This window comes from Polyodon spathula, chromosome 3 (genome assembly GCF_017654505.1).
Source record: "Polyodon spathula isolate WHYD16114869_AA chromosome 3, ASM1765450v1, whole genome shotgun sequence".
Taxonomy (NCBI): Eukaryota; Metazoa; Chordata; class Actinopteri; order Acipenseriformes; family Polyodontidae; genus Polyodon; species Polyodon spathula.
Genome location: NC_054536.1, coordinates 48,980,607 through 49,089,845, shown reverse-complemented (window position 1 = coordinate 49,089,845; position 109,239 = coordinate 48,980,607). Strand labels below are relative to the sequence as shown.

Genomic DNA, 109,239 nt, shown 5'->3' with positions numbered 1-109,239 from the left:
TCACATTTCAGCAGGGCAATGACCCAAAACACAAAGCCAAAGCCACACTGGAGTGGTTGAACAAGAAGATAATAAATGTCTTGAATGGCCCAGTCAAAGTCCTGACTTGAATCCAATCAAAAATGTATGTTGAGACTTGAAGATTGCAGTCCGTTGACAATCCCCAACAAACTTATCAGAACTGGAACAATTTTCCAGTGAAGAATGGGCAAAAATGTCACCATATGTCACTAGGCTGACTGAGTGGTGACATCAGACCCGGAACAGTAACACACAGGACAGACAGAGACATGAAGTTTGGTGAAGCAAAATAAAAGATTTAAACAAAAACAGCACACCAAAACAGGACATAACATTTGCGGCTAAAATAAATAGACAAACAAAAAGAAACAAGTGGATGAACGTTAAACAAACAAATACCGTGCTGGCACTCCAGCACGACTTAGCAATTGTTATTTCTTTATTTTATTTGAACTCTCCTCTCCATACCCGTTCTCCTCTCCCAAACACACAATCCTGAGTGAAAACATGCTGCTTTTACACAGCTATACTGAGACTCAATTGCTAATCAATCATTCAATTGGAGTTGCAGTACAACTGCACGTGAATTAAGCAAGTGCAATTCCCTGTGCTCACATATTATTGAGTTTTACCTGCACGAGAAGTGCTGTGCAATCCTCATGCCTACATACAAATATACATTTTAAATCACTTGTGTTCACCAACATTAACACACAACACACAACATACAACACAAATAAATAGCCCAGGGGCGGGGCACTTTGTCACATATACCCTCCCTTGTGCAAAACACACCTGGCCTCAACGGCCACCTCCACCCTTAAAAACCCAACAGTCCAGGTCAAAGTCTTGGACCAGGAAGGGAGGCTTCACTGGGTCCATGGCTGAAAATGGCCTGCATCCATCTCTCCAGCCTTCCATATTTTTTTTTTTTTAAATGACGCTTGAAGTCGCTTATCCCATGCAGGACACCATATTTCACATGGTTGGCTGAGTGGTGACGTCAGACCCAGAACAATAATACAGAGGACAGACAGAGACAATGAGTTTGGTGAAGCTGGGTGCTTTAATAAACAAAATAAAATATTTAAACAAAAACAGCACACCAAAACAGAACACCAAAACTCTCCTCTCCTCTCCTCTCCTCTTGACACCCGTTCTCCACTCATGAACACTCAACCCAGAGTGGGTGAAAACGTGTTGCTTTTATGCAGCTGTACTGAGTACAACTACTCTTGAACTAATCTAGTGCAATTTCCCATGCTCACATATTATTACGTTTTACCTGCACTTGAAATAATGTGCAATCCTTGTGCTTACATACAAATATACATTTTAAATCACTCGTGTTCATAACCCATATCATATCACATGTACCAACTACAATACACCAACACTAACACACAATACGCAACATACAACACAAATAAGTAGCCCAGGGGTGTGGCACTTTGCCACACTATCCTACTGTGCAAAGCTAGTAGCGAACTATCCAAAAAGACTCATAGCAGTAATTGCAGCAAAAGGTGCTTCTACCAAGTACTGACTTAAGGGTCTGAATACTTATGCAACCAGTACATTTCATTTTGTACATTTTCTTTGTAAGTTTTGCTGACATTTAACCTCCTCCTCATGTAACAGTGTTCAGTTTAGCCACTATAGCTTTGAATTAAAAAAGTTTGTTTGAAAATTTGACATTATTGGTAGGGGGTGAATATTTCTGCAAACCACTGTGTGTGTGTGTGTGTGTTTGTGTAGTGTGGTGTATAATATATATATATAATAGTAGCATATTGCATGTACATCGTTTCTGTAACTCGTTTCTATAATTATTCTCATTACATATTTCAGTACCTTGTAACTGTAATGATTTATTTTTAATACAGGTAACAGATTACTTTTTTTGTGAAATAATAAGTTACATTTCATTACATTAAAAAAGGACTATGGCTAATGCATAACATGGAAAGATCAGAAAGGGCTTCAACAGTGTAAATCAAACCTTTCATGTCACATACATGTACATTTTATATCATCTTGCTAGAAAATGGAATCAGAGGAACATGTGGGGTCATTTTTTTCCAGATTTATGTACACATTTACATATGACTGCCTCCACTGTAATACCTTTTTTAAAGATTTGATTTGGTACAAACATGTTCAAAAGTTAACATATTCAGAGCTCAAGATTTTATGAGCCATCTTTTCTTCCTGATCATAGATTTGACACTGTGCAAGGTGCAGGCAGGTGTCTAGAGGGATTTCACTCCGTTCATCCATTAATATTCCATACAACTGGGGTCCTGAGATTTTGATTATGAATGTGTTGTTCAAGTTCATCCCATGCATGTGCAATTGTATTGTGATTCAATGATTGTGCTGGCTAAGGAAGATCCCTGTCATGCTCCTCAAACCATTCATGCCCAATTCAGGTTAGATGCATTATCATTATGAAACATTTCACTAGCCGGGTTCAAGTGCAGCATTGTTGGGTGGACTTGATTACAAGACTTGATCTGAACACTGTGAGAAAGCAGTCTCATCAGCAAAACAACATTTTCACTGAAAGAATGAAAATTCTACAACAGAATCATAGTACAATAACGAAGGTTTATAAGGTTCAGCAAGATCAAAAGGATTTGTAGGCTTGAGACCACCTGCAAAATACAGACATGGAGATAGAGGGTGATCAAAGAAATCACCAAGTGCAAGGTAATAAACATCATGACATACAAGGGAGAGGTTTTTCTTTTAATCAGGAGGTGGGGTCACACTTAGAATTCCAGTAGCAGTATTTATCCCAATAACAACATTGAAATTCTAGTGTAACAAATGTGAAAGCACTTTTATATGTGCAACATAAATATTTCTTAGAAGTTGTCTGAAATCTATTAGTTGCATTTTACCACATAAAGGCATATATGATTAACATATTTAACACTCCTTTAACAGATGATTATAAGTAAACACTTTTCTTCCTTTAGACATGCCTGACAATTATGAAAGAAAAGCCACATTTGTTGATTAAAAAGACTGCATTGCGTAGAAGCAATTCATTTTTCCCAAATAGAGGGTGGTCCCTCTTCACAAAAGTGTAGCCCTCTGTTTTCCTGTTGCTCCTTTCTAGGCTACATTAAGTGGACCGCTTTACTAAATAACAAGTAAGTAAACTCCAGAGCTCCCCCCCCCCCCCCCCCCCCCAAATAAATAAATAAATAAATAAATAAAATCACGGAGCGCAGCGGCACCATTTAACCAAAAGAAAACTTATGAAAATAACTACATCTGCAGCAAAATTTGAATCAGTCAAAAAATGTTTATTATTATTATTATTATTATTATTATTATTATTATTATTATTATTATTATTATTATTATTATCCAACAAAACATATTCTAGCGTTATTTTAAGAAGGAATTGAAACAGGGTTGGGAGTTTGACTGGCTGGTTTTGAGGGAGGGTGTTGTTTGGATCCAGCCATTGACACAATTGTGGACCAAACATGTCTTCCCTGTTGATTTGCTGTCCAATGCTGCAAAGTATGTTTCAGTAGCTTTTTATGTTATCAGATTAGTTGTAGATTTGAATGTTAAGGGAAAAAGCCAGTATTTATGTGCGGATTGAATTTAAAATGTAATTCACAGTTAAGAACTTCAATGTTCCAGCTGGAATCTATGCAAAATAGAAGCCTGCTAGATCTCGAAGCTGATTGGCTGTTCACACTCAATCATTTTCTAATGAAGATTATAAAATGGGTTATGCGATATCTGCATCCTGATTGGCTGACAGGCATTCCAAGCCATTTAATTACACCGTGTAACAATTTTTTTTTTTTTTTTTGTTCCTGGGTAGTAAGTGTTATTTCCTAATTGCTTATGCCTCAAAAGTATAGAAAATGGCTATTATTCCCCACAGACTTTGCTTTTGTGACCAGGACAGGTAAATTTCAAAATATCACTATTTCCAATGAGAAAACGGGCGCTTTTGTGTCTTTTCGTTCATATAAAGTCAGAAAAAGACAACATATGAATACAAATTAACATGTATTTATACTAAAGTAATACAAAAATGACTACAAAAGATTTAGAAGTGAGTAGCTTTTTTCGAAAAACTACTAATAGCCATTTTCTATACTTTTGAGGCATAAGCAATTAGGAAATAACACTTACTACCCAGGAACAAAAATTGTGTTACGTAGTGTTAGTATAGTACAATCAATGGGTAAAAACAGGTGCCAGCAACTAAATCTTTTTACAAACAGATATTATTGTGCTGAGCATTTAAGAATGTTTAAAAAAATCATTTTGAATTGGCTGCCATTTTTCCCCAATAAAAACAATAATAATACAACGTTAGACTTCCTCCATGTAAATCTGAACTTGTTTGGTGACTCCACTGTCCACACATTCCTGGAGGATTTAGGCAGGATTAACAGTTTGGTAACGGAAAAGACAGCAATAATTAAAAACCTCTCTCTCAGTACTGCTGAAATTATAATACAATTGAAGCCAATAAAGAAAAGTGGAATACTAAAAAAAGTAACCGCTGGGCAGTGTCAGTTTTTAATGATCTGTCAGCACACAAACAAAAAATAACATGGACTGGGGCACACAGTATTCAGTTAGCAGCTACACAAGCTTGTGAGCTGGCCTATGGGACAATCTATAAAACTACTTTCAGATACCACTTTAAAACAGCGTCTTCATTTCTGTCATGAAAACTTACATGCAACCACAAAAAGACTTAAACAAACTTAAGTCATCGGTACTCAGGACGCAAAAATCTCCCAACCCATTTTATAAGGTAGTTTAAGAAACTATTGGGCACCAGCAGAGAAAGACAGAGTGTCCTGGAGTTACATCCACGTGTGTCACCTTGTAAAAACAAAAGGCAGAAATAAACTCTCTAAACAGTGCTACCTACTGCACACTCCCTCATACAGTCAATTTCCAATCATTATCTGCTTAATCCTTTACATAGTCATAGGGAGCTGGAGCCTAACCTAGCAGACACAGGACTCAAGTCAGGACTATACCCTGGCTAGGACACTAATTTAACACAGGGCACCACACATGGAGCAGTTTAGAATGACCAGTCAACCTTAACAACATGTCTTTGGGCTGTGTTAGGAAACTGGAGTACCCAGAGAAAACCCATGCAGACTCCACACAGACAGATCCCCTAGGCTGGAATTGAACCCAGGACCCTGGCAGTGTGAGACAGCAGTGCTAACCACTACACCACCATACCACCCCTGCAGCCAACTTTGTGAGAGAAATACTGAAAATATTCTGATAATTTATTTGAATTTATTAAAAATAATGTGTTTATTAAATTCATTGTGTTAGTACGTAATTAAACAAATGAGCTTGATCGCAGTATTTTATAAATACTATTAACTAACTTAAATAATTGTGATTATTACCAAATCATATACGTATAATTTATAAGTATATTCGCTACAGTAGTTCCTCAAGTCCATAACCTAGAGTAATTAGACATTATATGCTTGATATTCAAGTTGGAATATGACCAACGGTATAACTCACCTTAATTAGGTTATAGGGAAGGAGTTCAGGTATTAACCTATTCTGTTTGTATGTTGATATTCAAGTTGGAAAATGAACGGTTGAACTCACCTTAATTCTTAATTCATGTTAATTCTTCCAGTTATTATTAATTTCATTCCTGAAATTAATGTTAGGTGTTCTGCACAAAACACATTACCATCAATTTTGTGACAAATTTGTTTTGTCAAGCAAGTTATTTTATTTATTTATTTATTTTTTAATATATATATATATGTAGACCGTGGTACAATCCAATTTCTTTCAAGACTCAAAACGCAAACACAAAGCCCAAGACTAAGTCACTCCAAAGGTCATTTCACGCAGTGTTTCACAGATAAAGCATAGTCATTCAGGGAAGTGTTACTGGTTTAATAAAGGCATTTGGTTTGAATCGAAAGCTTTTATTGAAACAGTATGACACTGTGAACAAAATAATCGATCTGTAATGCCTTTTTTTCTATCTCCATTCAATCAAACATACAGAACGTCTTTATTTCGGCTTATTCAAGTTCTTAACTGTCATCCGTCCAGTCACAATGTGTCTTTTCATATCTTCCATGCCTATTAATTTGCATTACACTACAGTTTGCTATAAACAAGACGCTGTTTTGCACTACAGTCCTTTTCTGTAAATTCGGTAGGATCCAGTTGTCAGAGATATTCAGTTAAATTTTTCATCTTTTCACTTGGTATCAACCATCGTTTTGTGAAACTGACTCTTCATTAATTTTTGCCTCTGGGTATACCGGGCATGTATCTTTTTCCACAGTATGTACACTACAACACGTCATGCCTTAACCATCCACCCATCACATGTATTCATCGTTTCACTTCTCCATTACTAACGCGTACTCATTCTCTAAATCTCTTACCGTCCTAGCACGATTCTCTGAGTGCGCGTTCTCGTAGCGACACCTTCTGGCAGGACGGATCAATAGCAGTACTTCATCAACCAATTCAAATCAGTTTTCGACTATACACTATTAGAATATATTTTTAAACCTTTTCCAGGGTCCTACTGAAGAATTTGATTGGTTAAAGAAAAGAAAGAAAGGTTTGAAGGAGTGAGAACAATGTCATAATACAAGGGATTTGAACAACGGACCAGCCTGAAAGTAAGGGCATATATATATATATATATATATATATATATATATATATATATAATATATATAATATATATATATACGACCAGGATGGTCCTATATACAGTACTGTGCAAAAGTTTTAAACAGCTGTGAAAAAATACTTTAGAGTAAGAATGCTTTCAAAAATAGACATGTTAATAGATTATATTTATCAATTAACTAAATGCAAAGTGAGTGAACAGAAGAAAAATCTACATCAAATCAATATTTGGTGTGACCACCCTTTGCCTTCAAAACAGCATCAATTCTTCTAAAAGTTCTTCTAAAATTCTTTTAAAAGAAAAAGAAGAACAAGGAGTCCTGGAAGTGATGGTATAGCCCCCACAGAGCCCTGATCTCAACATTATCGAGTCTGTCCCGGATTACATGAAGAGAGAGAAGCAACTGAGGCTGCTTAAATCCACAGAAGCACTGTGGTTAGTTCTCAAGATGTTTGGGCCAACCTACCTGCTGAGTTCCTTCAAAATCTGTGTGCAAGTGTACCTAAAAGAATTTATGCTGTTTTGAAGGCAAAGGGTGGTCACACCAAATATTGATTTAATTGTCACAGAGACGGCCGAAGTGGGCGGCGTCAGAACCAGGAAAGGTAAGGCAATACACAAAACACAGGACAGATGATGAAATGAAATGATGATGGCGCTTGCTTGCGCCGGTTTATTGCAAAATAAAAGGGTTGAACAAACAAACAGAAAAAGGACACGGCACTGGTAGCCAAAATAAAACAGACAAACAAAAACGGACTAATACTTAACAAACGGTGAGCAGCTAGACACACTAACAAACAAGGTGAGTTTTAAATAAACAAGTATCGTGCTGGTCCCACCAGCACGTAATAGCAATTGAAATATCTAACTCTTTATCCTCCTCTCTCTCCCGTTCCCTACTCACCGAACACCCAACCCAGAGTGAGTAAAACGTGCATCTATATATACTATTGTGCTGGGATTCAATTACCAATTAATTATTCACTTGAATCCCAGCACGTGAATTAATAAAGTGCAATTCCCCGTGCTCACATATTATTACATTTTACTTGCACGTGAAGTGCTGTGCAATCCTCGTGCCTAAATACACATATACATTTTTAAACACTCGTGTTACACAGACCCGTTTATATCCCGTGTACCAATGTCTATACACCAACATTTAAACACACCACACGCAACACATAACAGATAATACACACAGGGGCGGGCACTTTGTTACATGATTTGATGTAGATTTTTCTTCTGTTCACTCGCTTTGCATTTTGTTAATTGATAAATATAATCTATTAACATGTCTATTTTTGAAAGCATTCTTACTTTACAGCATTTTTTCACACCTGCCTAAAACTTTTGCACAGTACTGTATATATATAGATGACATTGGTTTTATGTTGGGAAATATTTTTAAGAAAAATAAAAAACTGAAATATCTTGCTTGCATAAGCATTCAACCCCTGTGCTGTGGAAGTTCCCAGTTTGCACCGATGAAAGACATTGCCCTAACGAGGACACAATTACCTTACCATTGGCATCCACCTGTGAACCATTAAAGTTGCTGTCACATTTTCTGGATAAAAACCCCACTGTTGAAGGATCATTGGTAAGGCTGTGAATCTGAAGGAAAATGAAGACCAAAGAGCATTCTACAGAAGTTAGAGATAAAGTAATACAAATGCATAGATTAGGGAAAGGGTACAAAATAATATCCAAGTGTTTGGATATCCCAGTGAGCACAGTTGGATCAATAATCAGGAAGTGGAAGCTGCATCACACCACCCAGGCACTGCCAAGAAAAGGCCGTCCCTCAAAACCCAGCACTCAAACAAGAAGGAGACTTGTGAGAGAAGCTACAGAGAGGCCAACAATCACTTTGAAGGAGATACAGAGTTCAATGGCTGGGAGTGGAGTAATGGTGCACCAGTCAACCATATGAAGAGCTCTGCATAACACTGGCCTGTATGGGAGGGTGGCAAGAAAGAAGCTGTTACTCAACAAGTACCATTTGAAAGCACGTCTGGAGTTTGCCAGAAAGCATGAGAGTGACCCAGCTGCAATGTGGGAAAAGGTTTTGTTGTCAGGTGAGACCAAGATAGAGCTTTTTGGCCAAAACTCAAAGCACTATGTGTGGCACAAACCTAACACTGCCCATGCCTCAAGACACACCATTCCTACAGTGAAGTATGGTGGTGGCAGCATCATGCTGTTGGGATGCTTCTCATCAGCAGGAACTGGGCATCTTGTTACAATTGAAGGCAGAATGGATGGAGCAAAATACAGGAAAATACTGCAAGAGAATCTGCTTCAGTCCACTAAAAAACTGAAGCTTGGGAGGAAATTCACCTTTCAGCAGTAGAATGATCCCAAGCACAAGGCCAAAGCAACATTGAAGTGGCTCAAGAACAAAAAGGTGAATGTCCTACAGTGGCCCAGTCAGTCCTGATCTCAATCCCGTTGAGAATCTGTGGCATTATCCATTAAAACCAGTGTCACCTTACAATAATTGATTTTGAGTTTAAGCGTTTTAAAATAAAATATCAAACAAAACGAAATTTCAATGTACCATTTGTAATTCAGTAATATGAGAGAATTGGTCAGGGGTCTGAATAATTTTGAAAGCCACTGTATGTATAGATGATTTATTTGTGTGTGTGTGTGTATATATATATATAGCTCTGGAAAATATTAAGAGACCACTGCTTTGTTTGATGGCTTGTGACCATCCATCTTCCTCTTGATCACATTCCAGAGGTTTTCAATGGGGTTCAGGTCTGGAGATTGGGCTGGCATCCTGGAAAAACCAATCCTCAGAGTTGGGGAACATTGTCAGAGCAGAAGGAAGCAAGTTTTCTTCCAGGATAACCTTGTACTTGGCCTGATTCATGTGTCCTTCACAAAGACAAATCTGCCCGATTCCAGCCATGCTGAAGCACCCCCATATGAGTAAAATTTTCAGCTTTGCCCAACACCTGGTCGTCTAATGGTTAGATGGAGACCTGGAGAGGCCTACAAGCCACAGTGTCTCGCATACACTGTGAAATGTGGTGGAGGATCGGTGATGATCTAGGGGTGCTTCAGCAAGGCTGGAATCGGGCAGCTTTGGCATGAATCAAGCCAAGTACAAGGTTGTCCTGGAAAAAAAAAACTTGCTTCCTTCTGCTCTGACAATGTTCCCCAACTCTGAGGATTGTTTTTTCGAGCAGGACAATGCTCAATGCCAAACAGCCAGGTCCATCAAGGTGTGGATGGAGGACCACCAGATCAAGACCCTGTCATGGCCAGCCCAATCTCCAGACCTGAACCCCATTGAAAACCTCTGGAATGTGATCAAGAGGAAGATGGATGGTCGCAATCAAACAAAGCCGAGCTGCTTGAATTTTTGCACCAGGAGTGGCATAAAGTCACCCAACATCAATGTGAAAGACTGGTAAAGAGCATGCCAAGACGCATGAAAGCTGTGATTGAAAATCAGGGTTATTCCACCAAATATTGATTTCTGAACTCTTCCTAAGTTAAAACATTAGTATTGTGTTGTTTAAAAAGGAATATGAACTTATTTTCTTTGCATTATTCGAGGTCTGACAACACTGCATCTTTTTTGTTATTTTGACCAGATGTCATTTTCTGCAAATAAATGCTCTAAATGACAATATTTTTATTTGGAATTTGGGAGTAATGTTGTCAGTAGTTTATAGAATAAAACAAAAATGTTCATTTTACCCAAACACATACCTATAAATAGTAAAACCAGAGAAACTGATAATTTTGCAGTGGTCTCTTAATTTTTTCCAGAGCTGTAGAAGTTTTATAATAAATAATGGCTAGTAGAAGTTTTAGATTATATATACTTTATGAACTTTAACGGAACCCCATGCATCCTCAATTTTTTATGTTCTTTCCAAGAACACATCTCAAATATTGTTTAATGCCTAGCTGTCAGTTGTTCAGATTTGACATTTCCACTTCCATTGCATTTCATTAGTTGAAACTTTAAATTAAATAATAATTGGGATTTTCCAAAGTTAAATTAAAGGAATTCAAAATAATTTCATAAAAACACAGGGAATCGTGACCCTGGCGACAGGGATCAAATAAAATCCTTGACCACAGGGACAGTGGAGATGATTCGTATGCACATAGTCTTTATCTTAAGTTATTGAAAGTATTAGATTCTGTGGCTACACCGGGGTGTCTGTCTACACACCTACATTTTTGCATATATTGGGAAAACAAATAACATAATTGTGAAAGTGGGTGTTAACATGAGTTATAAGAAGTTGTTCCACATACTGTAAATCAGTCATTTTAGAACACTTTTACAAAATAACACCCTATTTGCATACCTAATGATAGCCACACATTGTTACTTTAGTCCTGACCAGGTCAGTCGGCAACAGCTGAGAAAAGCATAACTCATGGTGTTCAGAGGATGTTTTTCTGGATAACAGGCACATGTTTTGCAATCTGCAGCTGCAGTAAACGGAAGTGTCACAACAGTTGCACATTAGCCTTTGAGCATTTACTAAAACAGTTCAAATTTGAAGTCTTCTCTATTTCTCCACACAAAGCAGGGATAGCACATGTAGTGAAGCACATATATTACCTGGAATAGCCATCATAAGGGGCAAGGAAGTAGTTTCTTAGTGATTATAATTTTGTGGGGTTCTTGTAAACTACTGTCCACTTGGGTTTGAGCACGAAATCAATTTCGATTTCAAAGCTTTCTAAGAAAGACTGGAGACAGTTTCAGAATCATTTATTTTCATTACTTATATGTATACTAGATATTCAGCTCAATGGATATGTATACAGGGATGTCCTGTTTGGCACAGATCAGCAAGTTGGCTTTTACAAAACTAAATACATTATGCTCTCAAAAGATTGTAGATACTTCTTAGTGGGGGTGGGGTTACTTTAAGAACTGTTATTAGCATTTTTTTTTTCAATATTTGTAGGTGAGAAGTATATCTTAATAAATGAATATGGGGTGTGTGATGTGTGTGGAAGTGTGCCATCTCTCAGTTTGGGTGAGAATCTTGTGAATCGAAGGAGAGTGGTTCTGGCTGCCTAAACTGCATGATAACACTTTCATACAACATGAGACACCCCACATACAACATACTGTAAAATCTTTGTATACTTTACAAAAATGAATATCATAGTCAGGAATTACCATTAAGATAAGCAAGCTGTATTTTCTCTTAGAAACAATGTCTTCTCAAAAGGCTTCTATTTTTTGCCAAATATCTATTTTATACAATATGAATGTCATCAGCATTCAAACCCCCATGTTCTAGTTTTCTGCGTTTGCAGGCACTGAAACACTGAAACACTGTCTTCCTAAACTTCCTGAACCTGCATCCTGTTGTATAAAATTCATGCAACCTTTTGGCACAAGGATTCAAGTCTGGGGATTAATTCCCATTCCTCCATCCAGTATGTCACATTTACATTTTTGCATTAATCTGGACACTTCATTGCTCTCTTTAAAAGTGAATTAAAGAGATTTAAACCCATTTCAATTATATGACCGTGGTGTTTTAGTTTTATATAACAAACACATTTGTTTTTACCTTTGCTTTGTTAGACTGAAAAAAAGAGAAGAGAATCATACCATACTTTTCAGTTTCAGTAGGAAGGAAGTAATCTCTTGAGGGTTGTCAGTACATGTGGATAGAGATAAGCTAGAGAGGTTTATAAACACCAACAGAACACCCCCTGGACAACTTACTTCATTGCAAATAGTAATGGCAGTGTTGTTTTATCGTGTTGCATTTCTAGTGGTGCTTGGTGTGCTTACAACATCTTACTAAAGTAACTTCACAAGCAATTAATGGCTGGGTTTCAATGGAATAAGAAAAATAAGTTTTTCGCACACTATTTATGTAGTTACTTTTGGTTAGTGTGGGTTTCCATGTAATTTTCTTTTAGCCAGAAAATTCTCCTTCCAAATGCAAATAACCTAATTCTAATTAAAATATGGAGGGGGGGGGGGGGGGGGTATTTAAATGTTTCTGTCTGAGTTCCAATGCAGATATCGTACAGCTTTCTTAAACTGGTTTTTCAAAGATTTTAGGTTGTGTTGAAGCCCTGCAAGTGCAGCCTACCTCATTTGGCTGCCACATCTTTTTTTAATAAAAAAATCAACACGTGGGGACATATAACTCTATATTTTTCTGAACCCCACTGCTTACTATACCACAGCAGCTGTGGCTCCTAACTGTAGAAAAGAGAAGCACCAGGGATAACCAATTAATTGATTTACCTAGAGGGCAGTTCTTAAACCCATGACTGGGGACACGAGTAGTCTTGAAATCCGTGAAATATGTATTTGAAATAGAATTTAAAAAAGGAATGGATTATTAAATTAAGGCTTCTTATTTCTCCATCGCAATGCCCGTTAGATCAGCATTACAAATTGCAAAATGTTACTTTTTGTGTGGTAGTCAAGTTTCCAGTAACTTGGATTTGGAGTGTGGAGTTATAGATATTGTGTAAGCATTAGACCTGTGCAGAGAATGTATGTATTTTTTGTGACTACGACAGACAGAAAAGTATATAAATTTAACATTTCTAATCAAATGTATTTATTACCAGGAAATATTAATATTAAGGCCACACATCTGTTCAATATTAAGACCACTATCTGCAGTTCTAAACTTACCAAATCTGTTAGATTACCTCTGACTAACATGCATAACATCTAGATGGGTTAAAATGTTCAATAAAAGTGTTACGCAGTGAATAGACATAAAAAAAAAAAACCTTAACCAGAAATGTTATGTTCCCTCAAATAGTAAGGCCCTATTAAAGCCACATTTTGTTCCTTCTATAGCAAGGTTTCACTGTATTTGAAAAAAAATAAATAGACAGTAATATTTAATAAGAAAGTTTTATTTCCAAGCAAGTATTAATAATAAATTGGTACCAAAGGATGCAAATTTTGCACTAAAATATGAAATCCCATTCCCATTTTGACTAAATGTTATGCTGAATATCTGGAACCTACATAAGCATACATAATTTGCATTGATTGCACATTCTATTATTTTAGAAATACAGTTCCCAATGACACCAAAAGCGTGATCTCAATTTATGGTATTGTTTTCAATTTTGAATAACACAAAGAAAAAAAACAGTATGTCTGCAAGTAATCTGTTTTTAAAATTGAAACATGCTTTAACACTAAATGCAGTTATATGAAAAAGTGTTAAATGCCAGTATAGCCACTGCTATAAGATGAGACAGAATAGCTAAATAAACTGGGTGAAGAGAGATCAACACTTCCTCGTCTGGACCCACTTCTTGAGCCAGTGCGGGATCCAGGTGCTGAAGAAACATTGTAAGGACTGCTGATGCCTTTAGAAGACACAGACGAAGCTTCCAGCATTCTCAAACCAGTCGTCTCTTCCACCATTGAAAGATCAATAGCATCCTTATAGGAGATCTTCAGCTTGGTTTTTGGACATGTCAGGTTTCTTGGGTAACTGCTGGTATCTTGAAGTTTTAGTGCAGTTCTTCCATCCACCATGCCTTTTCTGATGGCTTCTTGCATAGATCTCCTTCCAGGAACATCAGGTTCAATAAGGCCTCCAGTGAGATACTGGAATTCAAGGAAGTGCTGACCAGACTCATATGGCAACCATTTCTCTCTTATTGCGTCAGCTACCGACATTTTTTTCTTAGTTTTGACATCTTCAAAACCGAGATATGCTTTCTCGGCAGGCTTCAATCTTTGGGCCATATCTTGGTCTATAATACCCTGTCGCTCTGCCTCTTGCAGTGAAAGCTTTTTACTGTTTGCAGGATTTATAATGCCTCCTGTACAGGCCTGAGCTTCCAACAGACGCTGTCCAGTGATGGAATCAACAATTGCTCGTCGAATAGCTTCAGAAATAGTTATTTTTTCTAATGTTTCCGTATCAAATATAGCTGCAATAGGGCTGGTCTCCTCTAGCTGTTCTGAAGGTCTGGAAAAGGTAAACAAGGTACTGGAGATACATTCCCGTGAGACACTTGGTGAAGTTGCTGATGTCACTGATGAACTGCGGCTTACATGTTCAAAGCTACTGGAACCTACAGTGGGCTCTCCATTGTACTTGCTGCTGATCATACCTGCAAACTGAGAGAGAGTAAGACTCCCAGATCGATACTTCTCCATTGATTTTTTGTCAATGAAACCCTTATCTAATGAATCCTGAATGTCATACTGAATGCCTGTTTTTCTGTCAACAAGAACTACTCTGGATGTACCATCAGATGCTGAGATTGTTATTTCTTCCCACTCACATTCTTGACCAGAGAGCTCCAAGAAAGTTTCATAATCAATCAGATTCTTGTGATATGCTTCACGAACGGTCATTTCCTTTTGTGTATCAGGATCGACGATAACCACCCTCCGCGTACGAAGTGTATTCTTCTGGGTTGTTGATATCTGCTGCTTCTTGTTCAGTGGCAGGAGGCAGAATCCTGTTTTCTTGTCCATTATGCACCTTTCCTTTAGCTGCAAGTAAGTCAGATTCTCCTGAGTGTCTGGATCAAAGAAAACTTTGGTATCAGACACGATTTTATTCATCTCTTCATCGAAATAACCACGTTTGTATGCAATATTGACTTTTAAGCGATGACTAGCTTTTGGATCAATGATTCCACCGGTTGCAATCTGAGCTTCTAACAGGCGAATGCCATGGTCCTTTTCAATTAATCCCTTCTTCATGGCTTGAAACAAGGAAATTATATCCCCTGTTAATGGATCTTTGTACCCTGTGACAGCCTTCTCAGCAGACAAGAGTTTATCCTTAAACTCCCTACCAATCAACCCACTGTTATAAGCATTTTCCACTGTCAGCAACTTATTATTAACTAGGTCAACCATAAAACCTGTTGCTGCTTGGGCTTCCAAAAGTTCAAGGCTTGTTCCGGGTCTAAGAAGGCCTTCTTGCATTGCACTGTAGAACCCAAGAGTTCTGTCATTCAATTCATCATAAATGCCTGCAATGCAACTTGTGCCTTGCAAGTATGGTCTAGCCTGTTCATTAACTTCCTCTTGTGTAATTCTACCTTGTTCCAGAGCAGAAGCAACATCTTGTTTTACAATTCCTGAATCTACTAGTTCATCTAAAGTAACACGCTCTCTTAGCCCATTAAATGAAATGCATTTCTTCGGTGCTGGCAGCAAAAGTAAACCTGTATGAAGTTCAACTCTACACTTTTCCTTCAAATCAGGGTAACTGATATTTTTCTTGGTAGCTGGATCAATAAAACTTTTTGTATCAACATGTGGATCAGTGAGGGCTCTGTAGAGATCACTATCTATTAATCCACGATCAAGTGCAACATCTTTTGGTAGGAACACACTACTGACTGGATCAATAACACCTCCCGCTGCAACCTGTGCTTCCAACAAACGAATTGCAGTGTTTCTACTTATCATGTCTTTTTTCTTTGCTTGTCCAACTGAAATCAACTTGCCTGTGTGTGGATCATGAAAGCCAGTAGCAGCTGACTCGGCTGTAAGAAGTTTATCTCTATCTTCCCTATCTACAAGACCTCTTGCATATGCAGCCTCAACAGTAAGTTTCTCATTTACTTTTGGGTCAATTATATAGCCGGTGGCAGCCTGTGCTTCCAGAAGCATCATTGCACTTTCTGGTTGAACAAGGTTCTTGTTCTTGGCATCAGTGAATGACAACTTTTCTTTAGGTGTAACAAAAATGCCAGCTATCACACCTGTACCTTTTAGACTTGGTTGAATGTTTAATGCAACTTCTTCTACTGTCTTTTGGCCTTTAAGTAACTGGTCCAATGTAGCCTTATTAATAATGTTGCAATCATACAACTGATTAGCTGTAATTTTCCTGCGAATGCCATCGAACACAAGTTTTGAAGAATCTGTTTGGCAGTTACAAGTAACTGGTCTTTGGCTAAGAGTACTGATTTCCTTTTGCATTTTTAAGTGCAGGGTTTGCAAATCTGATTTTTCTCTCTCTGCATCTTCGAGCCTATGTTTGTATCTTTCGTCAATAACTTTTAGCTCTGCCAGGAGCCTATCAATTTCACTTTTCATGGAGTACCTATCCCTCTCATTCTTATCTTTCTCTAGATTATATTTTCTAACAAGTTCCTCTTTCATTTCACATTGATTCTTCCAGTAACTGAAGTCGTTCTGGAGCTGCTTGTGTTCACCCTGCAGACGCAGCTTCTGGCGGGATTCAGAATCGAGTGTTGCTTTGACTCGACTGAGTTCATCTTCATATTTCTGCAGTCTTGTCTTATCCTGATCCAGCATTTTTATCTTTGCCAAAAGAATTTCTTTTTCTTGTAAAAGTTCATTGTAGTGTGTTTGATTTTCATGGATCATGTTGGCTGACTGGAGGGAAAAAGAAAACAGTAATACAGTTAAAATGAGCTTTATAGTTTTTGCCCAAAACATGTGTAGTTGATTTACAATTGTTTGTTGTTAACAAAGCTAGATTATTGTAAATGCATGATGAATTTATGCACTTGCATTAATCCAGATGAAAAAAAGATGGCCACTCAAGTGTTTTTTGGGGAAGGGGGGCAGAGAGGTGTTGGTGGCTTTGGTAGAAACTAGCAATTAAATTGTTGTTATAAAAGGTTCTGGACATTGGTTATATGTGATTTTATACCAAATTATTATTATTATTATTATTATTATTATTATTATTATTATTATTATTATTATTATTATTATTATTATTTAATTACATTTGTTGTGACAATTTACTCAAGTTATTGTGGTAAGGTTGTCTTTGAAGACAGATGACAGATGATTGATACAATGACGACAGCATGAACTCACACTGGTATTAGGTAAAAAAAAAAAGGTAAAATTAAATGATGGTAATAAAAGAGAAACTCATACCACGCCTTTCCACTGTATCAGTTACAGATATAAGGACAGAAAAAAGTTAATAAAAGAAAACAGTGTTTTTGTTAAGAAAAGAGAGATAAGAATGAGATATATGCACACAAGCTGTAGCTATGTTTAAAAAGAGTTAATCACTGTGAAATCATTGCACCAGGGTGCAATTGCGTTTGAATAAAACTGGGTTTGTCGAGTGGGTCCCTTAGAGTAAACAAAGCACACTGTATTGTAATTTTCAATACACGAGTGATAGAAGAATACACGTGTAAGATAAAATCAGAAGAGCGTTTTTTTGGCAATGGAAAGGTGAGCCTAGAATAGGGTGACCAGATTTTCAAAACCAGGGCACATGGTTAAGTAACTGATAAGACTAATAAAACCATTTAAATATAGGCTATTTCATGGTTTTTTAAATAGCTATCTTCTCACTCTTAGTTTTATCTGTTCTTTTGTTTTTATATATATATATATATATATATATATATATATATATATATATATATATATATATATAATATATATATTTGTAAATATAGGGTTTTTATCCTTACTAAATTTTATATTGGATGATTTAAAATTATTTTCACCATTCCATAATAAAAGTTTAAGGTAACAAGCTAAGTTTATATAGTAGCTAATTTCAGTACACTCCTGGGTGTATAATTTGTGGCTAATTAGTTTAACTTCCAATATTGTGTTACATATGTATTGCTACTTTTTTATTGCGTTTATTATTATTATTATTATTATTATTATAATAATAACAATACATTGACATTTTGGCATTTCTTTCTTTCTTTGTTTTTTTCTACTCACTGCGTCAGGATGGCTCTATTTATTGATGTAGTTGATGTGGTTTAATCTGGTGGATTTGGATGCTTGCAACCTCTCGCTTCTCTCCCTAGTGTCTGGGTTCAATCCCAGCTGAACTGAACAGCTACCGTATTACACATACTAGTAGATTGACATAAGAGTTTCTCCTTGAACTCCCTACCAATCAACCCACTGTTAAAAAGGTTTTTCCACTATCGGCAACTTATAAACTAAATGAAAATGCAGTACCTTTTAAATTTTATTTGGTTTTCGCTGCAGGTGCCATATACTATAAGAAGCAGACGTTTATGTTATTTTGAAGGTATTTAGAGTGTGCCCTGCAACGGGAAGTGGCTGAAAACAGGGACTTCAAGATTTTGACAAAAATGATGGGACACTGGAACCATTGATGGAAAACCGGGATGTCTGGTCACCCTAGCTCAGAATGAATTCTGCAGTCCAATTATAACAGTTAAGGAGCAAATTAGTATGAGGTATAAAATATCATAGTTATTTTAACTAGCTATTTTAACTAGCTAAGTTAGTTAACTGACAGTTTCATTCTATTGAAAAACATTGACAGATCCAACCTATCTGAGAACCAATAACCACACAACTGACCAGAGCATGGAAACTAGTTCCACTCCAGAGACGCACATGACAGCTTTAGCACACTGAAGAATGAAAACATGGGCATGCAATTTGTTTAGAATTCAATATACATGCTTTCTTGTTTTGAGTAACGGCAGTAAGGTCAGTAAATTTATAGGAAATATACATTTTAAAAAATATACATTGTAATGGTAAAGATTCATAGGTCTCTTTCCATGTAACTTGCAGTAGTAATCTATATTGAAGAGTTTCCATGACCCCTCAAATTTATACAGGCCATTGTTTCCTGAATTTGAGGGAAAATATTGCAGTAAACATAGTACAAGCTTCAAATCTTTTGGTGTCGGTTCTGTATGCACTTTTGAATTGCAGTCAGATATGTAAGAAAAAACACATTGATTCTAAGAGTAAGAAATACAACACAAAGTAAATGTGGTATTTCTACTGGAGGGGCAGACTTTTTCAGTGGGACAAGTTTGTGGTTACAGTGGTGTACTGACAGGTGGTTTCACAAACCCCAATTAGCACTAATCTTGGAGTACTTTACTTAAGGTAACATAAGGTAGTGCAAGATTAGTGCTAATCCCAGTTTTAAGAGAGAGTTTAGACATTATTCTTAGACTGCAAGGGGTGTTTTTAAACTTCTCAGTTTTAAAAAAGACACCATAATGTAATTTCTAAAAAAATTAAATAATGTAAAGGAAATCTAAATAACAATAATGTGGCTCTATGTTTAGAGTTGCTACTGTTTTTACTGGCCCAGATGCAATTTTATCTGGCGCAGTATATTTAGCAAAGCAAAGCCTTTCCATATCCGTTACTTCAGCCATTTAACATGGAAACACAATACTATTAAGATTTGAAAATGTGTGTGTACAAATGATACTCATTTTTTCTCAAGCAAGCATGCAACCAAGCTGTTACCATATAGTCACATATTCCAAATCAACCCGACAGAAAAGTTTGACATGAAAAGGTTTTTTTTTTTTTTTTTTTGTTGTTGTTGCTTTGCCACATGGTTGATGAACAAGCCAAAAAACAGAGTGCTTTCTGACAACCCATGTTCACGATTCAGGGCCAATTTCACATTTATTACACTAATAAATGATCAAAGGCAATCTGACAATTGTTAACTAACAGTTAACAGGTCGCTGTGGGACACGGCCTACACCTCTAAAACTAATTAATTTTTAAAACGATTCTCACAGTGGAACTACTCTGTCTCTGTTTATTCGCTTCTCTCTCTGCTTCACAACAACAACAAAAACTATCCCTGTCACTGTCACTGGTCTTTAGCTCAAGTTAGTCTCGCCTCATCCCACTCCACAGCCAATCACCAGCAGCTGCTGTGGTCCATGCATGTCGCCCATAGGCTGTTCGACTGATGTGAAACACAACCCCCCCACCCCCCCACCCACTCCAAGCGTTCCTGCATTTCACAGACGTTACAATATTATCTTTTTTTTTAAAATTTGGAGTCCACAGGCCAAGTTCGTTAGAGCCAAAGGTTCGTTATAATGAAGGGCGTTATAGAGGGGGTGTGCTGTATAATAATCCTGATTAGGCATGGGTCAGTGTAGTCGAATACACAATTACAAGAAAATAAACAAATATTTGAATAGTATATTACATATTCGAGTACACAAAACAAAGTCTTTAAATATTAGCTGCTTGCTGGCGCTTGACAAGTGTTGTCAGTCCTAAACCCGTTGTTATTTAAATAATAAACGTAAGGACAATAATTAATTATGCAATGCTTGTAACAGAAGCATTCTACAGTTAACGTATTCTGTTTGAAATTGTTGCCAATTGTATTGCCCTGTTTTCAGCTAATGTTAACATATCTCTGCTTGAGTTCAACTGTAATGACTGCACTCAGCAGCTTATGTAGCTGTTGCTAGGCAGTCGTGAAACAGCTTCCAGGATCATTACACCGTCGAACTTTAAATGTGTAAACTAAAATAAAATAAATGTATATAGCAAATGCTAGAAGTAGTAAGCCAAACTTGGATAACATTGAAATTAGAAAGTTAATTTAATGTTATGATGAATATAAAAGACATAACAAATGCTAAGCAGAATAACACAATGACTAATAAGAAAAGACAATATACTTGGATTTGGAAAGGAGTTATTTTTTTTTTAACTCTGGACTGCAGTTCAGTTAAACATCTACTATTGACTTTCTATGAATGGATGGAGTAATGTCAACATTACCACTGACCATTAAAAGTACAACCAGGTATGTTCCTTGTTTCGAATTGTTTACAGGTTACTGAATAAACAAATTAACTTGACTTAGATTAAACTGATGTCAGTACTTGATGGCTACTTGTAATTAGTAATATTAAACTAATATAATGTTTGAGTGTATTTTCTATTGTTTTGGCCAGGTTACAATATTTGCACTATTTAGATTATTTTATAAATGTTGTTATTAGTTGTTACAATTAAACAGATGTAGAATATTTAGGTCGCTATATGATAGGTGTTGTTTTATTCTGAATACAGCAAAAACTATTATTTGGTTATTTGCAAAACATTATGCTATTTTAATTCAGTAAGATCTGCCATGTCGAGGGAACGAGTCTTACCAACACAACACTTTGGTATGTAGTCTAAGATTTTGAATGTACAACAAATATGATTTGTGATGGAAAAGTTTGAATTAGTTCAATTACGCTGTTATCGGAGGGGAAGGCAGAGGCATAGTTGTGTTTTAAAAATGGGTTTGTAAATTACTTTTTTCAGCTTTTTGGCACACAGAAAAACTGCATAATTATTGTGGATGTATTCAAGGAACATGCATGCAAAAAACAGGAAAGCTATAGCAAAGAACATGCATGCAAAATTAAAAGTGTGTTATTGAAAAAAGATGACAAGCTGATGCCAGTTCTTTAAATTGTAGGAGTTTTCATTGATGCAACACATACATTATATATATATATATATATATATATATATATATATATATATATATATATATATATATATATATATATATATATATATATACACACACACACACACACACACACATATGCATAATAGTATACCTCCATATTTTGTTTCTGACATTTTTCCATTTCCAGTCTGAACTTCTCCCTTTCCTTTGATAATTCATTAACAAGCCCTTGGAGCTCAAGTGTTCTTTTGCTGCTTGTCTGCAGTTGAAGCTGTAGCTCAGAAATCAGAGCAGTTTTATCACTATCACAGTTATCTTTACTCATGTTCACATCATCCAATTCTTGTCTCAGGTTTCTTAGCTCCTCTTCTAACCTCGAACGCTTTTTGGTGAGATTCTGAGTGAGGGACTGCAGCCTGTCTATTTCAGATTTGCTGTCATTCACAATCTTACTCTTTTCTTCAATTGTTCTGTACAATTGCTCATTTCTCTGATTGGCTTCTTTTACATTCTCCTGCTCCAGGAGAAGCTTGCGCTGCAAGGCTTTCAGTTCAGCTGTCAGGAGGTTAAGTTCATCAATTGTGCGTTGCTTTTCCTTCAGGGTCTTATCCAAGGACTCCTGTTGACCCTTCAGGTTTTGCTCACTCCTTTGCTTTACAATGGAGACTTCTTCAATCTTCAGTCTGAGCTGATTGATTGTATTGGTGTGTTCTTTACATGCACATCTCATATGCTCTAGATCTTCTTCTAACCCTTTTCGCTTGGAGCTCTCTTCCAAAGCAGCTTTTCTATGCACAGCAAGCTCACCCTCTAGTTTTTCTTTTATAAATTGGATTTCTTTTAAGCTGTTTTGAAACTGAGCAGCATCTTGCTCGGCTCTGCTTTTCTCTCTGGATACCTTGTCCAGATTAACCCTAATAACATTCAGTTCTTGCTCCAATATCTTTAGTTTTTGTACTGTTTCAGTGGAATATGTGTTCTTTTTCTGCAGATCAATTTCAGATTGTTTCAGTTTATCATTTTCCCACTCTACAGCTTTCCTCTTTCTTGATTCCTCTTCTAACAACTGTTTCAGTGTCTCAATCTCTCTGACCTTGTCTTGAATTGCCTTTGAGGTATCTTGCATGGACTCCTTATACCTTGAGCTTTCATCACATTGCTTTTTGGTAATTGTCTGCATCTCTATAATTAACTCTTTCTTCTTTCTTGATTCCTCTTCCAACAACTGTTTGAGCCTCTCTATGTCCTTGGCTTTATTTTGAACAGCCTTTGAGGCATCCTGCAAGGATTCTTTATACCTCAAGCTTTCTTCAGACCGAAGTTTGGTAATTGTATGTATCTCCATCTCTATCTCCTGTCTCTTCCTAGATTCATCTGAACAAGTTGCTTTTTGCTGATTAACAGCCTCTTCAGTTTTCCTCCAGCGCAGCTCTACATCTGCGATTGAGTTTTTTAATCTCTGTACTTCTTCTGCAAGGCCCCTCTTTTCTGCTAGAGCTCTTTCAAGCTGCAACTTAAAATCTTCAGATTCCTCTTTTTTTTGCATGGTTACTTGTTGAATGGTTGTCTTTGTAACATGGATCTCTGAATCGTAGGATTTCTTAAGATTAATAATTTCTTGATTATGTTGGTTTCTTACCTTTGACATCTCAATTTCAAATTCTTGCTTCCGTGCTGCCTCATCCTGTAGCTGGATTTTCAGCCTTTCGATCTCTCTATCTCTGTCCTTCATGGTCGTCTCAATGTCTATCTTTTGCCAATTCAGATCATCCAGCTCCTTTTTCATTTTCTTTATGGTGAGATCATAGTCTTCATGGTGATGTGAATACCTCTCTTCAGAGAGTTTTCTCTTTCTCCTTTCCTCATCAATCTCTAAAGTGAGCCTTGTTATCTTTTCATTCAGCTCCTTGATCTGGTTGTAAGTTCTGTCCAGGTTCTGCTTGGCAGAGACGCACTCCAGTTCATATTTCCTTTTGATAATCTCCAGGGACAGTAGCTTTTCCCTGTACTCATTGCACTCTGACTGGTATTTAGAAAGGTTTTGATCCAGAAACATATTCTTGTTGGAGTTGTCAAGATTCGCATCTTTGGCAAGCCTCAGCTCCTCCTCCAAAAGGTCAATTTTGGTGTTCTTCATCTGAACAATTAAAAATGGAAGTTTCCTGTAAAATCTACTTCACATACAAAATACAAATATTAACCCATAACTGCTGGGATTAAATGAGGTACAAAACACAATGATTTTAGAGGGCCTTTCAAGCCAAGGCATTGCACAGGCATTACATAAAAGAATTATGGTGCAGAGCATTGTGAGATTGCAATAAAAGCAAAATGAAACAAATGTATGCATACCTTTGCATGGCAGCCACAACAGTTAAGGGTTAAACCAAAGGGGATTTAAATAAAATAATTTCTAGTCAAGATGGCTGTTATGGATGTGCTCAAATGTAAGGGTAAAAGCACTTCCCTTTTAACTCTGCAACGCTAAGGTGAGGCGAGACAGGGAACAGGTTTGAATTCCACAAGACTGTGGATTCGGGTAGGACATTTCCATACCCTATTAAATGTGATTTTTCATCAGACAGTTATTTAATGTTTGGTGGGTGAAATAAATCAATTCTGTTCTTTTAGTAGAGTTTTTCATGTGTGTTTCTACACAAATATATGGAAATAAGATTAAATTACTGCAACAGTGCAGGGTTAATAGGTGTTTCACGTAAACCTACTTATAATGGGATTTAACCATTATTAACATATTATATTGTAATTATTGCATAGCACATAACACTACATGACTGATGAATGTTACTATTTTGCAACCATCTTAACCGTTTATTGCATGGGAAGACAGGTAGCTCTGCAGTGCATCCCCCAATAGCAGTTATTTGTAGAGGATTGCATAGCCGACAAGCTAGTGAAAATCAAAGCTGCATAAACACTATTGAAAGCCTCATGGTCCCATAATGCTCAATTGTATACCCAAACATGAGTAATGCTTCTCCCCCCATGAAGTATGCTTGCCTCATTGTAAACTAAACAGATACTACCTACAGTGGTTGTAAAAACGTTTATGAATGCTTATTGTTTCTGAAGTTCAGGAAGCAAATAAAGTTAACAGATGTGTTTGCTATAATGATAATCAAAGTCTCACCATGATGTCCTAAGGTTATAGTAATACAAATTAAAACTATATGTGCAATGCATCATTAGTTTGCTATGACAGGAGTTATATTTTTATTTTATATTTAGAAATATATATGTCTAATTTATTTTATTATTATTATTGTACTTACCTTAAGATCTTCCATGCTTTTAAGCATTTCACCCAGGAACTTATAGTAGTCACTGGACCTTGTGAGGATTCCAAATATCTATAGTGACGTAACGGTGCTTGTGAGTTAGATCTGCCCGACTGAAAAAAACAAACAAGCTAATTTAATCTTTAATATAGAAAGGTCACGAAGTGCACGAGTGCGTGAACATTTATATATATATATATATATATATATATATATATATATATATATATATATATATATATATATATATATATATATATATATCAGTACTGTGCAAAAGTTTTAGGCAGGTGTGAAAAAATGCTGTAGAGTAAGAATGCTTTCAAAAATAGACGTTAATAGTTTATATTTATCAATTAACTAAATGCAAAGTGAGTGAACAGAAGAAAAATCTAAATCAAATCCATACTTGGTGTGACCACCCTTTGCCTTCAAAACAGCATCAATTCTTCTAGGTACACTTGCACAAAGTCAGGGATTTTGTAGGCCGTCAGCATTGAGGACCATAGATGCAGTGGTCGGCCAAGGAAACTTACTGCAGCAGATGAAAGACACATCATGCTTACTTCCCTTCGCAATCGGAAGATGTCCAGCAGTGCCATCAGCTCAGAATTGGCAGAAAACAGTGGGACCCTGGTACACGCATCTACTGTCCGGAGAAGTCTGGTCAGAAGTGGCCTTCATAGAAGACTTTCGGCCAAAAAGCCATGCCTCCGATGTGGAAACAAGGCCAAGTGACTCAACTATGCACGAAAACACAGGAACTGGAGTACAGAAAAATGGCAGCAGGTGCTCTGGACTGATGAGTCAAAATTTGAAATATCTGGCTGTAGCAGAAGGCAGTTTGTTCGTCGAGGGGCTGGAGAGCGGTACACGAATGAGTGTCTGCAGGCAACAGTGAAGCATGGTGGAGGTTCCTTGCAAGTTTGGAGCTGCATTTCTGCAAATGGAGTTGGGGATTTGGTCAGAATTAATGGTCTCCTCAATGCTGAGAAGTACAGGCAGATACTTATCCATCATGCAATACCATCAGGGAGGCATCTGACTGGCCCCAAATTTATTCTGTAGCATGACTACGACCCCAAACATACAGCGAAAGTCATTAAGAATGATCTTTAGCTTAAAGAAGAACATAGAGTCCTGGAAGTGATGGTATGGCCCCCACAGAGCCCTGATCTCAACATCATCAAGTCTGTCTGGGATTACATGAAGAGAGAGAAGCAACTGAGGCTGCCTAAATCCACAGAAGAACTGTGGTTAGTTCTCCAAGATGTTTGGGCCAACCTACCTGCCGAATTCCTTCAAAAACTGTGTGCAAGTGTACCTAGAAGAATTGATGCTGTTTTGAAGGCAAAGGGTGGTCACACCAAATATTGATTTGATTTAGATTTTTCTTCTGTTCACTCACTTTGCATTTTGTTAATTGGTAAATATAAAATATCAACATGTCTATTTTTGAAAGCATTCTTACTTTACAGCATTTTTTCACACCTGCCTAAAACTTTTGCACAGTACTATATATATATATATATATATATATATATATATATATATATATATATATATATTGATATACTATAGATATTTTATGATTGATACAGAATAAAATATACTAACAAAAATACTACCTCAGAATGATACAGAATAAAATGTTTCTGTGAGTCCACTGTTCTGTTTCATAACAGTTCATCTAACTGGCAGGATGTGTAAATATTTAAATGTAAAATGCAACTGAATACCTCTTGTAATATGACAGATGAGGGTGACCGGATCATTGTCTTCTTAATAGGTATATTCAGAAGTGTGTCCAAGCCTGCACTGTATGATGCTAACTGGAGCTCATAATCCTGTGTAAGTAAATGGAAAATGTTACTTTGAAGCCAGGAACAGATATCATAATTCACAAGTGAGAAATAAATTAAATTATGCTGCAAAATAAAACCAGACAAACGTAAAAGGTGTATTTTGAAGGGTTCATAGAAGCAAGCCTAACATTCTGGCATGGCTGAAAAAACCCACACTTCTTACCTTTATTGCGCTTGCACTTAACTCTGCATTCTTCTGAACCTCTTCAACTGTGCCTCTCTTGCCTTTAATTTCAGTGAGCAGAGCCTGTCAATTATAAACAAATAGCTTGAATTCTGCAATTGTCAAACGCTTACAAGAAAAGTATGCAAAGACTAACTGAAAAAAGGAAAGTTTTTAGGGTTGTTATTAACTAACCTGTAACAATTACCTTAGGATATTAGCAGTGTGCAAGACCAAGTTGTAACAATAAAGTCTCTCTTTCCCATCTTCTTAACCTGCTGTAAAACCAAACATACCTTCTGTTCATTCATTTGTTCTATGATGACTTTTGGCTCATCAAATCTAGTGGCCTCCAGGGTGTCCTGGCGACGCCGGGTATCATCAGTCCACTTACTGAGCGCCCCGCTTATTCCTCTGTAGTGTTTAAGTTGTCTCAACTGGCTCTCCAAGTCCACATATCTGAAAAACAGATTTATTCAACAATCTGCTCCAGGTCAAACACAACAGGCAATCAAACTGGAGAAGGTTTGTCCACTGGGGAGCCAATCGCGTAAAATAATCACAAGTAAAATATGGTTGTTGGTTTTTTGGGGAATAAGGAAATCAAAGGCCTTGTGTTAGGATTATACTAATATAATACCGAAATCAGTTAAATGCAGCTAATTTTGACGAGAATATCATTATTATTACCAAATATTTTAAACAATGAAAATGCACAGCAGACATTATTGGTAACATGTCATTGTGAGCTCAATAATGACATCTGAAATGACTGATTGAGCAATTATAGAAGATGTTTTAAAACCCACCTGTTGTCAATCTGTGCCTGGATCCTATGCCAACGATCTGACATCTGGCCCACTTTCTCTCTGTACTTAGAAAGGTCGGTATCACACTTGTGAAAAGACTCGTCAATCTGTCCATTGTGGGACATAGCCTTCTGTAGCTCATCTTCCATGGACTTGATGAGGTCTCTTTTCTGATCCACATCTGCTCTCATTTGCTGGTAAAATTAAAATATTTATAGTTTAAAACACTATTTAGCTTATTTTAGTTTTTTTTTTTAATGAGTCACGAGTCGATTTATACAAAATGGTACCTTTTTACAATGATTGTACAAACTGTTACGCTACACCTATTCATATGGTTAATGTTTTTGATATGGATTTCTCAAGATACAGCATTTGGATTACCTTTAATGTCTCCCTGTAGGCATCTACTTTATAGAAGTCCAGAGAAACGGTTTCCTCTTCTGTGAGCCTGACCTCATACTTTTTGATAGTATCTTCAGCTTGTGCCATACTTTGAAATAGAGCCCGAAGTGCCTTTATTCTGTAACAAACAGAATACAATTGTAACTAAGGTGCAAGTGATTTGTTATCTACTAAACATCTATTCAGCAATGCATGTATTCTTTTCTTGCATTCATATAACAAATGTGCAACAGCTTCAGTAAACTAATTATATTAACTTGGTGTTAAAGTACAACATCCATGCAAAATATTGTAGCCACTAAAATACTTTGCAAAAAATGTGTATAATCCTTGCAATCATTTTCTTACAAGTTCAAATATTATATCATCTATGCAATATATTGGTGCACAACTTTGATTAATGGTCTTTCATATCTTTAGAGTACTTACTAAAAAACTTTGCACCCTTACCTTTCCAAATAGGATCCAGAAAAGGAATCTAGGTTAGTCAGTTTTCTGTTTATGAAAGCAACCTCTCCATTCAGAAAGTTTATGGTGTCAGGATCCTTAATCTGAGAAAGATGTTTTAAATTGCTCTCCCTTATTCTCATGAAATCATCTCTGATTTTGTGTAATTCTCCTTGCATGCCCTGTTTTAAAAGACATGAGTGTTTAATTGAATGGGGGTAAAGGCAGTTTTACTCCTGAAGACATCTTAACATAAAAATCGTAATCATAAAAACAACAAAAACAATGTTAGTTCCTATTACATAATGTCACACATCCAAATGTTGGAAACATACCACATAAATACTGTTTATTCATACGATCTTCAACATATATTTTACATAAAAAAAAATAATGAAAACAATATATTTCTTTCTTATAAAGCCTTGAGCTCTGCTTTACTCTATTACGAGATAAATGTTCTAAAACATAAGGAGTGAAATGTGTAGTTGTCACAGTGTGAAGTGAAATGCCATACCTCCAGAGTGGTTATCCTGTTGAAGCAGTCCTTCACTGTGTCATCATCCAGTGGGATGTGAATGTGTTGGGTCAATCCAGATTCGCTATTTTCCAGACGCATACGAAGCTCCTGCAGGTCCAACAGAAGGCTCTGACTGACCTGACTATGACTGGTCGAGACACTGGTGGATGTCGCTGGGTTAGAGTTGTTTGGAACTACAAAAGTTACTGCAACCAAAAACAATTATCAGACTTTATGGCATGCCTTGAATCTGTATTTTTTTTAGCAATAAACAAAGTGGCTTCAATTCAAAATGTTAAAAAAGAAGAAAAAAACATCCCACTCTAAAAATATCTGCAGATGGTTTTCACAAAGTGCAAGATTTGGTGGCTTTGGTTTATTCCCTAAAGAACAAAAAGCTAAATCAATGAAAATAAGCTAAATTAATCTCTGGTCCTACTTTTTTTTTTCTTTCCTGGTTATTTGTTTAACAAAATAGCCACCCACAGACAACTTGCATGGCTGCACTATAAATCAGAAACTAAAATCTTTGCTTACCGGAAGTCTTAGTAGGAAGTCGTACAATCAAGTTTTTGTAGTAGTCTGTTGCACCACTGTAACTATCCTGCATCTGCTTTTTATCATTATCACCAAACATCTCTGAGCCCCGGCTGTCCCTCAGGAACTCTTGGTAGTGATTATCCAGGCTCTTGATAATCAGATGATAATCTTCAGCACGCATTGTCTGGAGCTGAATTCAAGAACACAAGGAGATCAGTTAGACAAAAAATATATATTTTAACTTCAAATTTTATGATATTCATAGTTCTAATTATGAAAGACTTAAGAACATGTATTGTAATAATGACAACAGTGCAGTCTATAGTTAATTGTAGCGAAGCATAGATGTAACATCGCTTCGTATATATGTATATATATATATATATATATATATATATATATAATATATATATATATATATATATATATAGAATATTTTATATATATAATATATATATAATGTCTACCAAAAGATAATATATTATTTATACATAAGACTTGTATAATAGTTGACACCCTTATTCTGAACATTATCATCAACTGTGGAATCTCTGGTCTTATAATTTTCCCTGCCAAGCCTGATCAGCTGTTACCGTGGCGATTGTCAAGGAATGGATTTTCTCAATGTCCATCATACAGTATTTCCAGGATAACAGACTCCTCATGTTGATATATAGTTGGTTACAGATTGACATAATGGCATCGTGGTATTGATCAATCCTGTGGAAGGGGAGGGATAAAAAAAAGCTCTCAGTCTGACTGGTCTCACTGAGTAATTTCAAGTGTTACAAAATGTATCTAATTTGAACTTTCTAATGATAAACCCTTTAGACTATAGCTGATATGTGTCTGCTGAGCACTCTTAAACCTGCATACCAAGGTATATAAAAAAAAAAAAAAATCATGCTAACCACAGTGTGTGTGTGTGTGTGTGTGTGTGTGTATATATATATATATATATATATATATATATATATATATATATGCTTGGAAATTAAACACATGATTCTGATAATGGTAATACAGTAGTATTTATAAGCCAAGTAGAAACTAAAAGTAAAACAATAACATCAAGGTAAGGAAATTGAGCAGTGTCTTTTTTTTTTTTTTATAAATGTATCTTAAAATGTTCACATTATTCAATCAGAAATGGAATGGCTAATTGTGTAGTACAAAGATGCAAATGAATGGTAACTTTTCCAAGTCCAGCAGTTAACTTACTTGGTAGCAATGCTAGTAGACAGTGGATTGGGGGGAGGGACAATGAGACAAACTGAAGGAACCATCATATCCAGTCCCCCAGGACCAGTCACCTGCCACTTGCTGCGCTGTGAATTATCTACCAAGATTCCTTCATCACCTTTTCGGATTGTTTTCTAAAAGTAAAAAAAGAGGGTTACTGAATGGATATATTGTATACAAGGTGTTCATTACACTTAAATGCCATAATTCTGAGATGAAAAATACATTCTACCATCTAGCGCAGAACCACTTTTATCCAAATTACCCTCTTATCCAAACTAGAGATACAGCCCCAATTCTGTTCTATGGTTGGGAGAATCTAAATGTTTCCCTGCGAAACAAGAGTAAAAAGAAAAACATACATCTGTCGCAAGAGGTCTCAATTTCTACATAATATGTAAAAGATGTCCTGGACCATACATACAACCCTTAAACTATGGTATATAAACTGTGACATTAGCCCTTTAATGTCTTTCACTAACCTGGTCCTGTTTGAAGTCGCAAAGGGCCTTCAGAATGACAGGGCTGCTGCTTTTGTAGTCTGGGTTACGAGGCCTCAGCTGCACAATGTTTTGGGACTTGGTCACCAGACTGCGGACCTGCCTTCTGTATTCCAACATTTTTTCTTTCTCTTTCTGCAGTGTAAGACATAGGAAAGGGACCGCTAGGAAGCGCCTTCAGCCATGATTTTATTTCTCCCTGGTTTATATATTCCAGTTCATTCTTAAAACATTTGTGAACACATAAACATAATATCATGAAATTTAATCTACAGTGACTCACCACTATGTTCATTCTGAACTAAACTATACATATTTGCTGTATGTTTGCAACATTATATTGCATTTCAGATTCTGTGCCTTTATGAGATAGCAAACTTAATTGTTTGTTTAGCTGTTAAAGAAACAACCTTCCTTTCCACCTCAAACATGCTTAATACAGAGTTCTACAAATGCTGTAAAACAGCTGACAGTGGTAGAGAATCAGCTACTAACACAAGTGAACATTTTGAGCAGCTGCACAAAAGAACCAGGATTTGCTTGAGCTCTTAACCTTACTTCACCTACAAGGGTAGGACACTGATAAGATTGTATAAGCTTGTAAACCGGTTTTGTTCAAGGTATGTTTATAACATGGTTATAACACTCTTAAAGTTAAATATATTTAATCCATATGGAACACTGCTGCATTCTTTTAATACAAGAAATAAACAGAAGTACAAAATGAGGTTGCAACTCTCAAGAGGTGACAAGTGCTGATTATTTCTTTTGTTATTACTTTCAGTAATAGGGGGCTGTTCAACACCTAAACATCAATATGCTTATTCTGTTCTTTCATAGTTGGTCTGTTGAAAGAGAATAATGTGTCCCGTGTATCAAATGCTCCTCTTTAAACTAGCATCTTATGACATAGGTGAACTGTAGGGTAAAGCTTGTCGTCGTCCGTCCCGTGCCACTCCCCCCCCCCCCAGAAAAACAAAAAATTACAATTAGTAGTAGTAATGTTTTATTAGTCTTTTTTCGTAATATTCTCCGTCAAAACAGAACAACAGTGTTCGTTTTATGTATAGTAAAAGGAATACCTCCAACTCCTTAATTAAATCCTGTATGCGAGGCAGGGACATGTTCTTGTCACACTGGAATGTCTTCCTAATAGTTTCCTGTTGTTTCTTGAGGTGATTTTCAGTTGCCTGAGCTTCGTCAAAGAACTAAAGAATGCAATGAAACAAAGGTAAAAAAGTGAATGTATGAAATGGAGTTGTATGCAAATTTTGTGATTCACATGTAATTATATCATTCAATATACTTTTCAAATCAACTTTTAGTGACTCCTCAGTGATTCCGTCATTAGCTCAAACAGCAGTGAATGGGGTATGTCTAAGATCTAAACAGATTTTAATACTGCTGCTCTTAAGTTTCCATTAATCCATTTGGTGTTTTCCCACAGAGTTGATTTATGGGACCCCTTAATAGCATTAATTAATAGAATAAAAATGTGGTGAAAGATGTTTGCGATAGAGGTTTCCAAGTATTAGTGCAGCAGCATTTAGATCATTATAGTAGATCCAAATGTGTTTGTACTTAATGCAACGAAACAGAGAGATTTACTTGGAAGTAGGCAGCATTTTCCTTTAGGTGAACATCAATGCACTTCGTGATCTGAAGAATCCAACTCCACTGTGTCTGCAGGGTATCCATGTATGCCTTAGGAAACAAAAATGCATCTGAATTAATCTCACTGTCCCTGATCAAAACGTGTCACGTTTAAGAATCCTTAATGTAATCACTCTGCCAATACAACTGTCTCTAGTCCAGTCAAACAAATTCAATTTGAGAAAACTGCACTAGTGCAGGTACTGACAGTTAAAGGTTTGGAGGAAACCTGAGGTAAAACTAGAGCAATAGCAAGTAGTAATTATAGGAAAGAATTGTGTTCCAGTGGTTATGAGTAAATGAAAAAGCACAGTATTTATAAAACAGAGATTTTGCACCTCATTTAAGTAAATAAATAAATAAATAAGCTTAATTTGAAAAGTAAGTACAATAAATACCTTGTGATAGGACATGTCGGCTAATAGTGTGGCTTTCATAACTTTAAGCTACAGACACTGAAGACACTATAAATGTTGGTTGTTCCTTCAGCTCACCTCAATCTTGTCAGAAGCAGGGTGGTTATTTTTGAGCATGACATCGACTTTTTGTTTGAGTTTGTTCAGCTGTTTTTCCTTTTCTTCTAACAAGCTCATCAGTTTCTGGAAAAACAGAATCAAATGTAATTACAATGGAAATATAGGCAAATGTATTACTTTACAGGGGCTACTCTCATGACAGATGCTTGGTGTACATAATTTGCAGCCCAAACCATGTGGTCTCTATCAAATGTTTTGGTGCAGAAAGTGCAATTTGCAATACTGTAGGTTGTTGTGTTAAAAGGGCCTAATAACAAAATGTTGTCACAAAATCACCAATTTAATGAAGAATAACATTTTTACACACAGATACTAAGCAACGTAAACTGAAATGTATCTAACTGATTCTTGGGTAGGTAAAGGCCTTGTGATGAGTCAAAGGGTTTTCGGTCTGTGATTCAGCCTCCCGACAGTAGATGGCATCAAACCAACTCGGGACTTCCCTTACCAAGATCTCGTGACCATGGCAAAAGTCATCTTTTGAGGGGCGGCACCTTGGTGAGGGGCGGAAGTACGAGTATGTAACTTCCAGCCACTGGAGTCAAGTGAAGGAGAAGGACACGTGTCGGTTGGGGATTGGTGTTCCACTGACTACAGAGGCGGGACATTACATACTAAAGGGAACGTACTACTGTGTTCGGGGTTGGTCCGAAAATAAAGTAGGAGGAGTAACGGGTGAAGGGAGAGACTGGTTTTGTGCAGCGGGATTTTTGAAATACTAACATTTCTTTTGTCTTTTTTTTGTTTATGGTCACCACGAAGACAAATTAAAGACGAGTCATCAGTTTGTTTTGGATTTCACCCCTGCACTCCTTCCCTCACACCATTTTGTTTTTTTTGTTTGTTATTTAATCCTTTTGTTGTGTATAGAATAATAAAAATAAATTATTTTATTTCTGTACACATAAATTACTGTCTGGACATTCCATTTAATACACTCTCGCCTCACACGTGGTGTCAGAAGTGAAAATGGATCCAGCTACAGTTTTGACAATGTTTAGGGAGCAGGAGGAGAAGCGAGAGGAGAGAGAGACACGGCACCTGGAACAGCTCGCCCAGTTCTTTGGACAGCTGGTAGAAAAACTATCAATATCAACATCAGAGAGAGCGGTTGCCCGGATGTTTGCAGCTCAGCCTAATCTTCAGAAGATGACCTCGGAAGATGATCCCGAGGCTTTCTTGATTACTTTTGAGAGAGTGGCAGAGGCTGCAGAGTGGCCTAGGGAACACTGGGCCATGAAATTGGCACCCTGCCTGACAGGGGAAGCTCAGGCAGCATATCGAGCCCTGACGGCCACGAATGCAGGGGACTATGTTAAAGTTAAAGAAGCCATTCTCTCACGCCTCGGGATCACGGAGGAAACATACCGGCGCCGTTTTCGGGAATACCAGCTGTCCAAGGGGATGCGGCCCCGGGTTGCGGGACAATATCTTTTAGATCAGTGCACCCGGTGGCTGCGGCCAGAAGAACATACACCCCAAGAACTGGTGCAGAAAATAGTTATAGAACAGTTTGCGTCTATACTACCGCCAGGGAATCGAGAGTGGATTAAGAGGAATAGACCTACCACTCTCGAGGATGCCCTCCTCCTGGCGGAGGCCTACGAAGACGCAAACGAAGGTGCCGGGTCAGACCCCACTCCTGCCCCTAAACTAACTCGGACCAACCAACCAATGAAGCCCAGAGGGGGTAACCGGACCTTCAGACCATGGAGGTCGAGGTTAGCCCCATCCTGGGCGAGAGAGAATCCCCCTAACCTGCCGGTCGCGGACTCGCAGGACAGATTAACTCCGTTGATGCCTCCTAACCAAGTGTGCTACCAATGTAATGAGCCTGGACACATTGCCAGGAATTGTCCAGTAATAAAGGTGGACCTGGCGACAAGATCCTGGTCAGCAGTAACAGGTAGGAACACTGGGGAATGTCGGGAGGGCCCTTATCAGTTAAGAGTACAGGTCGGGGGAAAGAGTACTTACGCATTTGCGGACTCTGGGTGTGCACAAACATTGATTCGGCAAGCTCTCTTGGATGGGGTAGCCTGGGAGCCACAGGGTAAAGTGGCTATCTCCTGTATTCATGGAGAAACTCGGGTTTATCCCACCACTAAAGTTAGACTTATTGTAGGTGATTATTCAGCTTGCGTTAAAGTGGCTGTAGCGCAATGTTTACCATACCCTGTTCTCCTGGGAAGAGACTGGCCGTTTTTTGATCGTATTTTAGGTCGGGAAATGGTCTTAGTTTCTACCAGGGGACAATTAAAGCAACAGGAGAAAACAATTGGCGAGATTTTTCCGTTGCAATCCGACCTGTTTAACCCTAAAATCCGCCCAAGAAAAACAAAAAGAGAGCGTCGGGTGGAAAAATATGAGGGAACTCTGAGACGACAAGGGGAGGGGTCTGACACAAAAGTAAACCAATCGCTGAAACGGCAAGGAAAGGGAGTAGGTATTCAGTGTAACCGGGGCTGCGAGGTTACTGAGGTGGAAGGTCATGTAATAAAAGACACTCCTCTCTGTGTACCTAACCATTGGGACCGAGATATTGACTTGGGATATGAACAACAAAATGATCCCACGTTACAGTATGCTTGGAAACAGGTTAGATATATCGAGGGGAAGGATATGCAGGAAGGACAACCGGTGGTATTTCCGCATTTTTCTGTATCTGGGCACTTATTATATAGAATAACCCGGGCTCCCGGGACGGGACAGCTCGTAAAACAGTTATTGGTTCCTAGGCCTTTTCAGTCAGAAGTCATGAGATTGGCGCATGACATTCCATTTTCAGGTCATTTGGGAACTGAAAAGACTCAGGAACGAATTCTGGCCCGGTTTTTTTGGCCTGGGGTTTATGGTCTGGTGCGGAAGTATGTATCGGAGTGTCCTGAATGTCAATTAGCTGCCCCTAAGTCAGTTCGCCCCGCACCTCTGGTTCCACTTCCAATTATTGGGGTACCGTTTGAAAGGATTGGTGTAGATTTAGTAGGCCCTCTGGAGGGAACAGAGTCAGGATATCGGTATATTTTAGTAGTAGTGGACTACGCAACGAGATATCCAGAAGCTGTTCCCTTACGCTCTATGAATGCAATAGCTGTAGCGAATGAATTGGTAAAAATATTCTCTAGGGTGGGAATCCCGAAAGAAATTCTCACTGATCAGGGCACTAATTTTATGTCAGACTGTATTCAGCAACTATATAAATTATTGAAAATTCGTTCAATTAGAACCTCAGTTTTTCATCCACAAACGGATGGGCTTGTTGAACGATTTAATCAGACTTTGAAAAATATGTTGCGCCGCTTTGTAGATCAAGAAAAACGCAATTGGGCTAAACTGCTTCCCTACTTGCTCTTTGCAGTTCGCGAGGTACCACAATCCTCAACGGGGTTTTCCCCGTTTGAGCTCTTGTACGGTCGGCAGCCGCGGGGTATCTTGGATCTCATAAGAGAAGGCTGGGAAGAACAGTCAAAGGAGTCTAAAAATGTAGTAAAATACGTGTTGCAGTTACGCGATCGCTTAGAATTAGTCGGTCGATTGGCACATGACAATCTCAAAGCGGCACAGCAGAAGCAGCAACAAAGCTACAATAAAAATGCAAGAATTCGGAACTTTCGACCTGGAGACAAAGTGTTGTTATTGTTGCCCTCATCGGAATCTAAGTTGTTTGCTAAATGGCAGGGTCCCTTTCAGGTTATTCGAGCAATTGGTAAAGTCAATTATGAGATCCGACAGCCTGGGCGTCGGAAAGAAAGTCAAATTTATCATGTTAATCTCCTGAAACCGTGGAAAGAACGGGAAGTCCATTTTATATCTCCTGTACAGGAGGGAGAGGATTTTGGACCCTCAATTGAGTCAGAGTCAGCAATTGAGGTCCCGATGGGGGAACAATTAACTCCTGATCAGCGTGAAGAGGTAAGCAATCTAATTAAAATGTTCAGTGATGTGTTTTCTAACGTGCCTGGAAGAACGCATTTGATCGAACATGCTATTATCACTCCGCCAGGTCTAAGAGTTAGACAGAGACCGTATCGCATTCCAGAGAGTCGGAGAGATTCTGTTCGAAGGGAGGTGGAGTGTATGTTGAAACTTGGGGTAATTGAACCTTCCCGAAGTGAGTGGTGTAGCCCAATAGTACCAATAGACAAGCCAGATGGGTCACTACGATTATGTATCGATTTTAGGAGGGTGAATGCTATCTCCAAGTTTGATGCATATCCCATGCCTCGAGTAGATGAACTCTTAGACAAACTGGGGCAAGCTCGGTTTATTTCAACTCTGGATCTGACGAAAGGATATTGGCAAATTCCATTAACGAAAGCCTCTCGTGAGAAAACGGCATTTTCAACCCCAGAGGGTCTTTTTCAATTTTGTACTATGCCGTTCGGACTTCATGGAGCGCCTGCTACTTTTCAGAGACTAATGGACAGGGTTTTACAACCTCATCGAGAGTATGCAGCTGCGTATATCGATGATGTAGTCATTTATAGTTCTTCCTGGAGAGAACATTTGACTAGATTAGAAGCCGTCTTACAGTCTCTGAGGAGGGCGGGGCTCACAGCGAACATGGCAAAGTGCGCTATTGGAAAAGAAGAAACTAAATATTTAGGTTTCATAATGGGTAAGGGTAGAGTGAAACCGTTGGTTTCAAAAGTCCAGGCTTTGTTGGATTCACCGGTACCTACCACGAAAACCCAGGTGAGATCACTGTTAGGGTTGGCTGGTTATTACCGCCGCTTTATTCCACACTTTTCCACTATAGCCGCCCCTCTCACTGATCTCACTAAAAAGAACGCTCCAAATAAAATTAAGTGGAGTGCAGAGTGTCAGACAGCCTTTGAATCTATTAAAACTAATTTGAGTCAGGCCCCAGCATTAATAAGCCCGGATTTCAGCCGAGAGTTCGTCCTGCAGACAGATGCATCGCAGACTGGTCTGGGGGCGGTTCTGTCCCAGGAGAGAGATGGTGTAGAACACCCGATACTATACATCAGTCGGAAGTTACTGCCCAGAGAACAGAGGTATTCGGTAGTGGAGAAAGAATGCCTGGCAGTGAAATGGGCAGTGGAATCTTTAAAATACTATCTTCTGGGACGACCTTTTTGTACTCATCACAGATCACGCTTCTTTAAAGTGGTTAGACACGATGAAGGATTCAAACGCTAGGATTACGCGGTGGTACCTGGCGCTCCAACCCTTCGCCTTTCAAATAAGGTATCGTGCGGGTAAGTTACATCAAAATGCTGATTTTTTTTCCCGGGAGGGAGGTAAAAGGGAAGGGTTAGAGGTTTCCGAGTGTTCCTTCGGCTCCACTCTGAGGGGTGGGATATGTGATGAGTCAAAGGGTTTTCGGTCTGTGATTCAGCCTCCCGACAGTAGATGGCATCAAACCAACTCGGGACTTCCCTTACCAAGATCTCGTGACCATGGCAAAAGTCATCTTTTGAGGGGCGGCACCTTGGTGAGGGGCGGAAGTACGAGTATGTAACTTCCAGCCACTGGAGTCAAGTGAAGGAGAAGGACACGTGTCGGTTGGGGATTGGTGTTCCACTGACTACAGAGGCGGGACATTACATACTAAAGGGAACGTACTACTGTGTTCGGGGTTGGTCCGAAAATAAAGTAGGAGGAGTAACGGGTGAAGGGAGAGACTGGTTTTGTGCAGCGGGATTTTTGAAATACTAACATTTCTTTTGTCTTTTTTTTGTTTATGGTCACCACGAAGACAAATTAAAGACGAGTCATCAGTTTGTTTTGGATTTCACCCCTGCACTCCTTCCCTCACACCATTTTGTTTTTTTTGTTTGTTATTTAATCCTTTTGTTGTGTATAGAAAATAAAAATAAATTATTTTATTTCTGTACACATAAATTACTGTCTGGACATTCCATTTAATACACTCTCGCCTCACAGGCCTATATCCACACTTCACAGAAATCATCTTTCTTTTGGGCCCTGCAACAATCCCTGCCACCCCTGAAACTGCACAGAGCGTTCAAAGGGTTTTCTTACCGAGTAATCCTCTTGCTTCTTGGCAATAGCAGTGTTCTTGTTGCTCCAGTCATAAACCAGCTCTTCTTCTTCTCGCTCATTAACCCACATGATCTCTTTAGATATTTCTTCAATGATGTTCTGCAGGTGCCTAAGCTGATCAGTTCTCTCACTGGACATTTTCTGAGAGGAAGGAAGAAACACACCATTACTTAAGCTTCGGGCAGCTGTGATTTCAACCAAGATGAATAGCATCGAGAATGAAGGTCTGTACCTCTATAACTACAGCCTAGAACTTCCCTCTGGAGGGTAGAAATGTATTGGACAGATGACCAATTTCTTCATATACTCTCAAATTCTAGTACTCTATACAGTTACTAAATTTCATCAGAATTGAATAACCTTTTCTAATAACATGACATTTCAAATTAAACTATGGGAATGAGATGCTGTGATTAAGTTTGTCTTACCCTAAATCATTCTTAATTGATCTACTTCAAAAGGACTACATATTGGTAACAGGGTCGTAAAGATTTAAATTGGGGAATGGTTTAGAATTCCTGCTGTTCTGACCTTCTGATTCTTATCTTTTAATTAAGAACTTCTGTCTGGAACACAACATACAATTTTCTTTCATTATAAAGGGTTAAGAAGTGCAACACCTGGTGGATACAAGATGCCATCACTCCCGTAGTTTGATGAATGACTAACAATTTAACTGATTAAATTGGTTTTAGAATCATTTTAATAGCTAACTTTGCAGACGATGATTATCAGTTGTTTAGGTTTGTTTTCCCACTAAAGTGTTTATTGTGTTTTAATGAAGTTTAAAATGAAAATAATTCTTACATTACTTTCCTTTAATTACTGTAGAACGTGTTTAACATGCTTGTAACGGTAATTTAATTAGGAGAATTAAATTGAAATGTGTATTCTTCTACGATCAATATAACCAGTTATATCAAAATGAAACTGATATTTGTTATCGCTCCACAGGGAGGGACTGTGCTTGTGTTGATGACACACATTGCTTGTGTAAAAAGGCAGTGTCATTCAAACTATGTAAGCCAATGAAAAGACTAAATTCTGTTTTTCAACAACGAACACATCTCCCGAATAATTACACTATGTAACACAATTTTTGTTCCTGGGTAGTAAGTGTTATTTCCTAATTGCTTATGCCTCAAAAGTGTAGCAAATGGCTATTATTCCCCACAAACTTTGCTTTTGTGACCAGGACAGTGATATTTCAAAATATCACTATTTCCAATGGGAAAACGGGCAAATGTGTGTCTTTTCGTTCACATAAAGTCAGAAAAAAACAACATATGAATCCAAATTAACATGTATTTATACTAAAGTAATACAAAAATGACTACAAAAGATTTAGAAGTGAGTAGTTTTTTGAGATTTACGATTATACTGTATATACAATATAATCGTAAATCTCGAAAAACTACTCACTTCTAAATCTTTTGTTTCTAAAGTGATCATTTATGATTGATTTGAGATCCTGAAACATATATATTTGAACTTTTAATGTTAGTTTATTGACTTGGTTATTTGATTGATTAACCGCTCTTGATATTGAAACGGAAAAGCATATTTTTATAACTTCTTGTTTCTTATAACTTATAACTTGTTCATAATTATTTTGTTTTATTTGAAAACATAGAACAATGGAATGATGAAAATAATTTTATAACAAATATAAAATTTGGTAAGGACTAAAACCCTATATTTATATTTAAATATTAATCACATAATGGAGGTGTTGTCCTGTATATTAAGAAATTAATATTAACTAATATTTGTATATTACCAACATAGTGGGGGTGTTGCCTAGGATACTGAGGCATTAATTCTAAATATGTTGTCTTCCTAAATATGCTTGATAAGTGGATAGGCCACATCAATTCAAGATGCATTAATACATTCATGCGCAGCTTCATAATGTGAAACAAATGATTTTGGGTAACAATGGCAATATATCTATAAAAGTGCACTTCTCACATGGTAGTGTGCACATAAAGACACAGGATCCCTGTGAGTCATTACTTGACATGTCAAAAACAGAGAAAAGGTCAATTACTTATAAAGAAAATGTAAATAAGTCAAAAACAGTAAAACAAACCAAAAAAATCATTCGCTTACCATCAGAGAGTCGAATTCTAGATCCAGAGCATTCAGTGCAGCTTTGTTACCCATCTGGAGAAAAACAGAGAGGTGAAGACCCGATTATTATAAAAAGACACAATGCTCTGAATTAGTTTAAGTGTGAACTTTTTGATGTGATTGACACTTTATTTATTGAAACGCACCGCATCTGCTCTAGCCCTATGCATTTCAGGAGCCTGTTGAAGTGTACTATGAAATTTCTTCTGTGTGAAAATCTGTTTTTCGATAGCTGTAGAGTCATCCCCAAATGGTGAAGTTTCTATTAGGCGCTGTGAGAAAAAAGGAAGTAGTTAATTAATTTGTTGTTTCAACAGCATACAAAGTACTCAAGAACAACCTATTTTTTTTTTAAATTACAGCATGACCTTTTGAAAAAATACTATGTTTGAAACTCACCAAAATAATTGTATCCAGTTTTAACAATAAATGTCACGCATTACTCGTTTTCCACTAAATTGCCATTTTATGCATTTTATACCATGCAATTTAAAAGGTGTAAAAAAAGTAGGGACACACCTGTAATTACAGTTGGCAAGCTTCCCTCGGTTTTACCAGTCTTATGCAAGAGTAAAGTTTACTTAACAGGGATCAATATGCAATTTTACCATACCTTGGGTCACTACAAATTGAAACCAACGAAGTTTATCATAAATATTAAATGTTTCCTAACATGGCCATAAATACATCTTTTTCATAATACAGCTACCAGTATTATGCATAAGCAGATCACCATCAGAGGATATATCATTTGGTTTGCTGTAATCCACCAAACCCATATTAACTACTTTCCAAATATGGGTATGCTTTTGATTGAAATGATTAAAAGAAAAAAAAAGAAAGAAATTACCTTCTGTTGTGTTATCCAGGCCATAGCATCCTGGAAGCTTGCCGAACTGTCTGCCCATGATCCGGTACTCTTTCTTGGAACAGTATAAGTTTTTCGGATACTATTGAAGGCATAGTGTGTGGCACGTAATTGTTCTTTCAACTGAATAGACCTAAAAAGTAGAAGAGACACATTTCACCTTATACTTTTAGGAGGCCTTGGTGGGCAGTTATAAATATACAATTTAAAAATCAATCAAATAGTGTCAAAATCTGTGTGCAGATGTCATCCTGTGCATGTGACATAAGGAGATTTTGAGCATGGTATGGTAGATACATGACATTATTGCTTGCATAAGCCTTCATAACACCTGAAAGCTGACATAAAATGCATATTCTGTGAGTATTCAGGACATGCCATTATAAAATGTGCTTTAAAAACTACAGGAATTCAAAAGTGCATTTCTGTGACTCATACTCTGTTGTACTGTTATTCTTGAGATCTGTAAATTAAAATAATGTTTACTGCATTATAGTATCAAAATGTTATGAACAGTACAGTATGCACATTGAATGTGGGTATGAAGGACACAGTGTGCACATAGTCTTGCAGAGCTTTGAAATATTATAGTGTTACAGTAATTTATTTTAAAAATAAACATTGACAGTTTATTCTGTGATTTTGGATGTTCGTGTATTATTATTATTATTATTATTATTATGATTTTGGATGTTCGTGCATTATTATATTATTATTATTATTATTATTATTATTATTATTATTATTATTATTATTATTATAAGGAATAGTGCACATCTAACTGTGCATAATAAGGCTGGTAACATAAATCACAAGAACTTTGGTTTTGGTATATATTATTTGCTATAATACATGGCAACAAAAAAAGACAAATTGTAGAACTAGCAGTGTTTATTTTAAACAATTGAAGAATAAGTCTTGAGAATAACACTGACAAAAAAATATAGTTTTAAATGTAAATATTTTTATGTTGTTAACTTTTTTTTTGAAAACTACATGTATTATTACTAGAAATTGGAGAAGAAAATTAATTTGGAGTTGGATAACTTCCTCGTCATTCAAGAGCCTGTGCTTTCTGAGGGCCGTCAGTCTACACTGTCTAACATCCCATGCAGGGCATGTGGCTCAGGTCATTTCTTACTAAATGACCTTGTGTTATTCTACTCTTCCACAAATCCCTGCCTATCCTCTGTGGACAAATCTGCAGGTCATTGTTGTTTCTTTTGGTATTGATGTTGGTTTGCTGTATTCATGTGGTATAGTTTTTTTAATGTATAATAATAATAATAATAATGTTGTAGTTGTTGTGCTAATTAGACACAATGTGATCATAAGATACTGTCCAATCTACAGGGTTGTCTATTTCAGATTTGGAATTTTTAAATTGCTGCTCTGAAATCGTTTCTACTGAAATTAAAATGTCATCCATGAAGATTTATGCCTGAGAAAATGTTGCATTCTGCAGTTTTTTTTTTTTTTTTTTTTTTTTAAGTTTTGTCAAAGCTTTCTTTGTGACAAATAGTGGCTGTTAAAGCAACAGGATTTAGTAGTTGATTATAATTGTTGGATTTTGGTTTATTAATTATTAAAATGTTAATATTACAGGAAAAGACATGCATGTAATATGTTTTAAAGATTTAGCGTAGGTATTTCATATATTATTTTTCTATTCTTTGGAGAATTCTCACAATTTCAAAATATCAAAATAGTATTTTGTTTATTATACAGCTGTTGACCAATCCTCTGCCAGTATTTGTGATATTTTGAAGGGGCGGAAACAAGGCGGTAACATGCGAAAAGGCAGGCAGCCAGGGTAAAAAAAAAAAAAGTCTGTGTTGTACTACTATTTCGTTTGAATATCAGTGAATGAATGCTATTACATACAACTACTACTAGTAGTAATAATAATAAAAAATATATAATAATAATAATAATAATAATAATAATAATAATAATAATAATAATAATAATAATAATCTGCTTTTATTTTTATTGTGTAAAATACGGACGTGAGTTTGAATGTAAACACACATACTTGGCAATTACTTCACTTCCACAACGTCTGCAGCATCATGCTGCATTGCTCTGTCACTAATATGAAAGCGTGCCACATTGTTTTTATGTTTTTTGTAAAAATCCACACCGTGCCCTGGCTTGTGTCAGCACCATGCAATGAAAGCATCCTCACACCGACTGGCACGGTGCTGCCCAGAGCCCTGTTGTGCACAAGGCTGTATAGTAACTGCACAAGAAAAAACTTGGGGTGTAGAACATCTACAAACCAATGTAACACTGTCGCCACGATCAGTACAGGTATATGCTATACAATAAGAAGTCGAACGAAATGCTATCTCGTGCCGTGGAAAAAAAAAAAAGAAATTGATAGCAGATTGTTTTGTTTGTTTTTTAAAAAAAACAGGCAGAATCTGGTTTTATTATTATTATTATTATTATTATTATTATTATTATTATTATTATTATTATTATTATTGAAAACCCAAAGCAATTTTAAAAACTTCATCTTGATGCTTGTAAGATGACCTTTATAGGTATTATGTAATTTTGTTATCTACACGGATTTATACGTTTCGAGGGGACCTCTTGGCATGCTCACACGGTATAGCTATAATGTGCTCCCTTGTACTGGATGGTGGGCTTGTTCTTACATGCCGATAATTTGGGATTCATAGTGTTTCTGTGTGGCCAGTATGTTGAAGTACTTTACGAGACTAACCAAATGTTTAAAACTAAAAGTTAATATCGTTAAAGCAGTTAAAACATTCACAAGTTCTTTATTAGTATTCCGGTTTGTTTACATTTGTTAGCCTTGAGTTTGATCAAAGCTCAATATAATGGCGCACTGTGCAATGAATGAGGTAGGTGACGTCACAGATGACGTATAAATATATCCATGGATTAAAAAAAAAAAACGGTACCGTCTGTAGTTGTAGCGTACTACAAAGATAATAAATACAATTAAATATATCTAAAAAATATTTACCATCACTGAGAGACACTGCTTCAAGCAAACCTCTTTATAAAAAGAAGACTAGCGTTTACCCCTTTTGCAGTGCTTCTGTAAGCTGACCCATCTGCATCATCTCTATTATACTCATGTCAATTCGTCCAATCAGATCATTTGCCTCTTCAATGCAGTTGTCTGCTTCCTTACTGTGCTTTGGAGGCTGTCCAGCATCAATATACCTCTTATCCTAAAATGAAAACATTTAGAAGTTAGAAATTATAAATTAATATTTATATGTATATTCATATACCTATTATGTGATAGCTCGTGTTATTATAATGTACACTGTCGTTTAAAGTAAATGGCAAACTTTTTAACAACATATTAGTTGAAGAATGGGCAGCTCAAAACTTCCTAGAAAATACGAGCACCTCAAGATGTCTACCGACGCTAAAAACTAAACTAAAGACAGGAGTACTGTCGGGCAAACTGAAAAACCTATTTCTACTAGCAGGGTGGTCAAATGTATTTTTAGATTTAAAAACAGAGAAAAAAAAAATCTAAATGGGTTTTATTAATCAGTTTTAACCCAACTTTTAACCAAACTTTTTTTAAAAGCCCAAATTGGATTTACTGTACAAGGTGAACTAACTGAGTTTCAATAGTTAAAAACAAAACTGATTATATTAAAATAATATAATAATTTTAATAAGCATGCTGCATTGTTTTGTTAAAATAGCAACGCGTGGACTTTGTTTACCACTTATCAAAATACGATAATTAAATGTATGTGTGCCCAGTGATCCAAACTGCCCCATCAAGGTCATGGAGAAATATTGAACGAAATGACAGAAAAATCCACCAGCTTTCTATTTTTATCCATGAACTGAACTAAATCCAACCAATGAGAGCGATAAAAAATGTCTGGTATACTTGCAGGCCAGTAGGACATAAAATGTAAAATCTGTAACATAATGGCAAAAGGTAGTTTTAAAAATGCTGTTTTGTACACTAACTTTGTAGAAAAGTTCATAGACAACGCTGTTATAATGAAGGACTGTATTTTGTAGAATGTTAATTTTATGTGGAAGGATATGAAAAACAAAATAAAGTTAAAATAATTATAATTGCTCCGTAACATTGAAGTATAAAAGCAATACGACCATCAACATCTACAAGACATTATTTATTATTACCGTTTAGTTGTAATAGCCCTCTGTGTCGCGTCTTATTGCTTATGTGTCATGTGATAGCATATTGTCATTGTTTGCCATTTTGCCTCCTGAAAAAACAGCTCATCTGTGTTTGTGTTTAGTAATCAGAAATCATACAGTCATCATTAATAAGACATTGCATTTACTACATGAATTATATTTCTGTGTACAGTTTGACACAGTACAAGCAAATTGGTTCTCTGTTTTTAAAGCCCAGAGTTTAAGTTCAAAATTACATAACATCAACAACATAACTAAGAAAGGGAGAACAGCACATTGCAATACAAATATCAACTGATTTACAGGGTAGTTTTTTTCTGCAAAACTTATGCCAATATTGACAGTTGACAGTATAGTTGATTGAGTGCAAGAATTTTGTAGCTATAATTATCCAGAAATATTAAGAAACATCTGATGACTGATTTATGTTTTGATATTAAAAGCATATCGTTGTAAAAAAAACAGTGTAATCATTTGACATTAAAACTGTGCAACATGTTTTATATTTGTAGGGATAGCCCTTAAGCCTATAATATTTTCTTAATATTTAAATTTTCAGTGGTTGAAAAAGGGTGCACACAGACGTTATCCTGACACAAGCATGTTTACTCCAGTCTTTAATTAACTACATTTTTTGGAAAGATGAACATTTTCTGCAATTTACTCTGTAAAGTTATTTTTGAAAAACAAAAAAATAATTTAAAAAAAACCCACAACATTAGACTTAATGTTGTGTTGATAGAGTATTTCATTTTGAACTAAAGTCTGAGAACCTGAGTGAAACTGTCTAGTGTTTTGACAATGAACACGTACACCGAACACCAAGTGTCTTGTGTACAGTTTGCTCAGATTGGCTAATGATGACAACATGATTTATAGATGTCTTTAAGTAAAACATGACATATTTCAGAAAAAGGGCACATACTGAACAAGTTGTTGATCATTTATTTTTACAGGGAGCACTGCACTTACTGACTGTATACAAAGCTCTGCTCTGTTCAGGTTTTCACTGCATAGTCTCATCAGGTCCTGTATTTTGGACTGGCGTTGAAGGAAATCTCCTTGGCTGGAGAAACAAAACAAGACATTCAGTACAGTCTCAACCACTTACACCTTACAGGGTTATTTCGGGCAGTCGTTTATATCGGACAAGTCGTTTTCCGTTTTCCATTCCCACTGATTTAAATAACAAAGGCATTGTTTACCCCGTGTTAAGCACGCCATATATATTTCGGGCAAACGTAGCTGTTTGGATTTTGTTATGTGCCATTCATATAGACTTAAATAACAAACACACTGCTTTATACTGTAGAAATCACTCTTATTAATCCACAAATCAGCTATTTTCACCTCCTTACCTTGTCATTCACATAGATTTTTTTAAAAAAGGCAGCACTTTACTGTAGTAAAAAAGCTTGACAGATCGATCAATCAGCTGTTTGCACCTCGTCACTGAGCGATTACCACCTGTGCTGTACCTTGGTTGTTTAATCCCTGTATGCAGTGTCGGGTTTATTTACAGTTTGAAAAAACAGCACTGACTGCAACAGCAAGCAAGCATGACTGGAAAGAGAAAAGCGATGAGCATCAGCTTGAAAAGCCAGTGTAAATAAACGCCTCTGTTAGATGCGTGTAAAAAATAACTGTTAGATGCTGCTAGTGCACTTGCTTAACGCCTGCTTGTAAGACCTACTGTCAGTCATGCAATTTGCGGTGAACGATTTTCGTACGAACCTTGAGACAGTCCATACGTTTGTTTAGCGTTTGTAACGAAGTTGTTTCGGGCCCCCTGGCACACCCTTATCTGGCACTAATACCTGACCCCTGCCCCTACTCTCATGAGACATTTATTACACACCCAAACATTTGACACATAAGAACAGTCACACAATCGCAACAGACACACAAAACCACGAACACACTCACTCTCCTCTCCTTACTCTCAGTAACAAGTGATTTTCGATTTTTTTATTATGTCTCTCTCGCCAAAGGATGACGAAACTTGGCGTTAACAACAGACAAGTAAAATATGGGACCTTTTGGGGCATGTTATACATTATTTTTAGGACAAGTGGACGCCCCGTATAGTTGAAGTTGGAGTCGCTTACGTGTGTAGTGAACCGTCTGTCACAAGACGGGACATGTAAAAGATTTGTTCCCTAAATGATTTGATTGAAACTTTGAAAATAAACAACTTTTAGAATTTCGTTAAAGAAATATTGCTAATTACTTTTTTTATTTATTTATTTATTTATTTATTTATTTATTTATCTTATAGTACAGTAATTGTTGTAGCTGTGTATAATGGTATTTAAAACATGATTCATTTATCCGTCTGTTTACATATCTGCCCTTACTCTGGTCCAAGCGCAGTTGGAGTTATACTTTATTATATTCATAGGTTTTAATTCGTCTTTATTAGTGTAATGAATGTTTAACTGCATACATGCTTGTGTGTTTTGATTACTGCACTGGTGACTGTGGGACATTTTGAATGTCAATTTATTGTGTGGTTGTTTATACCTTACGGTGAATCACTTAACAAACACACCCGTTCTTAGCAGTGGCGACTGTTTAACAGTGTGGCATAAAGTTTTTACAAAAATATTTGTCGTGATAATTGAATGCTTTGGGGGAAATGCTGACTATCTGTTGTTTTTGGCACAAAATCTCAGCTCAACAATAATTCTCAGAACACTTTATAAGGTTCAACTAAATAACCAAAAATAACCAAAAAATAAATAAGTAGGACATACTAAATTAGCCACAAATATTGTATACAACTTTACCCATTGGTAATCAGTTTACATACCGAAAAAATATGTTGCCAGGACATGTTCAATTGATATGCAACATTATCCTGGGAAATTATAAATGATGTGCATTCTATTTTACAAAAAGGACATTTTTTAATTTTACATTTTGAAATGTTTTTAGTACATTTTTTGTGGTTTTTTTTTTTTTTTTTTTTTTTTTACGTTTTTAGTCAATTAAATGATCCCACGTTGCAAATATGTCAACAAAAAAGAGAGAATAAAAGATGCTCTTTGCTTTGCACACTGTGAAGGTGCACCCGATGAGATCCACAGCGCTCTTACCACCAGGGGAAATTGACATCGACTTGTTTTGGTCTAATTTGAAAACATTAGCTTTCAGATACATAAATGGTGTTCCTTTATTTCACTCTTGGAATTTAGAAAGACTTTAAGTTTTTAATAAATCCATTGTTTTCTACTTAGATTTTCTTTCTTATGCTAGTGTTTTGATATCCAGTATGAGAGAAGAACCCACTACAACTGCGCAATACTTTTAAATTCAAATTCAATGATTTTGTTGTGAAAATGTGTTTACTTTTGACTGCTACAATGCGTAACATAATTGCAATTTTAGATCTTAAACTTCCATATCTGACAGCGTCCGCGTATTTCCTTGACTTAACTTATTGTCATTCAGGAGTAAACTTTTGAACTTCCATTTCATCTCAGAAAATAAAACACATTTTGAACATGACAGAACTAATTTTCATTCAAATATGTTTTTGCAGACTAAGGTGCAAACAAATCTGGGGTCACTGGCTCGATTTTAAGAGACTAATCAAATTAAATTACTAGTGGTGATTTATTTTAACACATTCAGCACCTGAAAAACATGTATTTTTAACATTAGAAGAATAGGCGTTCCTGCAACCTACAATTTTTCAACTTTGTGATTTCTTTGTGTATTTTTGTAATTAGAACTGTAAAAAAGTGACATCACACCTGTAAACAACATGTAATTAAACGGAGAGCATGTAACGAGTTGCGTGTTTTCTTTATTCGTGTTTAATGTAGTTTAATAAATACAGATGATGACAAAAGAAACCAAACGCCCATTTTGTAAAGTAGACCAACTGGCAGAGAAACTAGCTTCAGATTTCACTTCCTGATTAGAACACAAAACATATTTAAATAAATGCAATTATTATTATTATTATTATTATTATATTATTATTATTATTATTATTATTATTATTATTATTATTATTATTATACTGTTTTGAAATACACCCAAATACTATATGGAGTAATCGCATTGTGATAGACTTGTAATCCACTGATCGATTCAATCTGCACACACAAGGCTACATATTTAGTTACATATTTTCTTTTCTCCAAACTTAAAGCCAATAAAATATAGACATTTATCGTTTTTTGACTCTCGTATCAAACTACTGATAGTAGAATTTGTATTGAGAATAAGAAAGCCCAACAGGTCGGCAGACACTAGCCATTCAAGTATGTGTGCAACAAATGATGCAGTACAAAGGTGACCTAAATAAAATATGCATGTCGGATAAACAGTTGTTTTGTTTTTATCATTGTTAATATGTTACTTATTACACCGTGTAACTTTTTTTTTTTTTTTTTTTTTTTTTTGTTCCTGGGTAGTAAGTGTTATTTCCTAATTGCTTATGCCTCAAAAGTGTAGAAAATGGCTATTATTCCCCACAAACTTTGCTTTTGTGACCAGGACAGTGATATTTCAAAATATCACTATTTCCAATGAGAAAACGGGCAAATGTGTGTCTTTTCGTTCACATAAAGTCAGAAAAAAACAACATATGAATCCAAATTAACATGTATTTATACTAAAGTAATACAAAAATGACTACAAAAGATTTAGAAGTGAGTAGTTTTTCGAGATTTACGATTATACTGTATTTATGCTTCAGGCTGACCTGGAAGGAAAGAGACATGCAGAGTGTTTGCCTGTAGCATGAAAAGTATTCCACTGTGGGTTATACTGCAGGCATGTGCCAGTGGTGCAGTGCGACATGCAACTTCAGCTTTAGTAACGTGGGCAGGAAAATTCATCCATTTCCCTGTCACTCACAAGCTGCAACAAAATACAAAGCAGGGTTTTCTTGGGAGGTATGGGTTTCCTGGTGTCCTTGTAGTGTTTTACAAAACATTGTTCATCATAATGGATGTGATGTTGAACTTTCAGAGGGAAGCAGATGCCTGACTTGAACCCCTAGTAGTGGAGGTTGCAGATGCTGACAGACAAAGCCTTACAGATTAGTTTTTATTTTATATTTAAGCCTTGCCTGAGGGACTTGGTCATTCTCCTCACTTGGGCTGCTGGACATTTTTTATTTCTTTGTACTTTTGTCTCCTTCCTTCTTTTTTTATTTAAAAATGTCCTCCATTTGCTATCGCAGACGCACAGGTGCTCTTAAAGGGAATGTTGAATCCTTATTGATTGCAACCTTAGTCCACCCCTCCACTGTGCTTTGATTGGCTGGGCGCATGATTCTCTATTTAATGTGATTTAGCCCACGCATGAGACCCGACTTCTAAATCACGTTGCTACCGCGGAGCTTCGCTAATACCGTCATTTTTGCCTGAGCGGAAGCGGCTGCACATATTTGCTAAATAGGGCCCCAAGTGTTCATATCAGGCCTGGAATTAATTCTTCTTCCCATTGAGTTGAGCTGGGTCTTGGAGTCATATGCATTGATTTTGACCTCCCCATACAAATTATATAAGTGAAAAGTCGATGAAAATGAACCAAAACAGCAAATGACAGGTAACTTCAGAAATCACCTTTGGCAGCATCAATAAGTGGTGTCCTAGGTTGTTGGTTTTTGGGTTTTTTTTGTTTTTTTTTGCATCGTTAGTGTTGATGCTCGTGTAAAAATTCTGGTAAAGCTTTGATGGTTTGCAGTGTAACATAGATTTGGAGCTTGAATAGTAAATACCAAGCAGTCATATAAATACTGCCACTTACAGCTTGAAACTGAAGCTTGACCTTGGTAGAATGTCTGCTCTGGTTATGGCCCTGGCGACACCTTGTATTTTTAAACGCCCAGGGGGTTTCGCACAACTCATTTTTGCTGGTGGGAAGGTATTTAAATACAGTTGGGAGTTGGGTTTCCTGCTATCTGTTATCTTGTTTGCCGTGAGTAAACGCAGTCTGTCTGTGCTAATGGTTTCAGATTAGAACAATGCTGCTATGTTGCCATTAAACTTTTTTTTTTTAATTAGCTAAAACTCATGCGTATGAAAAAAGCACAATAATTGTGATGAAACAGGTGAAATTCGGTTAATTGATGCAAATGATTTTTTCCGTTCCATAGGGGTTGATACAAATGTATTTTGTACGATAAATGATGCGCACAAATGCATAAAGAATCATTTCAAAGTGCTGCACATCAGATACAAATACATTTGAAAAGTTAAAAAAAGAAACATGGAAAGCAATAACATGTTACTTCTATAAGTACTAATGACCGTGGAAATGCCAGGCTGAAGAAATGGGTTAACGAGACTTAAAAATTGCAATGCACTGATACAAGAGTCTGGTGATGTATTCCAGAGTTTGATTAGAAATATGACCGAAATACCCAATAATTTATTGCCTGTTGGTTCTTTTATCAGGTAAAGCAGGCAAGCGATGTGTTGGTAAAAGAAACACATGTTATTTATTATTGATGTTTTAGAAATATGAGGAGTACATGTTTTCAGTCAATTAAAAGTATTGAATGAAAAAGCTGTAACGGTCAACGTCTACATATGGTGTAAGGTTCAATAAGGGTCATACAGTTCTTTTTTTAACAGACAATAACCCCAAAACAGGTGTTTTGAATATAGTTATTTTAAATATATAGTATCGGTTATGGATCTGCAGACGTTATATATATATATATATATATATATATATATATATATATATATATTATATATATATATATATATATATATATATATATATATATATAATTATATATAAATGCATGAAAATAAAACAGATTTTGAACATGACATAACTATTTATCTCAAATTAATTTTTTGCAGATTAAATCTAAAAAAAAAATCCGTTGCTGCAACCTACATCTTTTCTATTTTGTGATCTCTTTGTGTATTTTTGTAATTAGAACTGTAAAAAAAACGTGACATCATACCTGTAAACAACATGTAATTAAACGGAGAGCATGTAACGAGTTTCGTGTTTTCTTTATTCGTGTTTAATGTAGTTTAATAAATACAAGTGATGACAAAAGAAACCAAACGCCCATTTTGTAAAGCAGATCTACTGGCAGAGAAACTAGCTTCAGATTTCACTTCCTGATTAGAACATAAAACATATTTAAATAAATGCAATTATATATATATATATATATATATATATATATATATATATATATATATATATATATATATATATATATATATATGGTTATTTTATATTCGTAAAGGCCATCTAAAATTTTCCTTTCTCCAAACTTAAGGCCAATAAAATATAAGCATTTATAGTTCTTTGATCATCATATCAAACTACTGACAGTACCAGAACTTGTATTTAGAAAGCTCAATAAATCAGCAGGCTCTAGCCACTCTGGAGCTGAAAAGTACGTGCGCAACAAGTGACGCAGTACAAAGTTGACCTAAATAAATACACATGTTTGATAAACAGATTTTTTTTGTTTGTTTGTTTTGTTTTTTCTTCATTGCTCATATGTTAACTACATTTTTAATGCTGGTGTTGTGTAATATTCTCCATCTCCTACTTATTGTCCTATATGCAATCAAGTGTATTTTGATTAGTAAAAAAAACATTGTGCCGTAATAATGCAAATACAGACTAACCCTCACCCTCAGCCTAACCTTAACATTAGAAAAAAAGTGTTCACTTCGGGATTCCAACAAAACAAACAGTGTGTGCCGAATAAGAAAGACGAATCGCCAGACCATCTGATTGCATATAGTACAATAAACAAGGGGTATACAAATAATAATAATAAATAATAATAATAATAATAATAATAATAATAATAATAATAATACAAATACAGACCTTGCGGTGACTTGTTGACCACCCTTGTACAACTCCCTTCCCGTTGAATAGTCCGTTAAATATTCCTGCTGATAGCCATTGCCTCTGATGGGTCCCTCGCTCCTTTGGGAGAATGTGTACATGTTTATATCAGGTCTGGAATTAGTTCTTCTTCCCATTAAATTGAGCTTGGTGTCAGAGCCATATGCATTCATTTTGACTTCCCCAAATAATAGGTGATAAATCTGAAAATGAACCAACACAGCAAATGGCACCTTCCCTGTCTTAATGCTCACAGAGACTGGCAACTTTAGAAACCACCTTTGGCAGTATAATAAATAAGCCACACCTTGTATTTTTAAACGCCCACTTGATTTCGCACAACTCATTTTTCCTGGTGGGAATGTATTTATATAAGTTGGGGGTTGGGTTTCCTGCTATCTGTCATCTTCTTTGCCGTGAGTAAACGCAGTCTGTCTGTGCTAACGGTTTGAGCTTAGAACAATGATGCTCTGTTGCCATTAAACTTTTTTTTTTTTTTTTTTTTTTTTTTTTTTTTATCCCGATTTTGGGCACACCATACTGTATTCGTCTGCAGACATTGTAATTGAAACAGCTGATGCGAATGTTTTTTTTTTTTTTTTTTTTTTTTTTTTTTTTATTATTTCGAATTATGCGAATGATTTTTTTCAGTTCCATAGGAGTTGATACAAATGTATTCTGTACGATAAATGATGCTCACAAATGCATAAAGAATCATTTCAAAGTGCTGCACATCAGAGTATAAATAGATTTAAAAAGTTAAAAAGAAACAAAACATGGAAAGCAATAACATGTTACTACTATAAGTACTAATGACCGTGGAAACGCCAGGCTGAAGGAATGGGGTAACGAGATTACAGAATTGCAGTGCACTGATACAGGATTCTGGGGGTAACACTTTAAAATTAGTCTCTGTAATTCTACTGATTTCAAATGAAATTCCTATTGAATTCAAAAGTCACAAGCATGAGTTCATGACATAGGCCTACTTTTCATGACTTCATGTCATTAAATAATCATGAATAGACACGTATTTTAAAGTGTTGCCGATTCTGGTGATGTATTCCAGAGTGGTTAGAAATACGATCACAATATACAATAGTTTGTTGCCTGCTGGTTCTCTCATCAGTTAAAGAAAGGCAAGATCTTAAACAAACGATGTGTAGGTAAAAGACATGTTATTTATTACTGGTGTGTTAGAAATACAGGAATAAATTGTATTATATGAATGTCATCTCGATTCTGTCATTTAAGTTAATTATTTGCACCACCTCCTGATATTATATAAACACTTAATGACACCTTTAGTGAAACTTTATCAAATGCAATGAGTTATCAGAAAACACAATGTGTCTTCATTGGAACTAAAGCCTATTGGCTAAAAAGTGAAGCTCTTATTTTTTGTGCGTTCAGTTATTAAACATTAAGACCTAATTTTTCACAAGAATGAAAATACTTCAGTATCCATTTAAAAAGACAAGATATTATTTTACAATTAATTAAGAAAATATTTAATTACGTTAAAAGTTTTAAGAATTCCTGTTTGGTATTCCCTCCTAAACCAGCATATATAATATATTAAATAATTGAATTTGTTAATCAGATTATTTTTAGATATACTTAGATATGGGAAATGGATACTTGAGCTGAAACCTCCAGACAGAAGGGATAGCTTTTTTAAAAAACACCCATACAATTTGAAACTTAAGATAATTCAGACCATTTGACTAATTATTTGTAACTTTATGAAACAGGTTTTATTTTCTGTTTTCACTTACTGTATATATTTTATTGACCCTTATATGGTACATTAAAGATTAATTCTGAAATACTAAAGAAATATTGATTTGAAATAGTCTTGCTGTTACAAATGGCTCCCTTTAAATTCCTAAGCAGAAATAAATAAAGATAAAATAAATCAGATATAACAATACTTCCTGACACTTTCATTTTATATACAGTTTATACATATATATTTTCTTCTTTGTTATAAACCAGCAAATGATACTGGGAGACTGTTCACAGTGCCAAGCCAGTTTGCAGTAATGCTGTATCATTTAGGTGCTCAATGGCAGAATGGATCACCATTCTGGCAAAGGAGATGTTAAGAAAAGCTGTGCATGTTTTGACAAATGCATTGCTTTTGGCCTGGAGATCTGGAAACCATTTTCCCACCCTATAATTATAATTTGTGCTTTGCCATAACAATAAACATATCATTTGAAACAACTTTAGGGTTTAGTCACAACTCATCAGGTGTACCACACAACTCTACCGTGCAACACCAATTTTATTCAGAGATTATTTAAAAATCTAACTTTATCTAAGTTCACGTAAAACTTACCTTCTCATACTGAAAATAGACATTAAAAAATGCACCTAGTTAGAAAAACCTGTCCCTCATTCTCATTCTTGAGAATGCTTTACAGTGTGAATATTATGGCAAGCATTTGTAGAATGTGCTAGAATGTCACAGTTAAAAACTGTATCCCTTCTGGAGCTTTCGGATCAAGTACACATTTCCAATTTTTACTCCTCTAAATGTTACCAAAGTTGCGAAAAAGGTAGACAAATCTGATGGGACTTGATGTGCTTGTTGATGCAAACTCATTTTCTTTGTCCTCAGGAAAAAAAATGCTTTAGCCTATTAATAAAAAATGAGGTGATCCAAATGAGGTGCACTTCTTAAAGGTATATCTACCTCAGATAACCAGGTAAAGGAAGACATTTCCTGTGCTTGGGCAAAGTGCAGCTTAGGCAGGTATAAAGGTTAACTAAGCAAATGGGAAAGTGGAGGTTACCCTAGGAAAGAAAAAGTGCAGTTAACCCTAATTATCGTATACAGCATCCCTTATAAATTAATGTGAAAATACTAGTAAAATACATTTTAATTTCTCTTTTGAAATGTTGGATCCTTTTTATCATTTTATGGCTCTTGTTAATTTTACACTGCAGAAATAATTTGACCTAAAACAAAGTTTATACAGAATATAAATTACAGAGATCAGGGAAAAGATTAGCATAAGTGATCCACTAACAAATATATCGTGGCATATTACATATTTAAATGAAATCTTGCAAACTATGAGAAATTTTAACAGGAACAAAAAGCATATTAGGAGCTTTGGCTGGAATTCAGGGTAGGGATTATTGAATGATTGGTCTCTCATTAGGATTATTGAATAATTGCTCTCTCATTAGATCATTTCCTCATATGTTATATAAATCTCAGGTAAACCCACCTGGGTGTTGCCATTGCAATCTATCTATAATCCTAGCCTCCACCTCCCCAACTTCCACCTTAATGCAGGCAGTTCCCTTGTTTGGGGGGCAGGGCGTGGCTTCATCACGGCCCACCACGGACCTGGGATCGCCAGATCAGTGACTCTTTCAGAGCGGCTTCTTCTTCTCCCGTTAAACATACGGGACCAGCGGCCAAGTAGTCCATAATCACCACTCACCATACCCAAACATTCAGTCATGATCCTGACATTGAATTCAAATATTCAGCGAACAGGACAATTACCTGTTTTTATCCAAGGGAACAGTGTTCAAGTTTACAATGTTATTTATCAGTCAGAGACCATTTCTATTCCTTGAATGTCATGCACAAAGAGTGTGGGAGTGTGGCAAAGTGGCTAGTGGAGGGGAACAGGTATAGCGGTGATGCGATGCAGGAGTGACAGGCAGACAACAGTTTCCAGTGAAAAGGTGCTTTTATTTATAATCCAGGTCTGGTGACCGTTAAATAATAAATCCCCGGCTATACACAACAATGTGTAAAGCACGGGGATAGCAATAACACAGACACAGTCCCGAACAAAACGAACACACGGTCACCAGTCCTGGGTGAGTGCAGACGTGCTTGTGGTGGGTGAAGACACTGTATTTCGTGACGGTTCCGTGCAGTGGTGATCCGGATTGTGCTGACCCTGGTCGACAGCTCCGGATAGGTGAGTTAACTGTCTGGTGGTGCAAAACGCAGACAATTACAAAACAAACACAACAAAACACAACACGTAATTCTCTGCAACAACGAGAGCTCCTCTCTCGCTCCTTCTCTCTCCGAACATTTACCCAAACGAAGGAGAAGACCAGCGTTACCCTGGCCCCTATATGTAATCCCGCATGATATCGAGATAAACGGTTGCAGCTGCCTTATTACTTGCAGCTGCCTCTCGTTTATCTCTCAAATCAATACGGTCTTACAACAGAGTCGCGCTTCCTTCCAGGCTGACCCACTTCCCTGACCCGGAAACGAACTGTCAGGCCAGCCCTTCCAGATGCTTCTCCTCCCGTTCTTTAGCGCCCTCACAGGTTGGGAGGAAGATTTATCACCAGAACTCATCTTTCCGTCACATATCCCACCGCTCAGAGTGGAGCCGAAGGAACACTCGGCTAAATCTACCTTCCCCATTACTCCCCCCTCCCGGGAAAAATAATCCGCATTTTGGTGGTCTTTCCCCGCACGGTGTACCATGTGGTACATGAAGGGCTGCAATGCCAGATACCACCGAGTTATCCGGGCATTGCTGTCCTTCATTGTGCTTAACCACTTGAGTGGGGCGTGGTCTGTGACCAGATCGAATGAGTGTCCCAGCAGGTAGTATCGTAAAGAGTGAGTAGCCCATTTAATGGCCAAACACTCTTTTTCGACTACGGAGTAGTTGCGTTCCCGAGGTAACATTTTTTTACTGAGGTATAATATCGGGTGCTCTACTCCAGCTACTTTTTGGGACAAGACTGCACCCAAACCTACATTCGATGCGTCGGTGTGGAGGATGAATCTCTTGGTGAAATCTGGAGTAATAAGAGTGGGGGCCTGGCAAAGTGTACGCTTAATAGTATCAAACGCTCCCTGACACTCAGCTGACCATTTAATTAAATTTGGAGCACTCTTTTTGGTGAGGTCGACTAACGGGTTAACCACTGTGGCGTACTCGGGGATGAAGCGGCGGTAATAACCGGCTAAGCCCAGTAGTGACCTCACCTGAGTCTTGGTTTTGGGGATCGCTGCATCAACCAAAGCCTGGATTTTGGTGACTACAGGTCTCACCCTTCCATTCCCCATTAAAAATCCCAAATATTGAGTCTCTGTTTTGGCAAACGCACATTTCCTCAAGTTAGCTGTCAGCCGGGCTGCCCTTAGAGACTGAAGAACGGCTGCAACCCTAGCCAAATGCTCTCGCCAGGTGGAGCTGTATATCACCACGTCATCAATATACGCTGCTGCATATTCATGATGTGGGCGTAAAACCTGGTCCATCAGTCTCTGAAAGGCAGCGGGCGCACCATGTAGCCCAAACGGCATGGTTTTAAAGTGGAACAGCCCTTCTGGTGTTGAAAATGCGGTTTTCTCTCTGGAGCTGCGGGTTAAAGGGATTTGCCAGTATCCCTTCGTCAGGTCCAGAGTGGAAATAAACCTCGCTTTTCCCAGTCTGTCTAAAAGTTCGTCGACCCGAGGCATGGGATATGCATCGAACTTAGCAATAGCGTTCACCTTTCTGAAATCCACACAGAAGCGGTTGGTGCCGTCTTTCTTAGCCACTATGACGATCGGACTGCACCACTCGCTCCTGGAAGGCTCAATCACCCCAAGCTCGAGCATATCCCATACCTCTTTGCGAACGCCACTTCGTCGACTTTCCGGGATCCGGTACGGTCTCTCTCGCACTGTGACACCTGGTGGAGAGATAATGTCATATTCAACTAAGTTTGTCCTGCCGGGCACGTCAGAAAAAACATCGCTGAACTCCTCAATAAGCTTACGCAGCTCTCTTTGCTGATCCGGAACCAATTGTTCCCCCATAGAAATCGCTCTTGTGCTCGGGGTCTCTGGACAGGGACCTAAATCATCCTCCATATTGCCTGGGGCTATAAATAAGACCTCCCTTGCCTGCCAGGGCTTTAATAAATTGACATGATAAATTTCACGTTCATTTCGGCGATCGGGCTGTCTAATTTCATAATTTACTTTCCCTATAGCCCGAATCACCTCATACGGCCCCTGCCATTTAGCACACAGTTTCGATTCAGATGAGGGAAGTAGCAGCATTACCTTGTCCCCTGGTCGAAAGGTTCGAATCCGTGCATTTTTGTTGTAATGCTGCTGTTGTCGGTGCTGAGCCGATCTGAGGTTGTCTTGGGCCAAACGACCGACCAAATCCAGGCGATCTCGTAGTAGGAGCACATACTTCACTACATTTTTAGACGAGCCTTTGTGCTCCTCCCACCCCTCCCTCAGCAGGTCGAGAATGCCGCGAGGCTGCCGGCCGTACAGGAGCTCAAAGGGGGAGAACCCCGTTGAACTCTGCGGCACTTCTCTCACCGCAAAAAGGAGGTAGGGAAGAAGCGATGCCCAATGTTTCTGCTCCTGTGTTACAAATCGCCTCAGCATCGACTTTAAGGTCTGATTAAAACGTTCAACCAAACCGTCCGATTGTGGATGATAAACGGACGTCCTGATGGGACGTATTTTTAATATTTTGTACACCTGCTGTAACGTATTGGACAAAAAATTGGTTCCGTGATCCGTCAAAATCTCCTTGGGGATCCCTACTCTAGCCATAATCTGCGCTAACTCGGTGGCTATTGCAGCTGCACTAGTGGACCTCAATGGAACTGCCTCTGGGTATCGCGTTGCATAATCCACCACTACTAATATATGCGTATACCCAGAGTCAGAAGGTAGCAACGGGCCCATTATGTCCATTGCAATGCGCTCGAACGGAGTGGAAATAATCGGCAGTGGGACCAAAGGAGCGGGGCGCACTCGACCTGGCGCTACTCGCTGGCAGTCTGGGCATGTGGCTACATATTTCGACACATCAGTATGAAGACCGAGCCAATAGAATCGAGCCAATATTCGCTCCCTCGTCTTCTCGGCTCCGAGGTGCCCCGCAAAAGGGATATCATGCGCCAGCCTCATGACCTCGGTCCGACAAGACGGGGGAACCAATAATTGTGTTACAGGCTGTCCTGTGCCCGCGGCTAGGTTTACCCTATATAGTAATTGCCCCTTTATACTGAAATGTGGATATACTAGCGGCCCAGCGCCATCAACATCCTTACCTTCAATGGACCGGACCTGCCCCCAAGCGTGCACCAGTGACGGGTCGTTCTTTTGGCCCCACACTAGGTCCGCGCTTGAGTACCACGGGTCCGGTATATTGAGAGGGGCTGGAATAACCTCTGCCCTAGTCGGCCCAGTAACCTCGCTCTCTCGGTCGCACTGCGTTCCCACTCCCTTCGACTGGCGTTTGTTCCCATTACAGCACTCTCCCACCAGACCCCAGCCTTGTCTCAAAGACGCTCCCTCCCATTTCGCGGTCCGTCTCTCCTTATTTGTTTTTCTAGGACGGAACAGAGGGGAAAACATTTCAGGATGAAAAGGAAACACATCACCAATCCGTTCCTTTTTCCCTTTTTCTGCCACGTTTACGTGTGTGGCTGAGACTGCCATTATTTGCACCAATTCTTTGAATTTTGGCCAGTCTCGGCCCAGAATAACTGGGTGCGGCAACCTTTCCGCCACCCCGACTACAAGGTGACGTTTTATCGGTCCTACCGATAAATATACTTTTAGGGTGGGGTATGCCGCCGTGTCTCCATGGATACAGGAGATGGCCACCTGACCTTGTGGCCGCCACGACATACCGCCCAAGAGAGCTGTCCTGATCAAGGTTTGCTCACACCCTGTGTCCACTAACGCGTGGGTTTTCACATTCCCTAAAACCACGTCAATCAGACAGGGCCCCTCCCAACCGTTTTCCCCCTGCTTACCCGTTCCAGGTGTCCAGTTGCATGCAGCCACGTCACACTCCATAGCAGCGGGGCATGACCTGGCCCTATGTCCTGGCTGGTTACACCTAAAACAGAGTGGAGGGACAGAGGGGGCATAGGTTAAATATCTGTCCCGCTGCTGGTAGGGCAACGGGGCAGGGGCAACACCTCTACCCCAGCTGGGGGCCATCCTCGGTCTCCATGGGGGGGAGGCAAGGGGGCCCAACGGGGTCGGCGGTCTGGGAGGTCTGGGTGCCGGGACCGAGGGTGATGGTGGTGGTGTTGGAGGAGAGGGAGGGAGAGGTTGGTTCCTGAGCAGGGCAGGGGCTGACAGGATCCCGACCCGGGCTGACGTCAAAGAGTCCTCAAAATCTTCGGCCAATTTGACCGCCTCCTCCAGGGTGTCAGGGTTGTGGCGCCGTACCCACGCCTGAGTTTCGGCGCCGACCACATGGCAGAATTGTTCCACCACAATGGCTTCCCCCATTTGTTGAGCGGTCTTCTTCTCTGGGGTCAGCCAATGGACCATGTGGTCGCACAACCGCTGTGCCACCACCCTGGGGCGTGTCTCCGGGGCTCTCCGGTACTCGCGGAACCGCGTCCGGTGGGTCTCCGCGGTGATGTTGAGACGACGGAGGATAGCCTGCTTGACTAGGTCATAGTCAGTGGCGTACTGGTCGCTCAGGGCTTGGTAAGCTGCCTGCGCTTCCCCGATCAGGCAAGGTCCTAGCTGGCTTGCCCAGAACTCCCGAGGCCATCCCGCCGCGGTTGCCAGCCGCTCGAACGCCACCAAAAATGCCTCCGGATCATCCTCCGCCGTCATTTTCATGGCCCGTGCCTTCGGGGCCGACATCAATGATGTTCCGGTAGGGGTCGCTCCTGCAGCAACGATCAGCCCTACCCGTTCAATGAGCGCCGTATAGCGCTCCTCCCTCCGTCTCTCCTCTGCATCCCGTCTGGTCTCCAGTGCCTGCAGCAACTCCGCCAGCGCGTTGCGGTCCATAGTCCCGTGTTCTGACACCACGTGTGGCAAAGTGGCTAGTGGAGGGGAACAGGTGTAACGGTGATGCGATGCAGGAGTGACAGGCAGACAACAGTTTCCAGTGAAAAGGTGCTTTTATTTATAATCCAGGTCTGGTGACCGTTAAATAATAAATCCCCGGCTATACACAACAATGTGTAAAGCACGGGGATAGCAATAACAGGGCACAGTCCCGAACAAAACGAACACACGGTCACCAGTCCTGGGTGAGTGCAGACGTGCTTGTGGTGGGTGAAGACACTGTATTTCGTGACGGTTCCGTGCAGTGGTGATCCGGATTGTGCTGACCCTGGTCGACAGCTCCGGATAGGTGAGTTAACTGTCTGGTGGTGCAAAACGCAGACAATTACAAAACAAACACAACAAAACACAACACGTAATTCTCTGCAACAACGAGAGCTCCTCTCTCGCTCCTTCTCTCTCCGAACATTTACCCAAACGAAGGAGAAGACCAGCGTTACCCTGGCCCCTATATGTAATCCCGCATGATATCGAGATAAACGGTTGCAGCTGCCTTATTACTTGCAGCTGCCTCTCGTTTACCTTTCAAATCAATACGGTCTTACAACAGAGTCGCGCTTCTTTCCAGGCTGACCCACTTCCCTGACCCGGAAACGAACTGTCAGGCCAGCCCTTCCAGATGCTTCTCCTCCCGTTCTTTAGCGCCCTCACAGGTTGGGAGGAAGATTTATCACCAGAACTCATCTTTCCGTCACAGGGAGGCATTTTGACTTTTTAGTTGTCATCCTTCTCAGTGACTGACAGATGACATGATAACAGGTAATTACAAAGTTCATGGTCATTGCAGCTGTAGTATTGTTAGCTAATAATTGAACTTAACGTTAACTTCCTTTATAAACTGCATAAATAATGTGTAGTGATAGAAAGTAAACCATTACTGTGTTGTAGGCCTATATGTGCATTTAATTTTGGTTAAGTGAGTTGGATGTGAACGGTGTTTTCAAGCATGACCTGAACAAACCCTATACTTATACTTACAGAAAAAAAAAGTGCATTAGACACAACAGTTTATGTTTTTGCCAGGAAATGTAAGGTTAATACAGTGCAATATATATATATATATATATATATATATATATATATATATATATATATATATATATATATAATATTCATATGAGCATAACATGCAGCCTACCTACAGCACTCAGTATTCCCAGGTGGTCTCCCATCCAAGTACTAACCAAGCCCAACATTGCTTTGCTTAAGCATTGCATGGTAAGTTTGATTTGAAGAGCTTTTTGCCGTCAGAGACGTTGCCCAGGGGTCACTACAAGGAAGTAGTTCTTCTTGACCCCCACAGTGCAATAAATACATTAAGAAACTGTTTGAAATGAAAAAATCAGGGAGGGGACTATACCAAGTACATTATGAAGTTTATTACTAATAAGATAAATATATGCAAAGTGACCATAGGCCAATATTTTGGTGAGTAAAAATGTTATACATAGACAGACAATATAGATTTTTTCCTTGAAAGAATCCTTAAAATTGTAAATGTATTTTGAATGTCACTTATTCTATCCACAGTAAAAAGTAAAACCAATGTGGAATTCAGGATTTTTGTTTTCAGTTAAAGAATTTTGACTGAAAGCCATTTGAACCTCCATTTATCATGGGTGGCTCCTTAACTTTAAATCTGATTTAAAATTAAGTTATTAAGTTGGTCAGGGAGGGGCTTTCAGGGAGGAATCACATGATTCACTGTATATCATATGAAATTATTCATAGAAAATGTGCATGCCTTTGTTTTCCCAGAATGGTATATTATAAACGATAATCATTCAGTTTAATGCAACAATGCAGTTAAACACAAAGCAAAGGTAGTATTTAAGCTTTGGGCGTGGGACTGATAAAACAACTCCCTGGCCTGGAATCATACCAGACAGGTTGATTGCTGTATTGCTTGCAGGCCTTATTAGCCTTTTCAGTGTTTGTGAATAGCAAAACTGGCTTTAAGCACTTGTTATTTGTCAATACCAAGTATAATTTATTATCTGAAAGTAAAATGCAGTTGAACTGCTTAAAAAATAAAACACATAGTTAATTTCCATTATCATCAGGATTAGCATTACAAGCATCAAACTTATTTGCAAAGATGTATTTTCTTTTAAAAACTTGATACATGGTATTATATTAGGTTAAAGAAAAGTTCTCGGTTTCCATGGTAAACTGTTATGATGGTGACCAATATTAGAATGGAAATGTGTAATTTCTAGACATTTCTTAAAAACAAATAATTATAGGAAAAAGATGTAGCAAATGTTTGCTTTATGGGTGAGGAAAAAAAAGTTACAAGAAATAGATGTCTACAGTTACACTATGTAACACCATTTTTGTTCCTGGGTAAAGTGTTATTTCCTAATTGCTTATGCCTCAAAAGTATAGAAAATGGCTATTATTCCCCACAAACTTTGCTTTTGTGACCAGGACAGTAATATTTCAAAATATCACTATTTCCAATGGGAAAACGGGCAAATGTGTGTCTTTTTGTTCACATAACGTCAGAAAAAAACAACATATGAATCCAAATTAACATGTATTTATACTAAAGTAATACAAAAATGACTACAAAAGATTTAGAAGTGATTTACGATTATACTGTAAATAGATCTACTGATGATCGTTTAGTCCAGCAGAAATTGAGTTTCAGCAGTTTGCATCAGAATTGTTTTTTATTTCACAGATAAATATTGTATTTAAGTAAGTTTGAATTATTTTGAGGACACTGGCGGATTCTTGACGGGAGCTTGTCCAGTCTGAGTAGTCTAGCAACTCAGAGGTGTGTTCTATTTTTTACCTTATAGAGAGCTATACCAATGTTCTGTTCAAACATGATTAAGTCTTCAAAATGAAATAATATCCAAAAAACAGGTGATCTTCGTTCAAACGCTATACTTGTGTCAGGTTGGATTCTATAGTCAAGTAATGATAGTCCTCTATTCTTCCAGTCTAGTCACTTTATAGTTTTCATGCATATAAATCTGAATATCATGTCTCTGGCTGAATGTGTTTGAATGTTGTTAGTAACACCAAATTGACCTGCTAGTGATTTTGCATACTCATCATACACACACACACACACACACACACACACACACACACACACACACACATATATATATATATATATATATATATATATATATATATATATATATATATATATATATATATAAACACACACACACACACACACAATACGCACAGAGGCAGGGCACCCCGCCACAAGATGTGAGAACGGTCTTGTCAGGCCCATACTCTGGTGAATTGGTCTGAGATCATTTGCAGTCTGAACACAAGAAATGATAATTGTGCAACAAAAGTGTTCTGTGTGGTGCTAACAGCATCCTTAACATATGTATTTATTTCTGTACAGTTTGCTAAACTGGATATATTTTTTAAAAGACACGCTGAAAAAACTACACACTAACCTTCTCCAGACCACAGCAGATTTTACATTTTCCAAAAATGCTCAAGTTATTCTCTTAAGGTTGTTTGAAATATAGAAGCTTGCATTTTTGTGCGTACTGTAATCCTTTTGTACCTAACACACTCAATCATAAATTCTGGGGTAAAAGCATATCCATAAATTGTAGAATACGTACAGAAATAGCACTAAAAGACACCTTGTAAAACTCTTCAACAAACATTTTGACATGAACTCTTTTTCATTGAGGATATTAATAAAGACTCAAAAACATTAGTCATAAGTATCTGTATTTGTCAAATCATTTTACAAATTTTCTTTTCTTCTAGTATTAATACTAAAACTAAGACTTCACCAGTGTTATCACCATTACCTAAAGAACCCTTTTGGTTTTCTATGATTTCTTAGAGCTTTCCCCCACCTTTTCATTATATTACATGTATTACATACAATCATTATTATCTGGTTACTTATTAAAAAAAACAAATTAGAAATTAAAAAGAAAAAGGAATTTGGAACAATCAGATGAACAACACAATACCCTAAGTACAAGAAGACTTTTCTTAATGGACACAAATTCTTTCCACCACACTCACATCTTATCTTATAACATGTTTTGTGTAAAAAATAAGCTGACTTTATGTAACCACTATCAACTAGCGTGAGGATCTTCTTGTACCCATATATTACATAGCTCGACGGAATGCAGAACATATCTTGAATTATTTACGATAATACTGAAAGTCCAACAGTATAATATAACATATTATAAATCCTCACTGCTTGAAGTACAGTACCTGCACTTTCTAAAGTTTTCAGTTTAAACAAAATCCATATTTCATATATCTCTGTAACCTATTTATAATGTTAACACTGAGCTGGCGTTGCGAGCTGTGGCATGTAAGAGCTTTAAAAAACAGTCATATTCAGTGTTCTGGTGAGAAGCTAGTCTTGGCATGATCAATTTAAAACCTGGCAGGTTGTTCTGAAGGGGTATATTCAAATCTGTGCCAGTAACAGTGAGAGTGACACTTTTAAGGGCGAAAGCTATAATTAAGTCACCACACCCATACTACAGGAGCCAAACCATGGAGTGTCCCTCCCAAAGGTGTGACTGCTTTCTCGCCAAGTCAGACCTGACTGTGAGAATTTGAATTCAAACAGTTTCAGTCCCAGCCTCAAGAAGAAATGGTCTTAGTTATGACAATGTGGATATGAGCCAAAAGTCTAATTAGTCATTTATACCTGAATACCATTTAACTGTTTATTAATAATAACAGTAATACTTTGTTTATAGAGCATCTATCATACCGAAGGGTTCAAGGCACTTCACACAGTTCACAATTACAAAGACAGATGTTATAAAAACACTAAGACAAAAAACTCAAAAATAAAAAATACATAAAAAAGAATGAAATAAAACAGTTAAAATAACCATGTCAAAATAAAATCAGAAGGCTAAATATAGATGAGTCTTAAGCCTTGATTTAAAAGTAACCACTGTGGGTGAACTTCTGATATGCTCGTCAGAGAGTTCCACAGTTGCAGAGCCCAGACACAAAAAGCAACCTCTCCTTTCATCCTAAGCCTTACTCTCAGAGTGCAGAGAAGCCAGTGCAGAGATGCCAGCACAGGAGTTATATGTGGTCTCTTTTTTGTTCCAGTGAGAACCCTTGCAGCTGAATTATGCACAAACTGCAGCTGTGATAAGGCTTGGCTAGTAAGCCCAGCAAGCATGGTGCAACAATAGTCCAGAGAATAACAGAAATTAACTAATTTTGACAATATTTCTTAGATGATAAATACACCTTTGTAATCCTTTTAATATGCAACTCAAAACTTAAAGCAGAGTCAAAGATAACACCCAGATTTCTCACCTCTGATTGTAGATTTGGAGTTAAGTCACCCATGTCATTGTTGACAAATCAAGTTGTTGCTGATAACTTACTATTAAAACTTCTGTCTTATCAGAGTTTAATTGCAGCAAATTTTAGGATATCCAAATTTTGATGTCAATAATACATTCAAGTAAGATGGATGTAATGATAATGTCGCCAGGTTTCACGGAGGTATATAACTGTGTATCATCAGCATAGCTGTGAAAATTTACAGTATGTTTACTAATAATCTGGCCCGTATAAAGAGAATAATATTGGACCTAGAATAAAACTCTGAGTAACACCACATGTAACACTTGCTAAACCTGACTCCTCCAGCGAAACAAAAAACTGTCTGTTTGAAAGGTAAGCTCTAAACCAGTTTAGTACGTTACCCATCAAGCCCACCCATCCCTTAAGGCGGTCAATTAAAATGGAGTGATCCACTGTATCAAAAGCAGCACTGAGGTCCAACAGAACCAGAATGGACAGAGCATTTGAATTTGCACTTATCAATAAATCACCAGAGCAGTTTTTGTACCGATTAAAGTGAAACCCTGATTGAAACTTTTCATTAGTATTCAATAATCCATTAAGTTGCTTTAACATTACCTTCTCAAGGACTTTAGCTAAAAAGGAAGATTTGAAATGGGCCTGTGGCAAAGTGGCTTGTAGTGCACAGGTGTATAGTTGATACAGTGCTCAAACTATGACAACAAATCACAGTCCAAACAGTTCTTTAATTGTTTTCATGGTTTAGCACCATTAAATAATAATGCTGGCAACTACATAGCAATATGTAGTTGCACAGTTAAGCAAAACAAGGTTTCAATCCTGAAATTATAACACAAGAATACAGGCACGGCAGCTCTGCGTCCTTTCTTGTGGTGCTCCAGTGCTGGTGGTGAATACACAGTTATTTTATGACTCACGCAGTATTTGGAATCCGGGCTTTAATGCTGGCTGGAATAGCGACAGCTCCCAGTTGTTAACCATCTACTAAATACAAATAAACAGTGGTTAACAAAACAAATACAAACACTCACGGTTTTGTTTTATAGTTCTTTCAGCACTCAGTTTCGCAACCATAACAAAGGAACAGGTCGCTCGGCCACACACCCTGATATACTTTCAGTCACGCCCCCTTTGGTAGCGAGTGCAATCACATCTCCTCCAATCCATGACTGAGACATCGCCTAGCACAGTAAGGCGCTGACTTTGAGTATTGTGGCTTCGCCCCCTTTTTGGAAGGCTGACTGCCAACCCTGGAATGAACTGTCAAACCGTCCAGTTCAGGGCACACTGTTTCTGTTATACCATGCTGTGACAGGGTCTTCCTCGGGTCACACGTGTGGGTAGCCGCTGTTCAAGCATACAGAGAGACAGAGGTGGTGTTGAAATGCTGGCACAGGCGCGCAGGATTTATTAACAAAAACATAAAACGAAAGTAAAATAAAGGCGGTCATGTGACGTTACCAGCGTTGGTAACGCACAGAGGACAAATACAGCAAACTGTACAAAAAGTGCAAAATAAAACACAATACCACAAACTATAACTCAAAAGGTGCCATGAAAACGGCAGGCCTTGCAGCAGCCCCGAGCAATCTCCCCCACGGATGTTTTTAAACTGACAGACACTCGGTCGAGACCCGCCCACGTGCTGATTGAGGACCAGCACAGCCAATCACTTGCTGCCCTTCCCTCAACCAAGCATAGCAGGCAGCAAGTCTCAATCGAGCGCCCGTCTGTAAACAATAATACAATCAAACTAATCAAGTCCCAAAACGACACAAAATAAGCCCATTCCCTCATATAAACCACACCAATACTAATTTACCACTGTGCTGGGCAATCACATTGCCACATACCTCCCTCCTTAAGATGAGCCCCAAGGGTTCATCCGACAACAGCATGCACTTATTTAATTTTATTTATTTATTTATTTTTATTAACACACTACATATGGGTGGGTAGGAGGGAACATTCGAGCCCAGCCAGCCTCAACCAACCACCAGACAGCTAACTGGCTCCAGTGTTATCACCACAGTATTATCAGTATAATAATATCACCATTATTATCTCGATAATTTATCATTACCATCACTATTATTCTTTCCCATCACAATCATTTATACAATAATCTACTAACATGCAACAGTTAACACACCAACAATTATTAACCCCCAGGGCTTCTATAAGGGGGCCCCCATTCAACCCCGCTTACCCCCTAAACCCAGTGCCTTCACGGGGCTCCTCTCCGGAGGATTGACCCGCCTCCTTCTTAGACGATCCCCCACAAATGACAGGTCCTCCTTCGCTGACGTCCGGGCAGGCAGTCTCTCCTCCTCCCTCGCCAGCTTCCAGGACCGGAACTCCTCCTTCTGCAGCTCTCGGGAACAGACCCTCCTCGGCCTCTCTGGCGTTCGGGCGGGATGTCTTGGCTCCTTCGCCGTGCCTTTAAGGATAGCGGCTCCATCCCTGTCCTTCAGCAGCCCCTCAGGGTTACCTGCGGTCTGCCCTTGTCCCCCCAAAAAAATTTCAGGGGTTTGCTCCTCCTGCCTCTCTGTAGCCATCTAGCCTTGATTCGGCAGGATGCAGCAGAATCCACTTCTGACACCATATGTGACAAGGTCTTCCTCGGGTCACACATGTGAGTAGCCGCTGTTCAAGCATACAGAGAGACAGAGGTGGTGTTGAAACGCCAGCACAGGTGCGCAGGATTTATTAACAAAAACATAAAACGAAAGTAAAATAAAGGCGGTCATGTGACAAATACAGCAAACTGTACAAAAAGTGCAAAATAAAACACAATACCCCAAACTATAACTCAAAAGGTGCCGTGAAAACGGCAGGCCTTGCAGCAGCCCCAAGCAATCTCCCGCGGATGTTTTTAAACTGATGGACACTCGGTTGAGACCCGCCCACATGCTGATTGAGGACCAGCACAGCCAATCACTTGCTGCCCTTCCTTCAACCAAGCATAGCAGGCAGCAAGTCTCAATCGAGCGCCCGTCTGTAAACAATAATACAATCAAACTAATCAAGTCCCAGAACGACACAAAATAAGCCCATTCCCACATATAAACCACACCAACACTAATTTACCACTGTGCAGGGCAATCGCACTGCCACACATGCCCTCACAGGTTGGGAAGGAGATTGTTAACTCTGATTCATTCACTCTCTGTCATAGGGTCTAAAATTACTAAAAACTGAGCTGTATTGGGTTTTTGAAAAAAGGGGCTTTACCAGGGCAGTTTTAAAAGAAGCTGGAACTATTCCAGTTTCCAGTGAATTATTTATAAATTGCAGGAATATCATTACATAGGTGTCACGGATGGCTAGAGTGGTGCATGTGGGAGATGACGTCAGGGTCAGGAAGCAATCATCAACACAAATGATACGGGGCGAAACGGCCGCAGCCATATCTTTATTAAATAGCAAAACAAAACATTTAAACAGAACACACAAAGAAAAGGGCACTCTCCTCACAACTCCTCACAACTCTCTCCTTGTTTGAGCCTGGAGTGGGTCTTTTATACTGTGGCTGGAGCCTTAATTAACCATTAAACAATTACCTTATTAAGGCTCCAGCCACAGTATAAAAGACCCACTGCGGGCTCAGACAAGGGACTTGGGATGAGGGATTCAACCCCATCCATGCCAACCTTGGCAAGCGGTGAGCCGAGGATACAGATAATAATTGGGCACAAAACTGGGAAGAAAACTGGGGTAAAAAATTGGAGACAACTAAATTTAAAAATAAAATTAAATAAATAAATAAATAAAATCAGAACCATAGACTGGAAGTTGTTTCCTAATAGTCTTTATTTTATTTTGAAAGTAATTGAGAAAGTCTTCACACTTACTAGATGACACTTCTTGGTTACTAACAGGTGAAGATGAAGGACTAATCAATTTATCTATAGTTGAAAAAAGCAACCTGGAGTTATTTTTATTTACCTGATGAGATTGAAGAAGGCGGCACATCTTGCTGATCTTACAGCTTCATTGCACATCGATAAATGTTCTTTCATAATATCATAGTAGATATGTAATTCTGTAGCCCTCCATTTATGTTCCACCTTATAACATTCTCTTTTCATTTGCCGGATGGTATTGTTAATCCATGGAGCATTACGTTTAGATAAACTAATCTGGTCTTAACTTGGGCGACAGTATCGAGAGTAGTACTCTCAAGCAGCACAACGGTGGTTTTATTTGGCAACTACCTCATCAGTAGATAGAGACTGCAAAGGAGTTGATGGAGCTAACCTTGTTGTTTCAGAAAACCTTTTTACAGTTGATGGATTAATTGCACGACTTGTAATAGTATGAGCCCCGCTCTTCTTAGAAACAGGTAGCAGAGCCTCAAATAAAATACAAAAGTGATCAGAGATATTAAAATCTATTATGGATGAGATTTTTAACAACTAGACCTCAAGAAATGACAAGATCTAAAGTGTGCCCATGATTACGACTGGGCCTTAAAACACGCTGAATAAAATCAAAAGAGTCCAAGAGCCTCAAAAACCACTAGCCTTCAAATCTGCTTTATTATCAATATGTAAATTAAAGTCTCCAAACAGAAGAATTCAGTCATAATTAAAAATGAAATAGACTGTTTCAAATTCTGTTTCCTCTCGCCAGCCAATTCCATACCGGAAACTATATCCCTCTTCAAAAAGTGCGCACATCAACTAATTAAATATAAAATAGGATTTTAATGGATGGATACACACCTAAAAACAAACTTAAAACAAAAACAAAAAAGCATAATTAACAGGAAAATCAGCTTAAATAATTTGATATATATTTTTTTCTTCCATTCAGGACATGCTCACAAGATACCAAACGCTATTTGCATGCTGCATTAAGCACTACTGAGATTATTATAAGACATGTGCATACATCAGTGATTCACTGCATTTTGTCCATGTGATTACTTACACTATTATTAGTGTATTTTTAAAATGTGAACTTTCTGTATTATAAATGAGATGTACTTGTAAAACAGCAAAACACATCTGAAAATAATGCAACATTCAGCATGACACCGTACTTGATACATTTTGAGGTGTCGTGTCAGCATATATACACAGAGAAGATTAAATTACTTCTGGATTGTCTACTGTATGCAGTGAAGTATAGAAATATTTCTGGTTTGTTTTTCTCCATGGATATTGTGAAGCAAAGCACCACTAATTTAAAGTAAGTTAATATGTATATATGTTTGATATTGCAATTGTGTTATTATATTATTCTGTGTTTTGCCCACCCCCACTAGCTAGTCCACCCCCTCACCCCTCCAAGCGTGCTTTTTGAACAAAGGTATAATTTAAAGGAGACATTCACACTGAGCCAAGTCTCAGTCAGAAATAAAAATCCAAGTTTGTGACGTGTAATAAAAGCCTTGATTAGAAATGCTTTATTTGATAACAAGCAAACATTAAGTAAAGCAAGGCGTAAGTTTACACTCTCAACTGTGGGTGGTGTAACTCTGATAATGGGGACCCTGATAAGAACCATTCAGAGTGAACCAAGTTGCCTACAACGACACTGCCTAGATTTTAATTTGATAATTTGAATGTGATTATAGAACAGCTCAGAAACAGCCTCAGGGTTGGAGATACTTAGTCAACATTTAAGATAATTCTTAAAGTTCTCTGCAAGTTGAATTGAACCTCAGATTCTGTCAACCTTATATCATTTGTGCCCACATGTAAGACCACAGAAGAGACCTGATTGTGTTGGTCTATTAAATTATTTAATTGAGAAGTAATATCTTTGATTCTAGCTCCTGGGAAACATGTAACTCTTTTTATTTGTATTACTGAAGGTTTTATCAATATTTTTAAGAACAGAATGTCTTTGTGTTACAAAAGAGCATCAAATTTGTTCCCAATAACAAGTTTAGGGACAGTAGGAGCAGCCTTAACTTTAGATCCCTTTCGTACAGCTATCCACCCCTGTGTTTCACATGGGGGAGAAAGAGAAAGAGCAGTCCTCTGTGCCAGCAACTCACCAGCAACCAAGGGGTAAGCCCTTGCATCTAGCCTGGAAACTGAGGCGTCATGAACACACTCCACCGGTCAAAGTTATTTAAACTGTCCTCAGTAAATTGCCCAGATTTAATAATGTCCCTTAAGGTAGCTATATGTTTTTCTAATTTTATCGATATGAAGTCACTTGTAACCGCAGTGAACATACACAGACTGCATAGCATAGCTTTCTTATCATTATCTGAAAAAATGACTAACAAGCAAAATTAAAACAAGCAAATCAGTCTGCAATGTGTCTTAGCAGCACACAGTTTAAAACATGCAAAAACACAACAGCAGTCAAAATCCCGATCTTACTTTGAGGGAAGAAACAATCAGTCAGCGAGTAGAAATGAAGCTTCCTATCTCAAGTAGTATGTTACAGGCCTCTGAAAGTCCAAAGTTCTCCCTCAATAGTAGACAGCAGCAAAAGTAATTGCTATTTGACCAATATATAGTAGCAATGTAATTTCTTTCGGAACAGAAAAAGGTAACAATGTGACTAAAAGTAGTCTGTAATAACAATCACAGAATGAATGAGACTGCACAAGCACCAAAAATATCCAAACAGCCAAAGTCCTTTTCTCAAGGGGCGTTCACACCGGACAGGGCGCGCATGCCACCTCCTTGCACGTCGCTGTGCAGTCGTCGCAGGCTACTGTTCACACCGAACGTGGTAGGGGGAAGTCAGTGGGCAGTCTGTTGTTACGTCATGGCTGTATGAACAAGCAACAAACAGTAAATTTCAGCGGGAAGGGAAAACGATAGGTTGTGGATGCAACCCCGGTTCCCTGAAAGAGAAAATAACCATCAAGGTATGGTACATTGCCGTCAGGCACTAGCATAGGCTGAGTTTTATAGCAAAGCTGCCGATAGGCCTCCGCGTGAGCTAACGTGTAAGTCCGCTCCCCTGGGAACTTAAAATACGCAGCGCGTGGAGACTCTCTTCCTCTTTTGCTCTTCAAGCTGTGAAGGCTTCCGGAGCGACCTTGCGGCTTGATGGTTATTTTCACTTTCAGGGAACCGGGGTTGCATCCGCAACCTATCGTTCCCTTTCAATTCGAAAATAACCATCAAGGTATGGGAACAGTGTACCCAATCAGTCGATAGGGAGGATTCTCGGCAGTAGGACAGACTTATGTCATAACGCAACTGCATACGTAATACATCTGGGCATCTGTGGAGCTGCGCCTCAGCGTCTATGCTCGCAATTACACCTGTCCTAAGGTGGGGTAGTGTGGCAAAGTGGCTAGTGGAGGGGAACAGGTATAGCGGTGATGCGATGCAGGAGTGACAGGCAGACAACAGTTTCCAGTGAAAAGGTGCTTTTATTTATAATCCAGGTCTGGTGACCGTTAAATAATAAATCCCCGGCTATACACAACAATGTGTAAAGCACGGGGATAGCAATAATAGGACACAGTCCCGAACAAAACGAACACACGGTCACCAGTCCTGGGTGAGTGCAGACGTGCTTGTGGTGGGTGAAGACACTGTATTTCGTGACGGTTCCGTGCAGTGGTGATCCGGATTGTGCTGACCCTGGTCGACAGCTCCGGATAGGTGAGTTAACTGTCTGGTGGTACAAAACGCAGACAATTACAAAACAAACACAACACGCAATTCCTCTTTACAACGAGAGCTCTTCTCTCGATCCTTCTCTCTCCAAGCGTTTAACCCAAACGAAGGAAAAGACCAGCGTTACCCTGGCCCCTATATGTAATCCCGCATGATATCGAGATAAACGGTTGCAGCTGCCTTATTACTTGCAGCTGCCTCTCGTTTATCTCTCAAATCAATACGGTCTTACAACAGAGTCGCGCTTCCCTCCAGGCTGACCCACTTCCCTGACCCGGAAACGAACGTCAGGCCAGCCCTTCCAGATGCTTCTCCTCCCGTTCTTTAGCGCCCTCACAGGTTGGGAGGAAGATTCATCACCAGAACTCATCTTTCCGTCACAGGTAGTAAATACTATATTGGCATCCTGAGGTGCCACAGAGTGTAGTACAGATGCTCTAAATAATAGAGCAGAGGCATTCAGCACGTTTAATCTGTAAAACCTCAACAAAGTGTGTGGTGTAGCCCAACTGGCTGCCGCGCAAATGTCAGACACTGGCCTCCCTCTGAAGAGGGCCCAGGATGTTGCCATACCCCTGGTGGAATGCGCCTTCAACTGCCCTGGTGGTGGAAGGCCTGCAGATTCATAAGCTAATTTAATAGCATCCACTATCCAATGGGAAAGGCGTTGTTTAGGCAATGGCTGTCCCAAGGGCTTTGAACCATGGCATATGAAAAATTGTTCTGTTTGCCTCACAGTCATTGTACGGTCAATATAACACCTCAATGCCCGCACAGGACAGAGCATGTGTAACCGCTCTTCCTCTGGGGAAGAAAAGGGAGGAGGATGGAATGCAATCAACTCGACTGGCTGGTTCATGTAGAATGGGGATATGACCTTTGGCAAAAAGGCTGGATTTGGGCACATGGAGACCTTAGAACCGTCTCCTGCGAAACAAGTACATGAAGGATGCACTGACAGTTTAGCTGAAACGTTTAGCTGACACCACTGACAGCAGAAATGCAGTTTTAGTAGACATGAGCCTTATATTCACAGTGTGGAGAGGCTCGAATTGTGCCTTGGTAAGGGCTTCTAGCACCATGTCAAGGCTCCATGACAGTAAACTGGTCGTCCTTGGAGGTCGCAAACGTCTTGCGCCTTTGAGGAACTGCGATGCCAGAAAATGGCAGCCTGGTAATAACCCGTCAATGCGTACATGGCAAGCTGATATGGCGGCTAAATACACTTTAAGTGTAGAGGGAGATTGCCATAGGACAAGATATTGGGTCATGGCCCTCCGGCAGACACCAATCTTGGAACAACTCCCACTTGTACGTATCCTGCGACCTAGTAGAGGGCGCTGTAGCACTCTGAATGGTCAAAATCACTGCTGTCGAAAGCCCTAAGGTTGGCATGCGCTCCCGTTCAGGGGCCAAGCCCATAGCTGCATGAGCTTGGGGTTCGGGTGCCAAACCCGTCCTTCAGCCTGGGATAGTTGGCCTGCTCGCAGGGGAAGCAACTGCACCAAGCTCAGTGCTTAGTGCTTCCCAGCAGGTTCGGGATACCATCAACCTGCGGTGTTTTTCTCTCCGTGGATGCAACGCGAAGGCATTGAACCAGGCCTGTAGAGGTCTCTGGTGTAGTAAAGCCCAAGGGAAGGGCTTGCGAGGCGGCAGCCATCAACCCCAGCATGTGTTGGCACAGCTCCATGCTGACTGTCTCAACCTGAATAGGGAGAGACACCGCTCCAGGGAGGCAACTGTTCGCTTCCATGGACACTTGAGTCCAGATGCAGAGCCAAAAACTTGGTCAGTTGGCTTGGCACGAGGCGGCTCGTTTCTGAATTGATCTTGAGATCTAGCCGCTGAAGATGGTCTGAAACCATCACTGTGTGCTGTGCCAACTGCTCCTTTGACTGCGCCCCGCAGACGAGCCAGTCATCCAGATAGTTCAGCAATCAGATGCTTTGAGCCCACAAAGGAGCTAGAATAGCGTTCATACCCTTTGAAAAGGTTTGAGGAGCTAGTGACAGGCCTAATGGGAGGACACAAAACTCATATACGCTGCTCTGAAATGCGAAGCGCAGATACTTCCTGTGACCCGGGCAGATGGGAACGTGAAAGTACGCATCTGTCAGGTCCACGGTGGTGAACCAGTCGCTGTGTCGGACAGACTCGATGACGTGCCGGTGCGTAAGCATTCTGAACGATAACATCCGCAGGTATTTGTTCAGTACTCGCAGATCTAAAATAGGGCGGAACCCGTCGTCCTTCTTGGGCACTAGGAAGTATTTGGAAAAGAACCCCTGGTCGAACAGAGCAGGGTCTACTTGTTTAATGGCTTCCTGAGCAATACCTGTATTTCCACATTCAGAGCTGAGGACTGAACCAAGTCCTTCACGGCAGTTACAACCACCCCCCTGAAGGGCGGAGGCTTTAACCGGAACTGAAGGGTGTACCCGGTGGATATAGTCTTGCGCACCTAGATGTTGCTGGTGCATTGTTGCCAGAACTGGAGCTGTAGGGGTGGGTTAACGGCTGCCTGAAGATTTCAGGGCTGTTTTGGCTGCACTCGTTCGTGAGGAAGCTGGTCAGAACCACGGGGATGTGGTCTGCCACCTCCTTTAGGACGCTACCCTCCGCGCTGCGGTCCTGTAAATGGAGGCTGACCGCACGCAGCTGCAGCTGAAGGAGGTGTCTTAGCTCCCTGCGGCCGCGGTAGGTGCTGTGGTGGTGTTCTACGCCACTAACGCTCCTGTTGGCGTTTAGGCTGGAAAGGCTTATGCGGCCACATCTTCACCATCTGCTGAGATGCCTCTCGGGCATTAGCCGAGCACTGTAGCATCATCTCCACCGCTGGGCCAAACGTGTGCCCCGGTGTGATGGGAGCATCTAATAATGGGGCCTTGTCAGGCTCTTGAACTCTTGCCTGCGAGAGCCAGAGCTGCCTTCTGGCAACTGTTGGGCGACTGGGTATCGAGGTTCATAAACAGATCATCGAGGCGCCGAAGCGCTGAGCGTCGAACACGGAAGCGTCAAGCGTCGAGGCACGTACACCGAGCGCCGAAGCGCCGAGAGTCGAGCGCCGAGCGTCGAGGTGCATGCGTCGAGCGTCGAGGCGTCTAGGGCATGCACTGAGCGTCGATGCACCGAGTGTCGAGCGTCGAGGTGCGTGCACCAAGCCCCAAGTGCCGAGGCACTAAGCACAAAGCGCCGAAGCACTACTCCAAAGCGCCGAGGCGCTGATACTGGAAACGCCGAAGCGTGTGTACCGAGCGTAAAGACGCTATGCACTAGACGCCGAAGCGTCAGCGACCAGCAGGGCGGAGACGCTAAGTGCTAGTACAGTGTCTTAGTCTCAAAAGACAATGGAGTTGTGCTATGCTTACCTGTTTGGTAAGGGGCAACAAAATGTCGTTGGCAATAGTCTTCCTTATGCGTCGAATGGGAAAAAGAGTACTTTTTTCTTTTATTTTTTTTTCTTTTGAGGAACTGCAGCCACACTGAGTGCAGAATATCGTAGCGTAGCTACCAAAGAAATCGGCCATGCAGTGAGATGTACACAATCCGCGGGTGGTAGTTTTAGGAGTGGCTGCAGTAGCAGGCTAAACTCCGGGTCTGGCATGGAGCGAGACCGAGGCTGCAAAATTGCATGGCCTTACAGGCGCGCAACGTGTCCTCTGAATTCTATTCAATACCTGGGGAAGAATAGGTAAAGCATAACCGTTTATTGGGTTGTTTTTTATGTATATATTGTATATATTATATATATATATATATATCTATATATATATATATAATAATATATAATATAAAAGACAGAGGACCAATATAATATAAAGACTGCCTCCCAACGTTGCGAACGCAATGCCGTTACAAAGCGTGAATTTCGCACAAGTATAAATATATATATATATATATATATATATATATATATATATATATATATATATATATATATATATATATATATATAAATGCTCAAAGGAGCGAACACTGAAATAAACTCAGAGCAGGGGCAGTAGCCAACTTCTCAAGCTCAAGGCTGTCGAGTACAATCAGTGGAAGAAAATCTCACAGAGAGAGCTTACCGGCTCAAAGTCCAACAAAGGCAGAAGGCAAAAGAGGAAGAGAGTCTCCACGCGCTGCGTATAGTAAGCTCCCAGGGGGGCGGGCTTACACGGCAGCTCACGCAGAGGCCTATCGGCAGCTTTGCTATAAAGCTCAGCCTATCCTACCGTTCATGTTATTCATTAAACTTCGATAGCATTTATGCTTATTTTATATCAGACTCATATGAGATTGTGCTGCTCATTCTATCTCCAATCTTAAGTTTAGAAACTGTAGAAGTTCTTAGGGGACTTACTACTTCTCACCTTAAGTTATTTAAAGGGCTTTTTCCAGAATAAAAAACATAATACCAAAGCAGCACTACATGGTGCACATTCCATCTGCTATTCTTAAATATGAACCTCTAAGTAATGTGTGGTGTATGTGTTTTAAAGGGAAACACCAGTTTATAAAGCAACGTATGTCTGGAAGTCACAACTTTAAAAATGTTGAAAAGTCAATTTCACATTGCAGTGCAGTGTATGAGTGTTCTCTAAACGAAACAAAAATCAAACAATATGCCAGAATTCAGCAGACTGTCTGCAATGTGGGTGGTATCTATAGGCACGAATAATGAGAATTTTAATGAACAGATTTACTTTCGACTTTGTATGTATGAAAGTCTGTCTTGCATTTTGTTGCATTGTGCCATATCCATTTCTTTACACTGGGCATCATATCTTTCTTGCGTGTGTTGGATGAACTCCTTTTCACTAAATTTGTTTTGCATGTCATTAAATGTACATTCACATGTCCTGCACTTCTGAAAAGCAAAGCCAACTCCAATTTTAAATCCACAGTATTTAATACAAACCTCATTACTTATTGAAATAAATAAAAAAACTCAAGTAATCAAGATAGTGTAAAACATACATTTTACCCCATTAGCTAAATACCCATCTGTGTAAATCACGTATAATCTGGGTTTGTAGTTTTGATTTATAGCTGCGGGTATACGGATGTAACGGAAACAATCTCAACTTAAGTTATGTAATGGTCAAGGAAAAATACTGCAAAGTTATTCCAAAATAAATGAAGCGATTTGTTATCTGTAAAAACCAAAATAAAGCCGAATGTAGTGGGGGAAAAATCTAATCTTATCACAGTGTATGGCTTGGATTGTGGTTTAGCTTTAGCAAGGAATAATTCTTAGCAGACATATTTGTTATGAGATTTAAAAAAAAAAAATGACACAAGTTATTTTGATCTCACAATACTTAAAACAAAACATATTTACCAACTGTATTATTGAATTTTCTTTTCTTAAATAACGCAGACAAACTCAACATTCAACTAAAATATTTTTTATGAAGTAGTTGTTTAATGGGCATGTAATGTAAAAATAACATTGACATACTGTATATATTTAAAAAAATTAAGTTGCATTCTACTAAGAACATTTTAACATTTGTTTGGCAAATGTATTATTTTATTTGTCACAGGCGGATGGTATCAATTATATCATAAGGCAATGGTATAAACATTTTATTTTGCTGTCCCTTATAAACATGTAAAGCCATGTTAATCACAAGGCTTTCAATGTACACAACTTGTAAACCACCTGCCATAACTGGTTCTACAACTTCATAAACTTAGCTTCTGTAAGGCTTGAGGCTGTAGTTAATAGAATAATAGATCTCCATGGAATAGGCATAGTGCTTAATCACCTGACTAAAGGACCTGTATAAACTGGCACAAGGAACAAATGTTAACATAAATGGTGTTCAGCATCAGATCAGGGGTGCATTGATTAGTGTTAATGGTGATACTCCAGCTGCAAAGAATATTGGTGGATTTAAAATTGGAGTTGGCTTTGCTTTTCAGAAGTGCAGAACATGTGAATGTGCATTTAATGACATGCAAAACAAATTTAGTGAAAAGGAGTTCATCCAACACACGCAAGAAAGATATGATGCCCAGTGTAAAGAAATGGATATGGCACAATCCAACAAACGCACCATAGATGTTTGCTGTGCCGTGCTCGACGGAGATGTCGAGCTTCCATTGTTGCACGTCCTGTCAGGCAAAGCTGCCTGCCAGTGACCCTCACGATGAGTGCGTGGCGTGTCTTGGGCCAGAACACGCCGCATCCGCGCTGGCGGATAGGGCTTTTTTCCATCTTTGTGCCGGGTTTCAGACACGCGCCCTTCGACGAAGGGCCAAGAAGTCAGTGGGTGGGCACTCCCCTTCATCGGGATCTTCCCACACTGTCTCAGCCCCACCGTCGTCTACGGCGACGCCGCCAGGGCGACTGCAGCTCTCCACGAGCCCGGCCTCCCAGATTACAGCTGGTCAGAGGTCCCCCACCAGACGCTCTTGGGCTCGTAGCCCCTCCCCTTCTAGGGCACGCCCTCATCGGGAGTCTAGGTCGCCCTCCAGATCGCCTCGACGTAGAGGACGCTCTCGTTCCCCTCGTCACGACAGGCGATACAGAGACAGGTCGGGGGTGGTAGAGTTAACCTCCAAGATGTCTCAATTCATGGAGGTTATGATGGGACAGCAGTCTGTTCTAATGACCCTAGCTAATGCAGTGCCTCGAGCCCCAGAACAACCCACTGGGCCCATCGCCAGCCAGCTAGTGGCTCCTCCACAATCTCCATTGGCCGTTTCCCTTCCACTGCAACCGCAGAAGGACTGGGATGCTTCAGACATCCTGGAAGGGGACAGTATAGAGGCAGCCTCCCACCACTCAGATCAGGACGCTGAGTCCGAGGTGATGGATACTGACGACCCTATGTGGTCTGTGGTGGACAGAGCAACCCGTATCGCTTGGCCTAAGACAGAGCTTCGATGGCAATCTCTGTTTGAGTCGCCTTCAGCCCAGTCCCATCAGTCCAGGATGCTTCCGGCATTCCCGGACTTTGTCAAGGAGGTGCAGTCTACCTGGGGGGCTCCAGCCTCCTGCTCCTGCGAAGTCTCGCAAGGTTTTGGCCTTTACTATGCAGGAGGCCAGTGAGGCCGGTTTAGCGTCTTTTCCACCGGTGGATGCTGCGTTCGCCGCGTTAGTTAAGACGCTGACACTATCTGGGCTTACAAAGGACCCAGCTTGCCCCAATAAGCAGTGCAGGACCACAGAGATACACCTGAAAAAAGGGTACATTGCAGCCACGGAGGCAGTCAGACTGTCTAATATAGCCAGTCTACTGACATTTACCAGGCGGCACTCCTTCGAGACCTACCTGAGTGCCCTTCTGCGGCCCTTAGAGGCGAGCTAGGCACAGTCAATCAGCTGCTGGCGAAGCTAGCCCAGCTCAACGCGTGGGCTCAGGGCAGGAGCATCGCGTCTATGGTGGTGGCCAGAAGACAGCTCTGGCTCTCGCAGGCGAGAGTGCAGGAGCCTGACAAGGCCCCTTTGCTGGACACTCCAATTACATCCAGACACACATTTAGTCCGGCGGTGGAGGAGATGTTACAATGCTCCGTCAAGGCGCGGGAGGCGTCGCAGCAAATGGCCAAGATGTGGTCATATAAGCAGTTCCAGCCGAAGTGGCATCAGGAACATCCATGGCGTAAGACACCGCCACAGCAGCAGGCGCAACCACAGGGTAGTAGGACCTCCCCCATAGGTCCATCAGCACGCGGCCAGCCTGTGTTTGCAAAGCCGCGGCGGGTAGAATGGCGCCCTAGAGGAGGTAGCATGTCATGTCCTCGTGGCTCTGGCCAGGCCCCACGTGAGCGATCACAGCCAAAGCAGCCCTGAGACATCCAGGCAGCTATTAGCCCACCCTTACACTGTTCCACAGCTCCAGTTCTGGCAACAATGCACCAACGACATCTGGGTGCACAAAACTATTTCCACCGGGTACACCCTTCAGTTCCGGTTAAAGCCTCCCCCCTTCAGGGGGGTGGTCGTAACAGCAGTGAAGGACTCGGTTCAGTCCTCAGCTCTGAATGTGTACAGGCACTGCTCAGGAAGCATGCCATTCAACAAGTAGACCCTGCTTTGATCGACCAGGGGTTCTATTCCGAATACTTCCTAGTGCCCAAAAAGGACGGCGGGTTCCGCCCTATTTTAGATCTGCGAGTACTGAACAGATACCTATGGCAGTTATCGTTCAGGATGCTTACTCACAGGCACATCATCCAGTCCGTCCGACACGGCGACTGGTTTACCACCGTGGACCTGACAGATGCGTACTTTCATGTTTCCATCTGCCTGAGTCACAGGAAGTATCTGCGTTTCGCATTCCAGAGCAGGGTTTATGAGTTTTGTGTCCTCCCTTTCGGTCTGTCAATAGCTCCTCGAACTTTTTCCAAATGTATGGATGCCATTTTAGCTCCTTTGCGGGCTCAAGGTGTCCTACTGCTGAACTATCTGGACGACTGGCTCGTCTGTGCACAGTCGAAGGAGCAGCTGGCACAGCACACAGTGATGGTTACAGACCATCTTCAGCGGCTAGGTCTGAAGGTCAATTCAGAAAAGAACCGCCTCGTGCCAAGCCAACAGACCGAATTCGTGAGTCTGCATCTGGACTCAGTGTCCATGGAAGCGACCTTGTCGACACAGAGAGTTGCCTGGAGCGGTGTCTCTCCCTGTTCAGATTGAGAGAAACAATCAACATGGAGCTGTGTCAGCACATGCTGGGACTGATGGCTGCCGCCTCACAAGCCCTTCCTTTGGGCTTATTACACCAGAGACCTCTACAGGCCTGGTTCAATGCCTTCGCGTTACATCCGCGGAGAGACAAACACCGCAGGTTGACGGTATCCTAAACCTGCTGGGAAGCACTACGCTGGTGGAAAGTTCCGTCAAACATCCGCCAGGGCGTTTGCTTGGGTCCCATCTTCCGGAGGGAGGTGGTTATGACCGACGCCAAGGTTGGGGAGCAGTCTGGAATGGCTCAGGGACCTGCGGAGTGTGGTCAGGACCCTGGAGGTCAGCCCACATCAATGCTCTGGAACTCAGAGCAGTGGACCTCTTCCTCCAGCACTTCTTGCCAGTGCTTCTAGACAAGCACGTGTGGGCACAGCCGCGTTTGACCTCTCTGCACGCGGTTGACCTACCAGGCAGAGCCAATTACGCAGCGGACTTCCTATCCAGAGGAGGCCCTCTTGCAGGGGAAATGGCGTCTCTACCCTCAGGTGGTAGAGCGCATCTGGGAATGGTTCGGCATAGCCCAAGTAGATCTCTTCGCTTCGCAAGAGACCACGCACTGCCCCCTATGGTTCTCGGTGAGAGAACCCGACAGCCCCCCCTGGCTCACGAATGGCCGCCAGTCCTATATTAGTTTCCACCGATTCCGATGCTACCTGCCCTGTTAGAGAAGGTCAGGGTAGAGCAAGAGACAGTGATCCTGATCACTCCTCGGTGGCCTCAGAGAATATGGTTTTCGAGCTTGGTGCAGTTACTGTATGGTCAACCGCGGGAGCTTCCCCTGCGAGCAGACCTATTGTCCCAGGCCGAAGGACGGCTTTGGCACCCGAACCCCAAGCTCATACAGCGATGGGCTTGGCCCCTGAACGGGAGCGCCTGTCAGCCTTAGGGCTTTCAACGACAGTGATTTCGACCATTCAGAGTGCTAGAGCGCCCTCTACCAGGTCGCAGTACACGTACAAGTGGCAGTTGTTCCAAGATTGGTGTCTGGCGGGGGGCCATGACCCAATATCTTGTCCTATAGCAGTGATATTACAGTTTCTACAGAAACTTTTAGATGAAGGGAAATCTCCCTCTACAATTAAAGTGTATTTAGCTGCCATATTAGCTTGCCATGTACGCATTGACGGGTTATCACCAGGTTGCCATTTTCTGGAATCACAATTCCTCAAAGGCACAAGACATTTGCGACCTCCAAGGACGACCAGTTTACCGTCATGGAGCCTTGACGTGGTGTTAGAAGCCCTTACCAAGGCACCATTTGAGCATCTCCACATTGTGGATATGAAGCTTGTTTCTATTAAAACTGCATTTCTGCTGTCAGTGCTGTCAGCTAACTGTGTCAGCGAGTTACATGCACTGTCAGTGCATCCTTCATGTACTCTCCATGAGCCCAAATCCAGCCTTTTTACCAAAGGGCATATCCCCGTTCGACATGAAGCAGCCAGTCGAGTTGATGGCGTTCCATCCTCCTCCTTTTTCTTCCCCAGAGGAAGAACAGTTACACATGCTCTGCCCTGTGCGGGCATTGAGGTGTTATATTGACCGTACAACGACTGTGAGGTAAACAGAACAATTGTTCATATGCCATGGTTCTAAAACCTTGGGTTGTCTAAGCAACGCCTTTCCCATCGGATAGTGGATGCTATTAAATTAGCTTATGAATCTACAGGCCTTCCACCACCAGGGCAGTTGAAGGCGCATTCCACTAGGGGTATGGCGACATCCTGGGCCCTCTTTAAGAGAGTGCCGGTGTCTGACATTTGCGCAGCAGCCAGTTGGGCTACACCGCATACTTTTATGAGGTTTTACCAGTTGAATGTACTGGATTCCTTTGCTCCACTATTTGGAGCTTCGGTACTATACTCCATGGCACCCTAGGATGCCAGTATGGTGTTTACCATTCCACTTAGGACAGGTGTCATTGCAAGCATAGACGCTGAGGCGCAGCTCCACAGATGCCTAGATGTATTACCTACGCAATTGCGTTATGACGTAAGTCTGTCCTACTGCCGAGAATCCTCCCTTGCGACGGCTTGGGTACACTGTTCCCATACCTTGATGGTTATTTTCGAATTGAAAGGGAACGATAGGTTGCGGATGCAACCCCGGTTCCCTGAAAGAGAAAATAACCATCAACCCACGAGGTCGCTCCGGAAGTCTTCATGGCCTGAAGAGCAAAAGAGGAAGAGAGTCTCCGCGCGCTGCGTATAGTAAGCTCCCAGGGGGGCGGGCTTACACGTCAGCTCGCACAGAGGCCTATCGGCAGCTTTGCTATAAAGCTCAGCCAATCCCTACTGCCTGACGGCAATGTCCCATACATTGATGGTTATTTTCTCTTTCAGGGAACCGTTATGGAAAGAAACGATCATTTGCATTTCCAATGTGTTGATTTAACTCACAGGTATCGGTTACTGGTGTAGATCGTGTTCTGTGTCCTGATGACAAAGAGTCTTTTATCAGAAAATAGGCACTGGACGAAAATCAAGATCCTGCTTTTAGTTCAGTTTTGATGTGAATGGTGTAAAACGTTTTTGCATCTAAACTAGTATTAGATATATACTATATATATATATATATATAGAATATATATATATAATATATATATTATATATATTACCTACAGATATATTGATTTTTTGGGGGTTTGTATCATTTGATTTACACAACATGCCTACCACTTTGAAGATGCAAAATATTTTTTTATTGTGAAACAAACAAGAAATAAGACAAAAAAACAGAAAACTTGAGCGTGCATAAGTATTCACCCCCCCAAAGTCAATACTTTGTAGAGCCACCTTTTGCAGCAATTACAGCTGCAAGTCTCTTGGGGTATGTATCTATAAGCTTGGCACATCTAGCCACTGGGATTTTTGCCCATCCTTCAAGGCAAAACTGCTCCAGCTCCTTCAAGTTGGATGGGTTCCGCTGGTGTACCTCAATCTCTAAGTCATACCACAGATTCTCAATTGGATAGAGGTCTGGGCTGTGACTAGGCTATTCCAAGACATTTAAATGTTTCCCCTTAAACCACTCGAGTGTTGCTTTAGCAGTATGCTTAGGGTCATTGTCCTGCTGGAAGGTGAACCTCCTTCCCAGTCTCAAATGTCTGAAACAGGTTTCCCTCAAGAATTTCCCTGTATTTAGGGCCATCCATCATTCCTTCAATTCTGACCAGTTTCCCACTCCCTGCCGGTGAAAAACATTCTCACAGCATGATGCTGCCACCACCATGCTTCACTGTGGGGATGGTGTTCTCGGGGTGATGAGAGGTGTTGGGTTTGTGCCAGACATAACGTTTTCTTTGATGGCCAAAAAGCTCAATTTTAGTCTCATCTGACCAGAGTACCTTCTTCCATGTGTTTGGGGAGTCTCCCACATGCCTTTTGGCGAACACAAAACGTGTTTGCTTATTTTTTTCTTTAAGCAATGGCTTTTTTTCTGGCCACTCTTCCCTGAAGCCCAGCTCTGTGGAGTGTATGGCTTAAAGTGGTCCTATGGACAGATACTCCAATCTCTGCTGTGGAGCTTTGCAGCTCCTTCAGGGTTATCTTTGGTCTCTTTGTTGCCTCTCTGATTAATGCCCTCCTTGCCTGGTCCATGAGTTTTGGTGGGCGGCCCTCTCTTGCCAGGTTTGTTGTGGTGCCATATTCTTTCCATTTTTTAATAATGGCTTTAATGGCGCTCCGTGGGATGCTCAAAGTTTCAGATATTTTTTTATAACCCAAACCTGATCTGTACATCTCCACAACTTTGTCAGTTATTTATTTTTTAGAATTTTTTTGAAACAAGTTTTTTTTTTCATTTTACTTCACCAATTTGGACTATTTTGTATATGTCCATTACACGAAATCCAACTAAAAATTTTAATTCCAGGTTATAAGGCAACAAAATAGGAAAAATGCCAAGGGGGGGCAATACTTTCGCAAGCCACTGTATGTATGTATGTATGTATATATATATATATATATATATATATATATATATATATATATATATATATATATATATATATATATATATATATATATAGATAGATAGATAGATAGATAGATAGATAGATAGATAGATCCGATTGTGGAGCTGCATTTGTGCTATACAAAAATGTGAGAAACATCGTGTGTGTGTGTCCATCTGTCTGCGGTTATTGTTCTTATACAGTTCTATGGTTATGCACAATACAGCGCTGTGAACACTGTTTATATTTTCTTCACTCTTAAGGATAGTTCTTACATTAGTACAGGGTGGTCCGTCAGTCCTGTTGACTCACTCATATGTGTTCGCGGGTTGCTGTGAGCACCCTATGAGATATGCGAATACAAATAAACCCTGTATAAAGCTAATCTGATACAAATCATATGCAAAGTTTGAAATGTACGCATTTTTTCAGTACCAAACAATAACAATGAGAAAGTGTCTTCGAATTCAATTAGATAACTTCTCTGAACACTTTATGTCAGCGTTTTTCTTTGCTGGTCATAGGTGGGGATTTTTTAAAATGTATTTATTTCAAGGTATGCGATTAATAATGACAACTAAATGGTATTCCTTTCTGAATGTACAATACATCTATTCATCTGCAATCGGCAACAGGATGGGGGAAAAACAGCTAATTTATTTACGTATTTATATATTAATACCATTTTGTCTGGAGCGGGAGAGCGGAGCGGAATGAAAGAAAGAGCGGAGCAGAGTGGATGATATTATTATGAGCGGTGAGCAGAATTGTCACCGCTTCGCTCCGCTCACATTCTCTGAATACAACACAGATACTCGCCGTTAAAACATATTGTCTTTAACATAGGATTTGCATATCACAGGAGAGTAGAAGTGAGTAAACTATGTATCCCTTATATGACAAGTGGGTAAACGATATATTGCCCAAATTCAAGGTGGGTAAACACCGTTTACCTGCATATACCCTTGACTACACCACTGAGTCAAACTCCAGAGAAAAGTTTAAAGTACCTGGTATTGCCAGGCAGTCTCCCATCCTTTACCAACCAGGCCTGAAAATTATTATTTTATTTCTTAGCAGACACCCTTATCCAGGCCAATTTATAACTGTGACTTTTTTTTTTACATTACTCATTCATACAGTTGTTTTTTTCACTAGACTAATTTAGGTAAAGCAGCAGTGTGTGGATGAAACTCACAGCCTTCCAGTCTAGAGCACAGAGCTCTAACCACTACTGCACATATGCTACAAGTGAAGAAGCACTAATGTCTCGATATATAACAATGGTGTAGTTGGGTTTTAGTGTAGTTGTAATATGCCCGAGGTAGACCAGTTTCTGCCTTATGATTGTTCCATCCAGAGGTATCGGATTCCCTACTTGCTGAAGAATTTCTACGTTGGATCTCCTTTTGGTCTGCGGGACTGTGAGCATTCTCCTCCAGCACCACATTTCGAATGCCTGAATTTTCCTTCTTAGAGTCTTGGTTGTCGTCCAACTCTCGCTCGCGTAGGTTGCATACAAAAATACATTTATAATATAAACATTGATTTCTACATTTATTTATTTAAAAATATTTATTTCTACATATATTTATTCCTCTACACATTTTTTAAATTATTTATTTATTTCTACCTAATACATTATTCCTTTATTTTCTATCTGTTTCTATTTTCGAGGATCTACAATTTATCAGAGGTCAGAGATTTAGACAAGGGAGCTACATGCCACTCTTGTGTACAATTCAATTCTATGGTATCTACCAAACAGAAAACTGGATATGTTCAAAAAGGAAATACAGCATTTCTAGAATAGAGCAACACTTACAGGTTTTCAGCAAAAGCTGGTCAGGCATGGATGTAAGCTTTAAAAATGAACGCATTTCAACAACTGCGCAGTGGGCAAAAGCTGTTTAAGGACGTTGTTGCAAGTTCAAACCACGGTAATTTTTTTCTGCGATATGTGCTGTTTTAAAACATAAGTAAGTTGTTTAATATAAATGTTGTGGATATCAAACTGCTTGCGATCTCTGGTTTATTATGACGTTGACCAACATGTGGAATCACAATTGGTAGATGTCCAGTTATTTAGCTTTTCTGATTGAATAGTCGCTACACTCTTAAAAAAAGCAAACGGAAGAGGAAGGAGAATAACAGTTTTCCCTTAGTTTGACGACTTATATCTCATTGTGTATAAGAGGTATTTATGTTTTTTTTTCACATTTGATGTAAGAAAGTTTCAGACTTTTGGTACTGGTACAGATGGTTATTCTTAGTGATTTAGTTTTGAAAACAGCAAAACTCTTGGCGCTGTATAGAGACTCTCGGTAGTTTCAAACAAATATTTCAAACTTGTACAAGGAACTACAGTTCCTCTCAAACACAAGGAAGCTGTATGGCAGTATGTTACCAAACAGTTATACAGTTGCAGTAGTAAAAACATGTAGGATGCCATCTGTAATCATTTCTTGAGCTGACCTTAAATCATCTTTGGATATTACCCAAGGGTGAGATAGAAATTAATAAACTGCTAAGGTAAATCTGATAGAACATGTTAACAGTGTTGACTGATTTGATCCTAAGATGTTGAACACAAATACTTTTTAGGAGTGTCCATGGGAAAGGCCCTCTCCTAGATTAAAGTTACCAGAGAGCATCCCATGTTTTTCAGCTTCTCTACATGCCTGGCACTCTTCCTCTTGTGTACTGCCTGTTAGGGCTTGCCCTTCATGACTGCACAAAGCTTTCTGTCTTGCACATCTGAAAAGCTATCCCTTACAGTTTCCAAGCAGCATCTTCCTGCACTTGTTTTTGCTTGAATACATGCAAAGTGCTGTGCATTACATGCATTCTTTTCTAACACTGGAATTAATATTAACTAAATTCCATGATATTGTGAATTTGTAAAAATGTATCTTTAAAACCTTCTTCTTGACACATGAATAAGATGATGTTGCATGGTGTTGATGTGGATGTATTAGGGAGGGGAAGGGTGTGTGCGTCTTGGAACTGAACAGTGATCTAAGGAACAGAAGTTAGCAAAGGTGTGAGAGTCATGAGAATTAACTGAAGTATCTGTCCTCTGTCATTATTGTTTTTTGGCATGAAGGCAACTTTTTTAATTTCCATGGTTTAATTGTTCCTTTATGTGTGTGTGTGAAGCGCTTTGGGATCCTTGTGATGAAAGCCGCTATAGAAATATGACTTCTTGTTGTTAATGTTGTTAGTGTGAACTGGGTAAAGGTTCAATGACGTAAACCCACAATTTCTCTCAGAAAATAAACTAATTCAAATATATTTAATATTAATGTATCTGAAACTTATCAATGTAATAAAAAAGCCCACAAAAGGTGTTTAACACCATCAGATTATGTAGCTCTGCCAAGCATCAAGTACTATTTTTTATTAATAGTCCCAAGACACAATTTATCAGAACAAATACAATTCTTATTAGAACAAATAAAATTCTTCACTCTGTTGTTCCCTAAATAATTGGTTGGGTTTGTAATACGCCACTAGTATCATACAGTATAGTTTTGAAAATACCACAATAATATGAACAATGAACCTTTCACCTTGGTAATTTTCTGTATACTGCATATTGAGTGATGGGCTTCAGTTGTTATTTCATAATGTTATAGAATGAATAGGTTCTGTCTTTTCTCTGTACAGCTATCTGTTTACTGTAAACAATTAAACTAGCAACAGTGTATATTTATAGTTATTCCACTTTAAAAATAAAAATAAGCTAAATGGTTCTTTAACATCACACTGCTTTCCACATAGCTGGTGTTTATCTTCAATCTTCAAAACTTCCTGAATCGGCTTTGTCAAGTACCTATAATTTATAATAATTTTAAAGGAATGCAGTATTGAAAACAGATGAAATGGGGGTACTTTAAAGACCTCACCCCTTTTCCCATAGTAAAAGCATAGCAAAGTGTAATAAAGCATGACAAAGAATAGGCAAGCATAGTAAAACCCATTCAACACCACTGAATGTTTTTTTGCGATGTCTGTGCTATGAATAGTTATTTGGGAGAAAAAAAATCTTTCTTCAGTTCCCAGTTGGCCTACTTAATTGGCCTAGCGCCACACATACTTACTATAGCTAGCAACCATGTGGTATTTTACTGAAAAAACGTGTTAATTTAGCAAATCAAAAGGTCAAACAGCATTTCAGGTAAAACTGCCTAACCTTGTTATTATGCACCCATAACATAAGTGAAAAACAATCAGACTAGCAAGCTTTAAATAAACTAAAAGTATGGTAGACTTCACTTCTATCTCACATCTATGGGATATTTATTTTTTAATGAAAATAGATGGGGTGTGGTTCTGACAACAGACTCAGGTCATTCTTCTTGGAACCTGGAGTGCTTGAGCTAGAATATTGAAGGATTGCACAGCATAATTGTTTGGTAAATATAAAAGATATTGAATGCATTACATTTTAACTCTGGCGTTTTAAAAATAACATGTACAGTACAATTGCTTTTATCCAGACTCTATGGTCATGGAAACATTTATTTTGAACAGATGCTCAGATAGAAGGGTGTTGCTAATGGTGGAAAATGTTTAGATTGGACTATTTCTACAGGAGGTTCTAGACAAAGAGAAGGAGAAGTGATAACTTTTATTGGATTAACTAAATAATAATTATTGACACGTTTTCAAGACTTTAAAGCGCTCTTCAGGTAAAACGACTTGTTTTTGTTTTTATACATGAAATCAGGTACTCAAAAAAGGGCCCAGTGGCCTAATGGATAAGGCATCAGCCTCCGGAGCTGGGGATTGTGGGTTCAAGTCCCACCTGGGTCGATTTTTTTTTTTTTTTTTTTTTTTTAAAACTGAGCTTCCTTTTTTGTAAAATAAAATAACAAACAAACACATCTGTCACAAATCAAGCGTCCTTTTCAACAATGAGATCATGTGTAAAATTTAAAAATACTTAGTGTTCCAAAGAACGGGAAAAAAATGAATAAATAAAACATGTACTGTACCTGTAAAATCCTTAGGGCTGGGAATACATTTTGTGATATTTGCTGTCAATGTTTGACATTGGATGTTTGAGTTTTAATATTTTGTAGCAAACAATTGCATTAGCTCACAGCTTTTGAAACAGAATGTGTGAAATAATATATTGTAAGAGTAAATCTTAATAAAATGCAGTAAGTAATAACCTCAGTGTAAATAAGAAAGGTTTGTCAACTATTTTAATTCACATTTGATAGATTTTTTTTTTTTCTCCAAAAAGAACAGGAAAACCTTAACTACAAGATTATGCTGATACATGCAAATGATAGGATCTGAGCATCCATTTTAAACATTTTGCCAGAATTTTAATGAGACATGAGGTCCCACCCTACTTAAGTTAAGTACCAGTGGCCAGGTCAGAAGACCAAACCAGAGTAGGGAGTGCCGAGATCAGGGTGTATGTATTGAATGACTAGGGACCATTGCAGGCAAGGGCAGATTTACGACCGGGCACATGGGGCACGTGCCCCAGGGCTCCCAAGCTTTTCCCAAGAACTCTGTGGCAACAACAGTCCTTTTGTAGATATAATGTGACCATGAGCTGATTCAAATAAAAACACTAGATTTTGTTTGGTGTGTGTTTTTTATACAACCGCTTTGCACTAGAAATCCCCATCATGGTCACTGGACCGTACTGTCAATTTTTAGGTTTTAAACACATGCAAACAACAGTTATTTTCCCAGTTGTAACTAGCTCATCTCTCCAAAACAAATTTTAGGCTTACAATCCTTTGAATATTAACTGTGCAAGAAATGTCCCATGAAATATTTTGCATAAACCTGTTGCGTTTGGTTGTTCTGTGTTTTGTTACTGTTCATGACGTGTGTGTGTGTGTGGATGTCGTGCTGTGTGGTTTGTTTATGTTGCCATAAGGGAGAGGGCGTTCTGCTTTACAGCAAGGGATGACATGTTTTCTTGGTAAGATGGAAGACTGAATAAAGCGTCTTGTGAGTTCATGATAACGACTTGTTGGAGTCAGTTTTTACACCATAACGTTGGCGACAAGGATGGCTGAAATTGCGCTTTCACCCCCGCCTGTCTTCCTGGCACTACCCGGTGAGCCGTCTGTTCCCTGGACTCGCTGGATTTCGTCTTTTCAGACGTACCTGCTTGCTCTCGATCTGGCTGATGTGAGTGACGCCCGCAAGCGCGCACTGTTGCTGCACTGCCTGGGGACTGAGGGACAGCGCGTATTTTACATTTTGGGACCGGCAGATATATACAGTGAAGCTGTCACTGCACTGCAGGGGCATTTTGTCACCGCCCAGAGTGTCCTCCTCCAGCGTTTCAACTTCAGACAGCGGGGCCAGCGGCCTGGTGAGTCCATTCTCCAATATATAGCAGCATTGCGGGAATTGGCGCTGCCATGTAAATTTGGAGCACTGTATGACGAAATGATTTGGGACTTGCTTATTGAGAAAACCTCTAGTGTGCAAGTGCGTGAGAGACTATTGCTGGAATCTGATGATTTAACTCTGGCTAAAGCCATTCGATTAGCATGCCAAGTAAAGTCTGCTGCTGCCTGTGCTGCTCAAATTACTGGGGCTCACTCTGTTGCTGCAACTACTGAACTTGCAGTGCAGAAAGTCCAGCCTGCCTTACTGCAACAGGACACAGAACCTGGTCTCCCTGTCCGACAAGCACGGCAACTTCCTGTTCGTTTAAGGCAGCGTTGTGGTAACTGTGGGTCCACCAGGCATGAGGCCAGAGCGCCTGACTGTCCAGCACGGGGGCAAACCTGCAGGAACTGTAATAAACTGAACCACTTTGCCAGGTGGTGTCGCTCCGCCCCAGCACCAGCATCAGCACCAGTCACAATCCACACTGTGCTCACAAACTCTACTGGGTTTAAGACTTGTGCTGTGTACTTTAGGGATGTCTGCCTTCCCCTGCTATTGGACACTGGGGCCAAGGTGTCTCTGCTTAATTTAGACACCTACAAACAGTTTTTTTTTCAAACCTGCCCTTTCAGCGCCCCTCCACTGCTCTGAGTGGTTATGGACAGGCTAGAATTGAAGTCCTGGGTTCCCTCAAACTGCCAGTGTGCTATGGAACCAGGTCTCTGCCAACCTTCCCGTTCCACGTCACACGCAAGGGGGCCAACCTCCTGGGTCTTGACCTCTTCATGGGGCTCGGTTTCTCATTGACAGACAACTGCGGAACAGAGAACCTACTGGTCACCTCCCCCCAGCAACGTCAATGGCCAGAGCTGTTTGATGGCTTGGGCTGCCTTGCCACCTTCATTCACCAACCCAGGGTTGACCCTGTGGTGACCCTAGTGATCCAGCCGCTGCGCCGCATTCCCCTCGCTCTGCAGGATCAAGTGTCAGCTGAGCTGAAGGCACTATTTGATTCTGAGATTATTGAGCCCATCAACGCCTCACCCTGGATCTCAAACCTGGTGATAGCCAAGAAGAAGTCGGGTGGGCTCCGCATCTGCGTGGATCTGAGAGCGGTGAACATGGCCATCATTCCGGACAAATACCCACTTCCAACAGTATAGGAGCTCACCATCCAGTTTTACGGTTCCACGGTTTTCAGTAAATTGGACTTACGCCAAGGCTACCTCCAGGTCCCCTTACACCCTAACAGCAGAGACCTCACCGCTTTTGTTACGCACACTGGCGTTTTCCTCTACACCCGCATGCCTTTTGGTCTGAGCTCGACGCCCAGCTGCTTTCAAAAGATTATGTCTTTGCTGGTGTCCCGGGGGTGTTCCTCTACCTTGATGACATTATGGTGCATGGCCCCAACACCTCCATCCATGATGAGCGCCTCTGCCAGGTGTTTCGCATGCTGGCCAAGCACAACCTCACACTTAACGAGGAGAAGTGTGTCTTTGCCGTGCCAGAAATCGAGTTTGTGGGGTTCTGACTGTCCGCACACGGCACCTCCCCATTGCATCCCAATGTGGATGCAATCCATCGCATTCCGGAGCCCACGATGGCTGCACAGCTCGCCTCCTTCCTAGGAATAACTGCGTACTACCTCCATTATCAACATCCTAGACACCTTCATCTCCCGCTGGGGGCTGCCTCAGGAAGTTACCACTGATAATGGGCCACAGTTCGTCTCCGCCGAGTTCTCCGCTTTCCTCAACGACAAAGGGATCAAGCACATCCGCACAGCTGTCTATCACCCACAGGCCAACGGGGGGGGTCGAGCGGTTTAATCAAACTCTTAAGAATGGCATCCGAGCGCATCTGGCCCAAGGTTGCGCATTTCAAACAGCTCTCCTTCAGACCCTCCTCCATTACAGAGCGACCCAGCATACAACCACAGGGGTTTCGCCAGTGCTGCTAATGTTGGGGCGAGAGCTACAACTGCCATTAGATAGGCTGCACCCACCTCAGGCTCATCCTGCTGCACCGGCTGCTCACACCAGGGTCTGCCAGTGTCAGCACCGCATGAAGCAGCGGTTCGACAGAGCATGCAGAGTGAAGCCACCTGCCATAAACGCCTCGGACTGGGTCAGAGCTAAACAGCCACACCGTGGAGAAAACTCCAGTCCTTCTGGTCCCCCCCCCCCCCCCCCCGCTTCGTGTCAGCTGCCAGCTGGGGCCTGCCACTATCCAGCTCCAGGACGGGTCCCATTGGCATGCTAGCAGGCTGCGCAAAGTGTCACCTCCGGGATTACGACAAGGGATGACATGTTTTCTTGGTAAGATGGAAGACTGAATAAAGCATCTTGTGAGTTCACGATAATGACTTGTTGGAGTCAGTTTTTACACCATAACAAAACCCGCTCAACCTAATTATATGCAATGTCAATTCGCTACTGAGCAAAATTTAGAGTGCCGTCACTCAGTGATGCATGCATGCACCTAAACGATCACAGTAAAGCTGGCTGCTAGTCAAAAATGGATCAGTAACATTACGAGTGGCTCTACAAAAAGGAAGTGAAATTTGGAGGAGGCGGTCAAAGCAACTTCACTTTTACCAAATATCCCGTCAATAAATTATTATTTTTTTTTTTTTAAAAAGGAGTGTGTAACATTGACAGCGAGCGAATGCAACAATATTCATGTTGATGCTGCAGCTAGTTGATCTTGCTACAGAGCACCAGCTATGGTGGACGATAACGGTGAATGGCAAGACGAACTTCAGCGTGTGGATACTGCTGACAGTGAGTGACAAACAGAGCCTGAGGATACACCGGGTGAAAAACAACCATGGAGTTGATCAGCGACCCTTCCTTGTGGGGTAAGGTTGATGAGCATTTCAGGAATTACATGATTGAAAGGAGTTCAGTAGCTTGCCAAAACAACAGCCTCAAATACCCCGCCTCTGCCAGAGAATTTGGTGGAAAGATAAGAACACTCACCAATGATCTGTTCTGTTGTCATCTGTCCAACGGAGAATCTGTGTCAAGGGATTGGCTTAACTATTCTCCTTCTACGGGACATGTTTACTGTTTTGCGTGCAAACTTTTTTTGACCAAAGCACATGCTTTGGTAGAGGGATTTTGTGATTGGAGGCATTGAGAGCTTATCACTGAACAAGAGAAAAGCCAGGAACACAGAAACTGTATGATGATTTTATTACAACGGTCAAAGGCAACAGGCACAATTGACAGAGCAATTGTTCAGCAGTATGAGGCTGAATATCATTACTGGAAAAAGGTTATAACGATCACTTTGCACAACTGAGAAGCAGTTGTACTGTCCTCCCTAAGGAGATATCATGGTTCTTCCTACCAGCATGGACCACCAAAGACCCAACTATCTCTGATATCATCCGTAACATTGGTTCAAAGACTGACAATAATAATCACATCACCTTCATCCAACAGCAAGGACTCTATTCGGGACGTCTTTATTTTTTGATGAGATTATTCCTTTTCTGCTTGCTGTTTTTTTTCTACTTTGATACTTTGGTTCCTGTAATTTTGGTTTTGTTCTTTTGTTACTTTGGATTACATGTGCATTGCTCCACTGGACTTGTTAGGCCTAAATTTCATTTATCATCCATTGCCATCAAGACTGTCTTTGTAATTGTTTTCAATTACATGCAACAGAGAAGCACATAGGATGTTTTATTGTAAGATAAGTAATAAATACAAAATAAATAAAAGAAACAGGGGTATATGTTTTAATCCAAGTCTATTATTGTAGCATGGCCAGGTCCTGTTGAAGGTAAGTACCCAGAGTCTGGAATGTATGGGGATGATTTCAGAGAATACTGTGGAGATTAAAATGTCCAAGTACATCATTAGTAGTAGTATTTTAGCCCCTAGTAGTAGTATTTTAGCCCCTACTGTGCATTGTTTCACTTAGACCTTTTTATGTCATTTTTAGCTGGGCTACATCTCATACCTTCTCCAGGTTCTACCACTTTAATGTGATACACCCTGCCTTGATTTCATGAGGCTCGAGGGTCCTTGAGGGTGTAAGTTCACACCGCTAACCCCTGGGTTAGACAGTGCTTGTGCGTCCTTCATATGCTGTCATTCCTTCTCCCTCATGACGGCTCTGGTATACATTATCTCATACGTAATGTCATTGGTGGTCATCACAGCTGACCTTGATTTACGTTTACAATCACGTCCACGTATGCCTCAAGTTCAAATTCTTATCTGCATGATGCTAGTCCAGGGTTTTGTGCCTAATTATTGGGAGCTGCGTGCAGATCTTTGCCTAGCCATGTTATATAATCTTCAGTTTTGAACAATACAAGTTTTTTTTTTTTTTTTTTTTTATTCACTAAAAACATTTACATTGTATGAAGAGATTTAAAATAGACAGTTAAAATAAAATAAATGTACATATTGAGAAGAAACACAAGTTACAAATTACAGGTGAAACCCAAGTTAACTTCACTTGGAATTTAAACCTGTTCAGAAGCTGTTCAGAAAGATGTTATACTGTATTATCGCTGATTTAATTTCAAACATCATAAACTGTCAATCTTTATTGTTGTTTCTGGGGAAATATCCACACAAATGTAAGCAGAGAACTAGGACCAACAGCACTCTGGAATCTAGCCTGCTGTTTTGAGAACAGTATTCCCAGTCTTCCCAGCGACAGCGAGTGGCAGCGACAGCGAGTGGGAGAAGTACAGGCGTGGAAAAGTACAGAGCAGTTTAGAAGCAGTAAGGAGAAATTGCATCTTGAATTGCTTTAATCAGAAAACAGAGGACATTGGGGAAACACAGCAGCAGCTCAAAGTCAAACAGCCGCGTGTGTTTTTCTGATAACAAACAAGCTGAAACTCGGAGCAGCTGATTCAAATTCAGCGCCGTTCTGAGACACGGGCAAGGGGAGGAGCCAACAGCACAGCAGAACAACTCAGTTAAACGAGGCAGTCTTCCCAGCGACAGCGAGTGGGAGTACAGGCGTGGAAAAGTACAGAGCAGTTTAGAAGCAGTCTGAAAGCAGGTTGACGGCTGCAGAAGAAACTAAACTTCAAAAAAAAATCCTCAACATGGTCTTCAAGCCAGTAATCTGTGACACCTGCTTGATGTGGGAAATCCGAGAAAACCCAGCGGAGCTAAACCAAGTGTGTGTAAAGTGCAGCGTGATCCAGGATTTGCAGAAACTAGTAAGTATGCTAGAAATGGAGCTGGAAGAAGTGAGACAGCAACAGGATCTTGAGGAACTGGCACACCCACAAATCATGGAAGTCTGCATCACCCCTAACAGACTGAAAGCCACCAGGGAGATAGAAGGTCAGAACAGCTGGGTTCAGGTAGGCAGAAGCAGGGAAAAAAAGAAACTTCGTCAAACACAACCACCAGAAATCAAAACAACCAACAGATTTGAGTCACTTCAGAATTTTGATGAGCAGAACCAACAACAAGAGAATGAAAGGAACAACATCCAGGACCCCATTGACAGTGGTGACCAGACAGCAAAAAGAAGGTAGGTCATGATTGTTGGGGACTCCATACTGAGAAACACAGCAAGTTCAATTCGCAGTTTGGACCCCCTTACTACAACAGTGTGCTGCCTTCCGGGAGCCTCGGTCAAGCACATCACTGAGAACGTGGACAGGCTCCTAGAACGAACAGGAGACAACCCGGTAGTAGTCGTCCACATCGGTACAAACAACATTGGAAGAGACAGACCAAAATCCCTGCAAAACAAATTCAGAGAGCTAGGAAGGAAATTAAAAGAGAAAACCAAAACTGTGTATTTTCTGGTATACTACCGGCACCTTGCAAAGGACCATATGGACAGCTGGAAATAATTAATCAAAACGCATGGCTGAAGATGTGGTGCACACGGGAAGGCTTCACGTATCTTGATCATTGGACCACATTCTACAACGAGGACTATCTGTATAGACGGGATGGACTGCATTTAAATAACAAGGGAAACAGTCTACTCGGAGAAAAGATCCTCGAGCAGGTTCAGAAGCATTTAAACTAGAAAGGAAGGGGGGAGAAATCAACAAAAAAACAGAAGGGAGACCGCATCAAAACAAGAACAACAACTCAGGTAAGACAACCATTAAATGTATTTATCTAAATGCTAGAAGTATCAGAAACAAAATTCTAGAACTTGAAGCTACTGCACTAACAGGTAACTATGATGTGATAGGTGTTACAGAAACATGGTTGGCTGAGAGTGATGGGGAAGAATATAATATTTGTGGGTATACACTGTATAGGAAAGACAGGCAGGACAGAAGAGGAGGAGGGGTAGTGCTATACATAAGAAACAGTCTTGAAGCCCAGTTGTTAAACCTTGACAAAGAAAATAAAACCAAATCAATATGGGTCAGAATAACGGACAAAAATTCAAAGGGCATAATAATAGGAGCATGCTATAGACCGCCAGATTCAGACGGTGAGCACAATAATCTGTTATACAATGACATTAGAAATGCATGTAGCAAAGGAGAAACCATACCAATGGGGGATTTCAACTTCCCCCATATAAAATGGGAAAACCCGGTGGGTAGCACGAAGGATGAAATTGAAACAGTGGAAATGACAAATGACTGCTTCCTAACACAATTTGTCAAGGTACCGACTAGAGGGGAGGCATGCCTTGATTTAGTCTTTTCAAATAACGAAGATAGAATAACTAAAACAGAGGTCAGAGAACCAGTGGCAAACTCAGACCACAACATGGTCTCATTTGAAGTGTTTTTAAATCCCCAAAAGTAATGACTAAAGCTAAGGTTTACAATTTTAGAAAAGCAAACTATGAAGGTATGAAACAGAGACTAACAGAAGTAGATTGGAGTAAAATAGAGAAAACACCCACAGAAGAAGGATGGTTGTTCTTCAAAAATGTAGTACTAGAGGCGCAAAACAATTATATCCCTAAAGTAAACAAATCTAAATGTAAAACTAAATTGCCAAAATGGTTTAATAGATCAATTAAAAAAAATATTCAGGGAAAAAAGGCACTTTACAGGGCATTAAAAAAGGACCAAAAAGAAAGTACGCAGAAAGAGTACACAGAACTGCAAACGCAAGTCAAAAAGGAAGTTAGAAAGGCCAAGAGAGAAATAGAAATGAACATTGCTAAGGGGGCTAAAACCAATTCCAAAATGTTTTTCCAATATTACAACAGCAAGAGAACACTCAAAGAGGAGATTAAATGTTTACGAGATACAAATGGCAAAATCGTAGATGAAGAAAAAAAAATAGCAAATATATTAAATGATTACTTTTCACAAGTTTTTACAAAGATAGATACTGACAACATGCATCACATGTCATCCAGTTCCTATCCAGTTTTAAATAACTTTAGCATAACTGAGGCAGAAGTGTTAAAGGGACTAGGAGCTCTTAAAATAAACAAATCCCCTGGGCCGGATGAGATCCTCCCAGTAGTACTCAAAGAAATGAAAGAAGTAATTTACAAACCGCTAACCAAGATCATGCAGCAGTCTCTTGACACAGGGGTGGTACCGACAGACTGGAAAATTGCAAACGTAATACCGATCCACAAAAAGGGAAACAAAACTGAACCAGGTAACTACAGACCAGTAAGCCTGACTTCTATTATATGCAAACTTATGGAAACTATAAGAAGATCCAAAATGGAAAATTACCTATATGGTAACAGGGTCCTGGGAGACAGTCAACATGGTTTTAGGAAAGGGAGATCGTGTCTAACTAACTTGCTTGATTTTTTTGAGGATGCAACATTGATAATGGATAATTGCAAAGCATATGACATGGTTTATTTAGATTTCCAGAAAGCTTTTGAAAAAGTCCCGCACAAAAGATTAATTCTCAAACTGAACGCAGTTGGGATTCAAGGAAACGCATGTACATGGATTAGGGAGTGGTTAACATGTAGAAAACAGAAAGTACTGATTAGAGGAAAAACCTCAGAATGGAGTGTGGTAACCAGTGGAGTACCACAGGGATCAGTATTAGGTCCTCTGCTATTCCTAATCTACATTAATGATTTAGATTCTGGTATAGTAAGCAAACTTGTTAAATTTGCAGACGACACAAAAGTAGGAGGAGTGGCAAACACTGTTGCAGCAGCAAAGGTCATTCAAAATGATCTAGACAAGATTCAGAACTGGGCAGACACATGGCAAATGACATTTAATAGAGAAAAGTGTAAGGTACTGCACGCAGGAAATAAAAATGTACATTATAAATATCATATGGGAGATACTGAAATTGGAGAAGGAATCTATGAAAAAGACCTAGGAGTTTTTATTGACTCAGAAATGTCTTCATCTAGACAATGTGGGGAAGCTATAAAAAAGGCTAACAAGATGCTCGGATACATTGTGAAAAGTGTTGAATTTAAATCAAGGGAAGTAATGTTAAAACTGTACAATGCACTAGTAAGACCTCATCTTGAATATTGTGTGCAGTTCTGGTCACCTCGCTATAAAAAAGATATTGCTGCTCTAGAAAGAGTGCAAAGAAGAGCGACCAGAATTATTCCGGGCTTAAAAGGCATGTCATATGCAGACAGGCTAAAAGAATTGAATCTGTTCAGTCTTGAACAAAGAAGACTACGTGGCGACCTAATTCAAGCATTCAAAATTCTAAAAGGTATTGACAGTGTCGACCCAAGGGACTTTTTCAGCCTGAAAAAAGAAACAAGGACCAGGGGTCACAAATGGAGTTTAGACAAAGGGGCGTTCAGAACAGAAAATAGGAGGCACTTTTTTACACAGAGAATTGTGAGGGTCTGGAATCAACTCCCCAGTAATGTTGTTGAAGCTGACACCCTGGGATCTTTCAAGAAGCTGCTTGATGAGATTTTGGGATCAATAAGCTACTAACAACCAAACGAGCAAGATGGGCCGAATGGCCTCCTCTCATTTGTAAACTTTCTTATGTTCTTATGTATTGAAACTTGATGAACAGGCTAGCGTTTGCATTTTTATAGTTTCTTAATTAGTGATTGCAAAAAGGGAGCTATCAACCTGTGTTGATGCTGAGGAGGGCAACGCTGCATCTTCGAAGGTGCATTTCAGTAGGTGCAGATGCCTGAAGTAGATATATCAAATTTAATATACTGATGTGATGCATGTGTTTAATTTGTATTAGTTTGTCACTTTTCTGCTTCATAAAAAAAAAAAAAACTCTGCTGTTTTTGACCTAGGATGTGCTCAATTGTTAGGAAATCAGCCTGAAAGGTTTTATTATTTTATTACAGCTACTACTGCTTTTTTTTTTTTTTTTTTTTCCCTGTAGAATATATTTTCATTGCTGTATATTTTGGGTTCAATACAGTTTTTTTTAATCTCACGATAAAGTAGTGCAGTCTTGTTCCCCACAGATGATAAAGGCATATCAACATATTTTAGGTGCAACTGCCTTATAATTGGAAGAATTCCACATGTATGATGACAAAACATGATTTTATCTCTGCATTCTGTGAGCTTTTTTGAGTTGCACATCAATCAGCAAGTGGAAACAGCCACTCTAAGGGAAGGGGTTATAGTGTCATTTTTTCTGACCTAATCTATGATTTCCATTACATGAGAGTAGATGTTAAAACTTCATGCTGATTTGAACTCGGCTCTCGCCAAGATAAGCACCAACTAAGACGTAGCTTTACAGTAAACTAATATGATCCATCTGCATCTCTATCCATTTGAGTTGCTTTCCACCTGATGATGTAGATATCCTTCTGCCTGGTGTTGATGGCTGAAGTGTAACGCTGGCTCCAAGGATCAGCTTATTTTGCCTCCCCAGCGCATCAGCTCAAACAACGGCTGCGATGCTGGCTCCAGGGATCAACCACAGTGCAGTCTCCCCAGCGCATCAGCATGACAACATGGGGTCTTCAAGTTGGCACCTTCCATGCTTGAGATCCCTAGCCAGAATCTTTCCGTCTCAACCACATCCAGTTGCTGCTCCTTTCTGCAGCTTCAAATAAGTTCTTCACTGTGCAACACAACTCTTGGCCATTGAACCCGACATCTCTGAGAAACCGGGTTGTAGAGTGTGCCACAAATCCTTGCCAACCCACCTCCACTGGGTAAACCCAGACTCTCCATCCTCGCTGTTCCACTTCAGCAGGTAGTTGAGCATACCAAAGTTTATTCCTCTCATGCTTCACCCACAGCATCCTCCCATGGCACTGTTAACTCTACCATATGAACAAGGCGTGCTGATCCAGACCACAAGAAATGTCTGGTTGAAGGTTAGTGGTGGCAAATTCAGGTGAAAAAATAAGCAATTGACCAACATCTGCCAGCCTTTTCCAGTCTATAGCAGCTTCCAGTTGTCCTGGACAAGCCTTGGTTTTAATACCTTTTATTAGTGGTTGATCTCCTGGATAATGGAATTGGTGGCAACTTTTTGGTCAGGTTATCCAATGCTAAGGCCAAATATCGCAGCACCTGGTCATGGCGCCAAGTAAACCGCCCTTTACTAAGACCCACCTAACATCCTGTCAAAATGTGATGAACACAAAGGACATGAGGGATCCTCACACACCAGGGGTTAGGTTCTGTGGTGATGGGAGAACATCATATGTTGATCTGATCAGGAAACTGATACTGCTCTGTTCCACTGTCCATAGGTTTTGCCAGCCGATCTTGCATTGTTCCACACTTTCCCATCTCATCCTTTCTCCCTGCTTGGCCTGGGAAACAGCCTTTACACACATCCTCTCCTCCTGCTTTTGCACCTCGTTGACTACCAGCTTCCTCCATTGAGCTGGGGTTGCCTTGTGCCATGTAGGAGGAGCTGAACTGAGACCAAGACCCCCTCTTCCATGCTGAACTTGCCCCATAATATCACTGATTCGAAGGGCAGCCTTAGCATCTTCCACAGCTTTCTTTGCCGCCCACTTTCTTCCAGTTTTCAACACAGGTGCTGCCTCCCTTACGCATCTGTCATGTGAATCTACTAATGTAATTTCCAGTCAGACCTTGGCGCACTTAAACTCCTCAGTTAGAGCAGAGACTGGTACCTGCAGTATTCCTTTACCATAAAGTCCCACTCTGCTGAGGCAGCATGGAACTCCCAACCATTTCCTGACATAAGAACTGATTAAAGCTTCCAGCTTCTGAACTGTTGTCAAGGAAATCTAGTACACAGTCAGTGGCCACAACAGTCTTGGCAGTAGACCAAACTGAAAGCACCAGAATTTCAGTTTACCCAGTAAATCGCTGCTGTCTATGCTCTTCAACCCTCCCACTGCTTGTTGTGTAACTTCTCCCACACAAACTCCTTTAGATCCCCATCATACCATCTCTCAAGACTTTTCACTGGCTTCTCGGACACTGTTGGTATTGCCTCATGTAGAACCTTTTAGCTACTACTTTAATACCTATAATTTTAGAGATGCTCCTTGATTTAGTGGGCTTGAATTGCATTCGTGCCCATTCAATGTTATTGGTTAATTTGCCCAACAACTGATTAGTGCAGGCTACTGTTATAGTCATGGTTGTCATGTCATCCATGTATGCTCGAATTGGTGGTAGTCACATTCCAGAAGCCAAGAGCTCTCCTCGCACTACCTATTTTAATGCCGTAATAATTACTTCCATTGCCATGGTAAAAGCCAGTGGAGAAATGGTACATCCTGCCATTATTCCAACTTCTAGGCATTGCCATGTAGTGATGAATTCTGAAGTTGAAAACTAAATTGCAACAGCAAAAAAAAAAATCCCCACCCTGCTAAGGGTGTCTACACCCAGTCTATATGTTGCTAAGCAACATAAGAACAAGACTAAACACATTCTGATACAAGTTTCTTGGGGTAGGGGAGTTTCCTTTGGTTTCACACATGTGATGCTAAGGGTGTAGACTGCTGATGTATTGAAATTAGAGACTTAGTAGTAAGCCTATGGGCTTGTTTGAGCTAGTTCGCTGTTCCCATTGATTTATTCCCCAGTTGCCACATCCCCATCAAGTGCTGCATCAGTACTTTACTGAGCTGATTTTACAGGCTCATGGTATGTTCTGTGTTTTGCATGACTACATATCAATAGCTTTTAACACAACCTTGGTTACTGTTTCATGAGATCCTTGGGTGTCACTTATATGTTTTGCATAGCATTACAGCCTTTCTTGCACTTTCTTGCATCTTAACTTGTTGAAGCTCCAATTTGTCTCCCCTGAGGATTTCACAAAATGAGACGATCCTTCCCTTGACCATCACCATTTGTGATTATGGATAGCTGAATGCGACTTTCTTTCATCCTTGACTCCTATGAGTCCTGTTCTTTAATACTTTTATTGACATGACCATGGAAGACAATGCTACTATTTACAACAAAATAAAATTGACTGAATATTCATTAATTAGTAAGTTGGTTCAATTGCATTAGGTCAACAAATTAAATCAATCAATCTCTCTCTCTCTCTCTCTCTCTCTCTCTCTCTCTCTCTCTCTCTCTCTCTCTCTCTCTCTCTCTCTCTCTCTCTCTCTCTCTCTCTCACGTCATATTTTAAGATTGTACAGCACAGTAATGCATTTTAGCAAATACAGACTAACTTCACATAACAAACCCCCATGGGATCTGGCGACATTTCATTATATCAGAGTGTTCACTAATAGGGTGCCAATCTGCTGCGTCAGAATAATAAGAAACGTGCAATTTGAACTGAACATCAATGATACTACGTTTAAGAAGATCAACATTTAAATGGTACGTTTAAAAGAAAACAGTAAAGGAATGAAAAAGGAAAGCAAGTAGACTAGTTATATTTGTCTATTCATTGTGGTAAGCACCTATATATATGTGTGTGTGTGTGTGTGTGTGTGTGTGCGCCTATAGTAAGTATTCACCCCCCTTGGACGTTTTTACAGTTGTGTTACAACCTGAAATCTTGATGCATTTAAATGGGATTATTTCAACACTTTGAAGAGGCAAGATACTTTTTATATTTTGAAACAGCAGACAATGAAAACTGAAATGACTTGGTTAGAAAGTATTCACCTCCCTGAGTCAATACTTGGTAGGATCACCTTTGGCAGCAATTACAGCTGTGAGTCTTTTGGGGTAAGTCTCTACTAGATTTGCTCATCTGGATCATGCAATATTCGTCCATTCTTCTTGGCAAAATTTGATCAAGCTCTGTCAAGTTGAATGGGGATCGTTGGTGGACAACAATCTTCAAGTCCGGGCTTTGACAGGGCCACTCTAGGACATTCACTTTCTGGTTTTTTAAGCCACTCCAGTGTCAATTTGGCTGTATGCTTGGGGTCATTGTCCTGCTGAAAGGTGAATCTCTGTCCCAGTCTTAGGTCTTTTGCAGACTGAAGCGGATTTTCCTGTATTTAGCTCCATCCATTTTGCCCTCTACCCTGCCAAGCCTCCCAGTCCCTGCCGATGAAAAGCATCCCCATTGCATGATGCTGCCACCACCATGCTTCACACTGTGTTGGGTTTGCACCAGACATAACGCTATG

At 39.6% G+C, this 109,239-nt stretch overlaps 2 protein-coding genes and 1 non-coding gene across 3 annotated transcripts; 1 reads left to right on the top strand and 2 right to left on the bottom strand.

Moving 5' to 3' along the window:
* Positions 1 to 13,602: 13,602 nt before the first annotated feature.
* Positions 13,603 to 25,738, bottom strand: LOC121309051 (desmoplakin-like). The gene is made up of 4 exons (XM_041241918.1): positions 25,709 to 25,738; positions 25,236 to 25,313; positions 22,094 to 24,079; positions 13,603 to 17,093 (listed from the first exon to the last, which is right to left on the bottom strand). The coding sequence occupies exons 1-4, from the start codon at positions 25,736 to 25,738 to the stop codon at positions 13,935 to 13,937; spliced, it is 5,253 nt and encodes a 1,750-aa protein (XP_041097852.1). The 3' UTR covers positions 13,603 to 13,934.
* A 170-nt stretch (positions 25,739 to 25,908) lies between these two features.
* LOC121309046 (desmoplakin-like) lies at positions 25,909 to 55,264 on the bottom strand. Its single transcript, XM_041241904.1, has 23 exons — positions 54,968 to 55,264; positions 48,104 to 48,197; positions 46,013 to 46,164; positions 42,935 to 43,085; positions 42,231 to 42,356; positions 42,064 to 42,117; positions 39,931 to 40,092; positions 33,880 to 33,984; positions 33,341 to 33,436; positions 32,815 to 32,940; positions 31,715 to 31,867; positions 31,212 to 31,366; positions 30,584 to 30,710; positions 29,988 to 30,180; positions 29,448 to 29,656; positions 28,934 to 29,112; positions 28,463 to 28,601; positions 28,079 to 28,272; positions 27,566 to 27,728; positions 27,270 to 27,353; positions 26,981 to 27,088; positions 26,148 to 26,181; positions 25,909 to 25,952 (listed from the first exon to the last, which is right to left on the bottom strand). The coding sequence occupies exons 1-23, from the start codon at positions 55,159 to 55,161 to the stop codon at positions 25,909 to 25,911; spliced, it is 3,042 nt and encodes a 1,013-aa protein (XP_041097838.1). The 5' UTR covers positions 55,162 to 55,264.
* A 38,881-nt stretch (positions 55,265 to 94,145) lies between these two features.
* On the top strand, positions 94,146 to 94,218 carry trnar-ccg. Its single transcript has one exon. It is a non-coding gene; the product is annotated as a tRNA-Arg (tRNA).
* The last annotated feature ends 15,021 nt before the right edge of the window (positions 94,219 to 109,239 follow it).

Coding starts and splice junctions, on each gene's coding strand:
- LOC121309051 (XM_041241918.1), bottom strand. CDS start 25,738: ATGCTGACGGCCTACAAAATCCCTGACTTT. Junction 25,314..25,708: donor CCTACAAAATCCCTGACTTT/GTGCAAGTGTAC, acceptor ACGTCACTATAG/ATATTTGGAATCCTCACAAG. Junction 24,080..25,235: donor AAAGCATGGAAGATCTTAAG/GTAAGTACAATA, acceptor TTAATTGTTCAG/ATGAAGAACACCAAAATTGA.
- LOC121309046 (XM_041241904.1), bottom strand. CDS start 55,161: ATGAATGCATATGGCTCTGACACCAAGCTCAATTTAATGGGAAGAAGA. Junction 29,657..29,987: donor ACTTCCTACTAAGACTTCCG/GTAAGCAAAGAT, acceptor TTTTGGTTGCAG/TAACTTTTGTAGTTCCAAAC. Junction 28,273..28,462: donor CCTACAGGGAGACATTAAAG/GTAATCCAAATG, acceptor TAATTTTACCAG/CAAATGAGAGCAGATGTGGA.